The sequence below is a fragment of the Streptopelia decaocto genome (genome assembly GCF_964273445.1).
Source record: "Streptopelia decaocto genome assembly, chromosome: 2".
In the NCBI taxonomy this organism is placed as follows: domain Eukaryota; kingdom Metazoa; phylum Chordata; class Aves; order Columbiformes; family Columbidae; genus Streptopelia; species Streptopelia decaocto.
In genome coordinates this window covers 45,631,644-45,756,023 of record NC_138655.1, presented here as the reverse complement: position 1 = coordinate 45,756,023, position 124,380 = coordinate 45,631,644, and the positions used below count along the sequence as shown (strand labels likewise).

At 42.5% G+C, this 124,380-nt stretch overlaps 1 protein-coding gene across 1 annotated transcript; it reads right to left on the bottom strand.

Moving 5' to 3' along the window:
• Positions 1-4,995: 4,995 nt before the first annotated feature.
• Positions 4,996-67,644, bottom strand: KLHL14 (kelch like family member 14; the record flags this gene model as incomplete). The annotated part of the gene is made up of 9 exons (XM_082045166.1): positions 67,548-67,644; positions 66,273-67,255; positions 50,779-50,900; positions 19,724-19,813; positions 15,135-15,213; positions 8,750-8,940; positions 8,439-8,597; positions 5,620-5,777; positions 4,996-5,136 (listed from the first exon to the last, which is right to left on the bottom strand). The coding sequence occupies exons 2-9, from the start codon at positions 67,208-67,210 to the stop codon at positions 4,996-4,998; spliced, it is 1,878 nt and encodes a 625-aa protein (XP_081901292.1). The 5' UTR covers positions 67,211-67,255; positions 67,548-67,644.
• Positions 67,645-124,380: the final 56,736 nt, after the last annotated feature.

Below are 124,380 nucleotides of genomic sequence, written 5' to 3'. Positions count from 1 at the left end.
CCTGAGACTTCCATTTGAATTAAAACACGGTCTGTCCCTTAAAAGCAAGAAAACTAGAGTACTGTATTGGTGAGCTATTATAATACAATACAAACCGGTACATATAATGAGCTTTGGCATGGATTTTTCTCAGAAATTGGCTCACAGATGTAGCTAGCTGAGTAAATTATTGTATTAAAAGTGGGAAGGGGGACAAACCTGTGATGGAAAGCAATGCCAGCTTTTGGGAGGTGGGTGCACACAGTACCTTTGAAGGCAGTGCTATAATGAATGGAAAAGCATATTTCTGAAGCACCATCTTTGCCCTCCTTAAGGGCACACACACGGGTTGCAAGTCAGCAGCAAGCCACCCTTCTCATGGTTCCTGGGCAGAGGATGGGACCACAGCGCAGGGACAGGGAAACAGCTCCATTCACCAGTCTGTTGTTTGAGAGGCCCAGCTCCACAAAAGTACCTTGTCAAGTTTGTCACGCTGAGGACAAAGAGGAGAAGATGGCTTAGGGGAGATCTTATCACCATGTTCCAGTATTTAAAGGGTGGCTACAAAGATGGAGACCCCCTTTTTACCAGGAGTCACACGGAAAAGACGAAGGGTAATGGGTACAAGTTACTCCTGGGGAGATTCCGATTAGACATCAGAGGACAATTTTTCATAATGAGAACAATCAGTCATTGGGATAATATCCCCAGGAAAGTGGTGGATTCCCCAACACTGGACGCTTTTAAGATTCAGCTGGACAGGGTGCTGCGGCATCTTGTCTAGACCTTGATTTTGCTAAGGAAGGTTGGACCAGATGATCCTTGTGGTCCCTTCCAACCTGGCATTCTATGACTCTATTAATGTTTGGCAAGAAGGACAGCAGACAAGGAGAATGGAGGAACGGTCCAGGTGTCTGGCTCCCACAGACGACTTTAGTCTGTGAACTGGAAATGGAGAAGACACTTCCTTCCAGCCCACTGGGCACCTGGACTTGTGACACATCTGCTCTTCCTCTGCTTCTCGCTGCTGGCGGCAGCTCTTCCTCCCTTTCCACCAGTGCTGGCTGTAGCTGGGTGCTTCCTGCACCCCAGGCACCCCAGAGATGTGTTACTGGGCAGCTGTGTCCTGATTTCTGTTGCACTGAAGTCTGTGCATTGAAAGCTTGAATGCTGCAACACCTAAGTTCTCTGCTGACTTGCTCCTTCTTGACAGATAAACCACTGCAAATGATCAGCTGAAGAAAACGGGAGCAGTACCATCACCAAGTGCTTTTTTAGTTTCATGTGTATTTCCTGTCCTCTTTTGTTGCATTTTCTCCTGTTTCTCTTCTGCATTTTGTATGGCCTTACTGGTCATTTCTTCCCAGGCTTGCTCTGATGTGTGCTTCTCAGAAACCACTTATGCCTTCCTCATTACTCCACCCCTTACTCTCTCTGTGCCCTTGATCCACAAGCGCTTTACACTTTCTCTTCTTGCTGGCTTTCATTTTCTGTTTTTTCCCTTTCATTCTTACCTCTTCCTCGCTTCATTCCCTTCCTTTCCAAATCATATCTCTGCCCATTGCTTCCAGCTTCTCCTCTTCTTTCTTCTCTTGCATTACTTTAAAAAATATACATAAATCTCCCTTTCTCAAATAACCTCATTAATCAAACAGTCTTATATGCTGTGCTGTCTTGCCATAGTTGCTGTTGGCTTGCCATACCCTTCCTCATAAAAGATGTGAAGAGGACCAATCCCCTCTTGTTAGACCAGACTCTTCCACTGCACTCTTGGCCACCTTCAGCACAGCCCACACTTGCTATAGATGCGGGGTCAGGGCCTGGCTTTTTGTTTGCTCAATGCACCCGCTGGTGGTTTGCATAGGAAGGTTCTGGTCCATGTAAATGTTGGTAGGCATGAATAAATCAAACATGTAGTATAGTAACTGGTATTGACAATGATTCTGCTTCCTGATAAAACCTCTGCCTTGACCTTGTCTTCTCAGCCTGGCAATAGCTCTTGTCCCAAATTCCTCTCCTGTTCACCTGTGCCAGCGCTTCCCCTCCAAGAATACAAATACCCATCATTAGAAGGGTCAATCACCACAGGAGGGACATTTTGAAGAAGGAAGAAATTGCCACAACCAGCATTAAATTCCCCAAGGTAAGATGGCATTTAACTGGGTGGCATCCTTTTCACTTATCTTACCATGGGATGGAGGAACGGGCCGAGCAGCTCAAGGCAGAGGCATTTCACAGGCATATGATGGCATCGGTGACTTTCTGAGGTCCAGCCCTGCCCACCAGCACGCAGGTGGGGCTTTCCCTGCTGGAAGCACAGGCCGGACATGTGGCTCAGGAGAAGAACCTGAGTCACTACATTTTACTGTGTCGCTGTAGTTACAGGCACTGAGAACAACGAGGCTGTTATGTGCGGCCACAAAATAAAAGAAGTTTACGCATCTACATGATAAAAAAAGTTCCAAAGAATTTAATGTAGATATTATTTATACATACACTTTGTAAGTAGGAATATGGCAGACAGTTGAATTAGTACATAAAGTTTTATTTAAAGTTTCCCCCCTACAAGCAAGCTTCATTTACACAGTCTAGTACTGTACAAAATTTACATTCTTTGTGTGACTTATTCAGTTAGCACTTTCCTTGGTCATGCCTTCCTGAAAGATAGAAAGATTTACATACAGTCCTCATAAATCTTTAAATTATCTTGGTAAAAAAAGGACCACTTAAAAGGACAACAAATATCCTTTAAAAATGGTACATTTCAGTAGCGACAGGTGACAGTCAGTGTTTAATGGCAGACCTTATCCTGATCTTAAATGTCATTCAAGATTTCCTCATTTAGTATCTTAACAGTTTCCTTTTTATATATATTTATATTTATATACTTTCAACAGGAAAAGAAAAAAAGTCATGATTGCACCAAATATATTTTACAAGGGATCCCTTGGATCTGAACAATATAAATAAATAGAAAACCAACTAAGATTGCACTATATAGTAGAAATGGATTGAGATTTCAGGATATGCACTCCACTTTTTTGAGTTCCTTAGTGATGCTCAATGGAAAACTCCCCAACGGCACATTCAAATATTAGCATCTTCAGATAATTACTTTGTTTAAACCATTTTTTTTTCCAGGCGTGCAGCTACCTCATCCACTGGGTTATTGCATTTGTATAATATCAGTCTTTACTGCATTACTCCAGTTTTACAACTGTGTAATTCTGCTGCAAGCAAGGGAGTTGCACTGCAATAAAACTGGACTGATGCCAGAGAGAAACAGTCCCATGGTATTTGCTCTCCATTATTTATATTGCTCTCAAGCGTCAATATATAGCGTAATTTCTGTGTACACTCACCCTCTTTCTATTTTGCAAAGCAAAGAATGAATTCTTCCTCCCATCTATTGCCTCTGCAGCAGAAACCAATCTCCAGTAGTTGCCTGCTCCTTGCTTAATGCACTAGCATTAAGATGTGAAAGATACGCCGAGGCTTGAAAATGCAGGATCTGAGTCTGCTTTGCCTTTTATCTGGTGCAGCCAGTTACAGCTGGGCAAATTAAAGACCAGGTTTGCAGCGGACATAAACAAAAGTACATCCATTGGCTTCAACCGAGCAATGTCAGTTTATACCAGAGAACAGGATGCTCCTGAGAGTAATGGATGCAGCACCAGTAAACCGCAATGGAAGAATTATACATATACTTTGCTGAGGTGTAGATGATTGTGTTAGCTGCAAGGTGGCGAAGAATCAGGCTCAGATTTTGTTACTGCTTTTGCAAAGCCAGGACAGAAGCCTAAAGCATGGACAGCCTGATTTGTGCAAGCAACCATGAGCTCATATGAAGCGAGTCCTAAATGCTACTGGTCCCACGTGGTAGCATTCTGAACTTGCTTTGTAATGTGTAAATAACTACACAGGTTATAAGGCAGTGGAAAGTCTAGCCTCATATTACTTTGGATAAACAGTAAAAATCTTTCAGAGTACATTTGAAGATGAACCACACAGGAGTATTTTAACCACTTACCAGCATCTCTCCAAAATTGTGCATAATCTTTTCAGAGTCCAAAGTTAAATGCAGTCTTCTTGTCTTTGGAAGCAACTAGCACAGATGCTCCTATCTACCAGGTTAGCGAAAAGTAAGTAAGGGTTCCGGTGCTTTGTTAAGTGGCCATAGAAATAACTTACTCTATGAACCAAGAATTTAAGGTGTAGGACCAAATTTCTGTTATACCGATGCAAAACCAGTCATTCTGTGTGATTTCAGTGAAATTACTCTGACTTTACACAAGTGTGATTAGAAGAATTTGATCCTAATCCCTAAGCTGCTATTACAAGAAGTGCTCTGTAAAGCATGGCGTTCATTGTAGTCTGCTTTCTGCTGCACTTACACATGGGGACTTTGAAGGCAGAGCATTTTAGATGCCAAGCTGTGCAAAACCTGAATGATATTTCTTTACCTTTTATAATCTTCTGACGCTGTGTTGCTTGCAGAGCATGTGAAGTAGCTGTAGGTTAGGATTACAGAGGAGGAGATAATTCTGCAATGCAGTGCGAGCTTTTCACTATCTGAATTCTGAAGCATTCATGAAAACAACATCCCCATGACTTCAACACAGATCACATGCAGGTAGATACAATGCACAATACTGATCTTGTCTCTTCAGGCTGTATTTGAAAATTTAGCCTTCATTTTTTGTAAAGTTAGATTTGACGTAAGGAACATCTCTGCAGCAGGAAAAAAGTTAAAATCAGTCTGAAATGGCAGTCTGTCAGCATGTAATGTTCGGTGTGTTTTAGCTACTTGCTTCATAAGACACCGGCATCTATCTGAGATGGGACAATACTTGGGTTTTCTTTTCTTTTAGTTTGCTCCTAAAGCATAAATATGGAATAAGGGGTCAATTATGGTAGTTTTTGTTTTAACAGGAATCCTGTTCTAATAAAATATTTACGTCACCCGTCATTATTTTCCCAAATGCAATCAGTGTTCGTGTCAGTGCTCCTTGACTATCATTTGTTGTATGGTACGCAGGCTGGCAATATGACAGTTGAACAAGCAGGTCCTGCAAGTGGCTCAGCGACATCTCCTTCTAGTTCTGTCCAAGTCCCTTTCTCAGGACTATAGCAAATGGTAGAAGATTTGTAGGCTCCCTGTAACAGAACAAAAAGTCATATTAAGTGTGGCCTACATTAAACTCAAGTTACACGTCATCTTTAAAGATGAAAAGCCACTTTTGAAAGTGACTCGCCGTTTTGGGCCCTAATTTGAGAGCCTTCCAAGAGGCTTGGTTTTCGTATGGGTTGAGCACCCAGCCTTTGCAAATCAGGCTCCTCCACAAGTCCCTTATAAGCAGATCTATAAGCATACAGTCCCATAAGTCACTTTTGCCAAGTTACCTCTGATTTTTATATTACTCCATGTCAGTGAACACAACCTGGTAATAACTCATCTAAATAGAAACACACAGAGGTGAAAAAATACTCCATGCTCTCCATGTGCTGAGAACCAAAGCAAAACCTGCCCCTACAGCTACTTTATCCCTTGTGTCCCCTCCATCCCATCTGAGCAACATACAGACTGGCTGCAAGAGCTCAAAAGGAGTGGAAGGGTCACTGCAGAAAGCAGGTACACACCATACTCCAGCTGTAGCCTCCTACAAGGTAAATACTGTCGTCAAGGACCGCGCAGCCAGGGCCACTGCGACCCTCCAGAATTGGAGTCTGGAGGATATTCCACTGGTCACCTTTCGGATCGTAGCATTCCACAAGCATTACATCGAGATGGGAGAAACCTAGATAAGAGCATTGACAAAAGAGAACGTGTGTTCTGACATACTGTTTTACTATTTGTTTTATGGTTAAATTTCTTAAATTACAGTTACAATTATATTATTGCAATTATAACACTACTGCTCAACTTTCTTCTAGAAAATATTACCATATACATCTAAGCCATCTTCTGTAACATTAATGTCTCATTATTTCAGTTCAAAAACTGAAACCTTTTATCATCAGTTGTACAGTCTTCTACAAATCGCAAATACACAAATAAAGCCTGAACAAATTAGAAAGTAACACTCAATAAAAACCTATCAACGGTGCAAGCAGATTAAAGCAGTATTCCTCCTCATCTCTCAGTGCTAATGCGAGTTTGAACAGGTTCAAAAAGACTCCTGTCAGTCCTTCTCAAAGGTCAGCAGATCTAATCTATTCAAAGGTTGACAGATTAAATCTTGCTTAGAAATCAATGCCTAACAAGGCAAGGTAAACCTTAGACAACTGAGGACGCCACTTGGTTCCAGAGGGACAAGGTGCTTAGCACAAGGGATGTGATGCTACGGACTAGCTTCAATTTTCAAGCCGATTTAAGGTGTACCCTAATTGAGTAGTTGTCATGTGTCAAAGTCTTTAAGGTGACAGAAAATGTAACAAAAAAAAACCAGGAGGCCCCATCCTTCTCTGACAGATCAACAAAGGCTCCATGTAGTCACCAAATGGCAGATGGGTCTCAGATCAAGACTCTTAAGCTGTGATGTCAGGTATCAATTGAGATGAATATGGACATAGAACTAAGGAGTCCTGGTTCCTGCTCCAATATTTAGACATTTCACTATCTCCTACTACTTTCTTTATCAGAGCATCGCAGTAAAATGATGCCTTTCTTAATATGCTGGGATGCTTTACTTGACAATGCTGTCTTCTCCATCAAGGTATGACAGAAAAGAGAAGTTAGATTTTCTGGAAAAGGGCATTTGGTGATCTCAGTACTTCACAATGATGCTGCTTGTATGAGTATTATTTATGTCAGGAAAGAATAGCTGCGATAAAATAATTTTTCATCACTGTAAAGACTGTAAGGGGCCACAGAAAGGCCACCACAGTGCACCTAGAATCTGTCAAAAGCTCCATAATAAACTGCAGCACGCACATGGCTGGCCGTGGTGCGGTAAATGCGCTGCTGACACAGATCCAGCCTCACAAGGAAGGGTTTTGCCGTGGAGACCTGCTATTCCCACCCATTTGGAGAATTTGTAGCATTTCACCCATGCTTCAGTTCCCCCACTTCTCACTTTCCTTGCAGTTCTTCCTTTTATTTCACTGTGCAGAAGAAACCATTTTTGCAAAAAGCCCTTCTTCCAGACAGTAGGCAGCTTTCCAGAAACCTGGATGCTAAATACCTCTCACAACAGCAAGCACTTCATACATAGTAAAGGCACCTAGGGCAGCAGTTGCAGAGGCAAAAATGCAATTTTTATTAGAAGTTCCTTCTTTCCCAGAGGATGGTATGTGAAACTGGATAAAAAAAAAAAAGGCAGGATGGAAACAACTCAAGCCTACAGAAACCAAAGTACCTGCTTTGGTTGTAGGACGGCTGTGACATGTAAACTTTCCCTTTAGCGGGTGAAAAAGCCCACAACATGGAGCTCTGCAACCTCTACAACATTTGCTGGAGCCCATAAGGTCCAGTCCAGGAGCACCCATCACAGCTGGGGGTGGGACATGGAGGCACAGCAGCCCTGCACTTGGCTGCAGGGTTTATGCACCACTACTATTTACCAGGGAAAATGTACATCTGCGACTTTGTCCCCTCCGTGCTCGACAGCCATTCAGGTCTTCCAAAAGAGCACGTGGTTTCAGAGCCTCACAGGGAATCGGGTACCAGAGTCAACCAGGCACATGGGCCGGTGTTACTAGCAGTTAACATCAGTTTTTCTTTTGCATTACAATCTTGCATGAAAGGAGAAAGGAAAAAAAAAAAGGGAACAAAAACTGTCAAATATTGTCAGGGGACAAAGGAGCAGGAGCTGTGCTTTTTGCCTAAGTGGCTGGATTAAGCAGAATCTCTTTAGCAGTAAGAGCAACAGTATGTGGGTATTAAGATAAAATTACCAGATGCCTAAACGGTAGTTATTTTAATATGAGACCTTTTCAAAAGATGAAAACAAGACCTCTAAAAAGAATTCTAATTAACAAGCTATATTTAATACTAAAAAGGAATCTAAAGAGCCTATTCCTAATAGTTAATGGCTGAAGGTTTGTTTTGTTTTTTCTTCATTAAATCAGGAGCTTGTATTTGTATGTTGCCCTGAATAAAGCTCTCTCTAACTGCAAATTTTAGAAAATGATTTACAGAGGAAAATATTGCTGGTACTTTCGGGTCAAAGAATAATCTGTTTGTTTCATTGAATTCTTGGTAATGACAAATTGTCCATGCCTTTGAGTAATGGAAGCTCCCATTTTTATTATCTAAAGCATTCATTACTCATATATTTAATGTACTGTTATAATTTTAAAATAATTTGCATAAGATGTTTTTAAAATTGCTGGCTCAAGTGTCCTGTTAAATTGTGTTGCCTGGTTTATAATGTATTTAACAATGACTGTCTAACAAAAATATTCTTTATCAGAAGACGGGAAACACTGAAATGCTTTTTCACTATTGAAAATGTGACCTTTCAAATGGTTTCCTCCAATTGCATACAGTCGATCATTCATTACAGCCAAAGTGTGGATTGCTCGCTTTGTGTTCATGTCCTGTTTTCGGGCCCAGACGTCCATCACAGGGTCATAGCAGTACAGCCAGGGGACATATTCTCCATTGTGAACACCTCCTGCAAAGCAAAGATACTTCTGTTAATTAATGTAAATAGAGACATTGTGCTGCAGCAGGAATTTAGCTCCATGATTTTGGGTTCTGGGTTTTCACGGTTGTTGCTTTGGGTTGTTTTTTTGTTATACAGCAGGAATTATAAAAGATACTGGCCTGAAATATAAATCTTGCCATTGTGAACTGCTCCTGCATGGGCTGCTAAAGGTTGTGGTAAGGCCGACACGTAACGCCACTCATTTGTCTCCAGATTGTAGCACTCCACGCTGGACAAGTAGCCAGTTTCGTTTCTTCCACCGATCACATACAAGTTCTTGTCGAGGCGACAGGCATAGAAACTGGCTCTCCTGAAGGACAGGGCAGAACAAAACAAAAAGAAGCCAACAACAAACCAATTAGCTACGTCAACCTTGTTTCTTCCCTCTGCGAACTAAGATAGTGGCTCCTTCAAACGCTGCTTCAGAGAGACGTAACCAGGAGCCTCACATGCTCACAGCTATCCCAGAGACTGTGGCTGCTTTGCTGATCTAATGCTCGTTCCACATCAGATGAATACTTAGCTTTTTGGTGTCAAAATAATTAAGCACACATAATTCTGGAAGAAAATACCCTTTCTCAAAGCTGTTTGTTGCTTTTTCACACCCGTGAAAGATAAAAAGGTGCTCATTAATGTTTGGGGCATTACCTTGTAAGGGATATAACAACTCAGTAAGACAAAGTGAAAAATGAGGTAGGTAATGTAACAATAATAAATTATCTTGACATTCACTTTCTTTATGGTCCTTCAAGGGTCATTGTTCCCAATTTACTAAGAGAACCACATCATCAAAATTTTTCTTCAATTATCATTTTTTTCTTCTTTCTGCAGTACTGCAAATAGAACAACTTTCCTTATGCTAGGCACAATATTGTATTTCCACCCTTTAACTTGAAAGAGGTCTGTCTCCATCCAGCTAACTCCGAGAAAAATTTTAGCCACCTGTTTGCTTTCACATGCAACTCAGGTATGCAGGAAAATATTTTTTCTGGTCAGGACTGCTAAGCATATATTGGTTCATCTTCTTTGTACCTCCAAAATTCACGGTAAGTGTCTGTTGCTGAAGTAAAAGTAGATGGTTTTGAGAGACCCTGTTTGGTGTAATCTACTTGCAGGGGAAGCTCCCCAGATTATTCAGCAGCAGGGAGGTTTGCTAGGGTAGAGGCCTTTCATTTTAAGCTGCAAGGATATGAGAAAGAAAATTGCAAAAGAGCACAGCCAGGCTAGGATGAAGACCTGTACAAAATGTTGAATGAGAAGAAATGTCAGTCCCAAACCTCAAATTTTCTCCTGGGTGGAACTGGAACGGTATGCGAGCCCAGAGATAAGCAGGCAGGTGAGGCACAGCAAGGTCTACCTCTGATAGCTCCTGCAAAGCTGGCACGCTGGAGCGTGGCTGCAGCTTGCCAAACCCCCTCTGTGGCTGACACAATGTGCTCCAGTTCCTGGCCAAGGACCCGAATCTGAATCTGGGAGCAGCTGCATGTTGCGCTCCTCAATTGCACAGTAAATCCTGGGGGCTCGATGGTCACCTGCACCATCAAGGGCTCAATCCTACAGAGCGCTGCAAGGCATTTGGGATGAGTGGCAGTCCAAGTACAGAACACAACACCCTGCAGTGAACAGCTCTGGTATGTCCTGACTCTTGCCCAGGCTTCCCTATTGTCACCCTGTGACCAGGTGAGCTTGCAAAGCCTGGTGTGCGATGTCTCCAACCTGCCACCTCTCCAGGCACACATTCAGGACCGTTTCCTTCAGTGAAGGAACAAGAAAGATCTCCACCCTTTACCCAGCTGCCGATATTCACCAAATCTGCAGTATGCTTTAACATTTTAGAGAAATTCCCTCTTTGTTAAACGTGGCTGAGATTGGCTGGTGGTTCGTAAGTTGGAGGAGAGGTCAGGCAGACATGAAGACATGGCCATGGAAACGGCAGGGCTGGCTGGGCACTCGGGAAGCAGACCTGATGCAACGCTGCCTGTTTCTGGCTTTATGTTTCGGATTTGGTGCACGCCTGACAGGACTCCTCACCCAGCTGGAGAGGAGCTATGTCACTGAGTACCTCCTGCCTACCTCTTGGCCTTCACCTTGCCTGCACATGGACAACTTGGATGCCGCAGGACAGCACCCCTCATTGAGCAGCAGCACTGGCACAGGGGTAGGGCTACCAAAAGAAACGATGCAAACAGGAGGACAGGAATGCTGCTAAGTGCCTTCAGCTCAGCTGACGAATTAAATAAGATCATTTAATTTATCTGTCAATGGGCAGATAGAAGCTGATGGCATTTATTGCTCTGCATGGTCGGGCAGCAAATTGTGCATCTATGTTTTTAGCCTGATTTTCTATGGAAACAAAGCTTATTTGATTACACTGTATGTGTATCCATGTCTGCCTGCGTGTTGTCTCCTCAACAACAACCGTCTGGCTGATTTCACTCTAATTTGACAGAGAGTGTAGGTGTTAGAAGCAATCAAGTGTCTATACACTTCCTGAGAGTATGTGACAGGCCAGAAGCAAGACAGCCCGTAGTGGCCCCAAAAATTGGAAAAGCTGCAGAGGTCACATCTTATGAAACATCAGAGACCCTGCATGGACAGGCATACATTCTCTGACCCTTCTGCCTCCAGCAGCCACAAGGCACAAACCAGCAGGATGCCTGGCATTGATACTGGGGGTGCTCACATGTCCACTCATCTGTCCTTGTGCATCACCGACAAACCCATTAACAAACTGCTCTCAGTGTGTTTTTTTCAGTTCAGGTTTAAAAAACAGAGGTAGGTACAACTTGCAGGCTTCACCATTTCAACTAGGATTTCATTGACATTATTCCGTACATGTACTCCTGGTTTCATCCACACAGTGTCACTATAAGGAGCAAAAATGAAAGTGTCAGCATGCTTCACTCTTCTGCTTGGATGTGTATATTCACTCAGTTGCTCCTGTCACATGTATTTTAAGCTTTTTGGTTTTTTACTTTTCAATGATACAGTGTGCAAGGGGCATGTTGTTAAGTGATGACTCTTAAAACTGCTGTAAAATATGATTCAGATGAAAATATAATACAACAATCTTTGCACGACAGCTTTCCTCACAAAACTGGGAAGAGACTATCTATTCTAATGAGATAAATAAAATCCACCTCAGGATCTGAATATGGAAAAGACTACAATTATTTTGTGGTTTTCTTCAGGACTGCAAGTACTTGACATTCACTGGTCTCTGAAATGCTTTCCCTTCACACCCCTTCACTCAATAATCAACCCAACTAACTACTCATAAGTACACACATAAAATGGAAGAATTTCTGATTTCCACAGATGATGAATTTATGCCCTGAAACAAGAAATACAACTAACAGTTGGAGGTTTAAACCTACCAGTGCTATTGCTGATCATTGCAATATCTGGACCAGATTTCAGAGTCACTGTCAGAGCTAATGCTTTGCTTTTTAAAAAATAAAGTCATATTAATAAGGGTTAAAACTACTATTATTAAAGTCAAAGACACAAAATGTGATACTGTTTCATCTCTTTCTCTGTGGCTTCTTTCCTCCATTCACTCAGCCTCACCTGCTCACTTCCACCTGTGCTATGCCTTATTTTTTGCTGGTCTTTAAGCAAAATCCTTCCATTCAGGATGTAAGAAAAAGGATGTTTTAAGTGTTACTATATTCCACACACGTCATCCAGCTCTGGGCTGAGCTGGCAAGATCCAACAGTACTCCGACTGAGGTGTCCAGCTCATTCCACAAATTCAGACATGTCCACTGCAAAACTCACTCCTTCGCCAGATCTAGTCTAACAGAACTGCTCTCCAAAAAGCATCCCATTGTTATTGTACCATCAGGCAGATGTGTATTTCAAAAGCCGAGGAGTCATTTGCTGCTTCTCTAAACAACACACACCTGGAAATAGTACACACTTTTTGAAAGCATGTGTTTTTGAGATGTTCTTCAAATGAAAATAAACCAAACTTGGCTTTAAAGAAAAAACGCGCTGATGGCTCTGAGTCTGTAATGGGATTAGACTTTTCTTTATAGCTCATACAGTAAAATCAATCAGATATGGATTTTAGCATATAAGATAAAAGTTTACTCATCAAATATTTCATACAGATTTTCAGCTTCAGAATATACCGTCTGTGAATGAGACCCACATTTACCTGGCAGCCATTTCAAAGGAGCCATTATAGTCTATCCAGCCAATTATTTTCAGACTAAAATTCCTAAGCAGGTTTTGACTTGATGGACCATAATGACTCAGAAAAACCCATTAAATAGTCTGTCTTGTCAATGATGCCTGCATTATGCCAGCAGAGACAGGGCATGACCCTGTACTCCTAGGGGAAAAAAAATAGCATGTTGACTTTAATGGGAACTTTATCTGACTAAAGGAGCTGTAAAAGGAGACTGCATAAAAACTCTCTCTTGTTTGTAAGATCTTCTAAAAACTGGGCCAGCCCATACCTCTAAAGGCTGCAACAACTCTGAGGAAGTCATGAAGGATGAGTAAATAAACCATTAAAAACATTTTAGAAAGTCACTGGAAAATTCCTGTTTTCTAACAATAGCCCAAACACTTAGGAGCCTTCAGAGAAAAATAATGGGCAAGCCCATGAGTTATGTATCCTGAACAAAAGAGGTGACAATTAACATTGCCATAGTAAAGCCCCTTGCAGAAGGAATGATGTATGAGTTATTTAAATTGCATTTAAATAACACTGTAAGGAGCTGGGATGCTGATGCATTGCGGTTTATTACCTTGCAGCTGCTAAACTATCACAATGTCCAGCAGAGTTTCTGACTTGTGGCTGAAGGCAGCAGCTTCCACCAGAGCACATGGCAAGTCACATTCAGCACATGTGATTATAAACTCATTTTCTAGTGAAACACAACTGGACACTTTGGAGGTGGAAAAAACTCCTACTGTCTGCTTTCTCCAACCCTCAACTACCTACTTCTGCCTTCTGAGGTTTGTCAGCCAAATAAACCTAACCGTTCAGCCAGCCACATATGCCCGTCAAGAGTTTTGCTTGCAGATACCCAGAGGGCCTAATTAGGACACAGATTAGGCTCCAAAGAAGAGCTTCAAGCTCCGTACAACCGCTCCCGGTTCACTGAGGATGACCTGCACGGCGACGCTCAATCTCAGGCACAGCTCCTCTCTCCCCCGGTGCCAACACCTGGGCTGGTGGTGACTCAGTCCAGGGAGCTCAAGCAAAGGGAAAGGTGTCCTTTTGTTTTAAGGTAAATAACCCAGTTGTGGGGTCACCCCGCAGTGCTGGCAGGAGGGAGGAAGGGAGTAGCCAGAGACTATGATAAACTGTGAACCTCTTCTTATCTCTATGTATATTGCTAATTTTATCGGTTTGCTCAGCTTCAACAGGGAGCCTCCTCAGATCTGTTCCACTTGTGCTTTTTTGTGCAGTGGTACAATGCAGCATTTTTGGGTGACAGGCATTACACATGGGCCTGCACATGGATTCAGGTCAATCAAACTGAATCCTGGACAAAAGCCCTTCGAAAACCCCACAGACTGACATTTTACCTCTGGAAATCTAAAGAGACAGCCATATTTCCATGCATCTCATAATACACACCTTGAATTGCAAAGTCGCACTGAGTTCAGTATATGACTGCCAGACGCCTGAGCACTGGCGCAGCCAACAGAAAAAGATCTGTAGCGCTGACAGCACAAGGAATGAGGAAAGTGTCTTGGGAAGACCTTGTGAGATCTCTTGTACATTGGATCCATGAGAAGATGGGTGTCAAACTGAAAGATGGACATTCAGTGCTCTTTCATGAAACACTGTAACTTTGGATCTCACGCCTTTGAGATTTTCCTTATGAAACATGCATAATTCAGTTCAGATTTGGGGCACTTTTTTCCTGCCAAGGTAGGACTTGGGGTCCAGCGTTAAGTTTAAACCATCTTTACGGACCATTGCGCAAGTCCACATGCACCTCTGCACTTTGGTATACAGTAAGATTAAAACGTATGCTCCTCTAGTATGCATTGACTGACAGCAACCTCACTCAAAGACCACCTAGGATTAAGAGTTCTCTGACAAGGTGAGTCATGTTGAGGAGAACTTTTCATGGCTGGCATGGTAAAACAGGATGGAGGCAACATGTGAAGGCTTCAGTTCCCTGTAAGATATCTGACTGTAATTACTGCTTGTTTACTGCAAACTCATCATGACACTTCAGTCAGGGGATATGACAGGACACTATGGAGACTTCAGAAAATCCTTCAGGCAACCAGTAATTGCACAAAGTCCACGGTTATTTTGCATGAGTCAACACAGCAGGATTTGGCATTTGGAGTTTTGAATTTGGGAAGTTTAAAAAAATTGGGAGACAAATGGGATGCAACTTCACGCTGCAGTTCTATCTCAGTATTTTCAATGCTTCCATATGCCTCCTTACTCCCAGAACTAAGCCAAACTTCAGCTGCTCCTAGGATGATAAAACATATATTGAAAAACACATAGCAGGTTTTTACCTCTCTTGCATGGGTGGAAGTTGTATCCAGCTGTTAAACCTGGGATCGTATCGGCTAACAAAGTTTGTACTGTGTTTCCCTGTAAAGATAGATTATTTTGACACTCAGCTGTTTGTTTCATGTATTTAACATCATGATTGTAATATATATTACATATACTTTACAAGTTGACAGCTTTTATGAAGGGTTCCCCCTTTTACAACAATGTATGATTACACTATGTGTACAGTAATAATTCAACAAATGGGGCACTGCAAGGTTTGAATTAGCAATTGCTAGCAGTAGAAGCAGATAGAGATTATTCTTGCTCTCTGTAATAAGATCTTGAAAATGTGTATTTAAATTTACTTATAGATGCTGTGGTACTTTCACAGCCACAATAAATCACAGCACTAAACAAAATTACTGCCCAAAAGAGGGCATCCCCACAGTATTTTTATGACTAGAGTATTTTGTGTCAGGTAAAAGAATCAAAGGGAGAACATGTGCTTTTCTTCTCCTCACATCATCTCTGTGTGGAACACGGCAAAAAAAAACGTTGTGCAAATAACCAGGAGCTGCATAAGCCATCAGCATGGGGTATGCAGTGTTTGCACTAAATGGTTTATTCTACCATGTACTTTCAGTGTTAAGTTAGAAGGAATTACACATGTGCATCGAAGGGGGAATACACTCTTAGATTTATTCCAAGTGTGTTAGCTAAAATAAGAAACATGAGCAACATACACCAGCTAACTAGCTTATCCCTGCTGTCAAGCCCAAGGACTGTATTCATGTCTTCACGATATTAAGATTTCACCTTATTTTACATGCAGATTGACATCAAAGCAAGAAAATTGAAGCAAGAAGAGTGTATGGCAATTTCCTGCAACACCTGAGACTTCAACAGATGAGGATCTCGGAAACAGAAACCTTTGTTTATGTATGTGTGACTAAAAAATTGAATTAGAAGCTTCACAAGCCAGCAGAATAACCCAACTGTGTATGTCACAGTTCTATAAATGGTCACTGGGTATTCTACAAGGCAAATATTTTTGCATCGGAAAAGCCTCTGCAGGATTGGCTTGCTTTCTTGTTTCTTTCCACACTTACTTCAGCATGTGTAAACAGACCATCAAGATTGTAGGGAAGAATAACGACACAGCTAGAATTTGTATTCGTAGTAATTTAAGATCATGTTCTACAAGGAAACACGAGAAAGAAACCAGGTTGACCACTCCATCTGGAAGCAAACTCGTTCCCTTGCTATGTTATAAGCATGTTCCATATGAGGAGGGTAAAGCAGAAGACTGACGAGTAACGCAACATTCCCCTTCAAATCCAGCGCGATGCCTAGTAAGGACCAAAGGTCTTTATGCTGAGCACCACTCAAATGCATCCCAAGACACAGGATGATATCCCCGTATGCTAAAGGCAACTGGTCATTTTGTCACTGGGTTTAGTAAAGAGAGGCTTTGCTCTTGGTCCCTATCTGAATTACTTTAGTCTATGCAGACAATTTAGTAAAAGAAGCATTGAGAGCTATAGATTCAATAAACAGTGAAAGCAGTAACAGCAGGCATCTGACCATCACTGTTCAGGATATTTATTATTCTATTTCTGCTACAGAAAGCAGAATTTCAAACCAATGTACGTATTTATTGTAAGGTTGGACTTCTAGTAGGAGGTTTTAATGCTGCTGTATTCACTACATCTTTCAGAGTTACTGGGGACTTCAGTGGTCACTGGTTATATAGCAGCTTTTTAATTATGTTATAGAAACATCTGATTTGGGGACCTTGGCCTCCTAACACAACACGTGTCACACACACATTCACTACAAAGATCACATTCATAGAAGATTGTATAGCATAGGGTAGAGAGAGATGGTTTAGTGACCCTAGAGTGGGAATACAAGATACAATCTGGTCACTTCACAGGAAGGAAGATGAAGTCAGACTAGAACAGTCCCAAAGAAGAGCCACTATGGTGGCAGGAGGAACAGAAAGTTTATCTTACGGCAAGAGACAAAGAACTTGGCTTGTTGTACCATGGAAAACAAAAGCTAAAAGGGGATAGGAGTGCCGTCTGTAATACATCACAGGAACAAATCTCCAGGAGGGGAAAAACTATTAAGCTAAAGGACAGCTTTGGCATGAGAACAAGGTGATTCAAACAGTCAAAGAATACATTTTACTGGAAATTAGAATAAGGCTCCTAGTCATTTAAAGCAATTGGATTCTGTAACAGCTTTCCAACAGGAGCAGTAGGGGCTAAAAATCCAACTGCTTTTTGAAAGGTGCTTAGAAAATGTACAAAATGGGACTATATGATGCCTGTGAAGGCAAGAAAAGGACTCAATGACCTACTTAAGCTTCCTGGTGTAACTGGTGTGACTCCAGTTTAATTTTGGAATTCTGTTGGCAAGACAATTGTATCTATTATTTTGTCTTGCTCACCAGTGGGGAGGTTTATACACATTAGGCACCTGCCAGAATGCAGAAACTCTAACAAGTGATTAGAAATCAGGATAAGCACATCAGGGCGATGGGACAAAAAGAGGCAGATGCTGCTGCTCTCTGCTTTCTACAGGAAGGTCTCTGCAGCCATGCCAAAAGGCAAAGGGCTCTGACAGTTACGAAGGTTGGTTTTAATCCACGTCTGTGTTCTGCAGCCTGCTCTCATCAGCATTTACTCATGCAAGGATCTCTTGTGAGTGGAAAGACATAGCCATAGGAGGATGTAAAAAGAGAGAAAAAATGTATCCCATGCTCTCTAGATGATTGGGAAGACACAGGAGCAGCACGGAGGGTACACGGGCACTCCTCAGTGTACATCCTGCTTCTCCAGAACCTGCAGGTCTGATGGCTGAAGAAACGCATGGTGCTCCTTCCATTGCCCTCATCTCAAAGATAATTCTGTCCACTGGAAAAACACCTGGCACATTCTCATTCAAATCAAAAGCCCTGTAATGCTCTGGGCAAGAGAGTTCCAGCTAGGTCCATAGGAAGTCCCTTTGGTACTATGAGGATGGCAGACAAGGGCCTTTACATAAATTCAAGTGGGTATGTGCGAGCAGTTCCCATGTAGCTGCACATTTAGACCAAATCAGTTTCAAGAAGAACTAGCCCGGTAATAGCGCAGGATGCAGGTTATGATTTTCAAGTCCCTTTTTTTGTGACAAATAAGATCCACTTCTTTTGTGGGCAAATTTGTAAAGAGATCAGTATCGGCAATGCTCCTACCTCTTTTATTCCTGTCTCCTCTATAGACAAATCACAGCTCTGGTATTCATAGAACAAGGAAGCTGTTAGATGTCCGATGATAATGTCTTCAGCTCAGGAGTTGATGTAGGTGACCTCAGAATTAAGGTACTATCCATCTCAAACTTGTGCTCAACTTCTATCTCAGATGCAGGATATGTACCTGTTCTTACATCTCTCCATCATCTTGCAACTCAGTGTCCACATCCTCAAATTGTGGGTAATTATACTTATTTTCTTTCATTCTTCCTTCATGTGACATGGCTATTTAATTATAAACTGTCTGGAACAAGGTCTGCCTCTTATTATCCATATGCCTACCACCAAGCACAACAGGGGCCCTCGGTTGTTGGATGTGGCTGATGCTCCTAATAATAATTGTCGTTAATGATACCATGCTATCTCCTGTTCAATATAAAGGAGATCCAACAACAGAAGTGAAGGGCTCTTCTCCCAAGACGTTTAGTGATATTTTTAACTACAGCGGAAATATGCTTATAGGGTGGACTGGCTTGTTTGTCTCAGGTTTTAGGAAGTGAACAGATGTAACAATTTTCTATAATTTGGTTTAGTGCAGATGCTGAAATGGGGCATTCACAATAAAATATATGCAGTATATGTAATTTCAGCTGGATCCTCTGGTGTTTTAAAGTAAAAATGTGTACCTGCAAGCTGTTTTATGGTTTCTCAGTCATAATTATCTCTGTTACACAGACTGCTACAACTACAACTCTTTCTTCGTGTGCAAGCTTTTTAACAATGTCTTGACAATTCTGTGAATTTTGCAAGGCATGGTATTCTCCTTTTGCTTTGCTCAGAAGCCTGTTAAATTGTTTAATTTCTCTTTGCGGTAAATTTATGAAGTAATCAAATCAAAGAAGGTAGCAGCAGATAATCTATACAAGAAGCTCCTGCACAAGACTAAAAAAAGGACTGGTTTAAGAATCTCAGAGTCTAGATAATTAACACATTAACAACTTTAGCTGCGAGTATCTGGTTTGACAATAGAAAGGAAGCATTCATCTACTGCAATTGCATTATTATATTATGACTGGAAGGAGACTGGAAATGAAGGTTAAAATTCTTAACAGCTGCTGCCTGGTGCATGCACTTGAAAGAGTCTGTTCTGCTGCCTGTGGCATTTTTCAAGGGATGTGGGAGCTGATGAATGACGGAGATGCTAATGCTAAAGTAACAGATATTTATTGCATCAATATCTAGAAGTAGCCTTTACTAGGTTCAACAATTAGGCTGAGGGTCCTCAAAATCCCTTGCTAATGACTACATCAGCTGACCTGATGGACAGATGAGGAAGGCTGATGCTGCCTTTTAATATTCTGTACATACCATTAGGGTTCCACTGGTCTTCTCCTCCCAGCACAAACAAGAAGTTTTCCACTTCCACGACGCAGTGATGGGCACTGTTATATGGCATAACTGCAAGCAAAGCAAGAATTCTTTGTCAGCTCATGATCCCATCAGGTATTTCCAAAGGTACAAAATACAGCACTGGGATTACATCTGTATGAAACAATAGGGGAATGCATCACCCCAAGCATGTATGTCCACTGAATTAGCAGCAGACAAAGCCCCTTATCAGCAATCTTGGCATTATGCAATCTTACAAATAATTGAGGAAAAAAGCTGGAACTCTGGTCCCTCAGTGACCCCCCCCACCTGCCCAACTGCCATATATGCTGCCCTAAAAACAACTTGTAAAAAGGAGTGAAGTCGCCTGATATTTCCCTGAAAACAAGCAGATGCTAGGAATCCAAATATGCTAGGCGACATTAAAACAACCCTCAGCCCAGCTTTGTTCTGCTGGTAATGTTTCCACAAGAAGAGTCAGTGTGTTCAGTAGCTTTCTATTACACAGCAATGAACAAGCTGCATTTCCATACAGTTTTAAGTTTTTAAATTAAGGTCCTGCTGATTTAATGCCTTTTCCAAATGTATACGCTTAATTTCCTGTACAATGTCATTAGCAGCACAATCACACATTTTCTATTCATCTAATCAGGAAGCCCTTTGTTAACAAAGATCAAAACTGTGGCATTAGGTTTGCAATATCCCTTTTTTTTGGAGGTGTCGCGTTTACTACGGACCAACTACAGTCACAATAATCTATTTTTTTCAAATTTCTATCTTCCGCTGCAAATGCTAAGAGAAAAAAATAAAGGCACTTATATATATAATATGCACATATCATTGTGGTGTGCCATACAACGCTGGTGTGATATTATATGGTAAGTGTAAACTTACACAGCATTAGTTATCATGCCACATAAAGTAGTTTTGGCCCAGTGATACCAGTAGGAAAAATGATGTCCTTGTTCAGCTCATCATATGGGCACCTTAAATCTAGGTGAGGACAAATGGGGAGGTGATGTGCATGTACAGGCAGGGAACTTATTGCTTGACACGGATCAACAGAGCACTTAGGAAACCAGTGCAGTGGGAAATCAATATGACTCAGGGCCAGCTCTTACTTTGTGCTCTTTTGCCAATGCCAAAAAAAAAAAAAAAAAAAAAAAAAAGAAAAAAAGAAGAGGCAGCCTATCTCACACTTGGATTATTTTGGGTGATATATCTCTCATTTCATTTGTTTTATTATCTTTTATTTTTCTCAGAATGCAGTTGTGCAGTATAGCATATGCAAATAATAATAAGAAGAAATATGCGCAGCTTTGTTATTTAGGACACATTTTCTTAGAGATCAAGTGGGTTCATTTAAGCTTCTTACTGAAGTTTTTGCCAAGGCAATGATGAATAAGTAAGGTACATTTTTAGTTTCTAGTAAAGGTCGAATATAATTTTCATAGTCTGTGCTCTTACAAGTCACGTAAGTGAAGCAGCTCTTAAACTGGGCAGCCAGGTACACTGAAAGTTCATTAATTAAGGTTATTTGTTACTACTATACTTTCTGTAACTGGTAAGTAATCCTATACTAGGCACTGTATAAGATTTTATACTATCTACAGATTCCTACAGTGGGATGAAAGAATGAAAATATTTTTGTTTTCTTCCTAGCCCCCATATAATATTTATATCATTCTTTAAAATCAGATATTTTCCCTATTTAAAATTATCTCCCTCAAAAACACAGTACTTTCCTTGATCTTGTGGATACTTGTAACACACAATGAATTTGTGTCTCCCACGGGAAACTTGCTGTCTTCCTTAGATATTTTTTGGGACCCCTCCTCTCAAGAAGGATCAGTCCACAGAGGCTTCAATTCTCACCTCACCCAGTGCTCTGCTATGGTTTAAAATTACGTCCAAGGCATTGGTTGTACTCTCAGCCAGGGTATCCCTTTGGTCAGCCTGGAGAGAGCTGGCATTTATCAGAACTGTACACGCATGTTTTTCACATGTTTTCATTTTTACAAACAGTTTTGTTTATTTATCCTCTATATTGACACAAACAGGGCCAGTAGAGGAAGAAATTATGTTTTAAGCTTTTCTGCTGTTTCCATGCATATAAACTATGCAGAAAGACTCCCTCACTTAGGATGATAATTAAACCTTGAAAACTAAGGGCTTAATCCTGGCTCCTACTTAACTTGATGGCAACATTCCCACTGATAGGGGATTGGGCCCAAATGACCCAAAATACCATCCATAACTCATGGGAAAGCTAAAGGGAAGCTTGCCTTAGAAAGGAGGGTAGTATTTGGGCTTCAAAAGGAAAGGTGACTGCAATAAAACACTGCAGACCTTTACTATGACCTTTATTTCTCACAGAGCTTTGGGGAAAATCTGTTCTTGGTCTCATGAATCTGCCCATGGGGTTGGAGGGTGATGGACAAAACAGGAAGGACAGAGCAACATTGTGGACATCGAAGAGAGAGAGAGTTTTGTCACTGAAATAATGAAATCATGAACATCTCAGTCTTTCTTCCCAACCATTTTCAGGGTCCCTCAGAATTATAAGAGATCCACAGAAATCAAAACTATGGGAACGAACAAATTTTTTTACTGCTGTAAAACACCTCTTGAAAGCACCAGAAAACTTGTGCTGTAAACAGTAATTCTTTATGAACACACAGCCATACAAGACGTAACTTTTCACAGATATAGTCAAAATTACACAGCAATGAGTATGTTAAATTCAGTCTCTGGAAGAAACAGCCTCTGAAACTCACTGGGCTTGCCAGGGTGTATCAGGAAGAATCTGGCCCATCACACAGTCTGGCCAAGCTGCTGCTTTCATTAATTTTATATAAGCCTTTGTCTGCTGTTTTCCTTTAATAACGTGAAAATCCCATCTTCTTATTTTTCAGTTTCAACCCAGTGGAACACCTGCCTGCCCCGCAAAAAGGGTATTTGAAGAGAAGTTTGTACGCCACGCTCAAACACAGCCCGGTGTGAGTTTTTAGCGTGTCAGTCAGTGAGTTAGAGGGAAAGGGTAAGGAGAAGCTAATCAGGATGAAATGAGATTAAAGGCTGTCTAATTTTACAGCAACTGTGATCCATCAGCCACTGTGAAAGTGACAGTGGAAATGAATGATGGAGACAGACAGGTGGGGCTGTACATTTCACTGATTTATCCTCAAATGCACTGGGCCTTATTTTATTGAGTGAACATGACCGCATTTATCATGACTGTCATCTAAACCCACTTCCCTCCATTTAAAAAGGTCACTTTACTAGGAGGGAGTAGGATAGAGGCACTTTCAAAACAGATTTAAAATTTAATAACACATGTTTATAAAACCCTGTGCAAGAATTCTCAACTTTATTAAAGACCCATTTTAAAGGAAAGAGAAAAGACTATTAAAAAGATGAGAAGATGGAAAAAAAGCCATGGTCATCTGAGAAACATGCTTAGGTACCATGGCAATAGGTGCCAGCAAATTATAGGAGGCAGACAGATATAAACAGGCTAGTCGGAGTGGGCAGAAACCACCCCCTGAAACCCTTGCCCTTCACACACACTTCCAAGGCTTTGGGGGTCCATAGTTAACAAGCTTGTGTTTCCCTGGAACAAAAGCACAAAGGAGTCCAAGCAGCTTTACAGAGGACAACACCCCCACCAGCCCCCTGCCCATGTAATTTACCTAAGATTGGTAGCAGACCCTTGGTAAGGTGGGAAGCAATTTCTCAGGTACAGATATGTAACATGCAGAGATTTCTAGGTCACAACCAAACCGGTGATTTATCCTTGAGAATGATCTGGAAGGCAGTGGAGTCCAAGACTGCTGTTGTTTGCTAAGAAATACTTCATCACACAAACACCAGTGACATTGCGCAGGAGGTGACACTCGGGGACGTTCTTCAGACGCAGATGCAGGTGGAAGATGGTAGCACTCTACATATCAGGATAGCTGTCCCAGGCAAAAAATCCTCACATATGCCATACCTTAGTTAATAAAAGGTACCACATAATGTTCTGGGATCTACTTTCAAAAGCAGAGCCTACAGCTTATAAACGTTCATGAAACCAAACGTTCTCAACCATGAAGCCTATGAGGTCAGCCAGATGCAATGATGCTCTAAAGACATCTCCAGCTTTCGTATGGGGGTGACAATGACACACCTCACTCCCCTAACAAACAATAGTGTGTGCTGTTTGTCTTACCCTGTGTTTTTCTTAGTTTCTGCCAACATTTGCACATTTAGGAAACAGCATCTGGTTGTTTTCCAACATTAATCAAGGGGTCATCAGCTCTTCCTTCTTACAACCCACCTTCCCCTGTCTATCGTCACTTCACCACTAACTAGCAGGGAAGAAGGGGGAACAGGAATGACATTTCTCAAGACAGAAGGAAGGATGAGCTGTGGTCCCAGGAGATCTGAAAGCTGTGATACAGCCCATAGCCATTCCCCTGATGTGCTAAAAACTCCTTTCAGAAACTGCACTTGATTCTTCTACTCAAAGTTAAAAAAAAAAAAAAAAAATCCACAGATTTTTCACCGCCCTGAACCATTCAACTGCTTGGGATGCAGGAGTTACCATGAAGAAAGCCAAGAAATCTCTGCCTCAGGTACGGCACAGCTTGAGCATAGCCCCTCGAAGACTCAGTATGCACCCAGAAATTGTGCTTATCATCTCTAATGACCTGTGCAGACGACGCAAGAGAAGAGTGTGTTTCCAGAACAAGGATGTCATTACCAGAGGACATACGGAGTTAATAATGACTTTCCACAGCCTAACCTGTTGGCTACGCAACATGCAACTACCGATACTTGAGAAATGGTCATTTTCACGTCTCTCTAGTGGGCAGAGTAACGTAAGAAGATGTCTCTTTCCAGTCCTGGAGGCACCTGCAAACTCACTTTAGGAGACTGTGATTTGCTCATGGCAGAGACACAATGTTAATTTCATTCCCAACTCTCTCCCTAAAATGCTGACCAGGCCACAGCTGGTCCTGTTATTTGCAGAGAACAGAATATCAGATACTGTTCACCTTTCTTTGGTTCATACATCATTTGCAAGAAGACTAGGCACTTATTACTCTATGTTACTTGTTATTTCTCACCAAGGAGGTTACTTAAATAAATGCTAGGATTCCTCTGTGAATTGCTCACTTCAATTGTTTGTTAGTTACTAGCTGTGGGGAAAGACTGACCACAATAAGTATGAAATTCTAGCCTTGGTGAACATGGTGCAAGTTTTGCCAGTGACTTTAAAGGCATCGGGTTTTAAACCACTGGTATTTTCTGCTCAAAAGATAAAGAAAAAAAGTTAGAAGAGGAGAATAATCAACAGTATAAGGCAAATACTTATGGCCAAACTGCACCCCTCACCTCAAACTAAAGCAAATACATGTGAAGCATTTTTTCTAGTAACACACCGATGCCAATCTTGTGTCTGAGCTCTGGTCAGTGGGTAAAGCCTGGGACAATCCAACAGCAGTCACCATAAACAGAAAATCCTAAAATGATCAGCACGAAGCACTGCACCTCAAAGTCATATTTGAGAACAAATAACTGGTATAAGCTCTGGTCCAGTAGCACTGCAGAGAACTTTATCAGCTCAGCTAGAAACTTCACCACCTCTTCATCCCCGTGCCAGTTGTGTGGCACCTCCATCCAAGCCATCACGGGTAGGATGTGCATAGGGCAGCTGAGTTCATCTAGGACACAGCCCCTACATCAACTGAGGCTGCAGGATAGCAAAGGTAAAATGCCACCCCAAACCTACCTTCAAGTCAAGACAACATAAGCACTAAGAGTTATCTGAGCAGATGAAAGTCCTTGGAATCACTCACAACATAGTGAATGGTATTTAATATAATTAAGATATTTCATATTAAATACGATATTTCACATTACGAAGATATTTCTTATTAATGGTAATACCAATATTTTCATTCAAATGTCAGGAGTTATTCTTTTGATACACTCTCTGGAATAATGCCAGCCAGACTTTTTCAGCAGGGTTCTCAGTTTAATTGTTTTAATGGGCCAATTTTTCACACGTGAGCATCTGAAATAAGACACTTAAATTCATGCTGATGCACCAGATCAGGCAAACTTAGCATCAGGAATAGCTGGCATGGTCGACTCCGCCCTGAAATAAATTGTTTTAAAGTTACTTTGATGCAAGTTCTCAGTACAGACCTGTCTGCTTCCGTGGATGAAATTCACCCTATAGCAAAAGGTTCTATTGGGTTTTCAGCAACACATGCATTTGCCTGTTTGCAAGAACAAATTTTACCCATGTATTTTAAAAGCTGTATGCACCATCTGGATTTCATTTGAATAATAAAATAAAGCTGCTTACTTGGATCAACAGTGTCTGAATAAAGGAGGAAAATACTGTATTTTCACCTTAAAAACGGATGTTCCTGTACCAAAATCCTGACACTATCCTCTCCATGCAATATATAGCAAAGCTATGCACACTCTGCTGCCCCTCCCATGGAAATGACCCCGTGCAGCTGAAACGCTGATACAGGATCTGAGGAGCACATATAAATGAATACACCCAACTTCTTGGCATGATGCAGAGCAGGCGAATGTAATGCTCAATCCTGCGGGAAGGTTCAAAGCAACAATTTCTCTCTTTTTATTACACTCTGCCTACCTGTCAACCTGCTGAAGGCTGCTCCTGGCCACCCAAATGCTCCAACAATTCCCACAGACGGTTTATGAGGAGGCACTTGTTGTCCACCACCCTGAGTTATGCAACGCTAGCTCAGTGATGGTTGCTCCCCAGTGGAATATGCTGTGTACTTACTCAGGCCTGGGTTTATGGTCTCTAAAGTAGAGCCCAACATATAGTACAGGGAAATGACATCTCACCACACCGTAACAGTCGCATGATGAAATGTTCCTGCGTGACATTTTGCACAACAAAATCTCCTCATGGAGAAAATGATGAATAGTCCCTGATGGGAGAAAACCACAGATTTACCAGAAAGCTCCAGAAAGAAATACTATTTTGTCCCACTGGAGGCTTTCAGATCCTCCAAGATGGCAGCTCAAGGACATGCATTCCCTTTTCTAAGAGAGCCACAGGACAGAAGACCCCGACCAGGAGTGGTGTGTCAGTGCCCAGGTGTTTGTGACCAGTTGCATCCATTTGTGACTCAATTTCTACCCAACCTTGAGATGCATGCATTCTGTAGTCTTCCCTGAGGGTAACCTTCCAAGCTCAGGACAACCACAACCACTTCTTGTGTTCTCCTGGCAGGATCCTGCTCAGGGACCCATGTCTTTAAAAGTATTCATCACATGCAGCAAGATCTTACTTGGCCCCCACTGTCCCAGAAGCTGAACCTTTCACTATTTTCTTTCTTGGTCTCAGCACTTATCCTAATCTCCACTCCTGATCAACACATTTTTTAAAGGAAACAAAGGGTTTTTTCTTCCTGCTAGGTCTTGAAGCCATCCCAGAAGATGAATTAAAATGTGATATTCCCTTCTGAAAATTCTACATGGAAGAGGGATGTGCCCATATTTCACCATATTAGAACAGCACTTTTGATACACTTTAGTTCACTCATAACAGACAAATTGAAACCTTCAGAATTGCACAGCTATAGATTTTTTTACTTTTTCATTTGAAATACTTCAGTATTCGCAAACAAAAGGTTTTGTTTACAAGAGAGTCCAGCACATATGTAAAGCACTAAACATAAAGCAGAAGAAGGTGGAAGGATCTGTCCAGTGCTTACCACCAGGAAAAAAGCTTAAAAAATCCTTTCTTTCTCAGAAGAGATATACCTTGTACGAGTATCTGAAGATAAGTCTGAAACTTCCAACATGCCAAACCTCCTGTATCCCCAAGCACAGCACGTAGAAGCACAAATGTCCATGTGGCATTACATTAATGTACCCAGGCTGCCTAAGTAAAGCTCAGGTGTTGCTGCCATGGACCACAAGAAGGTTCTGAGTTCATCTTTAATAGACAGGCCACTCAGATAACGCATCGCCAGGGTGCTGAGGGCACCAATACGGCTCAATGACCCTGACCCCCAACACCACTTGCCCATGGGTGCATGAGCCCTATTTCAGCTCAGGCCTGGGCACCCAGATCTGGCCTGGATAGACCCCATGTAGGTACACTGTGGCACATCTTCAAGTCCTGTCTTTGGCCTTGTCTCCTGGATGGACTTCGGACACATGTTGAGGCCTGTCCTCATGGAGCTACCAGCCCCTCCACACCCTGGCACAGAGGCAGGAATGTTGCTGTCTGAGCAAGGAGAGCATCCCAGCCTTTCCCTCAGTTCTGCACATCCCTATCAGCACCCTGAGAAAAGAGGCACTTGGAGATACCTTGCCAGAGCTTAACGTTCTCATCATGAATGTAGTCATTCAAGTACCAGGAAATTAGTGTTTTACTGTCGACACCATTTCCATGTTGGACAGAAAGGAATACAATGTATATTTTCTCAGGATGGGCAATAAAAGCCCACTGTAGAATGTAGTCACCACTGGGCAAAAAAAATACAGAAGGAAACACAGGAATCAATCCACATAAGTCAAGTAACACCAAAGACTGGTTTCTCCAACCAGGCAGAAATGTTGTTCTCCTAGACCCTCCCCACAGATCAGCTCCCAGGGAAGGGAAATGGCAGACTCACAGGCAATACTTCTATAAAATTGGCACAGATCACTTACTTCGTAAATCTATACACAGAAGATGAAATTGGAATGTAGATCTGAAAAAAAAAAAATCCTTAAATAGATTTGGACTAAATTTATGTTAATTTTCTTTTGCTTTCTATAACAACAGTAGTTTAATATTTTCAGAAAAATTGCTGTGAAAAATGTGTTGTGATGCCTAATCATAATGAGAAGAAAAATTCACTCCATATGAGCACTCATACCAGAAATTTTGTTCTGTCTCCTCAAAGACTTTCTGTGGATTTAGAAAGCATCTAGCCAGGAAACAGACGCAAAACTGTGTTACTTAAAATTGAATATGGAGCTGAATATCCTAGCACAAGCAGCTGTTATTTTAATCAAGCAGTGTCAAAATTCATGGTCTAAACCACGTTCACACAAAATCACAAATAATTCACAAATCACACACTAGTACATGGTCATGGACTGCTGACAAACAGGATGAAAGGTCGGGTTCATTTAAATCACTAGCCATGTCAGGACTGCAGGATTTGATGTCTACAGTAGAGTAAATTAATTATGATTAATCACAAACACTTAAAGTATACAAAACTAAGTATCCTCAAGTGGCCTGCATCTTTTGTTGAAGAAGCTAATTTTGCAGACAGTGTTCTTCATTAAAGTATCATTTTCCATTAGTTAGGTGAAGGGAAGCGAGGACTGAAACACAGTCTGCACAAATGAAACTAGGACTCCCTGTGCCAGTAATCATGCCTTGGACCAGGTTCTGGTGGAGACTGAATTCAAGAAGGGAATAAAACTGAAATGGACAGAGATGGGTTGGGCCAGGTTGGAGGGGATGTGGCAGAAGAGACCAATACTGGAGGAAGAGATGTTAAAATCGGCAAACACAGCAGCAAACACTGATCCAGAGCCCCAAGTCCTGCACTCTTCACACTCTCCTGCTGTCAGCACATCTGGGTGCAAACCTGTGCTGTTCACACCACTTGGTTCCCCAGGCACAGAGCCGTCTCTGTCACCAGCAACCACCTGAATTCAAAAGGCGGAGATGCATACAGAAGGTCTACAAAGCCAGCCTACATGATGCACTGTTTCTCAGTGTACCCTGAAAAGACAGTTTCACCTCCAAGTCTATGAAAATGCTGAGGAGATGTGGGACTCTCAGAAGTTACAGACTGCGATTATGAGAAGCTGCAGTGCGCATCTCCTCTGGCACCTCTGGTCCTTAGACAGCTGACCATAACACTTCCAAACTACCCATCCTGCTGAAGGTTCAGTCCCACGAACACCAGAGACCTGCAGAAGCTGCCACTGCAAGAAACATTTCTGCCATTTCTCGTCCCAGGTCCCATCACTCCTTGTGATGGCTGATGCATGCATGCAGCCAAGCAATCAACAAGCAAGAAACCACACTGTTATTTTAAGGTGCATTGAATTTAACCCAGATGTGTTCCCCACTAAGCTTCCCTGCCTGGCCTCACAAATTGGAGTTAGCGGGAGTGCGAGGCCATGGGAAGGGAAGGACTGATATGCAAGCAGCAGCACAGGCTTGCAACAGCTTCTACAACCTCAATACACAATATCAAACCATTTAAATGGGTCTAACCCAGTGTTGCTGTGGTCCTGCTCTTCATGCAGCCCAGGCAATCCAAGTCTCTCTTTGTGCAAGCACAGTCTCCCTGTGCTTGCACCCCTCAGTGAACCCTTTTCAAAGTAATAATCTGGTGGAAAAATAAACCAGAAAACAAGAAAGTATATTTCCATTTTGGTTTAATGCCCTGAGCAGGCTCACCCATGATTTGCAGCGTTGGTATGAAGGAGGAGACAGGACTATGGGATGGGGTTTGGGTGGAAAGGAACTTGAAACAACAGCAACAGCTTCATCTACCATGTGGCCATGCAGGAGATGAAGCTTCCTTACGAATGAACTGGGTGACAGTGAACAAGACCTCTGACTGCAAGAGGTTGCTTCACTTCTGGAAGGTGCGTAGGGAGAGGCTGGGGGGCTGCAGGAGCAGATGGGCTGTCTCACAGTTAAGGCAGCTGTGCCCTGAGCTGGAGAACGTGATCCTGTCCCTGCCTTTGCCACAGGATTTTACTGTAGTGCTAGACAAATCCCTTAAGATATTTTTTCCACAGCTACCTCTTTCCCCTGTTCTGAGAACACTGATTATGTGTGTTTCATTTCTGGAGAGCCTGTTCTGATCCCTGTGTCTGATATGCAGAAGCACTCTGTGCTCGCTGCTGTAACTGAAGTAGCTGGGAGAGGCAGTCTGGAAAGCAGGGTGTGAGGGGTCTTGAAATGGGCACCCCAAAATAAAGGATACCTTTGACTTCAACCTCCTTGCACCTCCATTCCTCATCTGCAAAATGGGAACAACTATGGACTACACTCTGCACAAAGCGGATAGTGCAAAAACACTGTAACATGTCAATGAAGCCATTGGCCCCTGTTTCTTATGAACACTATAAAGGAAACCTTGTGAAAAAATGGTCTTCATAAGATTTTAGTGGCATGTGATGGACAGGATCTGCTTGCTGAACAACAGAGAAAACAAAATAGCGTGAGGAGAAATTCAGCACAGTCCCTTCTGTGCACTGACATGTGACAAAGAATAGTGTGTGATATCATTAGAGATTGTATCTTAATGCTTATGCAAACAGAGGCCAAATTAAGGTTGCAGAAGCAGCTTAATTCTCATGTTTCCTAACTCGAGAGGGGTTGGTATCGCCGTCTGTCTCATGCTCTTTCCAAGCTTGGTGCCAAGTCCCTTGTGTGTGATCCACCCCAGGTCTGACAGGCAGCCAGCGCCGCCTTTACCCTGTAGCTGCTTCAGCGTCTCAGGATCACCCAGGCAGTCGCTCTGGAGTCCCAGGTCTACCCAGCCCACGGCAGGAGTCGCAGGAGCCCTCCTCACCCCCCTCCTTCTCCTGCCGCATTTCCTTCCCGCCGGCAGTTTGAGGCTAAGCCACTAGATGGGGTGCGGGGTGCTCGGCTCCCCCCTCCCCCGGGAGAAGCATTTCAATCATCTTTTGGCTTCAGGTTTTGCAGCCAACCAAAAAACCAAAATAGGTGAAACGCAGCACACACCAAAAAAAAAGAAAAGGAAAAAAAAAGGACATAGCCAGCTTCCTCTTAAGCAGTTAACTTCTGCTTGTTCCTCGTATTCGGTGTGAAAGGGAAGAAATCAAACGGAGTGTGCAAACCCTGTCGAATGCTCAGCGCATCAATCCTGGCGGGTGCTGAGCCCCCCCGGCTCCCACTGCCTGCCATGGGCACGGCGGGTGCTCAGGCCCTGGCACAGGTATCAGTCATACCTGCTTTGCCTCGTCTTGTCTCAGCTCCCCGAACCCAGACTGCGCGGGGATCAGCCAGCGAATTCTCTGGCAGTCCGCACACATCTGCTTTTCTACTCTGCGCGCCAGTCCCAGCAAAATACAGCAGGCACGGTTCCCTTCCCCACCCACACGCCTCCAAATCTCTCTCCCTCTTCTCTCTTAATAATGATCTGGAAGCTGGGTAAAACAACATGCTCGCTTTTGACAAAGAGCGTGCTTCCTCGTTACAGGGGTAAAGAAGGGGAAAGAGGATGTGAGGAAACTGTGCTTAAAAAAACAACAACAAACAAACAAACCAAACTACAGAATCACAGGGAAAAAAAAAAAATCCTTTCTAAAATAGTCATTCCTTTCCAATGGAAACACAGCACTTTACTCAAGGTTAATCCCAAAGCGAACTGCATTAAGGTGGCTGGATTACAGCTCTCTTCTTGTAGCCCTAAAGAATGATGTTTTTGGGAAGGCACGCAGAAGCTGAAGGGTGCCTATTCCATCACGAATGTGCAAAGGGACCCATATGTACCTGTGTACACACCTCTGCCGAATTACGTCTTCTCTCACTCTTTCCCAACTGCCTACAAGAAGAACTGTCCACCTCAAAGCACCATCCATTCCAGTAACACTACTTATTACTAAACCTGTAAATAAAATACAACCGAGCACTCCTGTCCAACATCCAGCTTCTTCCAGCCCCCCAAGAAAATAGATACCCTAGACCTCCTACACAGCATCTTCTCATGACCTTGCCTTGTCATCTCCTGCAGACTCCTTCTTCATGGCCAAGAGAAAGAGAGCAAAAAGCCAGGATCATTTTGAAGTCAGTCTTTTCTTTTGCTTGGCTACCATGAGTAGAGAAAGTCCTCCTTGCACTCAGTGGACGAAGACTACCGAGGGCAGATGCTGGGGATGCTCCTAACACGGGGCAGCAACACTGAGAGGGGTAAGCACATCCTCAGTTCTCCTCTTTACTCCAGCAATGGGAGAACCTGCATTTTTCAGCTTGTCACAGCTGGTGCAGCACAGGCGTATAGTTGTGAACTGGGAGATGAGCATGGGCAGAGAGATTTGCGCTGCCCAACAGCACGTCCTGTCGCAGAGCCTGCACGTGAAAACTCAATTTTCATTCCTGATGAACTTGGATTTTCACAAAGAGAAACACATGATAAAAAATGTGGCAGCAAAAGAAACACAAAGGAAATAAAATTAGAGAGTGAACTTGAGTAGTTTTGTTTTGTTGAGGTTTTTTTTGGTTGGTTAGTTGGTTTGGTTTAGTTTTGTTTGTTTGTTTGTTTGTTTGTTAATTCATTGTGAAAACACTGACAAAATGCACAGTGCATCATTACTGGACATTAATACAGACTGATCCTGCCTGAGGAGTTTGCAGTCTTCCTGTAAATTGATAAAGACAGAACATAATCCCAAATGCAGTGCAGTTGATCATATATATTCATAAGGACACTGCTGATCCACATCTGGTTAAAATAAATGTGTTTTTACACAAATTAGGTTACCACTGATACAGTTTTGATTCATACTACAGAGCACAAACAGATGATCAACGCAATTGCTTTGGTTTAGCACTGTGCTTGTGAAAGTCACCACTTAACAGCTGGGCTGCGGTAATTGCTTCTAGTCTCTTACAATTACAAAAAGCCACTAGCTTAAACTACCTTAAAGCACTGATTAGATTGTTTAAAATAGCACATTTTACCTTACATTTGTAACCACCTAGGAACACGAGCACTAGCAGGCATTGTGTCTCAACTAGTGGGTGCTACCTTGGAGAAAAGTAGATAAGCTGGATTTCTTGCAATCCTTTGACCACAAAAAAATTACAAAGGATTTAGCCTCAAAAAACCCCAGAGATGGCAAACAAACAATACCAGCAACTACTTGCAAAATGAGCTGGTAAAATCAGACTACTCCTTATGCCAGTTTACCTCATTTACACAGTACAAAAACACGGAAATTTTGCGCTTACTATACATATGCCAAGAAGTAGTGTGGTGTTTTTATTAGAGAAATACCTTTGTTAGAATTCTGTAAATTCCTTAAAGCAAAACTTTAGACAACTCCATTTGATTAGCTATATATAGACTTCGAAATGTTAGGTCCTCTGATGGATTTTGCTTCCTGACATAAATAAGTACTTCCTGGTGTTCTGCAATACGTAGAACCTCTGAGCGATTACAAAAACCTGTTTGGGACACTTGGTGAGTTCAATGCTACTGGGGGTTCACAAACTCATTCCTATTGCGCTACCAGGGTATATAAACACAGTTTTGATAAACATGAGAACTAACCATTTTTGCAAAAATCTTGTCTTCAACGCACATTACAAATCTTTTGGGATTTGTTATTTGCTCCCTTCTCCACAGTAGAAGTGCTGATAATCTAAAACATTTTCAAAAATTTCAATCCAGACCACTAAATCCAAGATGCTACATATTCTTGATGCCACTTCAATTTACTTTCTTCAATTTACTTTCAATTTACTTTTAATTTTCAACCATAAGACCAAAACCTCCCATTTAAAAATCATCAGTTGAATCACAAAGCTTTGTCTTAATATACTAAATGTGCAAGATCAGAGATAAGATTGTTGGCAACACTGCTAATGTAACTCTGCAGCAACTTCCCTGAAATACTCAGAATTAGGTACTCAGTTTGGCTTTATTTAGACACATGACAAAGGGCAGTATTATTGTTGCGCTCTGCAGGGACAGTCTCAGGGTAGAACTGTGAGTACCAAAATTGTTATGATATGGTATAGGGATACCTGAACTAACTTAATGCTGCTGACTGAGCCAAAACTGGTGTACTTTCAGATCCTCTTTTGTTTCAAAGGTCCTAGTTGGTCCAGGACCCAGTTTAGCAGGTGCTGTATCCACTGGTCGCAGGACACAACACATTAAAAAAGCATATAGAAGTTATCAACAAATTGGTAAATCGAATACTTCTTCCTGGTTTTTTTTTAGTATCTGTGAGTTGCAGACAACCACAAATCATTTTAAAGTGGAACAGACATCAAATTTATAAGAGATTTCATCCATAGATTTCATAAAGTGATATGAATTCGGTCCACACAGTTCACTTTTCCTACATCTAATAGCCCAGACTCTCCTTTGCTTGTGCTTTTTTCCTGTGACACTCAGATGACATTTTTGCTCCAGCCTCTGGAACCCACTCAAGATGAATTCCAGCTGTGGCACCAGTGGGCAGCTCTGGTATCTGCCCTCCTTGTCCAACCATACAACCCCCAGCAAACCCAACCAAGCAAAACCAGACACTCCTACACCCTTCCTGCACCCTCCAGGGGGTTCCTTACACCTATAAATGGTGTGTACTTCAGTGCTACCTCTCCAGCCTTGCTTGTGCCAAGAGAAGGAGACTTTCCACCCCTGACCATTCACCCACGGGCAGCTCCAGCAGCCCGCTGCTACGTAACCCCTGCACCCCGCAAAGCCTCTGAACATCAGGGGAAATGCAGAGCTCTCAAGAGCTCTCTGACTTCAAGTAACAGTGGTGTCATACAGTTAAATGGCCAACCCTGGAAGAATTTTTTTGGGTGAAAATCAATAGAAGGTGATAGATCAATAGCAGTTTTCTGTATAAAAACATTTTGCCCTGAAACAGTGAGTATAGCATTATTCAAACAAATTCTTCTATTATTTAAAGATGTATCTTCACTCCGGTTGAACCCTACTCTTTTGTGCCATGTAAAGCCAGAGGACTTTTCTCTAAGGAATCAATTATTTTCTGTGAGGACAAAGAACTATTTTCCAATATTGAAAGTTTCCAATGAAAGCCCTCGAGTAGCAGCAACTGCTTCAGGCGGGTACCAGCGCTATTTTACCGGGAGGTACACCCCTTTCAACAGCAGCCCTGCCTCCCTGAGAGGCCAGGCTGTTAAAATCAAGCAGCTGGGTGAAGCCAAATCACAGCTTCAGGAAAAGCGACGCTATGTAAGGGCTTTACTGCTGTTGTAAATCTCTGCAGTTAGGAAAAATCAAACTTCTGAGTGCAGAAAGGATCATTTATTGGAGCTGCACTGGAGACAGCCTAAGAGCTGATAGGAGGACAGTGGCTCCAACCTTGCAGGGTGAAATGCGTCCCAGTGCAGAAACCCCTGAAACACCCTGCACAAGACTTAAGTTAGAGACTTGAGCACTGTATAAATCTTTACATGGGACACCAATGCCCTGGACGACTCTTTCTGTCCTGGAGCTGAAGTTAATGTGAGCCAGTAAATGCCCAGATGATTCCAGTGGCTATGATTCTTCTGAATAAAACAAAGTTTAAGCGAGCCTGTGCAGACATGGGTGGTAATGCAGCTGGGAGACAAGGACTGCACAGGGACTAGCCAGAAATCTGGGATTTGGACACCACAGATCATCCAGCTCTGTGCTACCAGCTGCCACGGTGCTTGAAATAATTGTAGTTCTCTGGAGAGAGTGTACAGATAAACTATGTCCTACGGTAATGCATTGTCATATAGAGCTGTTTACAGGCAGTACTTAGTAAAGTACTTAAGCATGTATTTAAACACACTGCTGAACATCAGTGCGATTAATACTTTGCTGAATTAGAGATATGATATGAATACATTTTTCTGCTGTTGTAATTTTTCATTATATACAATTATAAGCTGGTCATAAGGATTTTCCTTCAGTTTTGCAACCAGCAAATGAGTTAATTTGGGAGTCGAATTCTGCCTTAGTTATGCCTGCACAATGCCTTTCACATGCATGAGGGCAGAAGACTGTTCCGTTACCTTTAATTGGACTTATTTTTTGTTAGTCTTTAACGATTCATCTAGGAAAACAAAATCTGGTTCTTTCTCTCTGATCTAGCAGCTCTTTGACATTCACTTCACGTCCTTTCAGTCAGAAAAGTATTTTTCACATACAGTATGTATGTTTGTTAAGGCTGTGCAAATACACCAGCTGTAATTCTTGACCAGCAAGAAAGCAGCTGCTCATGAGTACAGAGCAGAGCCCTGCGCTCTGCATGTAAAACTTGGGGGAGGGAGGGGGAGAGAAGAAACGTGGCTCTTGCATCACTTATCATCATAATTCAATTTAAATCTATGTTAATGATTTCTAACAACATAATTTGCCAAGCCTTCCCATCTGAAAGTGATGCAAGTGCATCTCTCTCTCACTTTTCCCCCTTCCTGCTTAACCTAGGGAGATGCATTTTACCATCTCCTACTTTCAAGTTTTGGAGTCAAACCTTTTTTTTTTTTTTAATAATTAGAACTCAAAGCACTGGCTTACTCATATACATTAAGGTGCTGGTTATTGTCATCACTGCAAAACAGTCGCTCCACTCACACCTATTTAGTTTTTACTCACAAGGAAATGAGCATGATTTAATAGTTTTAGCTCTAGTCATCTCAGAGTTGAAGACTTTCCCTCCCACCCCCAAAATCATGTCCATTAAATACACTATCTACTTGTAAAAAAATGGGAAATTTTGAAATGATTCAGTCACAGATAATTTGTTACTGCAAACAGCAGGCTTGCATCAGGCACTGGAAGCTCAGGGTGTTTGCTGGGCTCAGGAAGCACCTGGGTAGGCTTACCTGGGTTCATGGAAAACAGACATTCCCACTGTGGAAAAGATCCCAATTCCCTTTTGCTGTGCCTCTCACTACCTCCTAAGAAGCCTGAGTGGGCTCTCTCACGCCCAGTGCTTAGGGTGCTGGGGTTGCTCCCGCACCTCAGCCCTCACATGCTGTTCACATGATGCAGGTGAGCTCAGGGCACCACAGATGGAAACCAGCCGCCCCCACCCTGCCAAAAATACAGCCCAGCTTATTTCACACACTGCTTCCTGCAGGTGCCACAGACAAGACCACCCTATGTCTGGTTTTTGCCCTCATCCACTGACTTATTTTTTTTGAGCCTGGGGATGATCTGTTCACAAACAGTAGGGGCACAGCCACGGGGCAAGGTGAGGCAGCTCCTACTACAGCTGCCTTTGTTGCTTGTGCCTGGCAAATAGCAGAGGGCATCACTCGTCTAGACTGATGGAAAGGCCTATATTAAAGCAATTAATTCATCTGCCCTAAAAGACTGAGGCCAGGCCAGAATTTGTACCTTTCCTAGGGCTCAGGCTGATGTTAAGCAATGGGATTTCTGCCATTTCCCACGGGATATTATTCCACAACCTAATAGATCTCAATGTCAGGAAGTTTGTTCCTGATATTCAGCCATAATTCATATCCATGAATTATGAGCTACTGTCGACATCACACCCATTGAGGCATTCCCAGAGCCTGCTTCATTTAAAATTATATGCTCTAGTTATGCAGGGTTTCTGTGTACTAGGGCAAAATGCTTTTTCTGCAGGTTAATTCATTACTATTCAATTTGTTAACACTTTTTTGCTCGGTGTGAACAGTCATTCTGCAGTTGCATACCCTACAGTAGCACAATCCCCATTTGGGAGTCGAATCACAATACATAAATATGACAAAACAACATACCAAAACCCATCCCTGTAAAGACATATTAGTCTGTTCCTGCAGATACTCCAGCCTTCAGTTAAATGAAAGCAGTAGCTCATACAACACCTGGTATGAGACAGAAAGCTTAGAAAAAGCCTCTCTCAAGTCTGTAATAAATTTTATTTCTGTCTTAAACAGAGGGAAGGTATGGGAGTAGGTGAGCCAGCAGGGAAGGGGGAAAGGATGGAGACGGGAAGGCAGAAAAAAACTTAATCAAGCTGTGAGGAAACAGAGGAAAACTGACAAGAGAATGATTCCCTGCAAAGAGCCACTACAACGCAGGAAGGACATACAACAGCAAATAAACTTGAGGATGCAAAATGCACACTAATAGCACTTACAAAACTGAGAAAGCTAAGACAGGCTTCTGGTATCTGTATTGCAAATAATTGTGCACAAAACACTTCTTAGGAGGAAACTGCCTTTTGTTTTAGGAACATTTGAGAGGAGAAAGTTTATAAACGATATACCAATTTCTCAAAAAAGTCTGAGGATTTTTATGAGAATTTCTTATGATAACATTTTGCCCAGCTAGTGGTCCTTTGCCATCCTGTTTGCAACCCATTTGTACATAAATAAAATAACACATTAGATACTGAAAAAAGGGAGCGCTTTCTAAAGTAAGCAACTAGAAACACACCAGAGTTCATTTTCATCTCCATACGTGCCTACCTCCCATTAAGGCTACATAAATCCCAGAGTAACTAGCTGAGAATAAACACATAAATTTTACCTGAAATCATCTAAGAAACAGAAAGCCATGGTTGCAGTGAGTACTAAATTCACACAATGCCACATAATTTTGCATGGAAGTTATTCCAGATGGTTGATTTTTTAGAGACAGTGGCCAAATAGTGTTAATGGACCTACACAAACAGACCTGCTGAGAACACTTCTGATGATATTTCCTTTCCCTAGAAATTAGGTGACCTTACTGAAATCTGTATCTAGCCAGGTGAGACACTTGCTTTGGACAGCAGACAGAACAATGTAGCTCCCAGTTCCTACTGGACCAGGATATGTGTGTTCATAGCAGAGACGCAACGTCCATAGGCTGAGATGGTTCGAATTGTTGCAGATTCTTTAGAATGGCAATAAGCCTGAGGATCTATGCTCTGCTGATCACCAGGGTTTACCTGTGAAGTCATAGCAGCCTGTTATTTGTAGCTATGCAGTTTCCGGTATGCAGTGAGCCCTGCCAAGCTAGACAAAACTTTGGTGGTGCTGTGAAATATATTGAGACATATATGTGGGATTCCTAAGTTAAAAAATTGTACTCTGACTTAAGCAAAGCAGGGACTTGAACCTCAACTGCCTGCTTCTTCCCCAGCCCGCAAGAGATGTTGAGATGAAAAGGGATGTTCTGATACAACTCTGGTTTTGCAAAAACATTTGAAGGAATTTGTTTTCATTTTGCCTTGGAACAAAGCTGTAGAATTTGCTGCAAAATGGAACTGTCATCCTCAAGCCATCTGTAAAGATACATAACCCAAATTGAAATACAAGATACGAAAAGGTAAGTTCTGCGATCCAGGAGGAAGGTTTTGAGTCAAAGGTTCTAATGTATTTGTAAGGATACAGCAGCGAGCAGCATCTCCAGGAACCAGCAGTTTTCACTGTAAGACATCTCTGCAGAAGCCTGACATCAGCATCTGCTGTGGAAATGGCATGGATCATCTATAATTCATCTTTCACCTGTTGCTTTCTTACTCAGAGCCAGCCTCGGCTCAGCTCTGCACTGTCTCACTGCCCTGCCTAAGGATGTCTCGGAACAGGGTTGTGTCCTGCTCTCTTGTCCCACGCAGGTTTTCAACCACAAACAGTCCTGGCTGAGCGCAGGCAAGGAACAGGACATTTAGGTAACACTTCTGGATTCTACGTAAAAGTAACTGTTTGCCAGTGTAGTTTCTGAGGATAAGTGGGTAGATTCAGGCATCTTTGTATAGGCAGAAGAAAACAAACAGCCTGGTATCCAGAGACATGGGTATTCAAAAGTCCATAAGAAAGGGCAGAAAGTAGACAAGAGAAGCTGAAACACTGTTGAGGCCTTCAGCACAAACAGACTGGACACAGTGGCGAGACCAGCCATTTCAAAGACACAGCATAGCAAGATTTAAAGGGACTGGAAATACAGGAAAAAAAAAGCGCTATCCAGAATCAAAGACACCACACTTACAAAGGAGGTACAAAGTACAGAGGTTATCACAAAAGACACACACCGTCAAGTAACACCTGTGTAAAAGCAGAAGCTAATAACATTGTAATCAAAGAGAAAAATGCACAGAAAAAGGGCTGACATTTCTTGAAAGTTATCTCAAATGGCAGCGCAGAAGAAAGCAATATTTAATGCACAAATACAGCATTCACTGTGAGAACATGCTACATTTTCACTCCTTCTTAGAGTTCTGTCTTGCTCTTAGATACGCAGGCGTGCACCATTAATGGCACTTGCATGGTTGAATTCCCTTGCATCATTCTCAGAATAGGAGTTGTGGCTAACCTCTGGTAACCTCTTTGCTATATTTCTGTTTCTTACTTCTATGTGCTCACTCCCCTATATGTGTAAAACATGTGGCTTATTGGCAATGTGTCTGACCACCTTGAATTAATCTCTTAAATCCAGGCTTAAAGTTGGATAGTCATACCAGTCAACTTTTCTGTGGATGAATCCCTCTTCTTTTGTGACTATATTTTCCTGTTTTTGAACCTCTTAAAAGGGTCTAAATATAAGGATGGAAAACCCGGATGGAATTTCTGTTTAAAATTAGTGATTTTGTTTAAGAAAGAGGATACATATAAGCATGTGCATATGTGTACATGTACTTGTACAACTTCTACATATATCTACCACATTTATTAAACCTGTCTAGTGGTTAATATGAAGCCTTCTGCTTAGCAAGACGCTAAAGCTTGTTCAAGCTTTTCAATGCAGTGCTGAAACCATCCTTGACGCAGCACTGAAGCAGAAGCTGCAGCATCTCAGGCTGCTGGATAAATGGAGAAGAAGAGATGAAATTCATCAGTGCTGCCAAGAAGTGTTCATCAAGATGTATTTTTGATTAACCTAAGTGTGCACTGTCCTCACAAGTGACAAAAGAAAGTGGGAAGAAATTATAAGTGGCACGTGTCAAGAGAACCTGTCCATCTGACTCAACTCACCTTTTTTGCAAGCACCACTTCTTTTATTCAGTTACCAACTGATTTGGGTTAAATTGACAGAGGAAACCTTTGTTTCTAACACACTGTTATTCTTCTAAAAAGTAAAAGCTCTACAGTGGATTAATTTATTTACTTAAACAACGTAACATTTCCATATGTGCTAGGCATCTAGTGGTACTTAAGCCTTTGGAAATTTCTCCCAAGAACCTCTCATGTGAGAATATAAATCATACTGTTTGTCTTGCAAGTAAGCAGCCTGGAAAAGAGAAAACTGGATAGAGCACTCCAACACATGAAGGACCAGGAAGTGTTTGGTGACTCCAAAGCCACTTCAGAAAAACAGAGAAACAGGAGTTTGTTAGTAATTTGCCCAGGAAGGACAAAGTATCATCCTGTACGGGAAAGGCTGATACAACTGAGCACCATGGAATTGTCACAGAAAACACAGAAGAACAAAATATAACCTGTTCCAGCAGAGGTGATGTAGGCTGGGGAGTGGAGTGACCCAGGGTCTCTTATGTTGACTGTGACATGAAGCAAACCATTCTACCTTCCTTTTACTTGACTTTCCTGTGGATAAAATACCTCAGTAATGATGCTGAAAGGGTTTCTAGAACCACTAGTATGCCTAAGTGCTGGCTGACATTCAAAATGAATGATGGAAGACCACTGCAAAGGCGGCTGCACTGTCATAGAATATATTCAAGGGAAATTTAAAAAGTCAAGATGACAGAAATAAAAAGATGTATTCAGACCAGACTACCTGCAGTGGAGACCACCTCATGTAAAAATGAAAGCACAGCCAACCTGGGAAAGGAAGGAGCAGCCGGATTGCCTTTATCAGAGCACTGAGGATGAAAAGGTTACTGGCTGCTTGTTATGATCAGTGAGTCAGAGGAAGACAAATAAATGACAGCTCCCTGATATTGTGTGATTGCTGCTGGCATGAAGGAGAGGGATGGAGAAGGAAATCAAAGTGCCTGATTTTGTCCTTACACATTGACCAAACACAGCAGACTTAAATATACCTAGCAAAGGGCAGGAAGGTCAAGATAACTAAAATAAGACTAAGGGATAACTAGGGAAAGAGGTAACCAGAAATTAGATGTTGATCACTCCAACTAAACTCTTCAGTCTGGCAACCTTCTGGACATTTCCCTGTCTTTCCTAACCAAATATATCACCTGTGTCATTCTTCTCATTGGACTGTGATGTTGGCTTTTACAATGGACAAAAATTCAAACCCAGTGCAAGCCCTAAGCATAAATGCATTATTGCATTTATTGCTAAGGACAGCCCTCAGGAATCCCAGACCCTAGAGATAGGAGAGAAAGTCTGGAGAAAGGAAGACTCTCCCTTGTTCCAGGAGGATCGGGTTATAGATCATTTAGGCAAACTGGACACCCATAAATCCATGGGCCCCAACAGGATGCATCCACAAGTGCTGAGAGAGCTGGCAGATGTTATTGCAAAGCCACTCTCCCATCATCTTTGAAAGGTGTCTGAGGTGTCTGAGGACTGGAGGAAAGCAAATGTCACTTCAGTCTTCAAAAAGGGCAAGAAAGGTGATGGAGCAACTCATTCTGGATATTGTCTCTAAGCATGTGGAGGAAATGAAGGTTATAAGGAATAGTCAACATGTATTCATCAAGGGGAAATCATGCTGTACCAATCTGATAGCTTTCTGTGACAGCAAGACTGGCTGGATAGATAAGGGGAGAGCAGTGGATGTTGTCTACCTTGACTTCATCAAGGCCTTTGGCACTGTCTCCCATAACATCCTCATAGGTAAGCTCAGGAAGTGGGGATTGGATGAGTGGACAGTGGGATGGATTGAGAACTAGCTGCATTACAGAGCTCATAGGGTTGTGATCAGCAGCACAGTCTAGTTGGAGGCCTGTAGCTAGTGGTGCTCCCCAGGGGTCATACTGGGTCCAACATATTCATCAATGACCTGGATGAAGAGACTGAGTGCACCCTCAGCAAGTTTGCTGATGATACCAAAATGGGAGGAGTCGCTGATGCACCAGAAGGCTGTGCTGCCATCCAGTGAGATCTGGACAGGCTGGAGAGCTGAGTGGAGATGAATCTAATGAAGTTCCACAAAGGCAAGTGTAGCATCCTGCACCTGGGGAGGAATAACCCCAGGCACCAGTACAGGCTGAGGACTGACCTGCTGGAAAGCAGCATTGCAGAGAAGGACCTGGGAGTCACGGTGGACAATAAGTTACCATGAACCAGCAATGTGCCCTGTGGCCAAGAAGTCCAATGGTACCTGGGGTGCATTAGAGTGAGTGTGACCAGCAGGTCAAGGGAGGTTATCCTCGCGCACTACTCTGCCCTGGTGAGATTGCGTCTGGACTATTGCACCCAGTTCTGGGCTCCCCAGTTCAAGAAAGATGAGAATCAAGTGGAGAGCTACAAAGATGATTAAGGGACTGAAACATCTTTCTTACAAAGAACGGCTGAGAGAGCTGGGTCTGGTTCAGCCTGGAGAAGATTGAGAGGGGACCTTATCAACGCTTCTAAATATCTCAAAGGTGGATGTCAAGAGGATGGGACCAGACTCCTTTCAGTGGTGCCCAACAATAGGATGAGGGGCAATGGGCACAGACTGAAGCACAGGAGGTTCCATCTGAATATGAGGAGAAACTTCTTTACTTTGAGGGTGCCAGAACACCGGAACACGCTGCCTGGGTAGGTTGGGGAGTCTCCCTGTCTGGAGACGTTCAAGACCTGCCTGAACATATTCCTGCACAATCTGCTCTGGGTGAACCTGCTTTAGTGGGTGGGTTGGACCTGACGATCTCCAGAGGCCCCTTCCAACCCCAGCCGTTCTGGGATTCTGCGATTCTCTGGAGACATTAAAAACTTGACTGTGAGTGATCCTATGCAGCCTGCTCTAGGTGAACCTGCTTTAGCAAGGGGGTTGGACTAAATGATCTCCAGAGGTCCCTTTCAAACCCAACCATTCTGTGATTTTGTGATTGCCCATACATGTAATTGCCACCATTTTGATGCCCCATGGACCCTCTCTACGGTTTACCAAGATTATGTGGTTAACGAGGGAGGTTAAGAAATGTTACAATTAGCATCTTATTGAAAAACAAAATACCAATATGAAAAAAAGGTCTGCTGTAGCTGCAGCATCACATGGATGGAACACACCATGTAAGAGTTCAGTAACATTTCTAATGTTTTACCCTTTTGTGCTTTCGAGAGAAAGGAATTTTGCATTGAAAGGAGGATTTGCTGTATACCTAGAAATCTGTAAAACACAATTTCTCTCCTATTCATTGCTTCTAATCAGACAGATGGATACATTGCTATGGAAAAAATACAAAAAAATATAAAACAATGACTGCATCATTTTTATTTATTTCTTGCATTCTCTGTTCACACAGCAAGAAATTTAATTCCAGTTGGATCAGTCTCTTGTGATATTTTTTTCTTTCATTTAATATATTTTTTAAATGCTTAGAGGCGTTATGACAGAAAAGCATGTATTTTTTGCCCTGGTTTATACCCATCATCCTTACCATTACAACAAGACAAAAGCATTAAAGTAAAATTAATCATGTCAAAAGATTTTAGCAAAAAACAAGGGAGACCATGCATAAAGCATCGCTTTGTCTAGTGTGAAGTCATGCTCTGATTAAAAACATATAATGAAAGTGAAAGTAATACATCATTGCCTTAGCAGTAGGGTTTTTGGGAGAGCTGTGCAATTCTGAACACACAAAAATCTTTATGGGCTCTGGATTTTGAAACGTGCAATAATTATAGAATAATTCTAACAAACAAAACATTGTTTCACTTCCTTAAAGTTTAATTAATCTTAAACATTGCAGTTAAAATGAACAACCCAAGGAGTTCTATGATTAAACAAGGACTCCTGGCAAGGCTGTAGCTGGCAATTAAAACCAAAGCTGCAGTGGCTGGTTTTGAGCAGTGAGGCATGAGGTGGTGACACAGGGACCCCCCCCGACTGCCCCACATCCAGCAAGTAGTTATGAAGATTCCGAAATATCCTGGAATAATGAAACCTCATTAATAGAGCAGAACTTTGGCTGTTACTAAGTACTGTCAAACACCCATCAGCTGTTCAGTTTGTGTCACCAGGCAGTGGTAGCCTGTTGCTGCTATGTGACACAGGTAGTACCCAGTTAAAAAATAAACTGGTGTTTGTGCGTGTGTAGGCAAGCCTGAAAAGAAACCACACAGTGAAGATCTGCTCACTGTACTTTACCATACAGTCTATAAAAGCCTCTACTTCACTCAGGCACAACTGTGCAATAAGCAATGTTTCAAATTAAACAGCAACGTGCACATTATGAATCTCACATTAGGATTGTGCCCACACCGAGTAGGTGGCAGAAAATGTTTGTAAAATGCCACTTACTTTCTCCTTTCTTTCTTGACTCTGTCTCTATTCTTTCTTGCCAACATAGAGAAAATAACTGAGAAATACCAGACAGGAAAAATACACAGTAATACTAGACTGTGAAAAATCTACCGATCTCTTGAGCCATAGCATTCTTGCCTATAGATGATGACATTAAAAAATTGGAAATGGGTGCATACTTCCCCTCCTCTTCTGGATCTATGAACAAGGCAAGTTGTTTTCCTGATACCTTTAGAATTACTGCCATTAGTACTGATACATTTGGTGCTTTGGGTAGCCAGGCAGAGAGAGGTGGGCAGTATCCCCTGCCAATACATCTAGTCTTATAGCGGGAACAAAATGGGATTGCTACTCCGCTGAGCTGTCATACTCGATAGCTTGTGCTGTTCCACCTGCAACTGTCTTCAGAGCTCCAGCTGCAGTGCCATGGCTTGCAGTTTCTGATGGCTGATCTTCTGCTGTTCTTATGCATCACACAAGGCAGGACACAGAGCCACAAACAACTGAGTGGCCGCACTCTCCACTCCAAGAAGGAAAAAGGCAACAGGCAACAGGCAAGCAGCTCCCGCTCAAATGGGTTTGTAGGCTCTGCTGAGTAACTTCCAGGGCCCCTCTCAGCAGAGGGTGACAAGAGCAGGTTCAGTCTCCCCTCATCTAGCTCCTTCTATTGTCCTGCCACTGCACTCAGGACTAAGTGTCTGCAAGCTTCTTTCACACTTTCCCTACGCTCAAATGCCACTGGTACAGTGAGCAGAAAATGACTAATGTAGACAGGTTTGGAGGAGGGAAAGGGGAATTTCTGTGCACAGTCACATTGGATCAGCAAGCCTCTAAGCACAGAGCCTGGCTTTTTGTTGGTATGTGAGGGAGTTGCAATAAGGTCTCCCCAGAGCCTTCTCCACGTTGAACAACCCCAACTGTCTTTGCCTGTCCTCCTACAAGAGGTGTTCCAGCCCTCTGATCATTTTGTGGCCTCCTCTGGCCCCTCTCCACCAGGTCCATGTCTTTCCTGTGCTGAGAGCTCCAAAGCTGGATGCAGAACTCTAGGTGGGGTCTCACCAGAGCAGAGCAGAGGGGCAGAATCACCTCCCTTGACCTGCTGGCCATGCTGCTTTTGGTGCAGCCCAGGATATATCACAGAATTACAGAATCACAGAATGTTAGGGATTGGAAGGGGCCTCAAAAGATCACCTAGTCCAATCCCCCTGCCAGAGCAGGAACACCTAGATGAGGTTACACAGGAAGGCGTCCAGGTGGGTTTTTAATGTCTCCAGAGAAGGAGACTCCACAACCTCCCTGGGCAGCCCGTTCCAGTGATCTGTCACCCTCACTGTGAAGAATTTTCTTCTCAAATTTAAGTGGAACCTCTTGTGTTCCAGTTTGAACCCATTACCCCTTGTCTTACTGTTGGTTGTCACCGAGAAGAGCCTGGCTCCATCCTCGTGACACTCACCCTTTATATATTTGTAAACATTTAATAAGTTCACCCCTCAGTCTCCTCTTCTCCAAGCTAAAGAGCCCCAGCTCCCTCAGCCTTTCCTCATAAGGGAGATGCTCCACTCCCTTAATCATCTTTGTCGCTTTGTGCTGGACCCTCTCCAGCAGTTCCCTGTCCTTCTTGAACTGAGGAGCCCAGAACTGGACACAATATTCCAGGTGTGGTCTCACCAGGGCAGAGTAGAGAGGAAGGAGAACCTCTCTCGACCTACTAACCACCCTCCTTCTAATACACCCCAGGATGCCATTGGCCTTCCTGGCCACAAGGACATAGTGCTGGCTCATGGTCATCCTGCTGTCCACCAGGACCCCCAGGTCCCTTTCCCCTACGCTGCTCTCTAATAGGTCATTCCCCAACATATACAGTCAGCTTTCTGGGCTGCAGGCACACATCGTCAGCTCATGTCCAGCTTTTAATACACCAGTACCCCCAAGTCCTTCTCAGCAAGGCTGCTCTCAACCCCTTCTCTCACCAGCCTGTATTGGTACTGGGGGTTGCCCCAACCCAGGTGCAGAATCTTGCACTTGGCCTTGTTGAACCTCATGAGATTCGCATGGGCCCGCTTCCCAAGCTTGTCCAGGTCCCTCTGGATGAAATCCTGTTCTTCAGGGGTGTCAACTGCACCACTCAGTTTGGTGTCAACTTGCTGAAGGTGCACTCGATCCCACTGTCTATATCATTGATTAAGATATTAAGCTGTCTGGTACCAGTACAGACTCAGGAGGGACGTATGTTTGCTCGTACACGAGGAAATTAAATACACCTAAGGTGACAGTAAGATAGAACAACTTAAAATACCAGACTACAAGTACTGAGATTCTTCCCATCACAGAAACTCATGAACAGGACATGGTTTTTGCTCTGTCCCTGCTCACTAGGGAGCAAACTCCTCATTTGCACTGATGAGACGGGAGTGAACTGCAACCTTAGGACTGACAGTACTGTCTAAACAAGTGAAAAAGAAACAAAAAAATTCCTCCTCTTTCACTGCTGATTGTATACCTCTGATAAGAACAAACTGACCAATTATTTTCCAAAACTGTGGACTGGGAGAGAGATAAAAGGGTAAAAGAAGGAAATAAATGTCCTTCTTCCTAAATTGCAAAAAGTACATGTAAAATAAAGATAGAACAATGTCCTTAAATTCCCACACACCGTAAATGTCATAGTATGTTCATGACTGCACTGAACCAGCACCATGTTATAAGGAGATTAGTTTGTGGTCCTCCCTAAAACTGCTTGGTCACAGTTCTTCAAGTCCCTGTGCTCTTATGCTGTAGAGTCCTTCAACATTTTATGGAAAGGACAGGACAGCAGTTCTACTCCAACTTGTCTCTACTTCCTATCCTTTCTTAAATTAAGTTAGAAAATAAAGCAGTGGATACTTTAAACTCCTATTTCAACTTTAAAAAAAAAAATTGTTGCTACCAGTTAGTAAGTAGTAATAATATTTTCTAACAAATCATGCTTGCTAACATTTAGTCTTTTTCAGTGTGAACAGACAAGCATTCTCCTCCACATTCCTTGAACAGTAGTCCAGGACAAGAGGGCAGCTTTTTCTAGGGGGTATTCTAAGACTTGTGTTATGAAAGGTTTATGTATTTGACAGCCATTGTCTCAGCCAACACCAAGACAGATCCTGGGACCTCCAGGACTTTGAGTGCTGAGAACCAAGAGCTTGAACATGAACTTGCTGTAACAGAAGCATTATCTTTTAATCACAGCACAGAAGGTTATGTGCAGTAACCAGACTGGAACGAGAATTTTTGTTTACTATTTGTTAGAGGTAATAAAGACTACATTCTTTTGATAAAATCACATAAAATCATTGAGAAAAATCTTTCAACACCACCACAGAACGTGGTGTTATGCAAATACTAGTGATGGACTTCTTAGCAGAGCATTTAGGTATCACGCCTCCAGGTCCAGTTTCCCACAGTCTTGGGGACAGCATCACAATGTAAGTAATCAATAACTGCGTAAATTTAATTCTTAAAAAATCTGACCTATCTACAGATATGTAAGGTTCAGAATAGAGTTTTTTACTTTCATTATGTGGACAGTTCAGATCTTGAAGCATAAGATAGATTTCTTCTGTCTCTCCTGGTGAGCCACTGGAGTAGACACAACAAATTCAAAAAACCTGAACATTTCTACCTTATCACTGATTTTTCACTGATTTACTATACTCACAAATTTCTTAGAAGCAGAATACAGACATGAGTATTATATCTCACTACTCTGAAAAATGTGAAGCATAGTATATTCCCTAGTACAGATGCTGTACACTTTTCTAATGTACAGTTCATACCACTATTCATACAACTATTAGTCCAGGGCATCTATACCTAAGCAGTCTTTATGTTGCAGTGCTTTGAGAAAGGCTCCTAAATTTTCCATGGGAGAAAGCAATTTGCAAAGGCATCATTTCAAGTCCTGCATCACAGCAGTCTTTTGAATTCTTTTTCATCCTAACCTGTGCAAATAATACTGAAGTGGCTGTATCCCATTAGAGAGCTTTGGATAAGAGATGAAGAACAGAACTCTCTAAAATGTATTTTACTGGGAAAAAAAAAAAAAGCACATCTATTAGGAAATCCAGGTTTTACCAGTTGTCCAGTTTCAGAAGTATGGCTTTGATTCATGGATCAAAATTGCTCATTTATTATTTTATCTATACTGCTTTGGGCAATTTTGACAGTTAAAATTTAGTTTTATTGACCAATGCAGCCAGTTTAGCCACAAGGGGACTAATGTACACACAGCCTGCTGCACTCAAGAAGCTATGATTTGATTCCATGACCAACCCAGACTGGGAATCGCAACCAACATAACAATAACTTCCAAATCTCTACGCTCGAGGCAAAATACTTACTCTAAAACACAATCAACCTTTAAAGAAGGTGGGAAATAATTTTGTGATAGGAGCCTCTGTGCACCATTTGCTGTAGCTGATATATTCCACCAAGGCTTCTGTCAGCAATGGATGCAGGGCAGTACAGAGAAAACCTTTCTTTAATGATTGTGGACAACAGATAAAGCTGGAAGAAGGAAATGAAAATGCAAAAGAGAAACAAAGGTCTGCTCTAGTACTGTGGCTTACCAGTGATCTGACTCGGAGAAAACTGTCTCAAATATTGTCTTTTTTTTTTTTTTCCTAAACCAGATTTTATTCATATGTACATAAATATGCACGTATTCATGTCGCAGTAAGAAAGACTTACAAGCTGACTTAAAAAACTTACTGGAATGATTTTAAGCCAATGTTAATTTAGGCCTATCCTATTATAAAATTAACATCTTCTACAATCTCAATTTATTGCTCCATTGTGAAGCCCCTTGTGATACATAAACAAATCTCTGAAGAGAAACAAATCAATAAAGTGTCTAATTTGATTAACCATGTTTTTAAATTCATCAAGACAACTGTACCAAAATAAACCACTTACTTGTCAGTATTTTCCACGTCTTCTTTTCATCATCATAATACTGAACCAAATTGCTGGGTAGCCGGTCAGGTCCGGGAGGCAATCCTCCAACCAATAACAGCATTTTCTTATTGGAGCGAATTCTTCACCCAAAACAAGAGGAAAGATGAACAACCACATTACTGAGGGTATTTTTAGTGGCAACAAAATCATAACCATCAAAAGAATATTCACTGCTTGCAGTTTTCTATTTCATTTTTTTGTGTTTCTTTCCCCAATCATGTCTCAACAATTTTTTGAACCAAGCAGAAAAATGATCAGAAAAGCTGCATATCTCTCTACTCATGGAATAATAAGCTTCCTTTATGCAATTTGTTAGAGGTTCATTCTAGAACGACCTTTTTCTTATATTATCCCTTTAAATCATCACTCTTTACAGCTGAATACACATGAAATGCTCTGGAGTTGTACTAAGGTTAAGCATTAAAGTTGCATGTCAAAAATCGTATTAGTCAAAATCATTATTATAAGCCATTCTACACTCAAAGAACCTTGAAAAAATTAAGGTTATGCAGAGAGTTTGTGAGCCAACTCTTTAATCACACACTGAACTTCAGATATATTGTTTAGTACGATTAGCAGCACTGGGCTAATGGCTATGGGTTAAATGCTACTTACAAGCACTTTTGTTTGTTTAATTTAGTCCAGACTCTTGCTTTCACTCTCCCCCTCCAAGCTTCCCCTCCTTCTCTTTGCTCTCCCCCTGTGCACCACTGGCTATAGCAACACCAATTGGTAAAAATGAGACTGTGATGTTGTTGTGAGCCTCCCCAGAGTGGAGCCCTGCCAATGCTTGCCACTGATCCAGCGGCATGAACCTGCTCAACTGTGCAAAGTCACTCTAATTCCCTCCCTCTGTTTTTCTACCTTCTCCCCCAGGGGGCAACCACTGAAAGGAGTGACTACCCACCCATCAAGAGCTGGCAATTCGCTGCTATTAACCGTGACCGTGATTCCCAATCTGCCTGGCAGTTCTTAAGAACAGGACTGCAATGTCTCATAGGCAGTAAAAGCGGTTATCTGCACCCCGGCCTCCAACGCTCCACCTGATGAATGTACGATTTCTTTGCAACATTAAGGGATTAAGCACAATTGTAAGCGAAAAGGGGAGGGGAGGCCCAGACCCCCAGATGAGCCCTGATGCTTTAATAGTCACTTCACATATAATTGAACTTTCATCAGTTATACTAAGCTTGGGTGTGAAAATGCTGAAATAAAGGTCTGTGCTCAAAATGTTCCTGTTTAGTAGGCAGGTGACGTAGCCCAGAAAACATGCATCGATACAAATGAATGTGCGGGGGGACCACGCATTTGATGGAAAGCACCCCTGTCAAGCACCAACATTTTCTTTCCAAGCACAACACCACCACTGCAGCAGTCTGTGTGTCAGTCTGCAGCAAATGCTCCTCACCAAGAAAGGTATAGAATGCCACAACCAAAGCCCACTACCCCAACTGCATGTGGCAGGGTCAAACCACTGCTCGGGAGCTCCAAGCTCAGCAGTGCACTCTGGCAGCAGGTGCTTTGCTACCAAGGCACACCAGCAGCTTCGCTCCAACTGCTACCTAGAACGAGTGTTGGGGACCCAACAACTTCCATTTGTATCAGGATTCTGTCCTCTCTTGTGAAGACTGGGCAAAACGATTGAGGTTGTGCTGTAGACATGCACTACCCAAAAGTAACCTCCTTCAGGAAGGGAGCAGGCAGCTGAAGGCTCAATATACACAATGCTTAGGTATAAAACCTTTTAAAATGGCTATCCAAAAGACAACTACAGACTGCAGAGACATCTGTCCCAAGGATGGCCAGGGAATTATCTGGCAGATGGCCTTGTTTGGTTTTGAAAGGCTTTAGGGCCCAAGGAAGGTCCTGAATTGACAGGGGAGGAAATGAAGCCCTCACTGCAGGGGCAGCAGTGACACTGCAACATTCTCCCATTGCTGTCTTGCCCCCTTGCTTTGCTCCCAACTTGGGGGGAGCCCCTGGAGTCCTTCAATCTTTCTGACAAGCCAGCCTTTGACCTCTGCACTGAACCTGCTACATACTGTCAAATGATGACGGTCACCTGCCCAGCAGACTGCATCTGTGCAGGATATCAGGAACCATCTCATGGTCGCCATCAGCACCAACTCCATTCAGTGAGACCAAGCTCTGGGCAAAGCTTTTCACAAGTGTTGCCAGCATCCCAGTGAAGTTTTTAATGAGAGAACAGTTTATAAAAACTATGCAACACAGGAATATGATAAACTATTTTTGGTATGAAGTTAGGGATGACTGCACACGTAACAAGTGGCAGAGCAAACCAGAGCCATAAGTCAGTTATGCATGGTCATCCCTAACGATAGAGAATAAATTGTTTATTCCAACCCTCTTGTGTTGTATGTTATATCACAATCAACTCCCTGTGTATTGTAAAATTCAGAATGCCCTTGCAAGGTTTGCTTGATAAAGGAGTTTATTTTGATTTTCATCTTTCATCTGTAAAATTCCCTTCTAACTCCAAAGCACTGTGAAATACCAATGAATGGCCAAGGCTCAATAGCTAAAGTGAAGAATGAAATGTCAGATGTAACTCCAAGTTTCCAGACTTTGGCAGCTGCAACTATCCTTAACATTACTTTTTCAGCTAAACAATCTGAGAAGCTACTGTTTCTTGAGATGGAGCAGCACTGCTACATGGGAATGTTTACAAATATTTATTATTTTACACGTTTAAAATGGGAAGTTTCATGAACAGAAGCCCTTAATTAAAAGTTTAATAAGTGCTTAATAGCCAGCACAGTCTCCACCAAAAGAACAGGGAACTCTCACATGGCAAAGAAGAGGTGGGTTCTTTTTCTCAAAGTATCTAATTAAACTATCTTGAAAGCTCTCCTAGTGAACCAAGTAAAGATAATACAGTTACTAAAGATATGCATGTTTTAAAGTGATGTGTTCTCTTGGAGCCAATTCTTATTTTTAAGTTTTGGTGTGAACTGCTACATTTTAGGTTTCAAAAAAAAAAAAAAAATCTATTATATTTGTGTTTCATATTGCACCAAGTAGTAGTGCTAAAATCTTAAAATACATTCTAAAATATGAGAGACATGGAAATGATCACTGCTTATATGCAGAAGACTTTTCCAAATATTAATAAAAATGTAATTCAGTGAAATACTACAATGAAGGCAGGATTTAGAAATACGTGTAATACCTTAGCAAGGTAAAGTTTCTCCTTTTCTTGCTTTACTACATGTTTGGTGTTCAGATAACTCAACATTACCATGTGAAACGCTGTGCATTGTATCTGAAACACTCCCTTTTCATAGTCCTTATTTCACAGTGTAATATACTATTCTGTTACATACTGTGGTTCACAGTGTTCCTAGCAAGGCTATTATTATCATCTCATGTTCAATTAACTGTTGTGGGTCATGGTCAGGGAAGGCTAAAATAATGTTAACCATGACCTGGCAGGCTGATGTCATGGCAAAAAGCTGAGATAAACTTATCCATCTCTTATTCCAAAAGCATTTATTGTACCTAGAATACAAAACTCAAGTTCTCACTGATGAACATACATGTTGCCGCTATTATTACATACACACTTTACAGATCTTGTTCTGCAAAGATTCTAAACCACTTGATTCACCTTAATTAAGTTCCTGGGTACTCCATGTGATGGGAAATTTATTTTGTCTACTTGGAAGACCGGAAACCAAAGTGTATTTTAAAGTCAATATTTTCAAATTTGTACAATTCCTTCAGGCACACCAAACTCGGAATTTGATAACTCATGAAAGTTGCTTCATTTTCAGAGATCTCAAATACCCATCAACATATGTAAATCCTGCTCACTTCAAAGGTAGCAGCAGATGTGATTCAGCTCTAAAACTCTGGTCACTAGCCCATAGTCTAAACTAACTGTGAATACACAGGGCAAGATGCTGAGCTCAAGAGAGTTTATAAACTCATAAGGTATCAGCAGAAAAGACAGAAACAGAGCTCAATACTCCTGACAACCACTCCTACCCAAAGCTCTTTTGCAACCTTGATAATCTTATGTTAATGGAAAACGCATGAATGGGAAATACTCTTACTGTATATTGTTTATTAGCATATCCATCAAACTTGCACTGATGGGTTTTCCTTATCTGGACAATTAGTAGAAGTTCATTCTACCAAGGCTGGCAAGAAAACAAGCCTCAAACAACAGGCTGGCTCCAGACTCTTCCAGTTTTAAACAATGCAATAAAGCTCCCCTTTGCATTAGTGAATGCAAAGAAATAGAAAGAATAAGACGATGACGTGATAGTCCTGTGTTTCTTAATGCATTCGGTGTAGTGTTACAGATCAGTAAGAAAGGTTAGTCTTGGACATAGAGGTGATCATGGTAAACAATTAAATAAAAAACTATCCAACTATACTTTCCTCTAACTCAGGGCTACAATAAAACAAAAAATCTGGATAACTGATTCTCTTTAAATATAGGTTATCACCATGGCTTTGATTATGGAGCGAGCCAGGTGCCTGTTCAGACCAAGGCTCTCACAGACATGGGATGCCTCGAGTGCTGACCTCAAACGCAGCACAGCCAAACTGAACTTGAGGCGTTTGCTCACTGAACTCAGGTGCAAACAAAAACAGCCAGAAAACCAGCCCAGATCCAGCAAGAGCAGGTGAACGAGTGGTGAATTTTACTTAAATCCACAAATCTCATTACATCAAAGGATCTGAGAAACTGGTGGCTGACACATAGTGGTACTGTCAAAATAAGAAGTAGCAAGAATGTCAGAAAAAGTGTCCATATTAACCAAAATGTTGCAGTGAGGTTGAGATACTGATCTCAAGGTAACAAAGACACAAATATACTGTCACAATCAGCAGTTCAGTTGAAGACCTTTTGTTTGTTAACTCTAAAGACTTAATCTAATCTTCAGAAACCACAACAGCCCTTAGCAACCTTTTTCTTCTAAAAAAGCATATGAAGGAGCATTGTGTCCAATAAAAATTTAATGGGGAATCTAGCTGCACTCTGCAAATCTGAACTGATGCTGCAAGCATCCATTTACCCGTGACTGAAGAAACTGTTTTGCCATCACAGAACATGTGATGAGATCTTTGACAGTCACCTTCCCCACTTCTGGATAGGCATTTCAGTGCAACAAAATTGTCACATGAAAACTGCTTATTTCAATGGATTTTGGCTTCTGCGGTTGACTGCAAAGACAGCCATGACTGGCAACACATGTTTAATAGACAGGAAGTATAATTATCCAGGAATTTAACTATGAACTTGATGAAAGCCAGAAGATGCGATGTAAAAATTATTTTGGATGGAGAAATTTTGCGAGGTTTTGTTATCACAATAAATGAATTAATGGACATCACAATCTATAGGTGAACAGCCATCTAGAATCTCTTAACCCTACAGCACTGCCAGGGGAAGGATATGAGCCCTCACAGTTACCAGACCAAGTCCTGCAGGTCAGACATGTGCTGAAACTCTGACCCACCAGGAATATCTTTCTTCTTATGGGCAAAGTACAGACCTAAAAGAATATCTCAATTTTGTCAAAACCTAAAGCAGGTGGAGGTCTCTTGCAAATTATGACCAAGCAATTATTTAGTTCTTAGGTACAAAATATGTTCAAAAATATGCTGAATGTATGAATGTCACTTTATGACCAGATTTTTCTGAGTCTTCTATGGCACATCTATTGCCCAAGACACACTTGAAAGAACGTGAAAAAGCTTTCTATTAATATTATACCTGACAATGAGTCTTATAATTCACTTTAGTGTGTGCTTAGCAGAAGGCTTCAAGCACAAGCTTCCTTTGCAGCAGAGCTCACCATAATGTTCACTGAAGAGGTTCGGTGATGCCCAAAAGACACCCGCTCTCCTGCTCATTTAACACGTTGCTGACCACTGACAAACTGAAGTTTAACAATATAAATACTAAGTTTGGAATGATTTGCTGAAGACATTGATTGTTGGTTTTGGCCTCTGAATCTACTAGAATTTTATTCTTTGTCCCATGTTATTAAAAAAAAATAAAATGCATAGAAAAAAAAGGAAAGTCACTGTTTGCTCCAACAATCTTCCCTTTTTGCGTCTATCTAAAAAGCAGAAATCTAAGGGTAAGTGAACCTTTTGTCTGACAGGCCACACTCAGCTGTTGCAAAGTTACCTGACAAGTTCCTACATTTGCCAGATGATTTTCCGTCCCCTATATTAAAATAACTTATAATCTGTATGGAGCTCTGAATACCCAATTTTTCTTTCTGAATCCAATACCACTGCCATTTCTAATGTGGAATGGTCTCTAAGTAAATATTCAAGAGTTAGAGTATTCTTTTAGCTGGAAGATTTTTAAAGGCAATGTCCCCTGCCTTTTGGCATAAAAGCCTCTGAACTAATTGGCAGCTTATGGATGGGCACCATCTACCACCAGCGTTGCTTTGGGAGGAACACACAGGAATGTCCTTCTCATTTTTGTCTCCTTGTATTACCAGTTTACTCTTCATGTTGACAGGAGTCTGGTACAGCTCCCCAGAAAGATGCTCAGTAGCTTTCCCATACGGAGTCCTGCCAAGGTTGCTGTATTCGTACACAACGCTTGTTCCTTATAGTTGAGACAGGCTTTAATAGATGTGTTGCCTATGTGAGATCATGAACAGTACTTCTATAGTGACAATATCTACACAAACAGATCATTTGAAAACAAGTCTCACTGAGATCTGAATGCTGAAGATATCCTTATGAGCCACACAGTGACTTGTCTGAAACATTGTAAGGGATTTGAATCAAAGGAATTTTACTAGCAAAGCTTATGTTAGTAAATGAGTCACAAAACCTCCCATGTAATGAATCTTAAAGGCAAAACTATGCGAACAACTGATTTTCCATACTATTGGAAGATCTCAAAAACCTTAGAGAAACTCCCTTGATCCTGAGCACTTTCAAAAATTAAACTAAAGACAATGTCAAAGCAATTTGCTTTCCCTTCCCCACCTCCTTGTTTTTTTTTTAGTTTCTTTCTGTTGTTTTTCTGTCAGGGTTTGTTTGCTTTTGTGGGATTTTTTGTTTGTTTTAGACACAGATGGTAAAAAGGAAATGTTTATAGAAGGCTTCAGGGTGGTGAAATCCTCATTTTTCCCCTAGGAAATTTCAACCAAGTTTTCTTTTTGATTTTCAGACTGTGAAAATTGAAGAAGGTCCTTTTTTTTGTTTAATTCTATATGCCCATGATGACAGGATGTCTCTGCATCAGAGGCTTTGTTCTCCCCAGCTGAGGCTTCTTTTCCTTAGGAAACCGAGGAGAAGAAACACAACTTGCTGCTGTGTCACCCAAACTATGACTGGTTACCTTTTCCACTGCTTTTTTTTTTTTTTTTTTCCTAAAATGAGGCAGCAGTCAGGGAAGGCAGAAAGAACCAACTGTGCCACCAACTTCTACTTACTTCCAGTTTCATTGCGAACTGTCTGCTTCCACTGAATTTGGCAGCTGATAATATTTGCTCAAAGTTTATTGTCTGCTTTCCAAGAATACAGCAAGAAGCGTTGACTACTAAGTACTAGGCATGACAGTCTTTAAAGAAAATTGCAGGGAGGCAGCAAATATGAAAAATGATGCCAGAAAGTATCTACTAATGAACATCAACTTCTCATATTTAATTTCTTTAGATGGTCCTTTGGTGAACCTGTAATACCAGACAGGATCTGTTTCAACAAAATCAGCAGGAGAAATGTTTACAGAGCAGTGAAGTCCAGCTCACAACTTTAATTCAGGATTCCTATTAACTTCCTGCTCAATCTATGAAGGCTATACTTTGCAAAGGATAACAAACTTTGCTGTGATTTAGACTACTGCTCTGATTTTTAGAAAGCAGGAGCTGATTGAAAAGATAAAACAGTGTTTGTACACATTATGAGGATTTTTTCCATAATGTGAGTTTAACAGAACCAAAGCCTTTTCCTGGTCAACTATTTTCTGTTGATCTTGTGTTCTACATTTGCTCTACTCTCTCCACTTGTCCCCAAGGCTTCCTGTACTTTTTTTTTCAAGTACAAATCCAAACAATTACACTGTCTCAGCTCTGTTCCATTTACTGCTCAGCAGTTACAGAGTCAGAACCTCCGTATTCTTCTCCCATAAGAAAAAAATTATAGTGACTCCAGGCCACAACGTGCCTTCAAAGACCCTCTCCTTTCTATCTCCTCTCTCCACATGAAGGGGACGCACATCAGGCGAAGAGTGAATAGAGAAGCCTCAGATAGGACACACAGGCAGTCAAGACAGGTGTGTGTGATGCTCACTGTCATCCTACAGCACACACCATTTGTAAAAGGTACACCCTAAGTGTAATATAATTCATACCAAGAGGACTTTGTTTGAGAGGGAACTTCCTTATGCAGAAGACTCTGCACCACATGTGACCTACATTCTCCCTGACAGGACAGTCCTGGATTGTGCTGCCAAAGCATGGGCAAGAACAGCACAGGACCTTGTGGGAGTCAGCTCCATTCTTTTAGGATTTGTAAGGAGCTGCATAGACAGTTGCAGGTGGTGGTAGGGGGAATTTTTGCTTAAGTACAGCATTTGAGGAAGAAGCTCCCATTTTTCCAGGCTCTTCGCCCTCAGTTTGAGCAGCTTAGTAAGATTATCTTTCTTAACTTAATTTTCCCTCTAGAACAAGGTGCCTTGAAATCCAGTGGAAGATTTCCCCTTTTGGAAAAAGAGTTTGGACAAGCAGATGCAGATACTTAAAGCTGCTTCAAGTGGTAGAAGAGGCAGAGTGACAGAAAGCCAAGGAGCAGCGCAGCCCAACCAGCCACAGCAGCCTCCGGAAGCCCAAGCTGAGAGGTCTGGAGCAGTCAGCATTGGTGTGGGTGAGGAAGGGAGCCTGGTGGAAAGGGGCACCAAGGGGCCATGGCAGCAGAGGATTCAAGAGAAGGAACAGGTGGACGTGAAGCTCAGGTAGGCTGGATCTCGGGAAGAGCCCTATCTGGCAGAATGGCCCGGGAGCAAGGAGGAGCCTGTGAGGCAGGCTGGTAAGGGAAAATGAGTTATTTTGGACAACCAAAAGGCTTTGAAGTAGGGGATTTTGAGGAACTGAAGCTCTGGAGCAAAGGAGGGCAGGAGGTGGGGAAGGTGCTGGAGGTACTGGGACCATGTGTCACCTAAGGACATAAATCAGGAGGGGCTGGCAGTTTACAAAGGAGGTTATCCCAGCTAGTACCCCTGACCAGGACACTGGCTGGCAGGGGAAGAGAAGTACCTGCACATGGTACTTGGCATCCCTTCTTCATCTACAGCTGTTGGCAAGATGGTTGCCCATAAGAAAGGCCACTAAATGTCCTCCATAAATTATGTTTGTTCTAACAAGTACTATAACTGTGACAAGAAACTGGCTATGACCTGTGCCAGGGTTTTAACAGCCAGGACATACGTGTCTCTTTAAGAAGGCTCCCAAGGAGTGTGCTGACCCACAGCAGTCCTTTTAGGAGAAGAGTGCTGCCTCTGACCCTAACCTGAGCTCCAAGCCTTCCTCTCTCTTGGATACTCAACATTTCTCCACTTACACTTCAGCACTAGCCTGTCTCTAGAGCCAAATGAATGCACATAAGGCAAGCCAGGCAAGTAGGTGAGACTAACCAGGATTAAACTGACTACAGGTCTGTGGTTCACTTCCCCACAGCCTCTAATGTGTCAGTCTTCCTTCTGCAGCTCAGCTGAGAGAGTCCTGGCACAGGTACAATTTCCTCATATTAATTCAGGCACATAATACCCGATCCAAAGCCCACTAAAATAAACTGGAGCCTCACATTCACTTCATCCACACCGTAATGCAAATGTTAATAATTAATTCACATACATTTTAAGGTATGATTTTTATCCGAATGTTAATCTGGCGTCTGAAATATTTCTCACTTGCAATTAACCATGAGTACAAGTATTAGTTAAAAATACAAATATTGGTGTCAGGATCACAAAGGGATAGGCAAGCAGCTGTCAGTAGAACACACGACAATGTATTTCAGTGAAAAACAAGCAAATTTTTACAACCATCAAACGTGCCCTACTGACATCCTACAGAAATCTCAATAGAAAAACAAGTCAAATCTAACTACAGTCTGATAGATTTGGAGACAAATAGTGCATTTAAGAAGGAAATTGTTTAATTGCCAAGGATTCTTCAAATTTTTAATCTCCTCTGTATATGTCTGTTATATAATATATAACATATAATATATAATCTCCTCTGTTATATGTCTTCCATATAAATGCTAGCATCTCACACTGTTCAGCACTTTACATTTTCCTTCTTCAACAGTTACCACCTTCCTATTGAATGAAAACTGGTCATACCATCTTAATCACTTGTCACTGTTTAATTTACTGTCATTTTCACTAATATTATGTAACACTAAACAGTGTGGATGACACCCTCTCTTCCCTGAAATTAAAGAAAAACAAAACCCCCTATAATTAATTTCAGCAAGACTAGAATTTGCACTTCTAATCTCCCCAAGGTCTAATAGTCCAGGGAACAAAAGTATAGAAAAACAGCTGGGTTTGTGAATGCTGGGACTTTATTGAACCTAGGAAACAGCACAGTCAGGCTTAGCCTTCTTATCTCTTTGTCTTTTTATTTCCCTCTTTTCTCTCTTTTTTTAATTCCATATTTCCTGCCCACGACTTATCGAATTTCAGTTCAGTTCCTCAATCCTCATCCATTTTTCCTCCCCCACATCTGAAATAGCTTTACCAGAAACTGAAATACTCAGCTGTTATTGACAACAGATGCTGCCTCTGCTAAGAATTAGGGGTTTTTTTCTTTTGCTTCATTCCCTCTCTTATCTGCCAAGGTCTTTTTTTGTTCTGCTTGTCTCCTTTCCTATGTAGTATCCTATTTCACTTTTTTCCCTTCAAAAGTGCTCTTCTCTCCCCTTTTCGCTCATTTGTACTTCCTTGCTTCCGCTACTTATGTCCTGTTTCTCCCCTGGGCTACCTCAGTTTCTTTCTTTCTCTGCATTCTCCTCTCTCCTTTCCTCGCTCCCCTCTGCCTTCAGGTACCTGATGCAGCTGTACAGACATCTACCTGCTGCTCTGCCAGCAAACCAGCCCACACGCCCATGTATGTTGAGCAGAGCTGCATGTGTCCTGCAGCCGACAAACAACTCCCAGGCCGTAAGGGGCTGCTTCTCTGCACCCAGCCTATCTTCGCATCTCTGTCTGGAACAGAAGCCATTGTAAATAGTTGCAGGTAAGCGGAAACATAAAATCACAGGAATGTTCTATAAAGAAGCCACAATATTTAGGTAAAAACATTTAATAATAAGTCCTGTAATTTAAATATTTTTCCGTAATGCTCCGGTCTCTGTCTACAGCTATATTGTGCATCAGTACAAGCAAAATTAAAGTTAAAAGCTCAACCTCTCATAGCAGTGATGTGTTTTTAACCATTTTCATTGCTGCAAGTAAACATGGAAGCAGTAATAATTCTCACTAGCTCACTCATCTTTAAAAGTGAAATTCTTTCCAGCAACATGGTGATGCTCTAACCCAGACTTTTTTAAAAATTGAAAACACATACCGTGTATTGCATAAAATATATTATATTACACAATAAAGCACAGAGGCATTTCATTCAACTCAATACTCTGGTGAAGTCCCGAGAGTCAAATAAATAACTGGAAGATGAACGCTCCTCTATCTAAATGCATTTTCTTCCCAGAAGGACAGAAAACATGACACAGCACAGAGTTACCTGTGTCTCTTAGGGACATACAAATGTCACTTAAGCCTGATGTTCATGGTCACGGTAATGGGCCTGATTCAGTCCATGCTGAAATCAACTGGGATTTTTCCTACTGATGGCAAAACTGACTGTGCCTCAAGAGGCTTTAACAGCAGCTTGTGTGCTGACGCCCTACTGTAGGTGAGGATCACAGAGGCCAGAAAGCTCCAGCATTAACCTCAAAAAGGGAGATCAAAGTCCACAGATTTACTAACTTGCTTAGAATTGAGCACCTCATTGAATGCCAGATCAGAGCCAAAAAACCCACCCCCTGGTAAAGTCCTGAACCTCTGAGTGCACAGTAAGGTTCACGAGTCAGGAACATAATTCCTCAACTTTTTAAACGATGATTGTTTAGTTGCTGCACTTGGAAAAATAATTTTTCAAAAATGCAGGAGGGAGTTCAAGTGTTACCTTATTTCAGGAAATTTAATGGAAAAAAAAAATCTGCTCTCCCTCGAGGTAAATAGTGTTTTTCACTGTGGCACAAAAGACAACCTGGGTGCCTTCTAGCCCCAGCATCACTTGTGCTGTAGGACCTGCATTTGTAGCACAAACTTTATAAATAACTCCATTCACAGTGTGCAGACTGGCTCTTAAGATCCAAAATTGCTTTCCTCCAGCCCTGACAAGAGCAAAAACTTGTGTTCGTTGGAAAAGTGAGCACATGTGATTTACCACATAAAAAATAAGCTTAAAGAAAGAATCAGTGCTATTTTTACAGTTACATTTCAAAGGAGAATCGCCGTATTTCGAGCTTCCCATTACACTCGTTTTGTTAAAAGAAATATATATGGCCCAAATTCCAAAGTACTCCAAAGTGGTATATGGATATGTATGTACGTACCTATGAGTACACACTTTAAGTAGTGTGTTACAAAAATATATTTTTGTTTTAAAAATGCAGAAAAATTATTGGCAAGTTCTAATTCTGAGTGCAATTCTCCTTATTTCTTCAGTAAGCAGGTGGCTATGGCACTGTGCTGCTTGTATTTCTCACTGACCCATACTGTACTGTGCAGTATACATTACACAGCACAGGACGAATAGTTAATCTCTTTCTAAGGACATGTGAATCATTGGTGAATGACCTTTCATTAAACTTTAAATTCCAAATTACCAAGGTCACCATTGCTCACAGAAAAAAGTAATCAAAGTTTTAAAGTCCTTTTCTGTCTAATATTTTTTCTCTATTTGCACATGTACTTAACTGTTAGTTACTTTTAAGATTTCCTTCTGTAACTTAAGAAACTCTTTGCAGATTTTCTTCCTTAAAATAAAATTTTACTGAGTGACACCTGTCACTGCAGCTTTAAAGAAACTATGAGTAACAGGAAGGACAAGTCTGGAAATCTCTATTGTGCTAGGTATGTTTATTTTGTTTCTTCATTCATGTTTAGGAAGGCACTTAAGTAGCCTGATGAAATCTTAAAACTATTAAGATTCAAATACCAGCCTTTGTGACCTTCAGAAATTCCCAGGAGTATCATTCAAGACCCAAAATGAAAATATACCAATTGTATTCTCTATCACAGAGCATTTCAACATCTCCAATGTTAACATTTTGAGTAAGTTCTAATGCCTGCTTATAGACAAAAAAAACGCTAAATAGTTTGGGTCCGATTTCACCACCACTGTAGAGCCCAATCAAGAAAAGCTAGTTATGACACTGTCATTAAACACACATTAAAGTCGAGAGTGACAGTACATTTTCTTCCACTACTGTTAGGGTTCTCTGAAATACCACTCTCTTCACAGACACACAAACCTATTACAAACAAAAAACGTGCTGATTGTGATACATGGAGTACCCTGTAAGTCATTAAGTAAGCGCAACTTAGAATCTAATCTAGGTGTACTAAAAGTGTGTCCCTTTTGTGTACGGTCCTGCTCACAGGGAGAGGCAGCTCCCAGCACCAGGGGTATCAGATTCTTGCAGCATCCATGACACTTGTAAGCATTCAGTGGTCAGAACACCACTACATATCCTTCAAATGACATGGACCAGTGAAGCTGGAAGGTATCTTCACTGAACCAAGCCGGCTGGTATCTCAGCAATCCACCAGGACACAAGCCCCGGCATGCCCCCGGCAGCGTGCAGAATTGCCACTGAGAAGGAGGTGGTGGGGTTTGCATTTTTGAGAGTCAACAGTTTTGAATATTGAAATGTAAAGGGTATGAATCAGCTGCAACAACAGCGTCTGAAAAACACACTGCAAAATGCCGCTATTTGTCCTTTACTGTAGGATTTTGGAGTGAGAGTCGGTTAGACAGCAAGGTGATAAGCACAACAAAACACTAACAGAGCGCTAGCCAGAGATAATAAAAGAAGGCACAGCATTTTCAAAGTTAAATCATCGGGGTACCTATTACATGAAGATACAAAGAATACATTAATGCTAACAGAGCGTATTATATAAAATATATAATAACGTACTAGTTTTTCTTGCTCCTAAGTCATTAATAATATGGACCTATTAGTTAAAAAGCTGAATTATACAAAGTGTGCTTTGATTTCTACGCTACTGTGCCACTGTACTTGAAAGATGGTATTATCTTTCAATTTTTGAATGAAATGAAGTATAAACGTATTTTAAAAGACAAAAAAATAAATACCCCCTTCAGTTAGGGTATATTTACTGCTCATTAAACTACACACTGTGCTTTCACTTTCTACTACCAACCTCATATTGTCAGTCTCTGACATCATGATTCATTACCTTATTAAATGAAAATAACTGGCATGTCGTAGATATAAGGGCTATGAAGTCACAGGTTTCCATGCATGCTACGGATATCACCCAAATACCAGGTATACCAGGAAACGCACAAATAATGTGGTTATTTATGAAAATAACTAATTAGGTTTAGGACTTGAATATTAGAGCTTAAAACAACCTGAAGATGCAACTCCTTGTTACAAGTAACATCGCGGAAAAGTAAATAAATAAATATGGCCTATAATAAATAATTATTATACAGAACAACAGGTTCCCAGGGCCCGGGGTCCCTCTTGTTCGCGTCTTAGCCCCACGGAGCAGGCTCGACGGCTGAGGGAGCTGCGATCGCCGCCAGCCCGCCAGGAGGCCGGAGAGCCGGGCGGGCACGGCCTCCCCGCCCGGGCTCCCGAGGGGCCCACGCCCTGGGAGGCCCCCGCCGCCGCTCACCCCGCCGGCCGCCTCCGAGGAGGCCTCTCGGCCTCGTCCGCGGCCTCCGGCCCCGCCGCTGCCCTGCCGTGGGTCCGGCCCTTAGCGCCGCCTGGGCGCCCCGGGACGGCTCTCCGCGCAACGAAGGGCCAGCGGCCGGCCAGGCGCTGCGCTGCGCGGCGCCAACCGCCACCCCCCCGCCCCCGGCCGCAGCGGCCCCGCCAGGCTGAGGGGAGGGGACGAAAAGTTTGGCGGTGCTGGGGGCGGGCAGATCGGCACCGCCGCCCCCCTCCAGCCGCTGCCGCGGGCGGGCTCCTGCCGCCCGGCCCGGCCGCAGCCGCCGCGCCGCTCCCTGCCCCGCCGGACGGCGCCCGGCCCGGCCCGGCCCCCGCGGGGTCCCTGCCCGCCGCTGCCTCGGCCCCGCGCCCTGCGGGGGCGCCCCGCTCCCCCGGCCTCCCGCGGCCAGGAGCCGCCGAGGGGACGCCTGTGAGGAAAGGTCCCCCCTCCCCGCCGCCCCCCTCACCTGCTGGCCAGGCTCTGCCGGCAGTGCTGCCTGAAAGGCATCAGGTGGTAGTTCATGGCGTCCAGCAGCAGCTTCTGGCAGACGGGGTCGGTGCGCATGAAATCCACCGACTGGACCCGCTCCACCAGCTCCGGCGCCGGGATGAGAGCGAAGCGAAGGCGCTTCATCAGGTCCGGGGCATACTGCATGCGGGTCTCCCGGTCGTGCTCCAGCCAGAGCACGGACATCTGGAAGAGCGCCAGCTCCGACTCGACGGGGGGGGGCAGCGAGTCGAGCAGGGCGCGCATCTCCTCGAAGTTGAGCAGCAGCACGTCCTCCACCAGGTACTTGTTGGCCAGCTTCTTGGTCTCCTCCAGGCCGTGCAGGGCGGCGATCTTGCACACCTGCTTGTAGTTCTGCACCGAGATCTGGTCGTTGAGGAACTGCACGCACAGCTTGGTGACCTGCGGGATGTGCAGGATCTTGCTGACCGACAGCACCTCTTCCACCGTGTCCAGCGAGAGGGTCACGTTGGCCGTGTACAGGTACTCCAGCACCAGCCGCAGCCCGATGGACGAGCAGCCCTGCAACACCAGGTTGTTGATGGCCCGCGGGCTGGCCAGCAGTTTGTCCTCCGGGGAGGAGGACGGGGTGCCTGGCTCCTCCTGCGGCTGCGGCGGCGGCGGCTCCTTCGGCGGGCCCCCCAGCCCGTCCTGGGCGCCGGGTCCCAGCCCCAGGGCGTGGGGGTGCCCGCCGCTCCCGCCGCCGCTGGAGAAGAGGGATCGGAAGTACTGGGAGCAGGAGGCCAGCACGGCCTTGTGGCAGTGGAACTGCTGGCCCTGGGCCGTCAGGGTCACGTCGCAGAAGAGCTGCTTCCTCCAGAGCAGGTTGAGGCCGTGCAGCAGGTTGTCGCTGTGGCTGGGGTCGAAGGTGGAGGTCCTGTCCCCGGATCTGGACATGGCGAGCGGCCTCCGACACACCTGCCTTTTAAACCCTCCTCCAACCTGGGCAGAGGGGTGGGGAGGAGAGCGGGGTGGGGGGACACACGGGACGACACATCAATAAACACAGAGCTTTAGAGGCCCGGAGGGTGCATCCCGGCCGTGTACGCACGGGTGGCGGGGGGGAGCGGCCGAGGGACGGGCTCCCCTCTGCCCGCCGAGCCGCTCCCCCCCGGCCCGGGTACGGACGGGCTCGCTTGGAGGAGCCGCAACTTGGGAGGGCTGGAGATTTTTTTTCTTTCTTTTTTTCCACCCCCCTCCCCCTCTCCTCGTCTTTTCCCCCCCACACACTCACATGCACACACTCAACCCCTTTCTCCTCCCTCCTCGGTGCACACCGGTTTGCTCTCCAGGGGAGGAGCGAGGAAACTGGGGACGTTTTCAGAGCTGAGCCACCCCCCCCAAAAAAAAAAAACCAACAAAAACAAAAACCAAAAACCAAAACCCGCACCAACCACCCAAACAATCGAACACACGGGAAGTAAGATCTCCTCCCTCCCCAACCCCCCTAAACTCCGCGATGCCCAGATAAACTACCAAGTGACTGAAACTCTGCCGGGGAGGCGAACAGCCCTGCCCGCTGCCAGCCCCCGACCCCGCTGGACGCTTTGGCAACTCGGCGGTGCCGGGACCTGCTTCCTCTCCGGGGCCGGGGGGCGGCGTGCCCGGAGCGGGGGACCCGGCGCTGGCCGGCACCGAAGTTGAGCCCCGCTCCTGGACTCACTGTGGGGGAGCTGCAATACTTCGCACCCCGGAGGAGGAGGCGGGGGGGGGGGGTAGAGGGGTGGAAGCGGCAGCCCCGGGCCCGGCGAGGGGCCGCCCGCTGCTGTCCTGCCTGTCTCGCTTGTCCTCGCAGCAGACGGCGCCGCTGCCGTAACTCCGGTAACTACGTGAAGTTCATGTTGGGGGAAGGACGGGGGAGGCGGGCGGGGGCGGCGGGGAGCAGGGCCCTGCCCGGCGGCCCCGGTCCGGCCGGGCCCCGGCGCGCCTCCCCTGCCTCGGCCCCGTGCCCGGCCCGGGGAGGGGGTTCGGCGGGGTAGCCCCGAGCTGCGGCCGCACCTGCGGGGACTGCGCAGCCACCGACCCGCGCTGGTCGCATCTCGCCCCGCGGAGCGCCGCCGCCACCGCTCTTCCTCCTCCTCAGCGGGATCCCGCCGAGACCTGCTCCTGCCATTGCAACGCGCTCAGTCACTCCTCGCCAGCTCTGGGCTTCTTCTGCCTCCCTTCACCCCTCCCCAGCCCGATTTATCGACACAGTGAGGGGCTCCCTCCAGCCGCTTCCCCTGCCCCGGCGCGGCTCAGCCCCGCTCCGCGCCCCGCCGCCGGCAACAGAAACCTCCCGGAGCCTCTCCCTTTAAGTGGACCCGGTCAATCCCCCCTCCCCACCGCACACACACATACATACATGCACACACACACACACGCACATACACACACACTCTCCTCCTCTTTCTCCCTCCCCTTCTTTCTTCCTCGTTTTGCCCATTTCTTGCAATCGGAGTTTATTCTGCAAACGCGTTCGTTACACAACTGCCCCCCCCTCCCCCCGCACACACTTCCAGCGCACAGACAGACACCCCTTTCCTCTCCCCCAACAACAAACAAATCAGGAGACACAAGAAAATGCACAGAGACGGTTAGACACAAGGCCAGAAACTTACCTGCTCCACAACCAGCTGCCAAAGTAAAGGTTCACTTAAGCTCCCCCCCAAAAAAATCAATTGTCCTTCCTTTTTAAAGGTTTGCTCGCTCCTTCCAAAAAAAAAAAAAAAAAAAAAGGAGAGAAAAGAAAGAAAGAAAAAAAAACCTTCTGGTTCCCAACTCGGAGCAGTCACTCTTTACAATTTATTTTGTCGTACATCATTTGATCACCATGAATTAGCAACAGCAAGAAAATGTACGAGAGAGAGAGAAGGAGAGAGAGAGAAAGAGAGAGAGAGAGAGAGCACAGAGCTTTCTGCAAGAGAAGAAGAAGAAAAAATGTACGTGTGACAAATTATGCTACCAAGAAACAACACATCATTATCCTTGGGCCTGGGGCTCAGTGAGTCGTAACGAGAGTAATAGGAAATCCACGGTTGGGGAGAGAAACGGTCGTGCATGGCCAGTGGAGAGAGACCATACAGGGGGATGGATGCTGGAGAGACTCGCAAAATTATGGCTCAAGGCTATTGTAAAAATTGTCGAGCGTAAATGACTGCGATTTCAAACATCTTTGGAAGAAAGAAGGGGAAAAAGCGAGCCCCCCCCACCCCTCCTCTCTGCCTCCCTCCCTCTCGCTCTCCCTCTCTCTTCTCTCTCTCTATAAAGAACCGTCAAGTTTTAGTGCGCATTGCTAATTAGTCAATTTCTCTCTGCCTTCACAGGCTGGCGACTTTGCTGCTGAGCTGAAACTGCTAATTTCTGTGACCAGCTTTTTTCTTAGCTGTGATCTGGATGAATGAGTAGCTGTCTCACAGAGATGACAAAAATAAACTCTAATCCCCCCAAAAATTTCCACTACATCTTTCTCATGCATAGATTTATGATCTTCAAGCACCCTGTGCAATATGCAAACTTTTTGTGTGCGAGTGTGTGTGTGTTGCTGGGGGGGTGGGGGTAAGTCTGTTGTATTCAGGTTGCACAGTATTTGTTTTGTGTCTCTACTCTCCCCCTGCACCCCAGATGCACCCCAGATGTGATGGAAATAATGTCTGATTTCAGTACCCAATATATTGTCACCCCCACCCCACCCGCCTTGTATTTATATTATTGCATTGACAGGATACATCCTCCTTTCTTGCAAGTATGATGAGGCTGGAGGGGTAGAAGGGAGAGAAAGAAAGTGAGGCTACTAAATGGTGTTAGTGGTAAAACGTTCCCTTTACATTTGTTCCCCTGCACTGTTCAAGATTTATGATCTTGTTTGAAGGCATATTTTCTCTATCGTTTTGTCTGGTTAGACAACCGTCTCTGAACTTCACTGTCAGCTCTTCAACAGATAAGGGTTCAGAAGTCACTTTTTTTTTTTTTTTTTTTTTTTTTTTTTTTTTTATTGGGAGATTAGCATATTGTCAGATTTGTCTTTTGGTTTCAAGACTTTGCAATGCAGAAACCTGAATCAAATGGCAGAAAAGCAGCTGCTATTTCACAAACATAACCTTTCAACTTTTTGCCATAGCTGATAGACTAGAAACGTGCACAGCACAGCCCATGGGTTGGGGCTTTGTTTTGGTTTTTGCTCCTTTATAGTTGTAAGAAGTAGAGGGAATTCTCATTGTAGGCATTTAGGGCTTTTTCTTTCCACCAAGGGGCATTTTGGTAGAGGACATGTTCTCCACGCTTTACCTCATGATATATTGCACCCTCACATTTATAGCTCTGTTCCTCTGTTGTCAAACCCCCAATTGTCAAAAAAACCCCACACAACCAAAACCAAACCAACCAAACAAACAAAAAACCAAAATGACCAAAACAAACAAACCACCCCAAACAAAACAAAACAAACTAACAAAAGAAAAAGAAAAAAAGAAAAAAAAAAAAAAGGTGGAATGGATGCCCTTGAATGAAATGTGCGTGAAAGGAGACTGGAATGAGCACTTAGAGAAAGTTGTACCTGATGTGAAAGCCACGAGCCCCTTCCCCTTTCCCAGATAATACTCTGGCTCCTGTTAATTAAAATACACACGAGGAGCAGACTTTGAATGCCAGGTCTCATGGTCTTTCCCTTTGACTTGGCCAAGGATGCCAATGCATTTACAGAGCTGGAGTCAGATTGCTCAGGAATGCAAAGGACTGGAACTGAAAGGCATCAAGGCAGGTTTTGCTTTCATTTGTTTTCTGGTGACCTTAAAAAAGAAGTTCTGCCATACCTCTCTGTTTTTCCTCACCAAATAGCTCCCTTACTCCTCTCTTTGACATCAATTATTTCTGCAAGAGATTTCCTAGAGAAATTAGGCGGCTGTTGTTTTAAGGCATGGTATTCTTCCCAAATTAATTACGCCATCATATATGCTGTTTCTAAAACCCTTTGCTTTGCTTTGCTCCTCTTGTCCCGCCCCTTCTTTCCAGTTTACTCTGTTTGCCATCCAGATTTTGACCCTGTTCAAGTGAAGAGAAACATGAATTATAAGACGCCTCCATTTCAATAGTAGCTGGTATCTTCAGTGATGCGAGTTGTCTCCCAACTGTAGTAGACGGGAAGAATAATTTTTATATCATGCTTGTGCTGTTGAACTTTTCTGCTGTAATAGCTGTAAATAGTCTCCACGGGGTTTTGTATCAGTTTTCACTGAGTGATGTGTCACACACTCCTATACCATTGTAAATTGCCAAAATAGGTCTGTGCCAATGTGTAGCAAGTTTCTGGGACTAGCATACTGGTATGTTTTCCTCATTACTGAAAACAAGACTTGGTTAATTTGTATTTAACTTTGGTACACTAACACAAGTTGAAATAAAGTTCACTCTTACGTCTATGATTTGTGGTCACTTACGAATTACAATTGACAAATATTGCTAAAGGTCATGGGTATGGTGTTTTCTGAATGGGTTTGAGTGCTTTTGAAAGGAGAGTTCAAAGTTTCTAACTCTCTTGGGTGCTTTTCAAAATTTTATACCTTTTCATCTGCAAAGTAGAAAATTTAAGTTCGCCGCTTAAAGGTGGCATCTGTCAGCAGAAAAATGCCATGTGTTTTCTTTCTTCTGCAGTTACTTCCAGATCTGCACCATGTAAAATTGTCCATTTTTTTCCTTTGGAGCAAAACTAGATGTACTGGCCACTTGGCTTAAGCAGGGACTTTGTGTCTCTAGCTTATAAGCCTAAAACTATCACAGACTTGCCATTGAGAGCAGCAAGCATCTCCCGCGAGGCACTGAACACATACTAACTACTGAGCCTTCCCAACTGTAGCTTTAGGGCTCCGTCCCTAAGCAGCATTTCTGAAGAACAGCAGGCAGTGCCCCATGCTTTCATCTTTTCAAAGCCAGAGGTTGGTAGATGTTGTGCTTTTACTGGTCTTCCCTTAGCTCATCTCTTCGCTGCCATGCAGACTCCTCAACTTACTGAAGCCTCATTGCAGAGACTTGTAGTAGGGGGGTCAATACTGCAGAAGAAACTGAATCACATCTTGCAATTAAAGGAAGAGATCCTCATGCAGAGGAGATCATCAAGAAGGCATAAGGCATTGTCATTAAAATCCCAAGGAACAAACTCAGTAAATAAGCAAGGTAAATACTTTTCACTAAGAGTAATTATATAAAAATGAGAAATTTAGAACCCTTTCCTTATCTGTGCTTGTAATATGAAACGTATCTCTGCAAAACTGATGTTTTGTGGAGGATTTTTTGCAGTTTTTGTTATTGCAATATACACTGATATCTTGGCACAGCTCAGAAATCAAGTTACATGCAGAGGGTCTTAATTATTAAGAACAAAAATAAGTGCCAGTTCTGAACACCTTTGTCATTGACACTGTTGTCAGAAACAGGACTTCAGCTGGCTCCACTATTTTTGGGCACTGAAATTGCCTTTGTTCTCTGGCTTGCTGAATTCTCTCAGCAGTCTGCATTTCTGCCACTGTTGCATTTCAGATGGTAGAACAGAGATGACAGCATTCACCAGACCCACCTGTACGTGGATGGGATCTCTCACCACAGAAAAGGGAAATTCTCTTGGGGACCTTCCAGAGACATAAAGACTGTCGTTTTTGTTGGGCAACATGCCATACTAGTTGTTAGGACAGATCTGAGCACATAGGTCCCTTTCGTAGTACAAGTACTGTACAAATAGATGAGCAACAGCAGTATTGGCTGTCACCAACAACATTGCTACTCACGCTAAATATTGTATAATCCACCTGAAGTTTCTGACATAGAAGTTTGTAAGCTCGCACTTCTGAAGGTAGACCTGGCATCACAGCACTGTTCCTGGAGTACAGATTAACTCTTCACTTCAACCATGCCAGGTACTGTCAGCCTAGGAGCAGAGCAGGAGTGGAAGATTTCAGGAGATTGTGTTGATGGTTGTTAGAAGGCTCATGAATCTGGACATCTGGATTCCTGCCACTAACACACAGGGATTGTACCTACCCTGGTTTGCACACTTTGGGGTTAGGGCCTGGGAACCATGCAAACCTCGCAGGTGCCTTGTTGTTCCTTGAGGAGATCTTTTCCCTGGGAACTGAGGAGATGTGAGGCATCACAAGGAGCTGGGAAGGAGAGAGATCTGAAAACAGAAGTTTTCTTGGGTCTAGTAATGTAGATGTAACAACCTTGACCCAGGTGCATCCTTAAATCTCTCTGTGCTTCAGTTAACAAATGCTAAAAAGGGTTTTCATTAGTGCAGTCCAAGGCTCTCCCAGCTTGAGATCCCTCGACCCTGCTGAGCACATCTGCCCAGCTCCACCCCCAGCTGGGCATTTTTGAATGTTCACTATTACACTTGCTATGCCAGTGGCTGCTGCAACCATGAGGCTCTAGAGACTGGTACAACTGGCCCCAAAGGTGTCACAGGCATCCTGATCGCCTGTGCTGTGTCCTGGTTAATCCGTGCTTGCCTAGTGCTTTGAGATTCCTCCAGGAATACTGACTGTTTTTGCTTATACACACAGATATATGGTGAAGTATTGTTTATATGCCTCAATGTATGCAGAGCAACATTTCTTCTGTAACAAGGAGCATGATACCATTATGTGTTCACACTTTTGCTCTACTTCCCCAAATCTTTGGTGAGAGTGGACTGGAAACTGCTAAACAGGATCCTAAATGAGTAAACCTAAGAACACTGAAAGACAAACTGTTATTCCTCCTCTCTCAGTCCCCAAAAAGGCAAAAGGGTAAACTACAGAAAAAATAAAAGTCATTTGTTGCTGTGCAATCAAGATGACATGAAAAAAGTTCATAGAAAACCAGTAGCTTCTGAAAAATCAGAATATAAGATATTGCGTCTGAAAGAGTTATTAAAATAACTTGGGGGGGGGGGGGCAGAACTCAGAACTGTTAAAAGAAGCAGCTAAGCTTGGGGAAATTGCAATCTAAAAGCAAGGTGGATTAAGCAAATCCTTCTGTATGGAACCATGCTACAACTAGGAACCCTCTAACCATCACTCGGAAAAGCTTACGCTCTGGGACTCGATTTTCAGACACATAATATGAGCTTTAGTGATTGTGTCTGCACTGTACTCCTAAATAATGGATACTCTCTTGTGCTTAAGTCCATTTCTGTTCAGGAAAGCATTTAAGCATTTCTTAAAGCATATTCTTGAGACCTCTCTTGAAAGGGGATGCTTTCCTGACATGGGACATGTGTCTGCATTCGCCATTCAGTTTGACTGAATTTTCCCAGACTGATGCACACAGGACTCATTGCAAAACCAGGAGGAGGACATGTTGGTGGCGAGTGGCACCACAATTGCTCCAAAATGATAGTCAGGCTTTGTAAGAAGCCATCCTCAAGTGGGACAGTGCTCCATACCAGTTTCTTGTTTTTTTAATGCAAGACTTTGAGACAAATGGGGCAAAGGGTAAGCTTCAGAACAAGAGGAACTCGCAGGATGGCAGTGGCTAGATTTAGAGTACATTTTTGTACTGAAGTAATACATAATCCATAGGTTGAATGTGGCTCTCACAATCCCCAAGAGAGCACTAACAGTTTTTAAGGGAGAGAAGAGTTGTGAAAATTTTTTAATTCCCTTTCAAGCAAAGTCTGCTGACAAAGACTTTTGTTCTGCATCACATCTAAGTGCTCTAGGGACAGAAATCTTTCCCATAGTGTTCCATTTCAACTGCCCCAAGCCTGTCTTCTCCCTTTGGATGTAGCAGAGAGGAGTCATTGGATGTCAACTCCCATGTGAGAAATAGTGATTTTAAATAAAATGTAGTGTTAAATCTGACTACCAAGATACTTATCATTAATATAATTTGGGTGTCATAAGTTAAACATGAGTATAAAAAAGCAAAGGAAATGCAAGTTAACGTTTATGACCTCCCTTTGCTTTACTCCATCTTTCTGAGATAACACAGAGCACCTTCTGACCTGGCTGCTTAAATAGTAGAGCTGTGCTTAAATATACAGCCTTGTTCTGCTGCAAAGGGGAAAAAGGTGATCTCTCTATGGAGATGATGTATCATCATTTTCTCAGTAACTAGACCTATTCACCACTGTGAAATAGTCAATATGCTGCTTTGCCCCCATATTCCAAATTGTATTTTTAAATTCGTAACCTAATAACTCAAGTTAGGTAGTTTGCTGAGAGAAAAAAAAAAAACAACAATCCAAACCAAAAGAACCCCACAAAACATGGAGACAGGGCTTCATGAGATTAAGACCAGGTAAACTTTATGTAGCCAGTGTAGGTCAAGCATTGTTCTCCCAATTGGTGTTGACCCTCACTAGCTGGTGAGGGTGATTTTGTTGAAATTCATTAGTGGCTCCTACTTAACCCAACTAGCTAAAGGATAAACAAGGACCTCTCTCTTGTCTCAAATAGGTCCAACTGCAAAACAGCAAACCAAGTTTGCTGTAGCATTATAAATATATACTTTTTTTTTTTTCAGGGAAGAGCTAACTTTGGTAGCATACACTCTGAATGGGGAGAAAGTGGGACTTGGAAGATAATAGCTTTCCTTTGCTGCAGTGTTTCACTGCTTCTCAGCAAAGTGGGCAGTTGTGTCCAGCTTCCTGGTTCAAATCTGGCCCAGGCAATAGAAACAAAGAAGAAGTCATCACTGGATGGCTGGCAAGGCTCTGTATGTCACCAGCCAGCTGTTTCAGGCCAGCATCTAGTTCACATAATAAAAATGTCCTTGTATTTGGCTCTGAGTGACATTGCCTTGGAATACGAACAGATCATCTCTGGTCTGCTTTGGCGTGAAGGATATGCCAACTGTTCACAGCTGGAAATTGTTCCCCCCTCACCTTTTTAAATATTTCAGTTCTGTTTAATCTCTTTATCAATGATCTGGATGAGGGATTTGAGTGTGCCCTCAGTAAGTTTGCAGACGACACCAAGTTGGGTGGGAGTGTTGATCTGCTGGAGGGTAGGAAGGCTCTACAGGGGGATCTGGACTGGCTGTATTGTTGGGCTGATGCCAATTGTATGAGGTTCAACAAGGTCAAGTGCCAGGTCCTGCACTTGGGTCACAACAACCCCACGCAATGCTACAGAAGAGTGGCGGGAAAGCTGCCTGGCAGAAAAGGATCTGGGAGTGTTGACTGATAGCTGGCTGAACATGAGCCAGCAGTGTGCCCAGGTGGCCAAAAAGGCCAGCAGCATCCTGGCTTGTATCAGGAATAGTGTGGCCAGCAGGACTAGGGCAGTGATTGTTGCCCTGTACACAGCGCTGCTGAGGCCCCACATCAGATCTAGTGCTCATTTTTGGGCCCCTCAGTACAGGAAAGACACTGAGGTGCTGGAGAGAGTTCAGAGAAGGGCAACAAAGCTGTTGAGGGACCTGGAGCACAAGTCTGATGAGGAGCGGCTGAGGGAACTGGGGCTGTTCAGCCTGGAGAAAAGGAGGCTGAGGGGAGACCTTATCGCTGTCTACAACTACCTGAAAGGAGGTTGTAGCATGGAGCGGGTTGGTCTCTTCTCCCAGGTAACAAGCAATAGGACAAGAGGAAATGGCCTCAAGTTGCACCAGGGATGTTTAGATTGGATATTAGGAAAAAATTCTTCACTGAAAGGGTCATCAAGCATTGGAACAGACTGCCCAGGGAAGTGATGGAGTCACCATCCCTGGAGGTGTTTAAAAGACATGTAGATGTGGTGATTAGGGACATGTTTTAGAGGTGGACTTGGGAATGCTATGTTAATGGTTGGACTTGATGATCTTAAAGGTCTTTTCCAACTTAACCGATTCTATGACTATATGATTTCCATGGTGCCAAAAGGGCAATATGAGGAAATCAATACTAGTTCAATTTCTGTTGTACCAGAGAATTAAGAGGAGATTTTAGTCTTCCCTGTTAACAAACTCATTTAAGAACCATATATGGGAGTCAAAAAAGCAGGTATGAGGGTAGATATGATTAATTCTAAAAAATGGCAATGAAATGGAATAAAATGCTACTTGGTGATGGAGCCCAGTCACGAGAATTTAATCTCTTTTTTTTTTCTTTTTTCTTTGGCCCAAGTTGCCTGGGTGATTTTCAGATACCTATTGCTCATGACATAGTATCTTCCTGTCTGCCCAATGCCTCACATTTATTTGCACCAAGGTATAGAGAAACATCCCAAGTATCCTAGATCTGAGAAAAGGCACCAGAGAAAAATGAGAAATGTTTCCATTTTAACTTCATTTGAGTACAGCTCATCAGCAGACAAAGGTTCATTGCTGATGTAAAGGGAGGGTCCTAGTGGACCCAGTGCTCACTCACACAAGCGATGAATCTGGCCAATAGTCTTTTACTGATGATAAAACAGGGAGACAGGCAAAATGAAGAACATCCCTCTGCTGAGAAATTTCATTCTTTAAAATTAGACGGTTTAGTTACAAAAGACTGCAAAGGTGTTCAAAATAATAAAACTTTAGGATTTCTGTGCTCCTTATCTTAAGAATAGCCGCAATGATTTAAAACGAATATGAATAAAATGGAATTTATATATTGCACCTTGACTTTTGTTTCAGACCTGAATGGATTTTAACTGCCAAGCAACAAGCCCTTTAAAATGGGATTAACAATGGAAATTCTGGCTTTTTTTAAGCTACTGTGGCACTATTATAACATCCAGGCTTCTTCATAGCCCTTGGTCCATCATCAAGAACTCCCAGTGACAGACACCAAGACTAAAGCTAATGCAGTGACCTGAGTTATTTTGGAAGTTACAGCTCAACATATAAGATTTCATGCAGTAGCTCTGATGACAAAAAACGAATTTACCACATGGAAACTCACAACATATTGTGCGGTAACTCAGAAAATAACTTGGGTTACCCTTGCACATATATATAATGTACATTAACAGCATTTATAGACACTGATCTATTAAGTCATTTTCCTACACTACCTTCAGACCTTTTGTATGAAGCAGAAAAACCATCATTAAAGCTATGGTTTGCCAGACAATTACTTTGTCAAATCTCAAGAAATTGCATAATAAATTGTATACATGCATCAAACATGAACAGCAGAGGGGTATAACAAGCTGCATATTTCCAGTCCAGTTGTTCTTTCAGCTAAACAGTAGCTTTTGTTTTGAAGAGTAATTCTATATTCTATTTGAGGCATAAAATGTGCATATACATTTATCTATCAAACTAAGTAGAAATAATTGAAACACTTAATATGCACAGTAATAAAGAAATGCACGAACAACTTCATTATTAATGTCTATTGATTATTTATGTTTTCAAATAGGCAAATGTAGCTACTAATATTTGATCATGTTAGTCTATACGTGCATTTTGGCTTTACCTGTTTATTGGCAAATTTACTATCCACATTATGGGTGTTTTTATTGCTGTTCACTCATTTACTATGCACATAACTGAGGTCAGTTTACGAACTGACTAGTGTTTACTCAATTTGATTACTATGTAACATTGCTGAGACTATTCCCCCTTTGGAAAATTAACTGTACAAGGAAGCCCAGTAAATCTTTACTTAAAAATTCCAAACTTTAGATTGATTTCAGCAGTGGGTCTGTATTGATCTAAAAAGCTTTGCGTTCCTAACTAAAAACTAATCTTTATTTCACCCTTTAGTGACTGCAGCCATAAATATGTTCACTGGTACTGGAGTTTAGTGGATTAATGGTTATTGGAGATTGTGGCTTCCAACTGCGGTTGGTAAACCTTAACCTTTGGAGGACAACATGAAGGCATTTACCCCTTGTCATCTGTAATAGCTGGCTCCTTTTCTGACAGTTACCTGAGTGTTAAAGAGGAGGCAGAAGAGGGGATAAGAAATAAAGCACCAGCAGCTCACTTTAGCTATTTGTCACTTATTAGACTCACTGGTGTATCTGGACCTGACTCATTTTCTGATGCAAAGGCATTGAAATGAAGCGATCGGTTTAGTTCCTGATACTAGAACTCCAGAATTTCCAAGCACCAGAATTAGCCATGCCTCAAAACCAAGAGACAGAAGTATTGTGTCTTCTTTTATTTCACCATGTTTGAAGGAGGTACTTTATGTGACTCAGGACAGATCTTTTTCACTGTCTCTGATAGAGGATTTTTGAAGGCAGCTGGCAGGAAACATTACCTTCCATTCCACTGCAACGACTTATTAGTTATTACCCAAAACATAATTATACTAATTGTTATAAAAACCATAATTGCATTAATGTCTCAAAGTAGGGTTTATTCCGGAATGTCATGTTCTGAAATAGATGTCAATTAGCACTTAAGTTATGAACAAGCCATCCCTACAAAACTTTAATTCACTCAAGTCAGCTTAAGTTACTCAAGAAAGTAATGTGAGGGTACAAATTATTCCCACATGTAAGGACTGAAAGATCTGCCCTAACTTTTCATTAAAGAGAATAATGATTATTGAGAACATAAAAAAATTATTTCATTAGCAATACAGAGGAGGTTTCACTGGAACACGAAATATACAAAACGGTAGATGTCAAGCGATTATATTAACAGACACAATTCAATATCCATTGTTCCAGAAAATATACTGAGCTTAAAGGAGAGATTCCTCCTGCAAGAAATATTGACTCGAGCCTGCCTAAATTCAAGAGAGAGATTTATTTTTCATAGGCAGGTACCATCTTGTGAGAGTAATTTCTGAAATTATTCACATTTGAGAGCACAAGGGATATTTGTGTCAAAAGGGGCACCTGGTTTTTGGAAACTGAACTTATTTTAAAACATTTCCTTCTAATTCTATTAATTCTTCTATTTTTGCAAATCAAATTCCCAGGAAGGGAGATTGCTTTTGTAATAACATAGAATCGCAGTCACTGGCAGCTGTTGCAAATGATTCTAGGCAATTTACATCCCTCGAGACATTTTCCCAACATCAAGGTAATCAGGGCCAGTGGGATATAATCTGGGCACAATTCTAACAACAGGTTTTCCATCCTGGACCAAAAATCACAGTCCCAGGGGACATGCAGATCACTCGCTGTGCCTTGACATTCATTCCTAACACTTAGCTGCAAATTTTGCATCTGTTTTGTTTATTAAACTAAGAGCATTGATTCAAACATTTAAACAAAGGTAACCAGGCTGTAGGAATACCAAACATCTGCTAGGCAGATCATTGCCCTTATTTTGCTATTTCATTTGTCTTATGTATTCCTTGTTCTTCCAATTGTCTCTAACTCATCTCCCAGTTTCAGACTGTGATTTATTTCACCCAAGAAGGTAAAAAAGCACAGCAGCACATGGGGTGAGACCCCACTATTTGCTGTCCTCACTGAATATGGAAACAGGATTTGTGGGGGTCTTTTACAAGCATTGGCTAATCACAACACCCACTGGGGCTTTGTAAAGGTAATCTCAGTTTTAATAACAAAACATCAGCTTTCTTAAATATCACAGAATCACAGAATGTTAGGGATTGGAAGGGACCTCAACAGATCATCTAGTCCAATCCCCCTGCCGGAGCAGGAACACTTAGATGATATGTTGGTTTCTAGAAATCTTTGATGATCTGACTGAAGTGTGTTTCACCTTAGTTGGCAAAACAAGCCTTAAAAATGAAACCAAAGAGGAGAGAGTGGAAAGAATAGACAGTGCTTGTGCTGCAGGAGACTGAGTGGACAAAAATATGCCTCTGTCTCCCTGCCGAGCATATACCAAGACTATATAAAAATAGTAGCAGTTAGGAGTGTTGTGAAAACATAAGCTCATTAAGAGTCCCTGAAATCTTTGTGCAACATAAGTGAAGTCATAGTAATTGCAGGTATCTTTTGATTGCACTTAGAGTGGGAAGAATGAATCTCATGGCCAAATGCTAAGGCTGATCTCTCTAGTTTCCATTTAAAGCCCTGTCTGAATGCACATGTATTTGATGCAGCATTGGCAGCAGCACCAAGAAGAATGAAATTGGTCTTTTTGGCCCAGCATGAAGCAAGGAAACTGTGTACTGCTGTGCATAAGACAGAAGAGATATTGCCTCTCCCTTCAGCACCAGATATATAGATCTATCCGGCATTTGGGAGACACCTTTATCTGTCTGTCTGGGACTGCCAGATTGAGAAACTAAGGGAAAAATGAATCTGCCTGTGACTACGTATTCCTGCAGCAGGGCAAACCTGGATCAAAACAGTGGAAATGAGAGTATGGAGCTGATGTTTTCTGGTTGAGAAAGGGGTATATGGAGTTAGCATGTTTTTTTTTTTTTTTGTGAGATAGACACCTCTGCGGAACATCAGTTATCTACCAAGTGAGCAGGAAAATATTTGTGGAAACCTTTGTTAAACCCATGGGAGCTCATTGCTGATGTTCACCTAGCTGAGATCAAAGTAAGGCCACCTGGAGTAAGACTGCTGTTCTCCTCAAACAATGCCAAGCTGCTTAGAATATTATAGGAAAAATAAAAAGAAATTAAAAATGACCACATCATTTCACACAGCAATAAATATGTCATAAGGATTTTTTATCACATGGACTTGATGCATGTTGGACAGTAAGAAAATAGATTTGATCAACAGGAATAGCTGCTCAACAGCTAATATGATCTACTGAGTCACAAATCCTCTTTTTCATAATGCTTAAATATGGATTTACATGATGGACCATAACAACTCCAAATGCACCATTTATGTTTATCATGTAAATAATGATGAGTTTTCAAATTAGAATGCTGATCAAAATAGCATGCTAGTTATTCAAATGGCTTCTGGGTTCAGAAACTCACTTTTTGAATAGTTCAAAAGTATGAGCTGTTTAGACTTTGGGTGTAATTACTGAGACCCAGGTGAGCATTGTGCACATGAGAGTGCTCCTGCTGAGCTCAATAGGTTCACTCAGCTGTATAAGGTTACTTATGGCTATAGGTACCTGCGGAAGGGATGTCAAAGTCAGTAAGGACACTTTATTTTTTCTTGTCGACTTCCAATGATTCTGTGAGCTGATCACTAAAATTATATTAACATTCACTGTTTACTGCTAGAGGAATAATTTCTGTGTCCAAAGCACATGCAATGTGATCACTAGTTTGCCAGATTTTTTACCCTTTTCTTCTTCCACAATGCAGTACTTTAAAAAAATGCAAGAAACCTTGCCAGGATCCTGTTTAAGGGCAAACACCTTCAGAAATACTGTGCTACCCTCTCTCAGCCTGCCTTTGCAAGCCTCAGCGTCTGTGTCTATGCACAAATGTGGATATTTGTGGGACTCAGGATAGGTCCTGCATTTGACATTTAAATCCTTAATAGTTAAGCAATAAATTGTTCTCCTGATCATCCAATGTTGCTGGAAAACAGACACATTTTCTTCACCTTTGATACTAGGATCTCAGCCAGGGGTGACTTCTGTAGTTCTTCAAGGCTAAAAACCAGTCTTGTGCAAAAGGCCAGTACAAAGGTCTTACAAGTCACGTTATTCAAGCTCTCCCTCAGCCCCCCAAATTAGTCCTCATTGCCATAGTTTCACTGACAACAGGCATTGGGCTGCCTCTCAGTAGAAAGGTGAGGTCTAAAATTAAACAATGCCCAAGGGTTCAGGGGACACTAGAGAGCCCAAAGGTTATTTGGCATTATCTTTTCCTGTTCTGTACCCATCTCTCCCTAAACAGAGAGAGTCCATCCCATTCTACTTCCTTTGAGTTAATTATAACTTGCATTGAGTAGTGTCATGGAGAGAGACATAAAAAGCAGCAACACTAATAGTACTCAAGGGGAATTTAGCAGCTCTACAGCAGAACAAAAATCTCCCAGCAAAGAGTTGTGGCAATAAATGAGCCAGTTTGATACCAGTCAAAGTCCACATGCAGATAGATTTATTTGCTCTATATTGGCCATGCTTTTCCAGCTTCATGAGATATGGATATTTCTGCAGGAAGGATTCCACATTTAGATGGAGAGGTAGCATGTCTCTGCAACATAAAGCATTCACTGGCCACTGCACCGGTACAGGGACACTGGAGTTCAAATGAGCTTTTGCAAATCCCCAAGAGGGGAAGAAAAAAAAGACTTGGGCAGTGCTTGAAAAGCAATATTTGGACTTACATTTCAGTAGAGTTGAGAGGGGGAAGAAGGGGGTGTCTTGCTTTCTCTGTACCTGTTTGAGACAAGTCAGAGCCAGCCAGAGGCAGCCAGTATATGAGCAGTGTGATATGAAGGCTTGCCCAGCCTGGATGTTCCTGAGCTGTGCGGGTGATCTGGGATTATGGGTGAAGAACAGCATGGAGATGATGCAGGAAGCAATGCAAAACAGACCTGTGGTACCAATATTTAGCTGCTTGCTTTGCGTTAATTTATTTGTGCTGGTTTAGATGTCAGGCAAATTCTCAAGGTCAGTCGTGCCTTACTCTTATCAGTAGCTGGAGGGGGCAATAAGAAGCTACTCACAGCTAGAATTCCAACCAGCCCATTTAATTCCTTCCCCTTGATTACTACTGGCTTGTCCAAAGTATCATATTCTTCCACCTGAAATTCATCTCCAGTCCTTGCTTCCTTCTCCCTCTCCCTCTCTGGTGACATCTCTGTCTCTACTCAGCAGGTAGTTATCAGACTTCTCATAAATAGTCTGAGTGTTCTTTTGCCCTTCTGGTAGATTCCAACTTGTAGGAAGAAAATGGACATTTTTCATCAAGAGGGCCAACACAGTAGCAGAGCTATGGCAAGAACTGACTGGGTTTATTTAACTACATTTTACTTCAGAATTTTCCTTCGTGACGGCTAAAATCCTATATGTAAAGTGTGCTGGCCATGCTCATTGGTAACATGTGAGAACAATGGAGCCAGGGCTGTGGACACCATACTAGTTCAGAACCTGCATCTTTGAGATGTCCGTTTCCTAAGGGGTATCTTCACATAGCGAAGGGCTTGTACTTGTACTGTGAACTCATGTCCATAGCCTAGGTCAGACACAACTGATAAAAGGAAAAAAAATGGTTCTATATCTACACTTTATAGTTGTCCCCTAACACCAAAACAGGTTTAGCATTTAATTATTGAAGATAAGAGAGGGTAAGAATGATCTCTAAGGGCTGGAATCTGTAGCTTCCATTTGTTTTTCAGGCTGCTTGTTTTTAAGACATGCTGCCTATGCAGTGCAGTTGATAGGGGAGCATCGTCTGTCTGAACAAGCTGTAAACCATTTCCTTTGACTAGAGAAACGGTGGCAGAAAGCTTTGGAAGCCATGGGTCTGTGGGTAGTCTGACTTCCTTTGTATGTGTTTCCCTTCATTGCAAAATGATAAAGACTTTCTCCCGATACTTAAAGGGCCAATTTCTAAGGCAGTGAAGAGATCTAAATGATTGCTCCAAGTTTTCCAGATACTCCATAGGCTTTTCTCCAGATGGAAAAGATGGATTTATGCAAGAAAGTGCTGAAAACTCTGATGCTAAGGAGAAAATGTAGGGAGAAAAAAAATGTCCTCAATCCTGATTAAACACAGAAGTGCACAAAAATTTACCATGTTTTCCCATCCCTGTCTTCAAGACAAACTGAACTTGTTGACTACCACTTGGTCTTCTTCAAAGATTTGTGGAAAATAAACAGACTTCCTGTGAAATTGCATTGAACAAGCACCAGATACAGAGCTCCCTTCCCCCATCACCTTTCTGCACCATTGCAAAGACTTACTTAATGATTTACATTGTTCAAAGAGTCACTCAAGCAGGCAAAGTGGAATTCCACCTGATCGGTAACATAGGGTACTTCCTATCTGAGCTGGCATGTGAGCTGTTTGTCAGCTCTCCTAACACGTGAAGAGCTATATGGGAACTGCTGAGGTGGCTATAGATTTTAAGGGCAACAATCTGCCTTTTTTTTTTGTGATGGTGTGAAAAAACTACCATAGAGAACGCTGTTAAGACAGGGAGCACAGTGAACATAAGCACACCAACACATTATCCAGCCTCAATGGCACATGGTACATTGTTTCCATTATCAGACAAAAAAACCTCACAAGAGACAGAGATCAAAGGGTTAGCTTTTCAGTGATCTTGTCATGCGGCTTCTTAAATGATAATGTAAAGGTTTTAAAAAACATTTACCGTAATTTCTGCTAAGTGTCACAGCCTAGTGAACCATTAAAAGTGAAGCAGCTCACTGAACCGCGCGGAAGTGAACAGATGGAATTCCACCCTCCCTCCGCTCCAGAGCCTCCTCGAACAATGCAAAGTCTTCTTTCAAATCTCCTCCTCTGAGCTCATTACCCAGGGCAAATATGTGGCAGGTTCTACTGCCACAAAGGCTGGGGCTCACTCTTCTCTGCAGCCAGGCGGTGCGGTAGGATTTAAAACAAAACAAACCAAAAACAACAACAAAAAAATTACACTGGTTTCTACACTTGTACAATCCTTTCTTTCTTCCTCACTTTATATGGATGCTTGGAGAAAAGTAGGACAGCCTGATTTGAGCTTCTCAGGCTTTTATGGGTAACTGTAAGTCTTGTTTTTTCCTGATTTCACTTAAAAAAAAAAAAAAAAAAGTAGCCATTTTCTTTGGGTACAGTTGTTTGTGCATGCATAGTTCTGAATTTTCTAGAGAGAAAGACATAGCCCGAGCACCACTGCTGCTGTTGCACTTATTCCTGCTCCTCTCTGCTTCCTTGCTGAGGTGACAGGTAATTCTGCACAGGTGTGCATGATCTTGCACTCTCCTCACTATTTTTTTAGAGCGCTTTACGAGCTCATGGAAATCTGGATCATTATCACAGGGCTGAAATTTCCACTGAGTTTTGTGGGTTCTGTGAGCACACTGTGAACCATCTCCTCAGGTCAGCTTCCAGCAGAGGCTAGCAGGGGTCCTGCAAGCTCCAGTGGGACATGTGAACCAGTGGTGCTGTAGCCACAGGGGGAGGAGGCTTCAGGGCGAGATGGGGGATGGTCAGTGTTTGCTGGGTGCCAAAGTGTTTGAGGAGAGAGGATTCGTGCAATAAACTCCAGTTCCATGCAGGGCCATCCTCTCCCTCCAAGGAGTCTCACTGATGGGTGAAGAGTGACATGCAAAGGATTGATCTCCCCCAAATCTGGACACATTCAACATCCCAGACTAAAACTGCAAGGTCCCCATCTACAACTTGCGTCACCTGGTAAGCTATCTTGGGCTGGGCTCATTTCTGGAACATGTCACTGAAAAAAATCTTTGGCTTTTCATCTTTATCTTTGAAGCCAAAGCCGCAATTTCTGCCAATCTGTGGGTTAAGTGCCTGACTCCTCTCTGTCCTATACTGCATTTACATCTGTGTAAAACTCTGTCAAGTATAATATTGTTTCCAGTTCCCATTGAGCCATTGCAATATGGTCCAGAAACCATCCGTAATTCTCCTCAGTCTGCTCTCGCCTGTGGCCTTTGTCACAGAGATGTTGGAGTGGGGCTTACTGTGATTCAGCCATTGGAGGTCCTTCAGACCATGAAAACCAGAAACCAACTGTCTTCAGGATTTGTTCACATGTGGTTTCAGCATTTTACAAGGAGGTTCACCCATGTGAGAGCCGATGTCTCCCAAAAAGCCCTTTTCCTGTTAGCAATGGACTTACATCCTGAGGGTACCTGGTGGGAGTGGAGTACAACATTTGTAGCTGAAGAAGAAAAAACACCTAAATTGGTCCTTTTCTAGATTAGATGTTGTTTGTGAGTCATCAGTGCAACATTGGGAAATTCACCATTTTGTCCTCCACTTAAGCATGCTGGAAAATTTGAAGAGTTATCTTGCAGCTTGGGTGCTAGACATCAGGCCTGCTTTGAAATTTGGGACATAAAAAGCACCCTGGGATCTTGACCTCCCCACTTTGCAAGTTTGAACTGAAATAAGTAATTCCATCCTTTCTGGACACTGGAGAAGATCGGAGTTCAGCTTCATGTTGTATCTGGCTGGTGATGTGGGCTGAGAAATACAGGACTGTGGTGAAGGAAGGAGGAAGGCTCTGGCACCTGCTTCTCTGGGAGAAGCAACAATCCCCATCACAGGCTCTGTACAGCAGCAGGAGATGCTGCCAGCTGAACACACATCCCTACAGGGGCACGAAGTGGCGCTCAGCCAGGCACGGCCAGCCCTGTCTCTGCCTGGCCAGGCACTCTGCTGACTGCAGCACACTCTCACCAAGGGCACCCTGTTTCTGCCCAGGAAAAGGCAAAGTACCTCCTTCAGCACATTCCCCCTCTCCATCACACAGCTTATTGTTTTCACAAGCTTCTGCTGGCTGGCTGTCTCTCTGCTGAGACTATTGCTGGGCAATGTCTTTGATTTCCTTCCCAGGGTAAGATTTAGACAGGTGACTCTGGCCCTTCCACCACTAGTTGAGCAGAATGAAAATTATCCTCTCTGGTGTGACAAACCGTGGCATTTGGGAGCAGGTACAGAGAGTTTGCTCAGAAATGGCAGCTAAAAACATAGGTAAACTGGTAAGGACTGAGTTTGCTTACGGAGAGAAGCTACAGCCATCCCAGGAGAGGCAGAGGACCTGACTGTGTCTGTACGAGGCTGTTCTCTGCGAAATGAAATGCATGTGCTTGAACCACATCTCTGATAATTTGATCATGCCCTTGGAATAATTTGTATGGATCAAGATGTACTTCTTCCTCTTGAATCCTCCAGGTTGTCCCAGCCGGTGAGAATCACCACCATGTTACCAGGGTAGACCCTGCATCAACTCTTACGTAGCCACTTCTGAGTGGTCTTCAGCACTGTAAGAATGGGATCAGACCTTCTGCATGTGAGTTGTTATCCAGCAGCTGTCAGCTTCCTTAGGGACACACTCCTTGAGCAACCCTAACTTGTAACCTTGCTCTGCTGCAGCCACGGGAGCTGCGCTCTGAATGAAAGCCTGAGCACTGGTCCTTTTATTTGTGCAAATAGATATGAACGAGTGCTCCATGTTTCATTATCATCTCTCTTTTTTTTTATCTTCTTCTTTTTTACCATTTACATTGCATGCATACACTTGAACAACTTGGCTTCAGTCTTGATTGAAATATTTAATGGATATTATTCATTGTTGGTATTCTCTCAGTGTTGTTCTCATTCATTTTAAAACTGCCAAGCCTTCCCATTTTTCAAGGATGCCTGGCCTTTTAAATAAAGAAAGCATTTTGATACCTTTATTACATTTTTTTGAGGCCACATTATCTTGTTTTTGCTATCATTTTGACTTTGATTCTAATAAACTGAATAGAAATAGCAGTCTCTCCATTTCTTAAATACCTCATGCTTTTCCATTATTGTCCACAAACAGTTGATTCCAATCAACTTTCTTCAATTCATTCCGTCCTCAAAATTATTGTACTTTTATAACCATTCACAAATATTTTCAGAAGTGTTTCCAATTTGATGATATTATAACCTAGCCCTAAGGGTTTATTATCTTCTATATTATTCATTTCACCCAGTTTCATTTCCTTGGACTAAGTCCAAAATAGCCCCTGGTCTTGTTGATTGCTCCTCAAACGGAAAAAAACAGTTTGGTACCGCACTCAGAAACACGCATCCATCCTTAATGACTCCACTACTGCTATGCCCATCAATGTCAGCATAATTGAAATTCCACTGTAGTCACTGCCTCTGCCTTTTTACAGCTCACCCCTTATCTATGTAAGCGTTTCCTGATCTACTACTTTGTTTTACCCACTTCCCAGGTGCATGCCAGTTTTCTTCTTGGATTGTGTCATACCGTGAAGAGGTCCTTATTCATGCTTCACATTTGTCAGTTATTTGACAAGCTGAATGGAAAAGAAATAGCATTATAAGGAGCATGTTACCTATTTTTGGATTTCCCCTCAATGCGGCAGTAGGGCATGTCTTAGAGCATTTGCCAACTATGCCAAGAATGGTTACTCAGGTGCAAAGAAAGTAGGAAGGCAAACAGAGGGAAAACACTCCCCCTCTGCATTTAAGCCATATATATTCTTTTCTACATGCAGTTTTTCTTGGGAAATTCTGACTGTAAAATAAAGCAGAACATTTAGGATGCTTCAAATAATACAACCCTTCTCCTGGTGAGCAAACCATGAGGGGGCTTCCTGACCCTCGCAATGTTGCAGTGCCAGCAGAGAGAAACTACTCTTCCGTTGCTTAGGCATACACTCAGCCTTTGAGAGCCTAATTTGGCTTTTTATATAAGCAGATCTTCCTTAAACAGAATTTTGAGTTAGCAATGAGCCCTTTACACTGTAACTCTGGGGAAGGTAGAGCCCTTCCCCTCATTTATTAAAAAAAGTAACTTTTACGTGGCATGCTGAGATCTTGGATTATTGAGATGGGTGTGTAGAATAGTTTACTTCCAAAACTGCATAATCTCACTGGTGATATTGCTAAACTGTGTGAGCTTTTAAAAGCTGCCTGGTGCTGCTGAGACTCACTGAAATGAAACCTTCACAGGCCTGAGGTTCCCTGAACACCTGCCTTATCAGTGGGGGGACCTAGGGGACCCACATGTTGCTTAAAAAAGCTGGTCCTCACTGGTGGAGATATATGTAAAATAAATACCAAATGAAGTTTAAGGGCTTGAGAATCTTTGCCATGCGTTGCTGCCGATGAGCAGGAAGGCTGTAGTGTATTGCTCAGATGCCCAGCTGGTTGCTGTTCTAACACATCCAGCCCACAGACATGGGAAGAGGCATTCCAAATGAGGATCCCACTTCCCCAAGGGCCATTTGTTTGTTCCCTTCAATGTGGAGTGGGGCAGTATCTCGCAGGGTCAAGCAGACACTGCTACGAGTGTTTATTTTGCCCGGGCACCGCTGCTTACACAGGGATGCTGCACCTGGTAGGTGTTTCCAGGGAGCAGCTCAGGCCAGGGTGCTGCTTTCTCACTCTCTCAGCACCTTTGGATGTTTTTTTGTAAAAGGATTACAATGCCTGTTCATTTCTCACATGCCTGCCAGCTTAATATTGTACCTAACCTTGCATTTGGGCATCGCCCATTCTGCAGTGTATGTCTAGTGTTTATTTCAGAGTCTGTCAGAGACCCAGGGTTAAAACTATTGGAGGTCCAGATGACATCTGGCTTCTCAGCTCCTCCAGAATATTGGCTGCAGTGTTTATCAGTGCATTATTCATCAAAACTGATGATGCAAAGTACAACATGCTGTCTGCAGCTCAGTGTAAGAGTGGAAAGAAGTTGGCAGAAATGCCTAGTGTTCTGTGAGCAGCATGTAATCAATAGTCTGGGTGCTTGTTCACTTTATGTTGATGACTATTCCCTCTGGTACGTCTTTGCATATTTTTGGGTTCTCAGTATTACCAGCTGTGCAATTTTTCTCTCTCTTTTCTGGGTGCCAGCCTTGATAGAACAGAAGGGGCAACCTTTTGTGTGGTAGGTGTCAAATCAAATAAACTATTTGCACAAAGCCTGGAAATGAGAGTCAGAGAAAAAAAGATTTAGTTTAGAATTTCCATGACAGGCTGTTATTTCTTCCTTTTTTTTTTTTTCCCTCCTCCACCACCTTTTTTTTTTTTTAAAGGAAAAAGAAAGATATTAAATGTAGTAGAGATAAAACCTGCTTCAATTGTCATTAAGATTTTGGACTAAAATCTGCTCTCCAGGTAAGGTATATCTAGCAAGACTCCATAGATTTCAGTGAAGTTACTCCCACTAACACCAGTCTAACAGAGCAGAATGTGAATGCTTATCTTTAATGCAAGAACTTGCAAAACAATAATCAGATTCTCAGCTGGGGTAAGTTGGCAAATTTCCATTAAAGTCAATGGACCTAGGCTGATTTACACCAGCTGACGATCTGCCCCGGTATCTGCCATACCATACACACATACAAGTCACTGCTTATTTATTTTTAGTGTTAGACCTGCATGTGAATTTGGTGCTACAACAACTGAAGAACAGCAGTAGATGAGTCTTATTGAAAAGGCATATTGCATTATTTTTCTTACAGATCTTCCCTTAGTATCTGTGTATCGATCTGCAAAGTCTTACTATTCCCGTCCATGGCAAAAATTATAAAGAAGAATGGAACTAAAAAAGGCTGTTTGCTTTGTGACCCAAAGCAAAATAGCAGTCTTTGAAATTCTGAAATGGAGACTTCACAATAATTCTCCTAAGCAAAACATAAGGGAAGCAAAGCAAAACAAAATCTTGCCACCTCATTCAGTGGCTTGTCTTTGAAGGGCTTGTGATTTTTGTTTTCCGAAGGGGTGCACAAATGTGTCAGCCAGCTGTATGTGGATCAGTATGCACTGTGGCAGAGAGCGGCTGCTGTTCATCAGTTATCTGCCATTCTTCCAAAGCTACAGAAGGCCAAACCATGCATGGAAGGGGTATGATGGCTGCTAGGTCTGAATGGTGAGCCAGTCCTCGAGTTTCATGTAGCCCATATTGTATATTCTTGATATTTGAATGAGACTACCGATAAAGAGTAAGTGTTGGTATGGCTGATGAGGTAAGAGGAGCTCAGATTAGAAAATATGGGTACGTAAATCAATGGCTTATTTTCTCCTTCAGTAGAGATCTTCTGTTGTGCTTTCATGACTGAGAAATGTTCTGTAGAGTGTCTAAGGAAAAAAGTAAATTAGAGGGACGAGGAGTTCCAGACTTGAGGATGCTTGCCTCAGCAGTGTTACTGGACTTGAAGCTGAAGCAACATTCATGAAGCTGTGTAGACTCACCAGGTACTGTCTACAGCTTTTCTATCACAGCATGTGTTCTTCCTGCCTGAGACACAGAAATGAAGTAATGACTTCAGTCCTGTTGCCATAGCTGAGTAACCTTCCAAGGCTCACTAGGGTCACAGATACAGGACTTAAGTGCTCACATGTAGATGTGAGTAGTATCAGAGGTTCTGCCTTATACTTACTGTGTCTTTGACACTTGGAGACATTTTTTCAGTAGTTGCAGAATCCCCAGTGTTTGGACCAGAGAGAGTGATGGGATAAGAAACACTCTCCCACTGAAAAGGAAGGGAGGAGATTTTGTACTTATAAAGGTTCTGAGCAATAGGTCAAAAGACAAACTGTCCTTGAGGATGTTCAAGACTGAGGGAACATGGGTTATGCTGGAGTTTGTGTCTCTGCCTTGGCTCTATTCCACATGCTTTCTGCAATATGTGGAGTATGTCCTGGAAGCATAATCTTTCCTAGAGGAGAGTTCTGATTAGCTCGTCAGACTGACCTGCTCATCTTATTTGTCTCAGTTCAGTAGGCATGCTGCTAAGCTCAGGCTTTTTGGATCTCTCTGAGTCATGGGGTGCTCTGGCACAGCAGATCTTCAAGGCTGGGAGTTAAAGAAGTGACAAAGCTAAAGGCAAGTGATTTTTGAGAACCACAGATGAGAGGAAGAAATAAAGAGTAAAAGTGGGTCACTACTGCTATATGCTGGTGTTCAGATTTGATTTTGATCACAGCCTGTCACCAAATCATGCCAGATTTAGCCTTGCCCCTCAGGGAAGTATGGTACCAGAAGATCTTGCTGTGGGCAAGAGAAAGGAAACAGTGTTATTGTGGTTACCCATAAAACATTCATCAAGACATAATTTTATCACAGTGACTGTTTTGCCTGGATGCAGACTGCAGGATTTGGACTGGAACAGTAAAAGAATTTGCTTACAGTTATGTAACAGGTCAGGAGTTGGGTCAGGACCAGGAACATGTGATGTGGCGTACCATCCTGTAATGATTAAACCATTTGTCACCCCTTGCTCCTGTACTTTTCAGGCTTTCAAAGACCAAGCACACCTTCAACAAAGTCAGACGACACAAAGCCCATCATGAACCTTGCAGCCTGTAACTAACTGTCTATGTCTCGATAGTCCCATGGCTGTCTCCTCTCCACGGTGTTCTCTGTCCTTCAGTGAACCCCCAGATCTCTGTGACACGACAAACCTCATCATACCCACTCTTCCTTTCTAGGACTTATACATGAGAGAGATATTAGGAATAGTGACTTCTGAAATATCATTTGCCTCCCAGTTGGCAAGAGAGTCATGCAGGGATGCTTATATATTGAAAATGCTTCTTATTCCAAATAAAAATGACAATTCACAAACTGGGGTGCTTGCTGGGATGTAGAATTGAGTTGTTTCAGTTCTTATAGAAGAGAAATTTTTGAAGAGTTCTGTTTTGGCAAAGTGTTTTGCAAATGTTTTGCCCAATAGACTGAGGGAACATGGGGAAATGGGTAGCTTTGGGAGGCTGTGGATTCAGGCAATCAGAAAATAAAGCAAGAAGGCTAGTGAAGACCTCTGGGGCATATTTCATGGGATGATGCCAAGTCACAGAATTAATATATTCCAGTGGAAACCTGCTCTGACAGTGTGTTCTGGTCAGGTTCATTTCAATATCACTTCTTCCAGGGCTCTTGGGGAACAAATAAAATTCCACCATTGCCACCTAATTGGAACATCATACTGCAGTCTTAGATTGACTGGACAGCCCAACCAGCCCAGTGTGGAGAGCCAAGATTCATTTTCATCCCCTTTGTGTGCATGGCTTGCATAGCTAACCATGGAAACACCCTACACCTGTCATGGCTCTCCCATTCAGTGGGAAGCTGGAGCTTCCTCAGTATCATAGTGCACCAAGGATTCCCAGATCATCTCCCATCCAAGTGTGAGCTTGGCTCCCTTGCTTGGCTGCTGGGCCTGGCTGTGTGGTAGGACAAACTGACACCATGCTGCATCCTTAACCATGGACCACTTGCACTTGCCAGCAGCTACATCAGCCTCTCTGCCAGGAGCAAGTGCCATTGCCTGCATCAAGATTTGAAGGTTTTTATTTGCAAGAGTACAAGCAGACACTCACTTAACTGGAAACAGGCTCAGAAGAATGACTGAAACATTTGTCTTCATACCTATGACATCGTGTCCAAACCTTTCCACTTCCCAAAAGTGTCTCTCTGCGTCATGCACAAGAAAACATTTTATCTGCTTCACAGATTTCCCAATTTGTCAGGTTAGAAATATTGGGCTGGTGCTTTGTACTGGAGATGAGAGTACAGACTATCTCACATCCCTGCTCACACACATGCACACACGTGTATGGGTGTGCAAATCCTCCAAGCCAATAATATCTTGAATGACTAATAGGGTCAGAGCTGTTTTTTCTTGAGGATTAGTGAAAGGTAATCAGGAAAAAAAGATATTCCTTTCCATACTGTTCTGGTTTAAAATGAAAATTGAGATAAATTTAGAGTAAAGGCTAGAGGAAATAAAACGTTTAGCTTTCTGTGACTCCCACTGTCAACTTCCATCTCAAATCCCCCACCTGAGCTACCTTTTACTGTAGATTTAAGCAAAATTCCAGTGTCAGGATTTCCAAGTTTTCACTTGTCACTTGCAGTCTGACTCCATGTCATGCTGTGCTCTATCCACAGCTGGTCACCACCTCCCTCTTCATTTCTGATACTTGCTAGAAAGTGCTCATCCGCCTGACATCTGTCCCATAGGTGAGGGACCTCTTCTTCTCCCACCTAATCTCCCCACAAAGCTGACGACAATGCAGTGACAGAGAAGGAACATGGCACCCTGTCTGAGTGCACATCTCTTTCCAGTCACTTCTGACGCTTTCCACCACACCTGGCCCAGGTGTGCCCCACCTGCACCTTGCAGTCTGGACCAGCTTTCTGCTCAGCATCCCAAGGTGGAGACTCCAGTATCTCCCTGGCAGCTCTGTGACCCCTCTGTCAACCCCCTCTGTGACCCCCTCTGTGACCCCTTCCCTGCCCTCCCAGCCTCCCCATCATAAACCCATCCCCGTGGTCCTGGTTTTCCCAGTTGTGTTTCCTGACACCTGGTCCACCTCCAGACTGAGGAGGTCTGAATCAAAAAAGAAGTGAAAGGTCATTTGGTTCTTCTTACATTTTATTGTATACAACACCACGTTTGGAGCTAAAGTTCAGAACAGCTCCTGTGTGGTATAATCCAGATGCCTTCCTTGCCAGTAATAATAATCACTAATCCAGCTCCAGGTGAGCTAAGCATCAGTTTCCAAAGGTGTGCTTATCATATGTGCTCTAAAATGAAAACACAGCCATTTTTCTTGCTAAACATAATGAGCATTATCATCATTATCACCACAAGACACACACTGGTCAAACACCCACAAGGATTTTAATTGTGAGGAAAAAACTGGCAAAATTATTCATTGATTTGTGGTGGCCACAACCTTGGATCAAATCCTACAGTGCTATAGGTAAAGAGACTCCCATTACCTTCAAAGTTGGAATGTGTCTTAATGAATTAAATATGCACGGAGCAAGGTCCTCAGAAACTGATATACTTTGTCTAATTATTTTATAATTATATAAAATATTATCTAAAATAATCTTTTTTTAAAAAAAAAGTTTCTTATAAAGCAACCGAAGTTCATTCTGCTACTGTTAGGATTAGTACAATATACTATCAATAATAACATGAGTATTTTGGAGCCTAAGGTCAAGTACTCTATTAATAACTTGGTGATATATTAAAAAGACTTTTAGGGAAATGAGGTAATACAGAGAATTTAGCTGCAGGACCAAGATTTTTGAGAGGAGTGGTGATTTTGAGTGACTCAGGTTTGGAAAGTTCAGAGCACTATTCAGTATTAAAAAAAATAAAAAGAAGCTAATTTAAGACAACAACTAATCTAATTGCTACTTCAGAAAATATTAGTCTGTGTGTCCCAAGAGGGGAGAACATAGATCATATACTTACCTATCTGGGAACTTTGCCTATGATTAAATAATCTTGTAAGAATATTTCTTATGTAGGAGTGAAATTGTGTAAGAAAAATTCACTCATCAAAAACAAACAAACAAAAACCCAAAGCTGTTTTAATGGCTCCTGCTTTCAGTAGTCATGGAATGAATCAGCGTTAAAAAAAGAAGAAACCTGGACTCGTCTTTTTTTTTTTTTTTTTTTTTCTTTTTCTTTTAACTTTGTAAACCAATCAGTTTGGATTATCCACTTTTTTAAAAAAGCATCTGCACATCAATTACCCAAGCAGTTTAGAATGCCATAATCTCATTTTGTGACCAGGATGTGAAATCCAAATGTCATCCAATTTTATCAGTAAGTGACATTATGGTGCCTTTTGCTAGATATTGCGCTGTATCAAAAACTCCCCAGCTTTTTTTTTGGTTGTTTTTAAACACAAAAATATGTAAGAGAAAGCAGGTATAAAGATTTATTTTATAGATTCGTGAGAGAGATAGGAGGGATTGTCTTTATCAGAAACTGGGAAAAGACAAGGGGATTTTTAATTCAGTTTGAAATACAAAGTCTGTATTGGGCAGTAAGTGTTGCTGGTGTAATCTTTGATGTGCATATTTTTGACACATGCACTCCAGTATTTTCACCTGCAGACCTATAGACACAGTTCTGTATGGGCAGAAATGGAGCCTGCTAAAGGCACAGTGGAAAATTTATCCCTAAAATATTGATTACTTTCCTGGTTGTTAAATCATTATCAAACCAGGTTGAAAACTCGTTTGCAGTCTCTTCTAATACTCCTGGTGTCACAAATGACATCACTTTTTAACAAGATGGATGTTTCCAACTCTGGGCTCAGAAATGCCAAGTGGAATTAGCAACTTTAAAAAAAATGCATTTCACTGTTTATTCATGGTGACAAGTGCTTCTTGCACTGTACTTTCATGCTGTTGGTCTCCGCAATGTGGCTGCAGTTTTATTTTAACTTGCAAGTGTCAGGCAGCTCCAAGGAGGCAAAGCAGAAGAAAGCTTGGCGGGGCACAGCCTGGTGAAGCATGCGAGGGGCCGAATTCCACCCTCCCCATCGCTCCAGTCCAGCGAGCTGCCTCCTTCTGAATGCTCCCTACACTGTGGCTACTCAAATTACAATAAAAATATTTGCAAAGTATTCTTGAGTTGTCTGAAGAAAGGGACTTCATGCAGAGAAGATTTCGGGCAGAAACCTTGCAGGCTTTAAAAAATATTAGTGTGGCGCAGATGCACACATTCAGAAGCCACTCTTCTGCCATTAAGAAACAACAAATAGGCACAAGATTTGCATAGAAGATGATTTGTTGAAGTGAGATCAGATGGTCATATGTCCCTTCCAGACCCTGAAAAGAAGCAGCGAGTTGTTATTCCCCAGCTGTGGTGTCCTACCACTGCAATTGCCACGTTTCTGTCATGGGCAAAATTATCTCTTTGGAAAATATTTTAGAACCTTTTAAAATCCGTGCCACGCCTGGCACTATGCTCATTTTGCTCTCCTTGCTTTGTGGGTAACCAGAAAGAGGTACAGGCAATAATTTGTTCTCTTGATGGAGGAACACAAAGGATATGTATCTCCCGTTGCTTGCCCTTGAGTAAACAAGTGGAGAGAGACAGAGAAGACCCTCTAAGGAACCAGTGAACAGTGTATAATATCACACATACATAACATACTGTTATTTATTGTAAAGCACTATGAAATTCTGAAGAATACTATGACATGAAATGTAACAGGCTCCTTCAAGAATTATTCTGCATTCAGGACCTCTGTGATGTTTCGGTGCTGTCTGCTGGGCTGACTCTCCTTAACCAGTGCTGGCCTTAAAACACCTTACAATGTGCTTGCAGCAGGAAAAGTGTTTGTAGGACACGGCAACCAGCTGTTAGTCAGACATTTGTACCACAGACTCCTGCGCTGCCCCTGAAAAGCACAAGATTTTATAGACCTACCTTGAAGTGATGTTTTCTCCTTCATTTGACCCTTAGCTTTTATTGTCCTGGGGAGTAACTACAGCTCTCTTTAGTGTTCTGTGGTTTATCTAAGGTCTTGGGGAAAGAATCATAGAAAAAATGCAACAAAAATATTAAATAATATGAAGAAGAGCAGAAGCCAAGTGAATACAAGCAAAGTGCTTTTAAAAGGGACTTTTTCTCATGGCTGAGGACAAAGAGGTGAGAGACGATGCCTCCGAGCATGTATTGTTGCTCTTTATGTGTTGCAGTGGGAAATCAAATTTACAAGAACAGTGGGAAGGGTGGAAACAGTGAAACCCCAAGCAACATTAGTATATGCAGCTGAGCCACAGCACCCATGAGACCAGAATCTGGGTCACAGCCTTGTCTTACCTTACAACATGACAAAATGGCCTCTGAGGAGCACAACCAGTGACCAAAAAGCAAGGAGAGAGGAGTTTGAATATCCAAAAGCCTTGGGAACAGGACTGCAGTTTCCTTCTCTGTAGAGGGCATTTGAAACTAAAGCAAAGCCCTAGAAGAGGAAAAGTGTGTCAGGAAGGGAATATCCAGACCCCTCCTGTCCCCAGCATAACACATTTTCATCTATTTTTTTTCCCGTGACATCATACAGTACAAAGAACATCACCTGGTTTTGTTGAACGTTTTTGATGTGCAACCACACAATTTAATGAGCTCATGAGATGGAATTACCTCCTGACTCTAACCCCCATTGGAATGCAGTGTTCTTGCACAGCCGGGCTCAGTGCTGGCCCCAGAGCTCCTGTCCTGCCCACCTGTGCCAGGCACCAGCCCCTGCAGCACCCATGCCCTGCTCACTAGAGGGGCCACTGCTGCAGGTGAAAGTGTGGGGGTCATCTCAACAAGAACCCGTCCACACCACACCCTAGTCTGTGCCTCTCCTCCAACCCCGTAAAGGAAATTTCTTATTCCAATTTACTCATTCTGCTTTTCTCACCTATTTTTTTGTCAGCCCTCTTGTTACTATTTTCCTTTTTTCTTCTCTCAGTTTTGTGGCTTTTCAGTGTGTCTTGCATCAGGTGTGAAGCTTTATGCCTTATCATACTTGTCTGTGTGTAAAAGGTACCTGCATTTTGCCAAAGCATCAGCTGAGACACAGAGGCTGTATCTAATCTGCCTGTGATAGTTATGTTTAAATCAGCTTGCATTTCAGAGTCAAGAGCCATAGGGCAGTTGTGTCTGTACAGCTCTTAAGGACTGAGCTCACACGGTCAGTATGATACTATGTAATTTTCAAAGCATCTACATGTCTGCACCTACATTAAACTTTCAGAGGAACTAGAATTGCTCAGCACATCTGGCAGAAGAAAGATGTTGATGCTGTAATAAAGTCTCTGAAAGAGCCGGAATAATAGCTCTAAGTAATTTTTTTTCTTTGTTAGCATTTTCCTTCCTTGCTGGTGCAGGGAACACCATAGCTTCCCAGGCACAGCTAGCACTCCTCTTTGCCCCAAACAAAGCCTACAAGAAAGCAATGAAGCCTATAATCCTATATGTGTATTGCCACATGAGCTCAAGGCTGACCTATTCCTACAATTCAGCTTTATAGCTATTCTAGTTAGCAACAATAAAATATCAGTTTTGCACAAGGCTTTCTGCTTCCCAAAGTTTGCCTGTTTTGTGCAAGGCGTCCTCTGCTCCTGTTACCTCCTGACCTCAAGGTGACACAGTTCACAAACTGCCCCTGCTGCAGTGCAGGACAGACAGTAGTTTTCAGCACAGTTTCCAGACGAAGCTTTTGCCAGAGCTCCATATCCATCTCCAGCAAGAGGTGCGAGACAACAGAGGAGATTTTTGTTAGTGTGACTGGGCTGCTGCCATGTCCTTGTGCTTCCCCATCGTACAAACCTGCAGTGTCATCTCTGTTCTCCCAGGCCCATGCGGGGACCTGTTCCGTTATTTTACCCTCTCTGATGCACCTAAAATCTGCTTACTTCCTCTTTTTTTTTTTTTTTTTAATTTATTTTCCAGCTCTTTCAATTACAAAAAGTCCTTATCTGCATCATGACTCCGTGAAACGTTTTGCTTTCCCCCTTCCTCGTTTCCTCTTTACCTTAATCTCACATAGGATACCATTGTACCTGTCACCTGCTGCTTTCCCCCTGTGGAGAAACCTTCAGTTCTCCTCACTTAGCCACTTTCACTGTCTCTCTTACAACTGATCTTCAGATCCAGTTTTCTCCTAGACCTTTTTGATGTGCTTCATCCTGAGGAAAGTGTTAGTGCTTTTCTCTCACTTGTGAATTCTTCAATCCTGCTGCTCTGGCTACCCACACCCTGCTCTTGCAGATCCTCTGCTTCTGTAATGGACTTTTTCAGTCACTGTAGTGATATAATATACACTGTAGACCTAATACTCAATAAAGTCAGGACCTTTAACAAAAGTGTCCTGTTAGCTTCTTTTCTGTTGCTTGCTCCTTGAGATGGGCTGTGTCTGCCTTTATGTCCCTAGATCACCATGCATGCTGTTAATGCACGGTCAGAGGCTTATGTGGCAAAATATATTTCAAGTTTCCCACTGAAACTTTGTTCAGCTTTGTCTCACACCTAAACTATCCTAAGGAAGCTGAGAGATCTGGGCATCACATGAAATGGCAAAGGTGAGCCTGGAAGATAGCTGTGATTTTGGTTCAAACTTCCATTGAGGAATTGTGATGTTGCCCCCCACCAGGTGTGCCTGGAAAACTCTGCCTAGGAGAACTATCAAGCAACTCACACCTTGTTCAGTTTGTCACATAGAGTGTGGTCAGCTTCACAGGGTCTCTGCCATCCAGGTTGGCATTTGGCAATACTTCCATGCCTGTTTCCTTCCTTTCTCCCAAGCCCAATCCTTGCAGAAGAACACAACAGCGCTGTTCTGTCCTGACAGCAGTGCTGGAAAGGGTTAATTTTGTACTGTCTGTGATGGGGAGACTTCTGTGTAAACATTGCTGACATTTCATCACTGGGATTTGTCACAAGCCAAAATAAGATCATATTCCCCAGTTTAAAGGCCCTGAAGAAGTGTCACTGTCTTCTCTTTGCTTAGGGCTGCATTAGTTTCTCTGCTACAGATCTTGCTTTTACAGATTAAGAACATCCACAGAAAGTTCTGTATGCACGGCTGAAGCTATTTAAGAACAGTGTTTTACAGGAAATGTGAGAACAGACAAAAAAATGCAACGCAACACATGAGAGATGAAAATAACAGTCAAAAATAATACATTAATAAAGTACTCTCCTAGAAAAGGGAATGATCTTCCTTACGCTTAGCTGGCAACTCAAAATAACCTATCACCAAAGACAAGGTGCGACTTTTTAGTCCCTTTATTGCCTTTTGCATCACTGCACCCAGACAGACATCAAGGATTTAGGGTGGGGGTCAGGACGAGGTGGATAGGTGGATCAAATGAAATGCAGCTTTTTAATACACTTTCCCTGATTCTGTAACTGGTTTTCCAAATGCAGATCTTGTCTGGAAGCAAAACAGCTCCAGGGTGTGCTATGACTCTCTGGACGCTCTCTCTGACTTCTGCCACACAAGTAAAGAGAGATGAGGACAACTGCGCAGCAGCTTCTCTTATGAGCTGCTGGGGAGAGGGGCTGTAAACTGAGGGCAAACCTTGCCCTAATAATTTTAATGGCTGACATTTAAAGCACAATATAAATTTAAAGCAAACAATATGAGCTAAACCAATACAATATAATCTATGATTTGTAAGTGCTCTTGCTAGTTACTCTTTTTGTGCAACTACTGTAAAATCACAGCCAGCCCAGGCTAAGTTAATGCCAAAAGATGGGTTTGTGTTCTGAGCTCTGCTATGCCTGAGCTAATCTTCTGGGTAGAAAAAGCATAAACACTACAAGTATCCAAGAATAAGTAACGCTTGTAAGTTTTCAGCAAGGAGATAATGAGACAAGTTCACCAGTTGGCTCAGCCTTACTGATCCAGGCATGGTGATGACTCCTGGCAGGCGCAAGGATGAGATATAAGCAGCAGGTCAAAACTTTTAAGCTAACAGATCACAAAAGTGGGATTCAAGGGAGAAAAGTCTGGATTATCCAGCCATCTGCCCCAAAATAACATAGGCTGTCCCAAGCCACAAGGAGGGCTCGGCTTTCATTCTGAGTCCCCCCTGGCTCACCTCTGCAGCTGTTATCACTGTGGGGAAGGAGAGCTCATTAGTCCTTCTTCCTCTCTGACAAGCATTAGGGCTGCCACTTGATCTTTACTTTGGGGAACTAAACCTGGGGCCTGTTATTCTTACTAGGCAAAAGTCATGGGCTGCGGTGATCTAAATAGGTGCCTATAAACTCTTAAAACAAAACTTTGAAGTCCATATTCTGTTCAAATAGTCCCATGATGGAGATACACCAGGATCTGAGACTTTTGGCTCCAAGGAAACAAATTTTTCCTTGGCACCCAAAGTGGGCCAGTCCTGGAACACTCTAAAACTGCAACCACTGATCCACAAGAAGGCTGGACAAGGCAGTCCCGCGACCACATAGGTTGACGGGGGAACTAATTGTGGGGCTAGGAAGCAGCAACATATATAGCATGGATCTTGATGGAAGGGACAGAAGGGGCCTCTGTCTAGCCCAACACCTCATGGATCAGACCCACCTGCAACGGCGTGCAGAAACATGCTGGCACCAGCCATGCTGGTGTCCATGTCCACATCTGGGGCTAGAAGAGTAGTTAAGCAACTGCACATCTCACTCACTTTGATCCTGGCTGTCTGTCATGAACCAGTGCTTCCCTGTCCTCCCAGCTTCGATGTATGGTATGTCCCTAGCCTGTATGTCCTGCTGCAGACATACCACCTACACATCATAGGTAACCTCAGCACTAGAGGTGCTGCATATACTGTTTTGCCAGGGAGGGAGCTCACTGTCCTCAGCCAGGAGTAAAGTGGAGGTAAGGCTGTGCCCAGATGTCACGTGTGCCTTGTGAAGCAGCACAAAATCTTGACACAGCTGCAGCATCACACCTGCTTAGCAAGGAGGACCTCAGGGTAAAGGATGCTGTGGGAAGAAGGAGGTCTATGGAGGCCTGGGCTGGAAAGTACAAGATGGGAGCTTGGAGAAGTTTATGTCTCAAAGAGACAGTTCAGGGCTTGGTTCACTGAAAGGCTGTGCCAAAAGACAGGAGAGAAGATACAGCCTTTCTTCTCTGTTCTGTGAGTTCAAACTTGGCCCATGGTGGCAGACAGTAATTACTGTTTCTGCATGATGGGTGCTTGTGACACTGCTTGATGGGCTCAAGCCAGCCCTAATGGCCAGAAATCTGCAGTGAGACAAAACTGTCATTAAAACTCTGGAAGGCTGGAGGAGTCCTTGCTAGGGTGTTGGGAGGAGACGTGCCCTGGGGCCTGACTGAGCCCGCCGGGATGAGTGTGACAGGCTTTTGTGGGGCTGTGCCATGGCTTGTGTCACAGAATCCATAGGGGCATATCACAGAATCACAGAATCACAGAATGTTACGGATTGGAAGGGACCTTGAAAGATCATCTAGTCCAATCCCCCTGCTGGAGCAGGAACACCTAGACGAGGTTACACAGGAAGGCGTCCAGGCAGGGTTTGAATGTCTCCAGAGAAGGAGACTCCACAACCTCCCTGGGCAGCCTGCTCCAGTGTTCTGTCACCCTCACTGCGAAGAAGTTTCTTCTCAAATTTAAGTGGAATTTAAGTGAATATCCCTTTATGGAGAGGGGAGAGATGGTTGCCCTACCGTCAACATGCTAAATTTCACCGGTACAACAACAAAACAGTGCCCCACTCTATAGTAAGACATCCACATATTAACAGCTAGATGGACACCTCTTTCTTACAAATATCAGTGGCATATGGGCACAGAGAAACCGAATAGATGGATGGGATGGCAGATCTGAGATGGTGACGACGTGATGTGGGGAGGAAGGCACTCTGCAGAAATTAAGTGCTTGGCTGACGTGGCTGCTGGGGCACATCTGCTCAGCAGACTAACAGGAAAACACGGCCCAACCGTTAAGATAGCCACACTTGGTAAGGTCAGGTAGGACAGCAGGAGCTGCCTCCTGCTTCAGGTCACACCGCCCTACTGCTGATAACATCATGGGTTAAAAAATGTGTTCCTAGCCAGTCTTGTAGTTTGGGTAGAAAGAATGAGTATTAGTTAGTTTTTATTCCTGGTATTTACTGGAACATAGTAACAAAGAGGACACAATAAGCTAGTGTGAGATGTCAGCCTTTAAATTCACATGGCTTTGTCCTTAAACAGTAAAGATTTTTTTTATCACTACTGACACCTCAATATATAGCAAAGGACACCCTGAAATGGTCATTGCTATTTCAAATGAATGAATGTCAGCACACCACATTGTCAAAAGGAATTATGCACAAAAACAGGGCACTTGAAATCTGAACTTGCCCACAGTTGTGGGATTTTATGCATCTGAAAAACTGGTAGTGATAGGAAATAACTCCATGCAGTGTTTTACATGGGCATGTTTGAATTACACATACAACAAAAGCCTTCCATTTTTCACCTTGCTAGTGTGAGTATATAATTTTCCTGCTGTCTTTTCCCCCCTTTTGTTCTTTTCAGCTATTTTGTGATTAACACTGTCTGGAGAAGAATTTCAGTATTTTCTCTGGTTTAGTAGGATGTGAGTGAGGTGGTGCTGCTGCATGAATCTTTTAAAAGCAGCCTAAGAAATATTTAAGACCTTAGTCTAGGAGGAACAGCTCTCCCAGGCATAATTTTTGGTGCTGGTTGCAGCAGGGAGCGTATGCTGTGAGGAAAGTATTATTTTTCTAAATGGAAGGTGTCAGATGGTCACGCAATGTGACTGCATGTTCGAGATCACTGCCTCCCATCTGCAATTTGTGACGTGTGAAAGATTCTGCCCAAATGTGCTCACCAACTGGAAACCCTCGGCACTTTTTTTTTCTTATCAGGAGAGACCAAGATAACCAATGGTTTTACAGATCAGGGATCCTATCAAATTAATATCATTCTAGGATAAAATCTGCTTTAAATACAACCACTAAACTCCAGCAAAGTTAACTAGTACATACAAGTTCATTCAACTGATTAAAAATCCCTACTAGTAAAACAAGAAAATATACATGGAATTTTTTCAAGAAAAGTATTCTGCTCCTGTCTTTTAACCAAAGGCTTGGTATAAAACATGACAGTCTTTTCCAGCACTAATTAATGCCATCTAATTATAACACTTACTAGGCTCATGCCAAGCATTAATATACTGGGGATAGTTTCTCCTTGTCCAGCTTACCGCTGGATCAAACAAGATGATTGCTTTTTGCGTCTCTCTGTCGGTTAAATGGATGCTGCTGTGGCTGGGGCAGAGGCTTAGCAAAGATTATTTGCCTCCAGAATAGAATTTGCAGCCTACCAAGAGGGGAAGGGGCTCTGGCCAGGGGCAGCGGGCTCTGCCTCCCCTGCCCTCTGCCCGGTGAGGAAAGCATTTCCAAGGGGTTATGAGCCAGTGACTCGAACCCCGGCTGTGCCAGTGATGGGGGGGGAAGGTCATGGCTGCTCCCCAGCACTGCAGGGTGCTTGCTGCAAGGTTCAGGGGCTGCATGGAGTAGTGTAGCCAGGATAGCCTGTTGTCAAGTGTCCCCTTCACACAAGACAGAAAATGGGGCTGTGAGGCAGTAGTCGGGCTACCCCAGCATCCTGTCTGGCCACCTTGCCCTCAGCTTTGCCACAGAGCAGTGTATGGTAACAAATCTGGATGATCCTTGTCTACCACAGGGCTACAGTGTGGCTCACCTAGCACTTTATAAATCCCAGAGTACCCCAAACAGGAGTAGTCGGAGAGTTCAGGGGATGGACGTAAAACTCACCCAGCCACTGGAGCATCCTCCAGTGTTTTATAGCCCGAGCTGACAGCTACCAGAGGAGAACTCCTCTGCTGTGAATTACTATTTTTGATGATCAATAAGTTCATTGCATTTAATTTCCCTTCTTCGTTCAGCCAGGAGGTAATACAGCAGGTACCTCCGCCAACTCCCCAAAAAAGAACAGATGTGCTGATGACTCAGCACTGGGTGCCTGTCCAAGGAGGAGCTGCTGACCGAGGCTGTGTGATGAACAATACTGTTACAGATGTGGCTGAAGCCATTTTCATGCAGCAGAGCTCTCTGTAACCTAACAGTTGTACACACAAAGTGGAACAGGAGAGGGAGAGACTTGCACAAGTTGCTTCAGTCCTTTCCAGGAAGATAGGAACTTGCCCACACGCCAACTACCTAGTTAAGGTTCTCAGCAACTGCTATTGGTACTGGGATTAATGAGATTATAGGTGCCTCTACTGTCACCCATTACCACACAAACAGACTTCAGGGAACTGTTCTTATAGAAGACGTCAGTCAGTGAACAAAGTGCAGGTGAAAAGCATTTGAGTAACAGCCCTTTATCTGCTGAATGGCTATAACAAAGGTGGTGACAAAATCTAGTCTGCATTGCCTCTTGAGTGGACCATCACACCAACCTAGAAAATAAGGTCTTGTCTCTTTTTAGATGTCTCCACTAGGAGAAATACCAAGTATTTGCTACAGGTGCAGGCATCTTTATTAATGGACTGCAGAGGAAGGTCCCCTGGGTGAGGGAGCCCCTCCTCGTTTGAATCCCTGCCAGATACACCCACTGAGCTCTGCTTGGTCTTGCTTGCCCCAGTTTAGTAGAAGGCAGTGAGCTTTCTTCAGTGATACAGAGCTGACTTCTAGTTGGCCCTCCTAAAACAGCCTATTCCCATATGTGCTTCTGCCTACACTGTCCTTTAGAGTAAACAGTTCTTCTCCATCCCCATGTTTATCTTTTTTCTTGCATTATGGATGCGCACATCCATATCTTCAGAGCCCTTGTTTTTTACACAACTAATACCTCACACATACAAAAGGATCTTCATTTCCTGACCAGCCTCCCAGCTCTTCTCTTCACCTGTCCAGACCATGCTCCTTCTTTTGGATTTTGGTTACCTCACTATTTCAGATGATGCCTTTGCCTGGCACAGTGGATGAGTATTTTGCTATATATGCCACAGACACTTAGTTTGATATGTTCTAGGTTGCATGGCTTTGGCACACTATTTTTTTGCAGTCACCTTTTGATGTACTATTACAGGTCTTCCGCTTCCCAAGCCACATCTAATCAATAAACTCCCTTTTTGCTATAACAGAAACAAACACCGAGACCCTAAAACTTTTGTAACCAAGAGAAGCAGAGAGCTTACTACAGGCACTTCAAAATGAACCTGAAATAGAACCAGTTTTCTGAGGTATTCAGGCATGCAAGAAGATTAAAGTACTACAGTATTTCTGTGCACACCTCCCTGCATTTAGCTTGAAGCCCACCTCACCCATGCTTTCTTTGCACCATCAGTCCATGAACATCAGAGCCATGGACAGGTTGCTGTTAGGAGAACTTGCAACAGCTCCAAGAGATCTCTGCTACACTCAGCTCTTGTTTAGCCAATCAATATCTTACCCAAAGCCTTCCATCCATCATCTTTCTCTTCTCTTGTCCCATAGAAAGTGATAGCAAATTTCTGACCATATTTATTCTTACTTTTCCCATAATTATCTTCCCTCTCATGACCCTGCTGTAGCAGCCAGCTCACAGGTGGTGCAGGTGGCTTCTGTCTGGCAGCCACAGGGCCACCATGCCCCTCAGAGTTGCTGAGCAAGGGGCTTGCTGTAAATCACAAAAATGCAGTAAATATGTTTTTTCAGCATTCAATGGTAGGCAAGTCAAATGAAAAAGGAAAAATATCCATTGCATTTCAGGGGTTAGAGCCTGGTGAGACATTTTCCAACAAAGACAGACCATACAATCCATACAATAGGATTCTTCTTTGTGTGTAGGTGTTTTTGTGTGTGTGGTTTTTTGTTTGTTTGCTTTGTTGTTTGTTTGCTTTTGTTTTAGTTTGGGGTTTGTGTTTTGTTTTTTGTTGTTTTGGTTTGGTGTTTTTGTTTTTTGTTTGTTTGTTTGTTTTGTTTTTTTTTTTTAAGTCTGAAATGAAATAGCAGAAGTTTTAAAAGCCTTAATGAAAAACCCCAAGCAATAAACCCAATGCTAAGAGTCTGTCACCTACTCTATCCCAAAATGTAGTGAGCTGAACTGAGAAGTGACCAGAGCATCCCCAAATGTTACATGCGTGAGGCAGGAAGGTTGGTGGAGACAGCTTTGAAGGAAGATTTTGTATTGTTCAGAGAGTTAGCCAAGCATGGCGAGGCTGGAATTCCATCTGTTCAGCTCTGCTCAATGAACTGGGTCACTTTCAATGGTTCACTAAGTTCTGACTATCTAAAAAGTACAGTTATTATGCTTTTAAAATCTTGAGCTGCACGGCAAGATCGCCTTCCTGTTTTTTTTCTCTGTGACCCTTGAGTTTTGCACCTCTGGAAGAGGGTTAGGTGCAGTTTACAACCTAGAAGGTGGGTCAAGTGTCATATACAGCATTTGGCTTTCTGGAAAAAAGATGTAAGTTTGCTCATGAATAAACACCCTTGTGTCAGAGCAATCCTTGGCAGGAATTTGTTTCCTGAAGAACTAGTCTCTAACGTTGGGAAAAGCTAACCTTCTAAGATGGATCTTTTATTTTCAGTCCTCATGGAGGTTTCTCTGCACTCTGGAGACTGATCTCTGGCTGCAGCAAAAAACAGTAAGTATTTGGATCACCTTTTTGCTGTGTTGTTCCTGGTTGTTGTAAGAACAGCTACAAGAGCAGTGGAAAGATATGGAAAGATAACATCTTTAGGGGCCAAAAAACCAACTTGCTGAAGGGTGGGAAGAGGGATGAGGACACAGAACTGCATAGTTCCTGGATATTCAGTATCTCATGGGAAGCATTTCAAAGCAACTAATCACAGATCACCTCTGAAAAACAACTATTGCATGCTGTGCCCATATTTGGCTCAGAAAGGAAAAATAAATATATCTGCCTTTACCAAAATATGAATCTTCCTCCATGAACACTGGGGGTTAAGAAGGTGATCTCTACTCTGAAATCAAGAATTCACTTCTCATCCTTGTCTTTAGTTATACTTTATCCCTACATAGATGGTAGTGGGGCAAATTTACATTACTTTTTTTAGTGTTATAACTTCTTTTTCCTCTGTACAAAGAGGTTAATAATATTTAGCTGCCTTCCAAAGGTGATTTATGTTGTTATAAAGAATATAAGAGAGTTAAAGAATGAGCACAGCTCACCAACAAAACTATATGTACCTCTAAACAGAATCAACTGAAATCAGCACTTTGGAATTTAATGTGAAGAACACATTATGGAGCCTGCAATTAAAGACTTTTTCCCCCTAGATGGTCACATAAATAAATGAACCATTCAAACTGAATCAGTTCACTGAGGAGCAGGAAAGTGCACAGCATCAACTTTCTGATCACCTCCTGACACAGGTACTATAACTTCCACACCCTGACCTCTTCCATCCCCAAATCCCTCCTCTCTAGTCCATTTGGGTCACTGACAGATAAGTACCCAGGATGAAACTCCTTATGGAGGTATTTAAGCTGCTAAGCACTAAATGCACCTATTGGTTCGCTGCAAACGCTGTATATTTAAACTTTCTTCCCACCTGGCAGATGAAACTGAGGTTCAGTTTTGGTGCAAAGCAGCAGCACGAAATAATGGTACCTCCCATCCAGGCATGGACAGCTTTGCAGAGAAGATCAGGTCTCACATGTTTGACAGGAAGAGGAGATCTGTCTGAACTGGAGAAAGTCCTGGAGATGCAGCAGACAGGTGGTGCAGTATATTGGTTTGGGTTTTTCTACACAGAAAAAGTTCCAGCCATTTTTATTGTGGAGGAAGGAATCCAGATTGCAAACTGTTTGAGTTCTTTCATGTTGTTGGGGTTTTTTTTTTAATCAAAAAGGGAAAAAAATCTTCAAAATATATCAAGGGCAATAAACTATACACCAATACCAAATTTATTTTTTAAAAAATATACTTCAAAGTGATTGTAAGCATTATTGGCACATTCTTATGTGATTCTCTTGTAAGTCTCCACTTCCATTTTGTGACTGATGACATTCAGTTTTCTTGCATACATTTCTTCAGTATCTGACCCACATAACCAAGAAAATAAAAAGAAAGAAAAGAGCTTTTCAGTTAATGTGAAGGACAGCTCAAAAGCAAACCTTCAGACACATCTCAAGAAGTGACCACTGGGCTTGTTTGTTGTTCCTTTTGTCCACACATCAGCCTGGTCATTGTGGGTGGGTGGTAGGATATAAAGCTGCCCTGCCCGTTCTATCTGCTTGACTGTGTGGATCACCCAAACTACTGGGGCTACCCAACTGAACTCCAAGGCTCAGGCAATTACAAAGGCAGAGGAGGGAGAGATTGTTTCCAGAGCTGCACTAGGTAAGACACAGATAACTTATCTCCAAAGTAGTAGAAAACAAAAAAAAAAAAAAAAAACAAAAAAAAAAAAAAACAAACAAAAAAACAACAAACAACAAAAAAGGTGACAATAGGTCAGCTCCTGCAAGATGTGAAGTATCATCATTGCTCCCGACCTTCACAGAAGGTGACATCATACATTTTTCAGAAGGTACCACTGGAGCTGCAGAAGCACATCCCATAATCTCGCTTTTACAGTACTCGTCCCTTTGGATGTCAGAGCCCTTACAGTATTATCTCTCCACACCCACTATTATTTGCTTTTCCTGCTTCATAGAAACAGGTGCATTGAAGCGTAGGGGGGAAAAGAGCCACACGAGCAAAACCAGTTTCTAGTCTGGGTTCATGAGGAGGGATTGGAGGTGAAGTTCACAAGGGCGATGTTTGACATCTGCCTTGAGGACACTAAAGGTTGAAAGAGGAGGGAATGAAGTCCAACTCAAGAGTTTGTATGTGGGAGATCTCAGTAAGCTGAAGTAGGAATTGGATGTACCGTGCCTCTGGTAGTGCAGATACGCTCATGCTGCTCAGATACCAGGGACTGAGGCACTAAGAGAGGGAGCCACCTTTGGAAATAACACTGTGTGTAATTTACCCTCATTTTAGCCTGATTCTGCATTGTCTTGTACTTCGCTATTACTTATGGCTTTGTGCAATGAGACCAAAGCACCTATTGGACAGTACCCTCAGCTGGGGAATGTCCTGGGTCTATAAGTAAAGCTGTGCAGAAAATGTTTCTGTGAATCAATAGCAACAGAACCCTTGATTTTAAATCCCAGTTCTCTTACCAAATTACACTTTCATTTGACCTAGTTGTTATTATTAAATAGAAAGAACTTCATGCCTGGTATGTTAGGTTTTTTTTTTTTTTTCTTTTTAGAAGAGCCAGATGAGCAAAGGAATAGAAAGAAAATGACTCTGCATCAACTACACCAGTACTTGCTCCCGAGTCATTGGCAGCTTTAAAGGAAACAATCTCAAATACTTATGATCAAAGGTATAGCAAATAAGGAACAAGGTGAAATGACAATTCACAACTACTCTGGGCTACCAAATTGCACAAGGGAACAGGATTGCTGGTCCTTCAAACATCTTTCTATATATATAAGATGTAGGAGGAAAAAATGCTGTATTAGAAGAACAGATTTCCTCTGATTGACATGTGCAAGAAGTATCTGGCTGGCAGAACTAAAATGTCCTGGAAATTTTTTAAAAGCATGGATGACAACTTCATACTTCCAAAAAAATAAAAAAAAACCCATGACAGTTGTATCCAACATGGTTGAAGTTATACTGGAGTTCATCTAACAGAAAAAGAGAAATTTATGTCTGAAATAAAATCGGAGAACTACTCAGGATTGTAAATTGGCTCTGTTTGTTATGTGAAAACAGAATAGAGCCTGAATCCCCAATACATCTGTCTGGTGCTTTAGAAAAAGTGTATTTTACACAGCCTAAAATATCTGAGCCACATATTTTAAGCAGAAAAACACGAATTATAACTCTCAACTGTTTGAGAAATAGTTACTTCACCAACTTCACATAAGTCCAGAAGAAAAGCTGTATGAGTTAAAAAAGCATTGAAATATAAACAGCTATAAATACCAAACCAAAAAGTTTTAAAAAAATGAAATACCAATAGCAATGAACATACATTAAAAGCAGGAAAATACAGAAAACTGATTAATAAAGAAGAGGAAATTTCCAGATAGAGGACTTAACAGAAAAATAAAAGAGGGATCTTTTTAGACCTTGAATAAAAATGGCCAGACCTGAAGGATGTTTTAAGAAAAAGAAGATGGAAATGTTAGAATAAACATTTATAATATAAAAGGGTGGAAGCATTCAAGAAATCTCTCTTTCATTTAGGAAAAAAAGCAGATCTATATTCATATGATATGAAACTGTTCCCGAACTATTTCCCAGCATTGCTAACGGTATTTAAGGCTGATGGTAGGCAGCCATTACAAAGGTTAGATGTTTAAAATCATCATATGTTTTATTTAGAGCTAGCCAAGGACCTTTTAAGATTGTTAACGTTGATTTTCAATATATATGATACAATCCAGATGTTGCAGAGGAGGAGCAGAAAGGCAACGTTGTGCCAGTATTTTAAAAAGTGTAAGTACTATGACCCCATCAGCTCCAGGGCTCTCAGTCTGATGTCAGTCCAGAGTTTTGAAATGGGATCACTGGCAGCAGATTTTATTAATAGATGACATAGTATAATTCGTGATAATTAACATGGTTGTATAGAAACCCGTTCTTGTAAAATTATCTTTCTAATTTTTTTTGAGATTATTGATTTAGTTGATAATTATATTGATATAGTATACTTCAGTTTTTGTGAAGTATTTGACCTGGTACTTCAGAGTACTTTGATCAACACACTACAGCAATACAAAACCAGCGTGGCACACGTTAAATACAGTAAAACTGGCTAAATGACATATCTTAAAATGTAACTGTAAACGCCAATCACCACTGACTGTGTTGGTTGCTAGTGGGGTTCTGCAGGGATTGGTTCTTGGCTGTAGTTTAACATTATTAGTGACATGGAAGAAAACATAAAATCATTGTGATAAAGTTTGCAGATGATGTGACATTTGGGGCCATGTTAAATAATGACCTGGAGAGATATCTGCTGCAGGAAGGGTTGATTATTAAGACAATGGGCACAAACAAACAGTGTAATTCCGGTAAAACTTTATGTGCAGCATCTTGGGGAAAAACACTTGGAAGAGAGGGGAGATCTTCATAACAGCGGAAGTGAGAAAGATGGGAACCATGAAGACAGAACAAACAAGCATGAATTCCAGTCTGGTCCTGCACCCGGTGTGGTCTTCAAGTGTATAAACAGGAGACTATGCAGTGACAAAAATTTGGTTATTTCAACCATTATGCTGCCTTTGTCCTGTTTATGAGCCCATAACTCACACAGGCTGACAACAAGCTGTAGGTGGAACACGGAAGAGTGTCAAAATAGCTACATTAGAATTACATGAGAAAACATGCCTTAATAATAATTAAAAAAAAAAGGTTTGAGGAGCTCTAACTTCTTACCTTCTCAGGACGGAGGACAAAGGTGTTTCTGAATGATGAAAAAATAATGCTAGATGGGTCCTCAGACTTCTAGTCACACATAGGACAGCTGCTGGGGCCGAAGCTGGAACCTTAACATTTATAGAGCTAAACTGTGAATGAATGACTTTGCAGTAATGATCCATTTGGTCACTCTGTCCCAAATTAACACAAAACAAAACACAACCTATCTTTTTGACATTGAATGCTGTATATTTTGCTGGTTAGAGTGATAGATTCATTGCAAATCTAGGTCTAGAGCTAAAGATAGAACATTCAGGAATTGAGGGTTTAACAAGTCCTACTAACAAGCCCATTATTTCCATTTCCTAGGCAGGCTAGATCATACTGTAGATCATACTCTGCCTGGGAGCTGGATAAAAACAGCCAGTTAATGTACTAAAGGTCAAAATTTCAGAAATGCTCTACAAATGCATTACAACCAACTATTAACAATTCTCTCCTTTTTTTTTAAAGGGTCTGGTCATGTCCAAGGGAATGCCAGCTACATTTTTCTTAATGTATGAGCACAAGTTACACATAACAACCTAACAACACAATACTGCCTCTTTAATGCTAATCTATTCCTTGCAATCTACTAGATACATGTAGAATCATTGGTGTGTATCAAGAGAGCAAAATCAGATTCTGAAAATATCTGAAAGGATGCACTAGAGTGTACATAATAATGTATTTTAATCTGCCAGGCCTTAAAATTAATCATGAATTCCCACAGAGATTTTAATAATTTTGAGATGATGTTTTTTTTTCATATAGTGATATTCTTGGACAGAGTTCTCAAAATGCTACGTGGAAATGGGTGGGGGAGGGAAAAACGGGGGCCATTTTTCAATTACCACATTAGCTAAGATACAGATACGAGAGCTACTGTTTAATTGGTTGTTTTATTCTTTTTCTTCCACCTGATAGATAATCAGCAAGGCACCTCAAACACAAACTTTTATCACATCATAAAGTTGGCATACAGCATAAACTTTATCTCTTTGGGCACATACTTAAGGGAACAATTCTCATCAGCAAACACATGCACTGAAGGATTTGAAAATTCCTGGTGAAGTTTGAAAGCCCCAGTGTTTGACCACTGAGAGTTACAGGGGTTCCATGCTCTGGACCTTCCCCTGGAGTTGTTAGGCACAGATCCTAAAATACACCATTAGGATCTCATATTATATTTTGTCCCAAACATTTTTGTCTCTTTATGGAAAAAGAATATGTTGTGGTTCCTCTTGACTTCAAATCACACAGGATCGTAGCTTTGGTCCCAATACCTGTGTCTATCACTTTTAAATATATTTTACCAGATCCATTTTGCATGGACAAAGAAGAATCATTATAATTCCCTCAAACTCAAGATTTGTTTTTGTTAAATGCTCTGTGTTTGATGTGTGGCCATGCATAAAGTATGGCAAACAGCATCAGTGTTGCAGGAATTCTATGATTTTCAGAGGCAAAATGAAGTTATTGTTCCAAAACATACTGCTGAATTCACCAAATCAAGGTATTCTTAATACATGTGAAAGTAAACCAAGAGGTAAGCGGTTACTGTGCACCCCTGTTACTCTTCCTTGGGAGATATTCATGTCATGAGAGATCAAACATGATGACCAAAATACACTAAACTCCTCAAAAAAAATCCTTGTAATTTTTTAAATGAAAGAGTATTACTTATGTTCCACAATTTATATGAATTTTGCGCAGCCATTTGGACTAATATGCATTAAAATGGGTAATTACCGCAGCAATCATGGTGTGATAGGACACTCTTACTCCATTTTAAATATATAGCCCTGCTTTTATCTCTCTTACCCATAGAGAAACACAGTTTTATGCTGTTTGCTTGCTTGTTTGTTCCTTCCTGATAGTTGGTGCCAACAAATATTTCAGACATTGAATATTTGACATATTTCTGGGTCTTGTGTTAACAGCTTCTGGGCTATGTTTTTGTTTCCCTGTTTTAATGGTTAGGAGAAGCAAGAGGCAAACGGAATAGTGATGTTTATGATGAGAGGGTAGATGAAGGGGTCGAGGAAAGCTGGGAATAGCTGAAGTGTGTCTGACACAGCAGTTTCTCTTCTGTATCACTATTTTATTTTTATGAGGCTGCAGCAAATTGATAGCTTCTGATACCATAGTCAATAAAACGTTGTGTAAATTCCAGCGATGGGCTGGAAAAAGATTGAATTAAAAGGGAGGTATTGGGTCACATCCATATTTCAAGTCATTTCTGTGCTGCTTTATTCCAGTACCTGGGGAAAGCAGTTTCTTCACAACTCACCACTCAGTTATTACCTACTGAGCACCCCATGCTTGTTTTTTTTCTAATTGTCCCCCTCTTTCCATACAAACCTATTTCTGAACAGTTTCCCTTTCATCCTGTAGGAAAACTTTTCTTTTTAGAAAGTTTGGACAAGTCACAAAAAGGGATTTTAGAGAGAAAATTATTCTGAAACCTTCCTAATCCTGGAAAAGTCTTTTTTTTTTAAATTTGGAAACATGATGTGGCATTCTATTTACCCATAATTATTGCTGCAGTTGTGTTACTGTTTCTGCCAGGAAGTTTACTATGGCATCATGGGATAATTCAAGTCAGAAGGGACCTCAGCAAGTCTGTAGTCCAGGGGTGTCAAACTCATTGTCACCGGGGGCCACATCAGCCTTATGGTTGCCTTCAAAGGGCCGAATGTATAAATGTAGTAGTTACATTATATTATATACAGTCCTAAAATGACATTCGGCCCTTTGAAGGCAACCGAGAGGCTGATGTGGCCCTCAGTGACAATGAGTTTTACACCCCTGTGTCTAGTCCAAAATTCTCCAAGCAGGTTCGACCACAAGCTCAGGTCAGGTACTTGGGGATTTCTCTGGTCAGGTCTTGTAAAGCTCCAAGGGTCAAGACTGTACAACCTCCCTGGGCAGCCTGTGCCACTGCCTCATTGCATCCCTGGGGAAAGCTTTCTTCTTATATTGGTGTGAGGATGTCATAATTTCAAATTATGTTTGTTGTGTCTTGTCATCTCACCACGCACCATTAAAAAAGGGACCAGCTCCATCTTCTTGATGACTTCCACATAGGGCCACTGTTAGGTACCTCTGAAGATATCTCCTCTCCAGGCTGAATAAGCACTGGTCCCACAGCCTCTGCTCACAGAGCAAATGCTCCAGCCCAGACCATCCTAGTGGCCTCTGCTGAACTTTCTCCGGTTGGATGACGTCTTTCCTGTACTGTGGTGGGGGGGAGAGGGGCATATTGGAACAGGCAAGTATATGGTTGTCCTGGTTTTGTTAAACACAAGTTTCTCTTTCAGTGAATTTTGCCTGTCAGCTAAAGCCTTCATATTAACTGCATTTTCCTGGAGAACCAGACCCATGTTTTGGTAAACCTAGCAATGGAATGCAAACTTATTGATAAGCATGGATGGACATCTCGCGAGAAGGGCGACGAGAAACAAGTGACTAAAAAACTGACCAACTGTGTATAACATTCCATTCACGTGAATACTTCATATAAAAGTGGGAGATCACGAGGATCTCGTCCCTTTTTTCCCTTTTTCCCTTCTGCTTATGGCCGACCTTAGGAGAGGATCTTGCTGGTCGTCCCTGCGAACTGAGGCCTAGTGAGAGACTGAATCCAGCTCCGCTTGGCTGCAGAGTCTAATCCAGGACTTTGGGTGCCGGCTCTGCAGTTGCTGAGACTTTCAAGACTGGTTTTGTATATTTTGTATTATTTTCTCTATTCTTATTAGTAGCATTAGTAAAACATCTTTAATTTTTCCAACTCTCTTCTCTCTGTCCTTCTTTCCCTCCCGATCGCCTGTGCTGAGTGGAAGGGGGGAGAGGGAGGGGCAAAAAGGGGGAAGTGGGGGGGAGAGGAGGTTAACAATACATCTGCCAGGGTTTTATTGTCATCCTGCAATCTTAACCCTCGACAATGGTGGATCTTCTCACCAGTATATGAAAAAGCTGACAGATTTCAAGGATGACAGCACTTCCGTAGCACACTGAGCTGCTGCACAGCTGGGCAGCTGCTTTGGGCCAGGAGGGATATGAGCAGCAGTGCATCTTGATGCGCTGGTCCCTCTTGATTCAAGTCTCGCCAGAGGTTTGATGCTTCCTTAGTCTACCCCATTACCAAGCACTCTGGCCATCTTACCTTCAGATACCATTGGTTTCACTAATCTAAACCATCCATTGCCATTGTGTAGAAACCAAGGAGGTCTCCACATAACCAATTCAGCTGTGTCTGTACTATCAATTAAATCAGAGCCAGAGTGTTGGTTTGAGCACTACCCACTGCTGTCCATACTGTTTCATTGCTCTCTGGCATGAAGACGATGCCAACAAGTGCTCTCCCAGGCAATCCTCCAGCGCATCATAAACCAGGGACCACTCCTGGGTACAGCCATGCTGTCCTGGATGGACAAGAGAGTGGAGAGTGCCCAGGTGTGCAGACACAAACTATACAATGCCTCGTGGCTGTGGGGCTGGAGAACAGCCCATGGCCTGTTTTATTTAGAATGCAGATTTTGCATTTGTCCTGAATCCTAGCGGCCTTCCTCATGTCATCTCACACAACTCCTCAAGCTTTCTTTGGCCTCTTACTGTCAGAAACCAACTCTATTCCTAACTTGCACCAAGTTCAGATGTAAAAAATGTGACCCAAGAAAATAATGCAGAGTTAAGCTTCAGGTGGACAGGATGGATATTACATGGCTCTCTCAAACACTTTGGGGCCATTCACCACCTCAAGCATAATCTCTGCCATCTCTAAGTTCTCTACAATCTCTAACAACCTCTAGTGAGAGGGTCACTCCTGTTTGCTTATAGGATGTTTGGCAGAATAGGAAAACTGCTAGAGCACAAAGACATGCCTCTGCATCCTCATCTGGCCTGAGTCATGAAGTTTTCTTCTCCAAGTTATATAGAACTGAATGCAGCTAATTCACAAAACAAAACAAAACAAAACAAAAAACCCAAACAAAACAAAACAAAAAAACCCACAACAACAACAACAATAACAAAAACAAAACAAACAAACAAAACAAAACAAAACAAAACAAAAACAGCAAAAAAACCCCACCATCAAAATCCCAACTGCACCTCGTCAACCTTGATGACTGCACTGGAGAATTCCAGAAGTCACTGTTTCTGCCATCTACCTGGCCACATTGCAAACCTGCTACTGCTGCCTGTCTTTTTGCACGTTTGTAAGAAAAATAACAAAGGCAACAAAAATTCTAGAAAGAGATCCTAGAGACTCTAAGATGGGGCTCTATGCAGTATCTCTGCATTTAGGTTTATTAAATTCTATATGATTTGTAGAAAAAAATACTTGGATCCTTCAGCTGATGAAATGTAATGTTCATCATTACATTAATTTGATAAACTACAAGGAGAGTGAAATATATTTAGAGTTTCCCCTGCAAGTGATGATGCTCATAATACTAAAATATAGTTTATACTTTATGCACCACCATTTACAGAGAAGGACTCCAAAGCATTTACAGACATAAAGAAACAGAAACATGTAAGGCTCTGCTTACCATTGAAATGCAACCTGGAGCTGGAGGTAAGTATTCAGCACTACACAACAGAAAAGGAGTTTATGACTGAACGTAAAGAAAAATTTTGCACCTAGCAGAAATTGCAAGGGGAATTTAGCTAAATGAAATTAAATTCTCTAACTCAACATCTGGAAAGGACAGGCTGCTTATGTACTTTTCTTCCTGGAAAAATGTCTCATTTCTGGCTCTTCACACTCAGCCTTTTAGACCACGCTGACTCACCATGAGCAGTGGAACCTGGAGAAGATAATAAGGGTGAAACCAATGGGATTCAATAGAAATCACTCTGAATAACAGATGGCATTACTAGAGAATTATTTAAATTCTGGAGAACTGAAGAGCTAACCTATTGAACCAAGCAGCATTTATATTGCACACTTCTTCTAGTATGACATCAGGTGATGTAAATGCCCTGTGGAAAGAGACATCACTATGTCAGATTTTTCCAGAAGAACAGCATTAAGAAACCCATACATAACTACCTCACGCTCGTTATGATGCCAGGGTTAACACCTTCACCATCCTTTCCTCCCCAGTGCTCATTACCACAGCTCACACCGCCACTCCGCGCTGCACTGCCAGTGACACAGGGGGCATGTCTGGGGTGGCAGGAAGGGTCCTGTAGGCAGCCTGGGGAATGCTGCAGCCATCTCAGCAGCGTTTGTTATGGGAAAGGTTTAAATGGCAACTAGAGTGGAGGGAACTGCTGTGTCCAATTGCTGCCATGGGTTGGCTGGTGATGAACAGGGAAATTACAATAAGATACTTGAAATATATCTATAACAAGACAAACTGTAAGCACTGTATAACAATTCTTAAGAACTAAGCAATTTTTTAAATAACAACTATGAGTATAATTTATGATTCTTTTATTAATGCATGTTTAGTAATTACAGTGTTTGAAATTAATGTGATATTTACTGAATTGCTAACATTTTGTCCTTTTAATTAACCACCTCTTTAACAAAAGGAAGGCTGAATCCAACGTATCCAAATGAAGCATGTAGTATTGTGCAACTTACTAAAATACCTCAGATGTTTATTAGTGAACTCTCATATGTAAAACTGGCAGACTGCTTGCTTTTGCACTTCCTATGGATGCTGTGCCCCTCTTGCCAAGAAAAAGATAGGTATAAAAGATATAAGAATAGAAGCAGAATGAATGATGGTGAGAAAAGAAGAAATTTTAACACAAATCTCAAAATGATTCTCCTCCTGGCCTCAATTACATGTACAAAAGTAGTCCATGAACAGAGGTCATGTCAGACAGATGGAGTATTTTGTATTGCCACTTGGCAATTTAATACATTTTTTATTGCTTGTTTAAAAGTGAGGGGTCTAACTACCATATTCACTGGCCTTTTGCATTCACACCTTCAATGTCCCATTCACATAGTTTCATTTTGTTGTCTGTTTTAGTAGGAAACACCAGTTTTCTTTCTCCATTTCACCCCTCTTTTCTCATTCTCCTGTTCCTCATGGGGAGATGTTAGCTTAGCCAAGATGGCACATTGCTGAGGGAACTGGAAGCAGCAGTCATGGCCATCTCATCATTGAAAGCCATGGATGCAAGCAAAATGGTGAGTGTGAGGAGGGGATAGGTCATCATCCCAACAAGTGGGGCAGGGGATGTGACATAGGGTAGGCATTGCTGCTGAGCAGAGGGGCCAGGTGGGCAGACCACTGCAAGGGCTGGCACCCTCCGTACTGCTGGGAACATCAGTTTCCTGAAGGGGGACTGTGGTGAAGCTCCTGTTGCACTCGGTGGTCCCCATGGCATTTGTGCTTCTCGCGGGTCTTTGTGCAGTGATTGTGGTGGGAAGGCAGTCTTGCAGACCAGCTTGTGAGCTAAGAGGTCTTCACCAAGATGTGAAGAGTCAGGACATGCTTCTGGCTGCGTGCCATGACTTGCAGGAAGACACCGGCAGAGATGCTGGTAGACCCTGTGCCCACCAGCAGCCAGCCCATGGAAGGACGTGAGATCTTCCAAGCTCTGTGCAACATGATGTGTTATTTTCCTCTCTCAGCCTTGTAAGTGCATGAAGGCCCTTTGCGTGTCGTTCTGCTGAGCCCCTAGAGAAAGCCAAAGAGCTGCAGCCTCCAAGTAGCACCTGAGACTTATTAGAGCAAAGTCATATGTGACCAGAACGAGAGCATTTGCTGCTGAGATGGTACATAAGCAAACATATTTGTTTGATATTCTACATGGGTGGGTCAACTTGGCATAGCAGTATTTCTGTCCTGCCAGTGGTCAAGCTCAGCTTTCCCCGGGGAAAAGGAAAGTCCCAGGGTTCCTGTGGGGCGGGGAAGAGCCACAGCGAAATATCAGTTTGCTCTTTTCTCCTTCTCCCCTCAGCTTTTTTCCTGCCGTGAGTTAGTAAGGGGAGCAGATGATGAGTGTAGGATGGTTTCCAGGCTAATTGTCAGGAAAGCAAAGAGCTCAGCCCAAGCTCCATTACACCAGGTTGAGCGTGTCCTGCTGCCACCATCAGTGCAGCCCAAAGAAGAGGGCAGCAGCTAGTCCCACTAATTCCTTAGCCTCAGGGATATCCTTCATCTTGTTCACACCACAGTGACTATGGCACTGGTGCCTGGTGGAAACATCCTGGAGCTACAGAAGAGGAGCAAGGTGCTTTTGTGGCATGATGCTGCTGTGCACTGGCGTACTGAGAGACAAAAAGCATAGGCTGTCCACATGCTCTCTGGAGCTCACAAAAAGCACAGGCACACACATCTCAATGCACAGACAAGCATGCATCCTAAAACTCAGGAAAATGCAGCTTGTCTTTTGCCTGGTGCCTTTGGCTGAGAGCTGAGGTCATGGAGAGTGAGGCAGCTCCCCAGTGAAAGAGCCCCTGCAGCTGCCCGTTCTTAACATGGAGAAAACAACACTGACTATGTGCTCTCCCTTCCTAAGTTCTTCACTGGGAGGGTTAGGAGAGACTTGGCTCCCTGCTGCATACGGTGGTGTTGTCCCTCCTTGTTGGCAAGGGCTCAACTTGCATTTAAAAGCAGGAGAAGTGAAAAGCAGCAGAAACACAAGTTCTTGCAGCTTCTCTTGTGCGTGCTGGCAGACACCTCCAATGTGTCCAACCTCTGAGATACCTGCCAAGCCCTGAATAAGTCAGCCTTTGGACTGACTGTTCTTTGGCCTTTCCAGCAATTTTCCAGTCCAAGGGTGTGCATTTTCTGAGGAGTCACTGAACCCACTCCAAGGATAATCAGGGTTGCTTACAGTTGCATCCCTTCTATTCTCCAGGATTTTATTTTTCCCTGTGGTGTTTAACTCTTAAATCCTTATGCTGGGAACAAGGGATCTGCATCTTGTCTGACATTGCAACTATTTGTAGCATCTGTTACAAAATATTTACGGGGCAAATTTAATTAGCATGAAGAGTAGGATTCTCAGGAAGTTCAAAATTTATAATCAGATTTTTAAAAAGCATAATGAATAGGCAATTCAGTTGGTGAAATTTTATTATAGAATTGTATCCTTCATTCAAATCACAATAAAATGCTTTTTAATAATTTCTCTCAGCAACAATCCTAAATAGTCTGAATACTTTTTAATCAAAACCCACGGGATGGGCAAAATAACACATATTTCAAAGTCATTCCCTGAAGTCAGTCACTTTGAAGTGTTAAATTGAGGTCATAACCTAATATTATCTGTGTCTTACTTAAATCAGTCTTTAATTACATATTTATTTTCCAAAATTTTGAATGTCATCTGCAATTATTAGGGAGGAATATTGAGTACCTCTAGTAGATAATCTTTATAAAAATATTTTAAGGTGCAAATGCTTCATGAATTATTCTTACATATACTGTCCTGCTAATGATGATTCGGTCTGTCAAACCACCTTTTGTCTGTGACCGTATCAGTCCCATGATCATTTTGGTGTAGCCATAAACCAGTTACTGACTTTTAAAGTTACTGAATGTCAGTTATGACTTTTCAGCACTTCTGGATTGAAGGACTACCTATGACCTGGGATAACTGAAGTCCAGGACTGAAATTAGAGGATTTTTATACAACAATGTGTTTACTACCATAATCCTGACTCTGCAAACCTACAAGTATGTGCTCAGCTGTAAATCCACAAGTGTCATTGTCTTTAATGGGACCATTTTGTGCCTAAAAATCAATCACGTATACACATGAGAATTGGAATCACAATAACAGAAAACAGATGCAATGATTAATTACCCAGTTGAAAGTTGTTCACAAATACTGTGTCTGATAACTCTATAAATCCATTGAAATCTGTGTTAACAATAAATGATCAAAGCCTAATATTAAGAGTATAGCCTAATTGGTGGGACAGGAAGTGACAAATTCAATCGATATTAACAAAGACTACGTTTAGACATTGGGAAAACCTTTCTGGAAAAAAATGAGGAGTGGCAGACAGGCACAAATTGTTCAGGGAAATTATGGAGCAGCCACCACTGTGGAATTTTAAAGAAGAAATTAGGTAAAATTTCCTTTTTTTTTTTATTTTTTTTTTTTCTGGTTTCACTCCTCAGTCTTCTGACAGAGAAGCAAACAAGGTGATCTCTGGAGCTCTTCCATCTGATGTGCTGCTATTAGTGTGGTGTTCTTGCTGCCAGACCACAATTCTACATTAATTAACCCTGAAACAGTTTAGGAGCAGATCCCTAAACTGTAAAGGTCAGATGTAAAGCAAAGCACACAGCTGCACTTCTGTAGACCTGGTCTGAAAGCACAACACAGTGTTTATACCAGCTAAAGCAAGGGTTCTGCAGAAGGACAGACAATGTCTGAGCTGTATTTAAGCACCTGACCCATCAGGATCTAGATTATGTTGAACTGCCTTCAATATTTTTGAACAAATCTGAAGCAACCAAATGAGCTTGTGCTGGCTCAGTGATTTATATCATGGTGGGTGGGATGCAGTTCCAAATACTTTGGAACCAGATGTGAAACTGCATCTTGAGGATAAACAAGCACCATAACAATTTGAAGTGAAACATCTCTCAGTCTTTTGACAATGATTCCTGACAACATGCCAGAGGCTGCATGAGAAGCTGCTTGGCACCATATTTTGTCCCAGGAAAAGCTACTGAGAATGAGCTGAAGAATGACTTCTTTATCTTGGAGACTATTTACCCTGAACATATCAGCTGGTCTAATATCTACTTGATCTTGACCTGCTCAGTTCTTTGAGTCATTATCACCACAGCAATACCGCTGCCAGAATGACAGACCTTTTGCCAAGAATACTGTCTCCAAGCACTGCCAGCTCCATGCTTCATACCACCAAGAGACACAGACAGTGCAAATGGAGGCTGGTGGTAAAGGCAAGACAAAAAG